The sequence below is a fragment of the Carya illinoinensis genome, chromosome 12 (genome assembly GCF_018687715.1).
Source record: "Carya illinoinensis cultivar Pawnee chromosome 12, C.illinoinensisPawnee_v1, whole genome shotgun sequence".
In the NCBI taxonomy this organism is placed as follows: domain Eukaryota; kingdom Viridiplantae; phylum Streptophyta; class Magnoliopsida; order Fagales; family Juglandaceae; genus Carya; species Carya illinoinensis.
Genome location: NC_056763.1, coordinates 23,283,948 through 23,407,224, shown reverse-complemented (window position 1 = coordinate 23,407,224; position 123,277 = coordinate 23,283,948). Strand labels below are relative to the sequence as shown.

At 36.8% G+C, this 123,277-nt stretch overlaps 13 protein-coding genes, 2 long non-coding RNA genes and 1 other non-coding gene across 31 annotated transcripts; 6 read left to right on the top strand and 10 right to left on the bottom strand.

The window, feature by feature from the left end:
• Window positions 1–6,737: 6,737 nt before the first annotated feature.
• LOC122290259 (type I inositol polyphosphate 5-phosphatase 2-like) lies at window positions 6,738–13,445 on the bottom strand. 5 transcript variants are annotated; one of them, XM_043097875.1, is made up of 11 exons: window positions 13,059–13,385; window positions 12,852–12,951; window positions 12,685–12,777; window positions 12,170–12,242; window positions 11,985–12,089; window positions 10,444–11,278; window positions 9,723–9,907; window positions 9,205–9,313; window positions 8,701–8,849; window positions 7,501–7,733; window positions 6,738–7,072 (listed from the first exon to the last, which is right to left on the bottom strand). In XM_043097875.1, exons 1-10 carry the CDS (start codon window positions 13,146–13,148, stop codon window positions 7,538–7,540), a joined length of 1,935 nt encoding a protein of 644 aa, XP_042953809.1. In that variant the 5' UTR covers window positions 13,149–13,385; the 3' UTR covers window positions 6,738–7,072; window positions 7,501–7,537. The 5 variants fall into 5 exon arrangements, 4 of the variants coding, with proteins under 4 accessions (XP_042953809.1, XP_042953808.1, XP_042953812.1 ...); XM_043097874.1 differs by having other exon boundaries at window positions 6,738–7,081; window positions 13,059–13,373; XM_043097878.1 differs by having other exon boundaries at window positions 6,738–7,081; window positions 12,175–12,242; window positions 13,059–13,343.
• A 2,873-nt stretch (window positions 13,446–16,318) lies between these two features.
• Window positions 16,319–17,455, top strand: LOC122290230. Its single transcript, XR_006236331.1, has 2 exons — window positions 16,319–16,842; window positions 17,098–17,455. It is a non-coding gene; the product is annotated as an uncharacterized LOC122290230 (long non-coding RNA).
• Window positions 17,456–21,290: 3,835 nt separating this feature from the next.
• Window positions 21,291–30,923, bottom strand: LOC122289745 (tobamovirus multiplication protein 2A-like). Its single transcript, XM_043096990.1, has 7 exons — window positions 30,767–30,923; window positions 29,896–30,274; window positions 23,930–24,029; window positions 23,595–23,675; window positions 23,413–23,517; window positions 22,511–22,717; window positions 21,291–21,715 (listed from the first exon to the last, which is right to left on the bottom strand). Exons 2-7 carry the CDS (start codon window positions 30,132–30,134, stop codon window positions 21,605–21,607), a joined length of 843 nt encoding a protein of 280 aa, XP_042952924.1. The 5' UTR covers window positions 30,135–30,274; window positions 30,767–30,923; the 3' UTR covers window positions 21,291–21,604.
• A 2,576-nt stretch (window positions 30,924–33,499) lies between these two features.
• On the bottom strand, window positions 33,500–38,973 carry LOC122289999 (tobamovirus multiplication protein 2A-like). 2 transcript variants are annotated; one of them, XM_043097505.1, is made up of 7 exons: window positions 38,749–38,973; window positions 37,865–38,240; window positions 36,424–36,523; window positions 36,094–36,174; window positions 35,912–36,016; window positions 34,744–34,953; window positions 33,500–33,881 (listed from the first exon to the last, which is right to left on the bottom strand). In XM_043097505.1, the coding sequence occupies exons 2-7, from the start codon at window positions 38,104–38,106 to the stop codon at window positions 33,771–33,773; spliced, it is 849 nt and encodes a 282-aa protein (XP_042953439.1). In that variant the 5' UTR covers window positions 38,107–38,240; window positions 38,749–38,973; the 3' UTR covers window positions 33,500–33,770. The 2 variants fall into 2 exon arrangements, with proteins under 2 accessions (XP_042953439.1, XP_042953438.1); XM_043097504.1 differs by having other exon boundaries at window positions 38,742–38,972.
• A 173-nt stretch (window positions 38,974–39,146) lies between these two features.
• On the top strand, window positions 39,147–40,430 carry LOC122290001. Its single transcript, XR_006236281.1, has 2 exons — window positions 39,147–39,228; window positions 40,011–40,430. It is a non-coding gene; the product is annotated as an uncharacterized LOC122290001 (long non-coding RNA).
• A 75-nt stretch (window positions 40,431–40,505) lies between these two features.
• LOC122290000 (thioredoxin-like protein Clot) lies at window positions 40,506–41,729 on the bottom strand. The gene is made up of 2 exons (XM_043097506.1): window positions 41,540–41,729; window positions 40,506–41,002 (listed from the first exon to the last, which is right to left on the bottom strand). Exons 1-2 carry the CDS (start codon window positions 41,682–41,684, stop codon window positions 40,629–40,631), a joined length of 519 nt encoding a protein of 172 aa, XP_042953440.1. The 5' UTR covers window positions 41,685–41,729; the 3' UTR covers window positions 40,506–40,628.
• Window positions 41,730–41,753: 24 nt separating this feature from the next.
• LOC122289997 (phosphoacetylglucosamine mutase) lies at window positions 41,754–56,112 on the top strand. Of its 8 annotated transcripts, XM_043097497.1 has the most exons (12): window positions 41,866–41,908; window positions 42,019–42,114; window positions 45,071–45,159; window positions 46,920–47,097; window positions 47,199–47,464; window positions 47,903–48,022; window positions 48,129–48,271; window positions 48,359–48,607; window positions 49,196–49,617; window positions 49,720–49,895; window positions 55,197–55,293; window positions 55,688–56,112. In XM_043097497.1, exons 4-12 carry the CDS (start codon window positions 47,037–47,039, stop codon window positions 55,834–55,836), a joined length of 1,683 nt encoding a protein of 560 aa, XP_042953431.1. In that variant the 5' UTR covers window positions 41,866–41,908; window positions 42,019–42,114; window positions 45,071–45,159; window positions 46,920–47,036; the 3' UTR covers window positions 55,837–56,112. The 8 variants fall into 8 exon arrangements, with proteins under 8 accessions (XP_042953434.1, XP_042953433.1, XP_042953429.1 ...); XM_043097500.1 differs by lacking the exon at window positions 42,019–42,114 and having other exon boundaries at window positions 41,754–41,908; window positions 46,975–47,097; XM_043097499.1 differs by lacking the exon at window positions 42,019–42,114 and having other exon boundaries at window positions 41,755–41,908; window positions 46,970–47,097.
• Window positions 56,113–60,354: 4,242 nt separating this feature from the next.
• LOC122290302 (transcription factor MAMYB) lies at window positions 60,355–63,953 on the bottom strand. Of its 3 annotated transcripts, none has more exons than XM_043097937.1 (2): window positions 62,895–63,953; window positions 60,355–60,508 (listed from the first exon to the last, which is right to left on the bottom strand). In XM_043097937.1, exon 1 carries the CDS (start codon window positions 63,905–63,907, stop codon window positions 62,942–62,944), a length of 966 nt encoding a protein of 321 aa, XP_042953871.1. In that variant the 5' UTR covers window positions 63,908–63,953; the 3' UTR covers window positions 60,355–60,508; window positions 62,895–62,941. The 3 variants fall into 3 exon arrangements, with proteins under 3 accessions (XP_042953871.1, XP_042953872.1, XP_042953870.1); XM_043097938.1 differs by lacking the exon at window positions 60,355–60,508 and adding an exon at window positions 62,030–62,689; XM_043097936.1 differs by lacking the exon at window positions 60,355–60,508 and adding an exon at window positions 62,030–62,571.
• Window positions 63,954–69,956: 6,003 nt separating this feature from the next.
• LOC122290359 (pentatricopeptide repeat-containing protein At3g29230-like) lies at window positions 69,957–72,339 on the top strand. The gene has a single exon (XM_043098000.1). It carries the CDS (start codon window positions 70,044–70,046, stop codon window positions 71,961–71,963), a length of 1,920 nt encoding a protein of 639 aa, XP_042953934.1. The 5' UTR covers window positions 69,957–70,043; the 3' UTR covers window positions 71,964–72,339.
• Window positions 72,340–73,017: 678 nt separating this feature from the next.
• On the bottom strand, window positions 73,018–75,234 carry LOC122290360 (expansin-like B1). Its single transcript, XM_043098002.1, has 5 exons — window positions 74,619–75,234; window positions 74,402–74,508; window positions 74,080–74,261; window positions 73,803–73,935; window positions 73,018–73,389 (listed from the first exon to the last, which is right to left on the bottom strand). Exons 1-5 carry the CDS (start codon window positions 74,818–74,820, stop codon window positions 73,189–73,191), a joined length of 825 nt encoding a protein of 274 aa, XP_042953936.1. The 5' UTR covers window positions 74,821–75,234; the 3' UTR covers window positions 73,018–73,188.
• Window positions 75,235–81,545: 6,311 nt separating this feature from the next.
• On the top strand, window positions 81,546–84,458 carry LOC122289834 (haloacid dehalogenase-like hydrolase domain-containing protein Sgpp). Its single transcript, XM_043097164.1, has 5 exons — window positions 81,546–81,868; window positions 82,771–82,885; window positions 83,101–83,252; window positions 83,447–83,708; window positions 84,126–84,458. Exons 1-5 carry the CDS (start codon window positions 81,831–81,833, stop codon window positions 84,291–84,293), a joined length of 735 nt encoding a protein of 244 aa, XP_042953098.1. The 5' UTR covers window positions 81,546–81,830; the 3' UTR covers window positions 84,294–84,458.
• Window positions 84,459–84,568: 110 nt separating this feature from the next.
• On the bottom strand, window positions 84,569–95,007 carry LOC122289833 (phragmoplastin DRP1E-like). Its single transcript, XM_043097163.1, has 15 exons — window positions 94,599–95,007; window positions 94,337–94,400; window positions 93,791–93,898; window positions 91,109–91,210; window positions 90,523–90,573; window positions 90,353–90,414; window positions 89,508–89,598; window positions 89,312–89,376; window positions 88,052–88,246; window positions 87,826–87,945; window positions 87,638–87,708; window positions 86,963–87,188; window positions 85,713–85,763; window positions 85,257–85,625; window positions 84,569–84,875 (listed from the first exon to the last, which is right to left on the bottom strand). Exons 1-15 carry the CDS (start codon window positions 94,740–94,742, stop codon window positions 84,747–84,749), a joined length of 1,848 nt encoding a protein of 615 aa, XP_042953097.1. The 5' UTR covers window positions 94,743–95,007; the 3' UTR covers window positions 84,569–84,746.
• An 879-nt stretch (window positions 95,008–95,886) lies between these two features.
• On the top strand, window positions 95,887–96,048 carry LOC122290656. Its single transcript, XR_006236515.1, has one exon. It is a non-coding gene; the product is annotated as a U1 spliceosomal RNA (small nuclear RNA).
• A 436-nt stretch (window positions 96,049–96,484) lies between these two features.
• On the bottom strand, window positions 96,485–98,242 carry LOC122289851 (probable purine permease 11). Of its 2 annotated transcripts, XM_043097198.1 has the most exons (3): window positions 97,852–98,242; window positions 97,333–97,698; window positions 96,485–97,152 (listed from the first exon to the last, which is right to left on the bottom strand). In XM_043097198.1, the coding sequence occupies exons 1-3, from the start codon at window positions 97,886–97,888 to the stop codon at window positions 96,563–96,565; spliced, it is 993 nt and encodes a 330-aa protein (XP_042953132.1). In that variant the 5' UTR covers window positions 97,889–98,242; the 3' UTR covers window positions 96,485–96,562. The 2 variants fall into 2 exon arrangements, with proteins under 2 accessions (XP_042953132.1, XP_042953131.1); XM_043097197.1 differs by having other exon boundaries at window positions 96,485–97,698; window positions 97,852–98,237.
• A 2,074-nt stretch (window positions 98,243–100,316) lies between these two features.
• Window positions 100,317–108,724, bottom strand: LOC122289852 (ras-related protein RABH1b-like). Its single transcript, XM_043097199.1, has 6 exons — window positions 108,390–108,724; window positions 107,000–107,070; window positions 102,614–102,702; window positions 102,232–102,343; window positions 101,126–101,216; window positions 100,317–100,908 (listed from the first exon to the last, which is right to left on the bottom strand). The coding sequence occupies exons 1-6, from the start codon at window positions 108,504–108,506 to the stop codon at window positions 100,762–100,764; spliced, it is 627 nt and encodes a 208-aa protein (XP_042953133.1). The 5' UTR covers window positions 108,507–108,724; the 3' UTR covers window positions 100,317–100,761.
• Window positions 108,725–110,114: 1,390 nt separating this feature from the next.
• LOC122288872 (ras-related protein RABH1b) lies at window positions 110,115–117,576 on the bottom strand. Its single transcript, XM_043095685.1, has 6 exons — window positions 117,150–117,576; window positions 112,150–112,220; window positions 111,575–111,663; window positions 111,207–111,318; window positions 110,776–110,866; window positions 110,115–110,568 (listed from the first exon to the last, which is right to left on the bottom strand). The coding sequence occupies exons 1-6, from the start codon at window positions 117,264–117,266 to the stop codon at window positions 110,422–110,424; spliced, it is 627 nt and encodes a 208-aa protein (XP_042951619.1). The 5' UTR covers window positions 117,267–117,576; the 3' UTR covers window positions 110,115–110,421.
• Window positions 117,577–123,277: the final 5,701 nt, after the last annotated feature.

The following is a 123,277-nucleotide window of genomic DNA, read 5'->3' as shown; positions in this document are numbered from 1 at the left end:
GCTCTTGATACCAATTGTTGTGAAAAACGATGACAATGAATTGAAAAATAATATCGAATGAGAAAAAAACACACACGCAATCACATACGACACAAGATGTACGTGGTTCGATAAATTGCCTACGTCCACAGGAGCTGCAGAGGATTTTATTATTGAGGAATATCACACTACAATGATGGATCTCAACACAGTACGTCCACTGTATTCACTCGTAAGACCATATGATGTAAAATATCATATATATAGTTACATGGCAGAAAATCCTAAAAATGCATGTTCGCTCGAGCAGCGTGTCGAGCGAACTTGCCTTCCGCATCCTGCTCGAGCTCACTGTCGAGCTGATATTGAGCGTTCAACTCTGCTTGACTTCGCTCGAGCGGCCAATGCCTCCGCTCGAGCCAAAGTCTCCTGCTTGAGCTCACTGTCGAGTTAACATCGAGCGTTCGACTCTGCCTGATTTTGTTCGAGCGGCCAATGCCTCCGCTCGAGTGGTGTGGACCAGACTCCACAATACTCAACACCTTGGTGAGCTCAAAATGATATGAGTGTGATTATATAGTAGTAATTCTCTTAATTTTTAGGATCCTACATCGATCGAAGATGTGCATTGATGATATGTACCCCTCATTGGTTGGTTTTTTATTATTTAAAATATTAAAAATAATAGATGAAATATACTATTTGTGTATTTTATCGGTGCACGTCATTGGTTGACCAAAACATTTATCAAGTTTTTTTTTTCTTCTGTAGCTAATGCACCGAAGACAAAGTGTGACACTTTGGGAGATTAATTAATATTTTTTTTTCTTTATTCCCTTCTTGTATGAGATGGAATTGATGATTATTTTCCAGATTGATCAACACATCGTTAACCCCTAAAGTATTTTTAGCTAAAGCATGAGCTACATTGTTGGCAATTGGAAAATATTGAATAAACCAGCTATCCACCATAGAAAGGATCATCCTCATATCCTCAATCATCATTCCTGTGCTGTTCCACTTGTCCTCATATGCTTGAATTGCATTAACAACTTTCAATGAGTCTCCTTCCAAAATGATCTTCTTTAATTTCAGTTTTGAGGAGAGAAGCAACCTATAAAGCACTGATGGATTCTTCAAGGAAAACATTTTGGTATAGGGATCTTCTCATTCAAAGGGTAGCCACCACCCTAACTTCCCAATTACGAACTACAACTCCTATGCCAACTTCTTCAATTCCAATTAACTTTGGCATTTTCTTGAAATTCTCGTATAGGTGATTGGATCTTGAAAGAGACTGGTCTAAGCAGCTACTTATCATTCCATATAATGACTGATGTCCCATCTCCAATCCTCTATAATAGTCCTTCAAGAAGTGGTTTGGATAATATTAAGCTTCTCCATATGAACAAAGAACTATACCCAAGCTTAGCCTTAAGAAATTTCCCGTTGGGTAGTATTTTGCTTTAAAAGCCCTTGCTGCCAATGGGTTTGTATGTTTGGTTTTCTTCTAAATGTGTTTGTCAAAAGTGTCATTTAGTGCATATTGTTTTTATTTGTTTAAAATAGTTATCACCAGTGAATTTATGTTTTTTTTAATATTTATGAAATAAAATAAAAATGTATTGGGGATACTTTTAGGTGGCGCATTTTGTGGGTACCACCTTTATTTTTATCACACAATTTGTCGTGGAAGTTTTTTATGTTAACTACGTACTAAAAAAATGATTAGTATTTTGATTTTTTAAAATTATAATAAATTTTATTTGAATAAGTTATAATTCTCAAATATATAAGTTTCGTCTAAGTTTCCATTAATAAAAAAGGAGAAATGATATTTACAGTCGTGGTTGTGCAAGCGGCGTGCAGTCGCTTTGAAAAAAATGAATTAATATGGAGCCTACATGAAAAAAAAAACTAACTTTTTAATCGTGGACCTCACTCTTTTTCAAAGCGATTGCGCAACGTTTGTAATTCTACGACTGTATGTAGCAGTGCCGATAAAAAAGTGGGTCATATTAGTACAGAATCAATTTTTTTTTTTTGTAATTTTGTAATGTGGAGTTTACTTTTTTACAAAGGCTTACGCATGATTTATCTATTTAGAACTTGTACAAAGTTGTGTTTGTCTTTTGTTTAAATATTTTATTACTGTTTAATGTGTGAACATTTTTACGTGATTTGTGAGTTTTATGTAGCATATGTGATTGTTGATGCTAAAAAAAATAGTCATTCCTGGCCCGCCCTGACGATTTGGGCCTTGATCGGCATGGTCTTGTGTCCTCGGTAATGGTTTGGTACTGTTGTACGGTGTTAGTGCCTACATCCATGACAGTGAAAGGAAAATGAGTGTGGAGAAAATAAAGAGAGATGAACACATAGATTTACGTGGTTCAACATAATGCCTATATCCATGGGCATTTGAGGAGGATAGTTTACTATAATATTTTTATTTACAATCTCTCATAGCCTCTCATTTCTCATTGTCCAACGACGATCTTGAATATGTTTGCTAGAGAAGACACATTCACTGGAGCTCCCTTTTCTAGAGGTTGAAAGAGAAGTTGAAGTCGGAGAAGAAGCCCCATTGAAGTCGTTTGGACCTTTCCTTTTTATCTGATATCTCTTTCCACGTGTCCTTCTTGCAGTGGTAAGGTAGGGTTTACTTTGCGTGTCTAATTGTCTTTCCCCTTCCTACTTTCTCCTCAGACACCCTTGTTTCCTGACACCCCTACCTCCTACTTCATGACACCACCTACCTCCTGACCTCTTGACACCCCTACCTCCTGACCCCCCTTCCCCGTTACCTCCTTGCTTCCCCTCTTGTCCCCTAGTGGTGGCCTGGTGGGTTGGGCCTAATTATTTTACCTCCTCATAGTCGCCCTCGATTCTTAAAGGCAATTTTCTTTGAAAAGATGACGTTGAGAATCTTTAAAGATAAAATATGCAATCGAACTGATCCGCTTGAGTCTGTATGGAAATAAGTTCCAAGGGCTGGTCCCTATGCATTTGTTCCCCTAGCGTGAGCAGTAAATATTTCTAAGCGCTAGATTAGGCGGGAGATGGGCTCGACCGCACAATGTGCGAGCATAGGGCTCGTCTTGAAGAGGCAAGTGGGAGATAGGCTCGATCGCATGAGGTGCGAGCGCGGGACTTGACTTAGCGAGATGGGCGAGAGATGGACTCAACTGCATGGGGTGAGAGTGCGGAGCTCAAGTGTGGTGGGAGATGTATTCAACCACATAAGGTGTGAGCGTGAGGCTCGATTTATCGAGATGAATGGGGGATGTACTTGACCGCATAAGATGTAAGTGCAGAGCTCGGATGTGGTAGGAGATATACTTGACTAAGTAATGTGTGTACTCCAGCTATGCGTTTGTATGCTTATCGTTATTGGAAAGTGTATGTTCGCCTGTCATTTCTGTTTTAAATGTTGTTGGTGTTGGAGTTTGTATAAGTATAGGGACTTGTGTCCGAATGGCCTTCTGGCCAAGTCCTACGACTAGTGCTCGACCTAAGCTTCGCGGAGAGTTTAGGGACTTAGCTTGAAGACATGAAGGTCAGAGGGCCTAGAGACTTGTGTCCAATTGGTCGTGTGGACGAGCTCTAAGGCTCTAGTCCAACCAATACATCATGGTAAGTTTTAGGACTCGACTTTGCTGGCGCGAGGGTTGACAAGTTTAGAGACTTTTGTTCGACCATTGTACCCGGCGAGTCTAGGGACTCATGGCTGGCGTGTGGGTGGACAAGTCTAGGGACTTGTGTTCGATTATTGTACCACGTCAAATCTAGGGACTCAGCTTGATGGCACAAAGGTGGGCAAGTCTAAGGACTTGTGTCTGACTGGTCGTGTGAGGGAGCTGTGGGATTTGGACTCCCTTCAGGGTGCACAGTGCAACGTGTGCTATTGCCCACCGTAAAATGGTGCGCACGACCCTCATTGCCGAGGATAACCATGGTCGTGGTAGAGAATGCCAGTGGCCCTGGTGGTGGTCGACCGATCCCTTTGGTGGGCTTGAGACCATCTTGGGTGCACTAGGTCTTGCACCCACTAGGATGTTTGCGCACGGCCAGCATAGGAGGTGGCCACTCAGGCAGAAATAGAGGACATCGGCGGGCCACCTGGTGGTCGCTGTAGTCCTTATCATTCCATGGTATTTCTGGGCCAAGTGGTTTTCACCATGTGCGAGACCAGGCACCTATTGCCCTTTGGTGCCACCTTTCCTCGGCCAACCACCCCAAACGAGGCAGATAGCGCCAGCGCCACACCTGGGTCGTGCCACAGTGGGGATTGTGGCACCCTGGGTGCACCGATAGTACGCATGGTGGTTATGGGTGCCACACTTGGGTCGTGTCACGGCCCCCGCCGTGGCACCATTGTAATCTCATGCATGGCACTGTGTGCACCATACACGGTCGGGATGTGCATGTAAGTGCACAGTGCCATGCCCAACACGTGTAGTGCATGTGTACAATGAACCCGAGTAGATCCTAGTGGACATGCTCGCGTTTCTGTCTCTCCTTATGCAGACTACTGGTGGGGACATGCATGGTTACTGTGCATTTAAGTGCATAATATTTGTCCGCCAGTGCATATGTCCCGTGCACAAACTACACACACGAGTTAGGAAGATGAGTGGCTTGTCACTTGAACTACAAGTGCCATGTGCAAGCACTTAAGCGCATAACATTATCAACTATATGGGTGAGGAAGATTTTACTCGCTGGATTTTTGCGATGGTATCGTTAATAAAAATAAGAGTAGAAAAGCTAGGTGTACTTATCTGGAGGAAGCTTCACTTGTTCATTCAGAGATTATTAGCGCACCGAAAAATTATCATTCTCCCTCATCTAGTTTAGAAAGTGAAATAGATCCCACAGACAGGGTCACTATTGATGCTCAAAAATTGTACAATTGGCCGGAAGGGGAGAAAGAATCATTCCCGACCTATCATGACGATTCGGGCCTCGATCGTCGTGGTTTGGTGCCCCCAACTATGGTTCGGTGTTGCTATACGGTGTCGGTGCATACATCCATGGCAGTGAAAGGAAAATAAGTGCGAAGAAAATAAAGAGAGATGAACATAGAGATTTACGTAGTTCGGTATAATGCCTATGTCTACGAGCATTTGAGGGGGAGAAGTTCAATATAATATTTTTGTTTATAGTCTCTCATAGCATCTCATTTTTTACTGTACAATGGTGATCTCGAATATGTTTGCCGGAAAAGACACCTTCGTTGGAGCTCTATTTTGCAGAAGTTGAAGTCAGAGAAGAAGCTCCCTTTAAGTTGTTTGAACCTCTGCTTTTTATATGATATCTCTTTCCATGTGCCCTCACTACAGTGGTGAGGCAAGGTCTGTTTTGCGTGTCTGACTGTCTCTCCCCTTCCCACTCTCTCCTGACACCCCGTGGCCCATGCTTACTAATACCCCCTACCTCCTAACCCCCCTTCCCCTTTACCCCCTTGCTTCCCCTCTTGTTCCCTAATGGTGGCTTAGTGGGCTGACCATTTTTATGTGATTTGTGAGTTTTATGTGCATTTGGTTTCTGTTTAAACTTGGTTTGGTTTGTACGTTAATTAATTTTACTTGTATTTGGGTCCGAACGCTTTGTTACGAGACTTGAATATGCTTGTCTCAACCCTTAACAAATTATGTGGTGCACATGTATTTGTTTTGCCGAATTCTTTTGCCTATGAAAAAGAAAATTTTCATGTAATTTGAATTTTGTTCCGTTTTTTAGAATAGTTTGCTTTTTTTTAATGGAATTGCAGGATGATTTTGCTAACAATTAGATTACAATTATGAATAATTCTTGGATTAATTTTTTGTAAAAAATTATGGTTTCTCAAGAAAATGTAAATTTTTACAATTTTTTATTTTTATTTTTATTTTCATGGTGGGATTTACTTTTTTATAAAACAAGACTATACTGTGCATTTGAGAGTTCAAACTGAAATGAAAAAACCCTACCATTTTAGAACATCACAGTATAGTAATATTGTTTTAAAATTTAAATGCACATAAATTAAAGTTATAGTCATTAAATTGTAGATAATATTTCATTATAACATTTTTAATTACGAAAGTTGTAAATAATATTATAATTTTTAAGATTTGTTGACTATTGTTTTGATTTTGTGTTAGTTGAATTTAAAAGAAAAATTATTTTATGAATAGTAACTGGCACGTGTTTTAAGGTAAAAAATGAAAGAAATTTATTTTACAACCTAGGGGACTGCGTGTGCAGTCCCATTAATGAATGGGAGGTAAAAGAGAAAAAATCATCATTTTAAACCTGATATTATTATAATTTTAAATTTAAAAAAAAAAAATTGTATGGACTTGCATAAACAATCCCCATTTGAGGACGGTATGTAGACTAACTCAAAAATGAATTGATTTTTAGTTATTTTTTGCAAGTCATCTAGACGTGTACATTTATTGCTTTCAAACCTGAACTGAGCCTTAAGATTTGAAGTATTAAACATGGTGTCAAGAAGATGTTCTTAAGGCTAGGGTTTGAGCTGCTACGAGTCTTTTGTTGCAACAAGAGGTATGAAATGGGTTTGTAGTGGATGATGATGTTCTCCCCTTCAACATCTTTGGTTGGAGAATTATAAATATCCAAGAGAAATATAAATATCCAAGTGTCCATTCTGAATCCTCAACAAGAGAAATATAAATATCCAAGAGGAGGGAAACAGATACACATTTACCTACAAAATTTTTGAATCTGACCTTGCATACTTGAGGTAAACCAAGCTCAAAAATTTGCATGTATATCCAATTATTGGTAAAGTCGCAGATGAAATTTTTGTTTTTTTAGCTCCACAAACTCATAAAACGTAAAGAAAGAAAATACTATGTAAACAAAAACAGAAAACAAATGTATTAGGCCTTTTGTATGTACATTTATTCATCTGTTTTTCCTATCAACTGTTTTCGGATTTTACAGTTGTATGACCTTACTCAGGTCTTTACTTGTGTTCCAAGCTGCAGTTACTCGACCGTGACGACCAATTTCGTGTAAGCTTCTAACATGATTGATCAGAAGTACCAATGTTGCTGCCATTGCCAACATGATTTGTCTGCATTCCCTGTTCAAGGATTAGTTATAAGAACAACCTCATCACAATTGTTCATAGATAAATAATAGAGAGCAAAGACTACTTAACAAGTTGCTAAGTTCCCAGATTGTCAAAAAACACTAAAAGGAGAGAAATTTACAAGTTGCCATCCGAGAATCCAACCAGGTTTGAGAGTTGAGGACAAACCGTTCAGAATTGAATACTTCAATTCAATTTTTTTAAATGAATGTGATTCTTTGATTATAAACTTCAACATCTTTTCCAAAGAAACGAAAAAAATAAAGAGAAGTGCTTCTTTACTATTGTAGTTAAAACATTTCTTTAAAGAAGAACTCTTTCTAACAGTCAATGTTGACAACCATGAAGTGACTAAATCAATAGGATCAAGTGCTTACAAAGGACACACAACTTTGTGATTGGGCACTTACTTTGCCTGGTATCTGCTAAGATTCACGCATTCCAAATCTAATCGTCCAGGAAAATTTCGGAATGCATTGCTGCACTGTTGGATTTGAGAGCCCTTCGCAGCTTCCGATGGTCTAGGACTTCAACTTCAACCAAAAAATCTGAACAAACTGGTCGATGATCTGAGAGTCTTATTTCAGCCGTTTTGTAGGAAAGTTGTTTTATACCTTTTCCCAACCACAGTATACGATCACACCTGCATAAAATACGAATTACCCAATTAGCAATTGGTCTATCATTAGTTCACTATCCCAAAATTTTTTGTCTAAGGACGTCTAAAGAAAGCTACACTGTCAAAACTAGGTCAATATTCCCTTGAACATACTCCAGCTAACTAATACGGTCTCAAGTTCTGAGGGATCAGGTTCTATCAACTTAATCTGAAATTAAAAAGTTACTGTTTATTTCCAAGTTGGTTAGCTGTGCAAACAGACAACCCAAACCGTTCATAGTCGAATTGGTTTGACTTTATTTTTTAGTTTGGTCGGTTTGGCTATGAAGCAAGCAGATGAGGTCAGTTCAGTTTGAGAAGACTTCCTGAAACAAGCCAACCCAGCACATGCACGCACCTAATCTATGGAACCATGATGACTATGATGACTATAAGCTTTAAAGAAAAGATAAATGATATTTGTAGTTTTAAGATATGCAAATCTCGCGTATTTCTTTTAAAAAAAGTAGATAAATTTGAGATCCGCATGAAAAAATCTTTTTTTAATAATAGACCTCACTTTTAAAAAAAAAATGCGCGAAACTTGTATACTCTAAAATTACATCTAGTATTACTCTTAAAGAAAACACACAAAAGAATTAAAATAAATAGATAAGCCATAAATACTCCAGATGCATTAAGGTTGTGTTTGAGTGTTGAGATATCTCGACACTTCTCACTACTATTTATTATTTTATTATTATTTTTCATCTACTTTTACTATTATTTCTTACTTTTTATCTACTTTTTATTACTATTCATTACTTTATTATTATTTTTCACTTACTTTTTACTACTATATATTTTTTACTAGTAAATTGTCGATCCTCCTAGTGCAATTAAAAGCATAGCAAACTTTTCACGAGGACAGTCTTTTATGACGTCTCTACCCATGAGCCCCTTCTCAAGACGAGGTATGCACTGTTCCCAGTCCTTAGATAGTTGTACTTACCAGGCCGGAGATCTCTTCTTCTCCCCTTCTTTTAGGTTCTCACCAACATATCTATCGGAATTGATTTTATACTTGTAAGTGGGTGGAAAGTCTATCCCCCCTTCTTTCCATCCATCAAATACATGCCCACTCCGAAGTTCTTTGCTTAGCTGCAGCATAACATTATGTTATTATTATATTTTTTTTTTTGTCGCAAATGAAGATTTTTAGAAAGCAATAATGTTAATTTTGCTTTTGGTTCAGAATAAACAATATACCAATGTTTTAAGGAAAGTCTAAATTGCTCCAAAAATTCGAAAAGAGTAACAAGCTTCTTTGAAGGTCTAAAGATCAGATCCAACACTCTTGAAAGTCTGACGTAGATTCACATTTGGGCTGGTGTACGAGATATATATTTGTCACTTAAGCTGGCCTGACACAGTATAGGGGCAGAAAGGTTTCCCAATAATAGACCAGGGCTATCCCTATCACAGTCATGCAAAATTAGAGCATTATGAGTCTCACCTGATCGTTGTTGAGAAGTTCATCCCACCTTCTAAGATCAACCAGTTTCCTAACTTCAGCATCCAACATGTTGAAACGATAATTCAAATCCCCAAACCAGAATATCTGACTGTTTACAGTGGGATCCAATCACAAATTCACATTCCAGGTAAAAATGATTAAGAAAAAAAAATACAAGAGATTCTAAATGACCAGATGAAGCAGTTGGGAAATCGCATGCTAGTAAAGTTTCGATCGCTCAAATTCTATTCATACATAACCATAAATATTGAATTAAAGAATCTCTTTATTTTCATTTCTTAAAATTCCCAAAATAATAGCATTTGGACGAGTGTATGCCCAGTACAAGTCATATATGTCTATTACTGCTCTATTAGTTACTCAAAACACTTTAATTTCCTATCCAATAGGCCTTGAACCGAATCTTAATCTTATGCTCCAACAAATTCGCAAAACAAAACAAAATTCGCATGAGCAATGTATGAAGGTGGAAATTCCAATTCCAAAATAATGCTTACTCATGAGAATGAATAGTCAGTGGTTGATCTGTATTGAAGATAGATGAGAAATGGGTACGCCGTATTATTTCATACACATCAGAATTTCGCCTCTGCTCAGCCCCATCCTTCTGACCAGAGGTCAGATGAGAACAAACAAAGCACATCCGTGATTGAAACAATGACATACTTACAGAAACAGAGCCCTACATCAGCAACGACAAGTTGGTTACAAAATCCAGCAATATCAATATTAGCAGGTTCAATATTCATCATATATATAGTGTGTCTTGTCCTCCTACAATTGATGAAATCTCCAGCCTGCCATCAATCACGTTGCAACGCATCACAGTATGGAAGTCACTGTTTCCCTTTCATAAAAGTACATAAATCATGTGTACTGACCAAACATTTCTTCCCATTTAGTGGTACAGAGGTGGCAACCCTTCATAGCATGATGCCAAGCAATGTAACTCCAGACTATTGAAATTATGCAAGTAATTGTAGAGGTTATGAAACCAATTATGAAACTACTGTGTTAATTCCTTTTTCTTTTTGGGTAGCTATAGCAATCAATATATTTGCGGGACAGAATAGCACAGCCATAATGTGTCTGCGCACACTTGTGTGCACGTATGTGCTTGTGCACTTGTGCGTGTGTGCAAGGTCGATCTTGTAGTGGAAGAGGAACTTTACTGCTGCAAAGGTTCTTGAAATTCTAGCATAAATTTACTGGGAGTACCTTGTTTCCCATGTAGCCCATTAGACCGACTCCAACGGGAGAAACTTCCAAATTATTAATATGCCTTCTCAGCCTCTTGCGCAACCAAACCGATACATATATCCCTACCATCTGCTTGCTGACAACTCTCACATATGTAGGACATGACTTCACATCATTTTCACTAACTTCCCAAGTATGCTGCTCCTCTGGTAATTCAAGAAATTTGTCATATTCCTCATCAGAAAAAGTGTTGGACACATCAGAGAGAGAATCAAGAACTTCAGGCTTCTCTTTCTGCTCCATCCACATCAAGCCTAGATTACCAGAGCTATAGTGCATACGTTTCAATCTACTACCATCTAATGCAAAATTTTTGGGACTCCCTAGCAGAGAATTCTCCGTCAAGTTAAAGCCAATTCTTCCGGAACTGCTAAAGACTCTTCGCAATTTCAAATTGGAGGAGATAACCTGAGGGGCTGCGTCTAATGAATGCTCAGGCCAGTCTAATCTACTGTCACAATCAATGCCATATATTCTCTTCAATTGTAAATTCATTCCAATATTAACTCCTTTACCCAGTGCCTCTGGTTCCATGTCATAACATTTTGTTGTCCTGACATATTCCTCATTCTTCATTGTTACTGAATGAGCATCAGCCTCGGATGCAAGCCTGTCAGCAACAGAAGAAGTCCTCAACACAGGGGAGGATGGGGCACTATAGCTTTTGTGTTTGCTTTCAGGTTCCAAAGACTTGTTGAGAGTTTTTCGTATGATCTCCTCCCATTTTGGAATGGGCCTGGTATCCTCTGCTCCCAGTACATTCCCAGCATTCAAAGGGACTACCTCTTGGAAACTGGAAAAGGCAAATAAATTTATATTGAAATCAGTTGGTAGACTATTAAACCTTCTCAGAAGCCAAAATAACCAACCAAGTGACCATTGGAGAGTGCAGAGACAGACAGACAAAGAAAGAGATAGATACACAAGAAGATTTTAGCACCACGAATGTAATTAAGGCAGCAGTGTCAGTGCTCAATAGACCCAAATCACGAAGGAAGACACAATCACTTTCAGTTTTTCTGCGTGGAGATAGCCTTGCTCCAAGATTAAGTTGGAACTCGGAATCCTAAAATCTTAATGAAAGGGGGCTTGGCATGTATGTGATCAAAGGCAGAAACAGCCTCTGTGGCAGGATCTACTGGGTATAATTCAACAGGAGCCTAGCCCATCTGGTGGCCTCGAACCACCGTTCAATTCTGAAAAGAGAGCTCAATCATGTGTTCACATTGTCACAGATTCTGAGTACTCTGGTGGATAGTCATATGTGTCTGTTTGCTTAAGGTATAATGTTTTTAACTCACTCCACTATTCTACGACTCTTTCACATATTCAGGAGATGGCTTTTAATATATACCATTCTAAATTCTTCAAAATACATAGTGAATGCATTATTAGCTTTGATAATCAATTGTATCTCAACCAATAACGGCAGATTTAGAAGAAACATAAATTGACCATATTCTGATAACGCACCGGTCCATGGATGAGGAATAACTCACCCAATAATGTAAATATCTGCTGGCTCTTCTGTACAAAGCCAGTCATCAATCTCAAGATCTTCGTGTGGAAGTCTTCCAGCAACATTCCAAGTGCCAATTGTCACCCTATGGTAAATTAAGTTTAATTATAAAATTCCAGGAGGAACCGAAATCCTTTATATAGCATAGGTAGGTCAACCCCAAACCTCACATGCTTTGTATTTATGTATTGCACACGCAAAGTTTCTGATTTCCCTCTCTTGTGTCTTGACTGATAACCTGTGGAAGATGTATATAGACAAGTGGAAATCAAAACCACAGAGAATATATGCCAGATGATACAAGCATTGAAAAAAAAGGAAATCATTTTATAATTTAGAGAGAGAATCGCCATATAAAATATTATAACTGATTAAAAAGTTTCTTTGCCTCCATTAAGGTCTCAGAAAGTGTGATGGAACTAATAGAAATATTCTAAAATTGCTTTAAAAAGTTACTTTGCCTCCATTCAGGTCTCAGATGAGACTTCCACAATATTATATAATTCAAATCATGAGGAGCCGCCCACAATGTTGTTAGATAAAATAAGCACCGGTAAATGGCAAAAGTTCAAGTAATGGTAAACATGACAAGTATCCATAATTTTATGCAGAAAATAGAATTTGAGAAAGCAGTTTCATCCTAATAGTAACAGTCACCAAAAGAGAAATCAAAGTACTGCCTGAAGTTTGACCGGGGCGTATGAACTGGTTTTCCTGTGTTCTATGGGCAAGATCCTCAGACACGTGCATTCTTTCATCCTTAAGAGAATACACTGAAAAGATTTTGCAGAAACAGTGATCAAGTACAGAAAGCAAAACAGTCATGGTAAACATGCTAATACCATACCATCATCTTCACTTTCGGTGTCAACCTCGTCTGCACCAAAATCATACACCTTAGGCTTGATATTCAACCACTTTTTCATCACCATGGAAGGCCAAAAGTCCTGCAATCAAATGCAATTGGCGAAATACATAATCAAGAATTATATATATATGTAATCTTGATATATAAAAGCCGGTAAAAGAAGTGTTAGATGACATTAAAACATACCTCAGAGCGCTTCTCTCGCTTGGTTCTCATTGTCTCGAGATAAAAAGTTTGTATTGAAGGCCAAAAACACACACACACACACACACACATATATATATATATTAGACTTTCAAGGCACAGGCTCTTAAATATTGAAACAGTCACAAGAATGATAACCCCAGTGTCCTAGGAAATTAAGTAGTTAAATAAGAGGTTTTTCAGACCTAAGAAAATGATAAAGTCAGGCGTTAGGCTTATTTGATGCCAAATAAAAGGAAGATTCATGTCGGGACCAAACAGAAAGGACGAAAAAGGTATGGACAATTTTAACCGACATCGTCAACCTCAACTTGCGAGAAAAGAGTACACAATGGTCCTTCCACCATGTTGCAATTTCTAATACATATCATAAACGAATGATATGGTTGGAAATTTACTAAACCTCTATAAAAGGTAAAACGTCATTGTCAGGACAAGAAGTCTATAGCTTTACAATCCGATGATGCTTCAGCAATTTCTTTCAGCAAGGTGGTGGACGGCATGTTCTAGTAACATAATCTAGTAACATCCATAACAAAGAACAATTGCATGTTCAAGATACAAAATAATATAATAATTGCCAACGATCTAACCAAAAAAGCTAATTACACCAAAGCGTTGACTCACTGTGATCCGACCACATTATGGCATCACCCACCACAAATTAGAACTCAGGAATTAGGCCATAACGTTCCTACCAAACACAAACGCCAAGTGCGACAGGCAACTAAAAAGCAGCATACATATATTCTAATAATATAAATTTGTATATATAGAATAACTGATGGTTCATACCATCACAGCCAAGAACTGCAGTGACACCACCGAACGGGTTTGGCACTAAAAAATAGAGTTCAACTCAAATGGGTAATCAATCAAGTAGTAGATTTAACATGAATCGTCTCAACGACAGCCTTAAAACTCACTGGCATGGCGGTTCACCTCAATTTGTTTTTATGTGGAAAATCTATCCTGAAAAATTGACTCCAGACATATACAAATGTCTAATCTTATTGAACCAGCCATGTAAAATCATATAATGATGTGTGCGAAACCGACCCATGAGCGGAAAGACATATAAGTGATCCAAGAAGTGGACCCGGTGCTCCACTATGGCACTATATGTGAATGCTGTCAACCATTGTAACTTTGGTTTCCACGGCTAAAACCTTGGCTGGTTAGTGGTAACCACAGAGAGGACCTATAGCAACGTTGAAGACTTTTGTCTTTGATAGCAATCAACATGGAAAAAGATAAAAAATCCTTTAGTTACCGACGGATTTAATATAAAATATAAATGATATTTGAGTGCGTAGTGCACAACTTCTTAAAAAGGAAAATAAAAAGATATTTATAATCATGAATTGTGAACCCACTTTACAATTGTAATAGGCGGTGCTTCAAATCCATCACGTCAGAGGCCCCAAGTGAAAGGGTAGGTTATGCATAAATTTATACTTACTCGCTCGAAATCATTCTTCGTTGAAACGTTAAAATAAAAATTTAAAATTGAATAAAATATTATTATAATATTATTTTTAATATTATAATTATTTTTAAATTTAAAAAAGTTTGTTTATTTATTATATTTTATGTAAAAATTTAGAAATTAAATAAAATATTATTTTTCTAATATTATATTATTTTAAAATTTAAAAAAATTGAATTGTTTATTATATTTTGTGTGAAAATTTAAAAAAAATTATAATAATAAAATAAAATAAGACATTTTCACCATCTAAATAAAATCTTAAGAGAAGTAATACTATATGTTAAAGATTTTATTACAAAGAGTTTGTAAAAATTGTTTTCAAAACTCTCCATATATAAAACCCACAACCTCCAAATGTCATGGACATTGACACATTGTGGATAGATCCTAAAAAAAATATCTCCCTAGAACTTACTATTTAGAAAATTCTTTTTAAAAATCTCTTCAGTGTTAAAAAATATAATACATATAATTAAATTTATATATTTCCGTTAGCTTAAATTTTTAAAATAAATAATAATTTTATATGATATCAAAACACACATAAAAAAAATCTTAAAAATATAATACAAATAATTAAATTTATATCTTTTGTAATCTTAATATATATTTTACATCCAAAATACAGAATACATGAGAGGCGTGAGGGAGTAGCCATGATGTCTCCCTTGTTTTCTCTCCTCCCCTTTAATTTCTCCCCTTAAAAGTAATCTTCTTTAAGCTTTTTCTTGGATTTTGGTTAATTTTGAGAATGGTTGAAAACCAATGTCGATCTATCATTGCTGGGCCGCCATTACACCGCATTTGTCCCACCGCAGTGCCCTATTTTGATGACTTTTGAGCTTCATGCACCGTCGTGCGCTCTCTGTCCCTCCTACCACCACACGCATCACACTCTTAATTTCTTTAGTTTTTGATATACAAAAATATCTAATTTTAATAATATCCCACACGCTCTCTTGTGCGCGAAACTCATGTGCCACTAGATTAATCGCATGTGGCTTGAGTGTCACCTAAAGCACTCAAGCTCACTCAATCCTTTGCATATCATATAATCTTATTGATTTACCTAAAATTCCGAGTTGAATATTAGCCATCTCCTATTAGAGTAATTTTATATACAATCGTGTAGTGCGCAAGTACCGTATAGTTAATTTGAAAAAGAATGAGATCCACTATTAAAAAAGAGTAATTCGATATACAATTACTTTTGTATTCCCTGCACTTTCCATTGATGTGATTGATTACAGTAATTTTTTTAATACATAATCAATCACATCAATAGAATGCACAAAAGAGTATGTAAAAGTGATTGTACATAAAATTTTTTATATAAAAAATAATTTTTTTTTCATGTGAGTCATATATTATTCATTTTTTTAAAGTGATTATACAACGTTTACATACACGCGACTACAACTATCATTTCTCTATATATAATCCCTTTCCTTGGTACGTACGTTCTTGATTAGCCAAGAAAATTTAGGCCATACCATTTAATTGGTTCTATTTCTATTACTTTTATGACATGTATATGGTTGTTGGGGCACCCATTATAATCGGTCTATTTTTAACACTGAAATGGGTATGGTAGGGATGTTTCTGTAAGCATGCGGTCTATGTGAGGTCAATCCTGATCCAAAGCCCTCTGCAGTAGTACTCAACTTGTAACTTGTAAGCCCCACGCACTAAAACAAGATATTGTTAAAGGAAGCCGCCAATGATCAAGAATCACAAAATCGAAGGATAATCAAGTATGACATCACATGACATATATGTATATATTAGGCCTGTGCATAAAAGGTGTAGAACCCGATCTGTTCGATAGATCTGATCCAACCCGCCCAATAAAGTTAGGTTTAAATCAGATGCGGGTTGGATGAGCTTCTTCAACAGATGATCCCGTAGCTCGCATGATCCCTCAAATTGCAACTCCATTCTTCAGAAAAACCCCTAGCCTCTCTCTCTCTCTCTCTCTCTCTCTCTCTAAGATCGATTTGAGGAATGTGCATTGTCTCAGAAAAAAACACATGTATACCCTAAAGAGACCCATCTCACTGCCCGCAAGATCTCCATTTTTTTCTCCTGCGACGACTTCATCGTCTATGACCTAGTGGCCCATTTGGCGAGGGCTAATCTTCGAGGCGATGCTCAGGGCCAATCTTCGATTTCGAGCTAGATTTTTCTAATCACTGTCTTAGACGGCAAAAGATTTGCTCAGAAGGATGCTCTGCAAGGACATGTTTAGAAGATTCTTGGCAGAGCAAGTTTTGAGTAAGTGCCTCTCATTTGCTTCTTTCATCTTATGCTCTGTTTGGTTGCCACCGAAGCTTCCCTTTTGTTTTCCTCATAACCAAACAGGTTTCGAAAATTAAATAATATTTGCCATGAAAACTTTTTTATATAAATTAAAACGATGATTAGAAATGGAGTAGCAACAGATTGAAGAATTGGTGAGGTTTTGGTTTAGGTGATAAACAAAAATATAAGAAGATGATTATTGACAGGTGGTTGTTTGATTTGAAACAGGACACCCTTGGAGAACTAGCAGTAGTGGAGGAGGGACCAGAATCCATCTCTTGTGCGATTGAGTGGGCATGGGAGTGGCTGTGCTTGGACATGGGTGTGAGTGGAGTGAGGCCTTGCCCGTCAAAACCCATGCTCCATTGATGATGAAATCCATGCATATGAAACCCTTGGTCCATCTCTCCAAAGAGCTCAAGCACTTGCGATCCCAAAAAAGATTAGGGAAGAGGAAGTCAAGGGAGGACCACTAGCCATTTTTTTTGTATATAATTATTTCCCTTTTCCTTTGATTTTTCCTTGGAATTGAATATGGTGGAATAATTGCATTCTTCTTCTTGGAGAATCAGCCCTTGAAACTAAACTCGGATCTTACCCGACTCAAATGGTATGGATCGATAGAGGTCGATTTGGCTAGCTTTTAAGGTTATAGTGGGTTGGGTCAGGCCCAAATCTGACTTCAGCTGAGCTAGTTGCAGGCCTAGTATATATACACATGCATATTATATATATATATATGAAAAATATTTTAGCTATAAAGGGATTACAAATCCCAAAAACTAATATGGATTAATGTGATTATCACTGATGATTAATATGATTTGTCATATTAAGTTATTTTTATTGTAAAATAAATCTAACGGATCACATAAAATCACATTAATTTGTAAAATTATTTTTATATAATCTTTTTATAGTTGTAGCACTTATATATATGTGTGTGTATGTGTGTGCATGCAAATTAAATCATGCACTTTATACTCCTTATGACATAAGATAATATTTAAGGCATCATTTGGTAGTCAGACTCAATTGAGATAACTCAATTTAGTCTAATTTTTTACATGTGAGACCTACAATATTTTTCAACTTCTCATAAATTGTACTAAATTTATCTTAACATTCAAACACATATAAACTTATTTTAGATGAATCCCATATAACGCACTCTATTAACTCAACTCATTACTATTCATAAAGAATTCAGTTTAGCTCAACAATCAAATGCAGTCAGTTGTGTTTGGGTACTGAGGTAATCTAAGATATTTTGTAAATAGTAGAGAAAAAATAGTGGAAAGGTAATGATAAAATATTAAATAGTAGTGTATAATAGTATAAAATAAAAAAAATAAAAAAAAATAATGATAAAATAATAAATAATAGTAAAGTATGTTGAGATATTTCATCATCCAAACTGGATAGAGTTGGCTTGATAGCCTTGCTAGCTTTGTCCGATTGTTCCTCGTGTGTGTGCGCGTGTATATATGTACGTGTTGCTAGTCCCGGTAGCCAGTAATTAGATCGATCTACGAATATCTCCCAGAGATCAGTACTAAAACTAGACACGCGCACACTTATATTCATTATAGATTCGTCAAAATATTATTAATTTCATGTATACATATACATATATATATATATGTATACCAATTAATTAATGACAGACGTACGTTCATGCGTAGAAAAAATATGAATTAATGACAGTTAATTAAACTCGTATCTGAAACATGGATGGAAATTGAAAGGCATGCATCAAGATTTCTTATATGCTACTAGGGTGGTATACCAATGGATTCGGCGTCAGTTTTTGCACTAAACCAAAACATCATTAATGTCTGTCGTGAGTTTATTAAACCGGTCGAAACTATAAGTTTGAAGAGAAAAAATCGATCATATCAATCTTGACGTGTGTCGGTGTGGTCTTCGATCTACCGTCGGCGCCTTTTGTAAAGGAGAAAGAGCTAAAGAAGAAAGAAGAAACATCGTGCTATCGTTTGTCATGAAAAAAAAAAAAATTTACAGAGAAAAAGAAGACAAGGGAGAAAAAGAGGGGTGAGAGGATTACTAATTTATTTTGAAATGTCGGATTTTAAAACAAGGTCGTTTTATATACATATATTTAAAAATATATATATATATATATATATATAAATAGATCAGATTGACTGGTTGAGCGATATTTTAGGAATTCAAACTGGCCCTGAACCGTTGATATTGGTTTTTCTTCAATTCCTCCCGCTTGCTGACGGTTCTTTGCCAGTTCTGACTGATTCTGTGTTAATGCAGTTGGTCTGATTGGTTCATAGCTGGTCCGGCAGTTCCTGTAAGCCCCTATATACTACTATCTAGCCCGTGAGAAAGACAGCGGGGTCAGTACGTACTTACAAATTAACATGTACAGGTACCATAGCTAATATCTTGCTAGCTAGCTGTTGACCACAAACGTCTCATGTGGCTCCAAATTAAAGCAGCTTAACATTGAGTCGCACTTCCGGAATATTATTGGTGGTCCTAGCCGCATGCTTCTTGCTTTTAATTCATAATAATTTCTAGGAATTAACCATTAAGCATGCAGTATTTGGATCATATCATCATATAATATAATACATGATTGCATGCACCTCATGTATACGGAACGTTCCAACTTGGTGTATGATGATCCATCATTCATGCCGGCTAATTAAAAGCTTACACCAAATATTAGTTCTAAGTGATTATCAAGTCATGCATTGTAGTTTGAGATCAAATATTACAGCCACAAAGATTAGATCCTACAAAAATAAATTTACAATTTACGAACTGTTTTGATTTTATGATCATATGATAATACATAATTAATATATATGATTAACATTAATAAAAATAATTTTATAATCTAATATACAATATCAATCAGTCACATCAATTTATCAATTTATTTTTGTGTACTAAAATATTTTTCAAATAGGCAAATAAATTCTCAATTATTTTGATCATGCATGTGTAAACGATAGACGACGAACAGTACTACTAATTATATACATAGATATATAGATGCAAGGGATGTTTTATATATCATGAACAATATATATATTTTAATAAGAGGGAATATAGTTATAACCTGATAAGACGTTGGCTGGCATGCCAATCGTCTACTATTCCGCTATACATGGAAGTCTCCATCCTATCCGAATACAAGCTCAATAAGGACACGACGACCAGTCCACTGTAAGAAAAACGGGCATTTTGATATTTTTGTCTTTTTAAAATCGGCGTAAAAAGTAAACATTTACGTCGTTCGTAAAGTGATGGTTTAGTCGTGACTGGTGCCAAACAATTTTCGAACTCGATCGTATAGTCTCCATCCAAATATTGAATATATAATATTGTGCATATATATATATATATAAATAATTCTATTTATTATTTCCATATATCTATATATATGATCATCAACTTGGATTATTAATGGTCGTTCATTTAAAAAAAAAAAGTAAAAATAATTATGCGTAATCAAATTCACCGATCACTTCTACTTGGAAGCCAAAAATTAATATATTAAGATAAATATTAAGGCAAAAATATGTTATAAAGATATTTTTATTGTAAAATAAATTTAACTTATTATATAAAGTTATGTCAGAATGTAAATTTACTTGTGTAAGATCTCTTTGTAATTGCAGCGCTTCTCATATATATTAATTAATTGGGTCCACTTTCAGTACTGGCTTTAATCTTTTTGAATCGTTCAAATTGTAAAGGAGAAAGGATGTCACACGACGGGTCAGATAGCCCCTAAACATGTAAAGCCACTATTATAAATGTCCAATATTCATGTACCCGGTCGGCACAAACAGAAAAATTCAAAAAAGCAAGCACAAGAGTACTACGTACCTTAACTCTCGTTTTCAACAAAGAGATCAGATACATCCCATTTGCAACCACTCTCGAGACTTTGTGCATGCGTTTGGACCAAAGAGCTTTGGTTATTGTCGAAAAATAAGAAAATGATAGTTGATGCTGTACGATAATTAGCATTTGAATTCTTTCCCTTTTCAAAATATGAGCGAGAATGGATCGGACAAGTGAGAAAATGAAAACCTTTTTCAAGAGAAGGAAAATGAGAGCAAACGTCTGTTTATGCCCTTCTTTGAATTGACACTATGGGAGTCTTATAACCATACTTTTATTTTAATTGATTGTGTGAAACAACCATGTTACTTTTTTTTTTTTTTTTAATATGTAATATAATACAACAGAATACCCGTTTCTGTCCGAACCACTTTCTCGGGTAAGGGTGACAAATCAGCCATTTCCGTTCAACATTTATTGGTTTTGGGTCAGGTCGGAACAGTATATTTCGAGCCAGTGCAGGTCGGGTGAACAGCCCTAAATTTTGTGTCAACAATCTTCCCATGTTTTGTGTATTTTACAATATGTTGGTTCGAATATGCCTTTACTACTTTTATAATTTCCCAAGTCTACATTATTTATACAGGAGTCCTTGTCTTAATTGCACTCAGGGAGACCTCTTCAAAATAGTTAAGCCTCAGAATCATGAAAAAAAAAAAAAATACATCTGACAAGAAGATCAATTTGTTTTTGAATGTTGGGGAACAAGAACAGAACCTCAAACATCACAAAACTCTTAACAAAAAGAAAAAGACCAGCTTCGGAGAGATTTGGAAGTTACAACATAATTGCCCATGACGGCTGTCTTCAAAGGCAAACCCAACAAAATTTTATCAACTCACTACATGATGCAGCAACAGCGCCTTTCTTCGGCTGGCTGCGTGGCAACCTGCTGGAGCCTCTGTGACTCGGCCGACGGGTTGTAGGTAAACTCGGAAGTATCCAGTCCATACTGGTTCATATAGAATAAGAAAGAAAATCACTGGTATTAGCAATGCAAGAGATTGTCATTCCCAGAGAGTATTAATAAGGGATAAATACATTTTCCACCTCAAATCACAAGGAATTTGGCACTATAAATGCCAACTCAGACAAGTTGCACATTGAAGGGCCCCTTTTCCTTTGTTCTGTCAATGAGACTTGTACTCTTAAACTACCCTTGCTTTATCCTATCTACACCGCTTGATGATATGTCATACCGTATATATTTGCACCAAGATAGTCCTGATATCGTGCAATTTACTTCTAGATGATAGCTGACTCCTACACAACTAAAATATTCAAATTTCAATATTTAAGAATCAGACTTTATTTAGCAGCCTGGGATTATTCCGCAATGGGTTTAATTGGGAGCTGCCAATCAATCAGGAATATTTATGAGATAATCAGAAAAAAGTACACTGACATACATAAATTACACAGCAATTCACAATATATAATAAATATCATAGAAGGAATTTGAAAGGAGGAGCATTTCAGAAAAACAAAATTAATGCTTAAATATGGAGTTATCTGGAAGAAAGCAAAAATTAGAAAGATTGTTAACATTTCCCACAACCATCATTAAATTCGATAAATAGAGGATGAATACTGCAGGATGAACAAGAGCATCTGCAATTACTTTATGATAAATCCAGCTATCATTTAAAACTGGTGTATTTTATGATGGTCAATAGTGCCAGATGGACACCCCCCAACATGCTAACAAAAATACTCAAAGGAAATCTTCTGCTAGAACAGATCATACCTTTTCCCTCATGCGTGTACTCCAAGCATCACTTCTACCCGGACGCTGGTCAAGGGTGCTGGCAACAGGAACACCCGCAGCTGGAACTGGCGGCCTATTGATCAATGGCTGCCTAATCTGTTGCCTTGCAATGAGCTCATCATCGCTGTCATATTCTACTGGTCTGTTTGCTGCCCTGACCACGAGTGCTAACAAGAATAGGAGTGCCTGCAATTCCATGGAGAGTCCTAATCAAGTAGCCAATTGTCCATCACTTATCATTAATCTCAGAGAGAGAGAGAGAGATTCAAATCATGTGCAAAGATCACTCCCATCTCAATAATTCCTTGTTAGTTGGTTCCCAGCAATAGTCAAGATGGCATGCCAGCCCACAGGGCAACTTCAAACCAGATATAGGGGATTCCAATCACAGGCTCTACCAGCACGTCACCAAGCATCTACTCCTCTAGGCAGTTTAAAGTGCCAGGAATGCCAAAGCACAAAAGCCTCATGTAGCGGTACATTTGAAAACAGATTTCCACCAACTTGCATGCTGATTTATTTATTTATCATTTATTATAGGTAAAATACGATTTTATTGATAGAAGCAAATAGGCATAACCCAAGTACACAGGAGGTAGGCAAAGATAACACTTAGGTACAGGGACTAGAAATGGATCCTGATTTTGTTTCATACAAATAGTAAATTTGCCATTTACAAAAGGAAAGACTAGAAAAGGTAAATTCCTGCAATTTGGAGAAAGATATATTGTCATCCCAAAATTCTTTGCGTCTTTATCTCAGTTGTATTTCCACTTCATCAAATGGAGTCTATATAGACTAAGCCAATATTGTCAACACATGATTTTTGGCATTATGAAAATCATAATTCAAAGAAAAAAAGGCAATCATGTTGTGCTTACCTCCAAAACAACAGCTCCAAGAGCAACCCATTTTACAATTTTCCAGTGCTCTTTCAGAAAGTCATATATCGAGTCAAAATCTCCAGTACTGTCTGTTGGAATTTCCTACAATTAAACTCAGAACTTATTAGATGACAAAATGCACTATTTTAAATTTCAATTATCAATTAAAAAACACTCACCTTTTCCCAGCTTTTGTCAAAAAATATGAAGCCTGCACATCCCAGCTCTACCAAGATCAACAAGATCACCAATACCGAGTACTATCTTGGCTTAAGGAAACCAAAAATCACAACAGAAAAATGAGCATCTCGAAAGAGCAGCCTAACAGGCATCCAATTTTTTTTATTACATTCCATGATGCATGACATTAGAAGCATGTATGGCTGTGGTGCATACAACGGTTGCATTGCAGTTATTCCTTGATGGACAAACACAGATATAAATCTCGCCTTTTGCAGTTATGAAAAATGAATACTATCAAATATCAAGAGAAATGCATGAGTTATTTGGATACACAAGTCAAGCAGCATCCATTGCGTGTCACAGCTCCAATACAACCAAAACAAGAGATGACGAAGAGAATAACTCCTATAGCAATAAATAAGAATATGAACCTGCAAATACATTATGCAAATATTTCCGTCAATTGGTTTGAAGCATAGACATGGTCTTTTTGTCTGAATAGATTTAAGATACGAATATGCATACATCTAGGTATTAGTATGACAAAAGAAAATGAGTCCAAATTTTTTCTTATAAATTAAATCAATAAAAGCACAACCTTTTCTACATAGCAAATAGATGCAATGGAAGACAGCCCGAGACATTTTCACATGAAATGATTTTTTACCTCTAAAGAATCGACAGAGATAGTCGACAGTAATAACTTAAGATTGCTTATTTCATTATTATTATTATTATTTTGATAGGTAAATGATTATAATGTATTAATAAGAATAGGCATAACCCAAGTACACAAGGAGTATACAAGAGATAACACCTAATTAGACAGAAGAAATGGAAATAAGAAAGTCATGAATATCGAGGCCATTAAAATCTACAAATCCTGCCCAAGAAACAAAGTACTAACAAACAGCAATCTAATCTTCTCCAGAGAACACTTCGTATCTACAAATGTCCGCTTATTTCGTTCCTGCCAAATGCACCAAAGAATACATATAGGAATCATTTTCCACACAGCTGCGATTTGCGGAATACCACCGAGGTTCGACCAGCATGTCAAAAGTTCAACCACTATCACAAGCATAGCCCAGGTTAGAGCCTCTAACCGTATGAAGATGTCTACCCATAACACTCTAGCAATCTCGCAATGTAATAAAAGATGGTCCACAATCTCGCTACTTTGTTTACACATACAACACCATTCCACCACTATCATCCCTCGTTTCTGTAGATTATCCATAGTTATAATCTTCCCCAAAGACTCAATCCACGTAAAAAATGCCGCTCTAGGAGGGGCCTTATTCCTCCAAATTCTTTTCCATGTAAATTGAATATTCTGCGGTTGTGTGAAGGCCTTATAGAAAGAACAAACTGAGAATATTCCTTTCCTGGCAGGTGTCCACCATACAGAATCAGCTCCATTATTGCTTGGCCTCATGGAGTATAAGAGTCGGAAGAAATCTACAAAAGTACTGATTTCCCAATCTTGGGCCGCCCTAGTGAAGTTCACAATCCATTGGATTAAATCAACGTCTATTTCCATGAGGTCGTCCAGTGAGGCTTCCTTCTCACGGGCAAGTAAAAACATTTTGGGGAATGAATCCTTGAGAGGCCTATCTCCACACCAAATATCGTGCCAAAATTTAGTTCTTGAGCCATCTCCCATCACAATTCTGGTATGACAAGCAAACACTCCCCACCCTCATCTAATGTGCTTCCTTAATCCCATGCCATAGACCCCACGTACCTCCTTAGAAACCCATCAAAAATCCATGTGGCCTCAGTGCTTTGTCTTTGACCATCTTTCTCACCACTTCATGGACCTCAGATGCTAACCCAAGTGACATCTTGTTGCTCTATGGACTCAAATGCTAACCCATCAATCTTCGGTCACCATCCCACTGGCTCAGTAAGTAACTGCTCAAAATAACCAACAACATGTTCTTGGATCATAGGGACCTCTATGCAAACAGAACCGTCAATAGTCAACATCTCAATGGCATTAGTTCGCCTCTGGGAATTTGCCACTCTATGAAAGAACTTCGCGCTATGATTGCCTTCTTTCAACCACAAGGCTCGAGATTTTTGCCACCAAGAGATCTCCTCCAACAATGTAGCCCTCTTTATTTCTAAAATCAATTCTTTCCTTCGAGCAAGCTCCTTCGAAGAGAGGCCTGTCCCTCCTGTGCCCTCTCTACCACATGAAGCTCCTCCAAAAGTGACTTCTTATGGTTGCCAATATCTCCAAAAGAATGCACGTTCCAATGCTTTAAATCTTTTTTTAAAGTTTTCAATTTACTTGTAAGAATGAAACTAGAGGGTACCTAGGATTTGATAAGAGGACCACCATTGCCTGACCTGTTCCAAGAAGCCTTCAGTTTTTAGCCACACGTTCTTGAACTTAAGATAATTCCGTCCTCCTTGAATACCCCCGCAGTCCAACAAGATGGGAAAGTGATTTGAGCATAAGCATGGTAATCTTTTTTGACATACCTCCAGGTAGTGAGATTCCCATTTCGGGGAAACTGAGAATCTATCCAATCTAGACCAGGTCTGGTTATTGGACCATGTGAGTATACAGCCCATGAGCGGAAAGTCCACCAATTCCAAGTCAGAGATAAAATCCGAGAAGCTCAACATTGCTGGCCTGAACCTGTGCTTGCTCCCGATCTCTCGCTTGGAAATCTTACAACATTAAAATCCCCACCTATATACCCAGGTAAATCCCACCAGCTATGTAACCCTGCAAGCTCCTCACATAATAAGTTTTTGCTACTGTCCAAGGTCGGTCCATAAATTCCACCAAAAGCTCACCTAAAGTTATCCTCAACATTACGAAAAGAACATGCCACTGTGTGCTCCCTGATAAACTCCTTCATTTTATCTACCACCATTCTATCCCACATTACTAGAACTCCACCCGACGCCGCCACCGAGGGAAGAAAAACCCAATCAACATAAAAGCAACTCCACAAACTTCTCACAATGCTTATGGAAATGATTTTCATCTTGGTTTCCTGCAAATAGACAATATCCACCTTCCATTCCAAGAGCAAATTTTTTATCCGCAATCGCTTGTTAGCTTCATTCAGCCCACAGACATTCCAAGATAAAATCTTGGGCTTCATGGAGAAAAAATCGACCACCTCCCTTTGGATCTTTCTTTGCTTGAACTGCCTTCATAATTAATGGAGCAAGAGAGTCGCTTGAGCTCCCTCTGTTTTTTAGAGTCAGAATTCTTGAGCTGAGCATGTCCTCCTTCAATGGCCATGAGCAATGCCAAGAATTGTTCATTAGAGCCTTGGCACTCAATCCCCACATAATGTTGGATTTCCAAAGCCTTCTTAATTACCCTGTCAGAAACTGCAAGTTGACAAGGCAACAAAGATTTCAAAGGTCGAGAATCCCTATCCATCTCCACCCCTTCCTTTAGCACCCGTATCTCCATTTCGGGAACAACACTTGAAGGGACTAATGATCGAGAAAAATCATCCCCCACCTCAATAAATTGCACACTATCGGTACTCACAAACATAGCATCTTTCACCAACAATGAAAGCACCTGTAACTCCCCAACCCCATCCTCTAAGTTGCCCATCTACTTGTTTTGTCCAAGTTGTGTCGGGAAACTTACCCACACTAATGAGGAAAGGTGAAGACCAGTCTCTGATGCGGGTTCAAGCATCAACTCCACCACTGGATCCTCCACTGTAGTCGCCATAGATGGTTCCTCAGCCTGAGTCGTCAAAGTTTGCAGACCCCCAACATCCTCCACCTTAGAAAACGGCTCCCCAACCCCAACAACCTCACTATTGGCACACACAACTTGAAAATCCTTCGCTAGTGATGCAAGTAACTAAAACTCCCCAAACCCAACATCTATGATGTTCGTCGACTTGTTCTGCGCCTCGACCTGTAAAGGAAAACTGACCCCCGTCTGTGATGAGAGGTGAAGACCCACCTCTGTAGCAGGTTCAAGCTCTGCCGACAGTACCACCTCTGATAGATTCTCCACTGTGACCGTAGATACCTCAGCCTGAGGTGAGTATGTCTGAGTCATTATCGTCGTCGTAAGCTCGTTCCCGCCAGACAAAGTCCCTGCAATGCAGCTTGCCTAGATCTTTCAATCTCGTCGCTCGGGTCCAGGTTTCCTGTTTCCTTTGGTTAGGCCCACAAGCTTAAGCTCATCACAACCTACCTTCCTAATATCTTGGCCCTCGAACAGAGGCCACTTGGTGTGGGCCACAACCCTTGGGCCTAAAATCCCAACCCCTTCAGACCGAGGCACCTAAACCCAAGCCCAAGCCCAAGCCCAAGCCTAGTTCCACTTCTTTTTTGCCTTTAACGCACCGTATTAAGCTCTCCATCTTCTCCTACAATCCACCATTTGTCTCCTCATGTCTAGCATCATGTTCAACACTCCTTAGTCAGTCAAGCCACCAACCCACCTATCGGGGCCAAAGTCAATCCTTGCGGCTGAGCTAGCCTTTCTAAAGTCTTGGCCTATACCCTCGGTAGGAGTAGCCTTCCAGGATTCATAGCCTCTTCCCCCATGCCACGCCGATGTCGTCTTCTATTGAAGGACCCCCTGTATGTCAACGATGACTGTTGATTAACCTCCATCACTGACATCTTAGAAGCCCCTCCTCTATTGCTAACCACTGGATCCCTTGTAGTAACCTTGTTAATATCAACTTTGTTTCCAGGGGCCAAAACAAAGGGAATAGAACCGACAATCTCCATTGCTTTCCTAGCAAACCAGGACCACCCACTTCCAGTTCTCCCTTCAGGGATAACAATAATTCTATTTCCCTTACCCATGCCCAAGTCCAAGAATTTAACAAACCTGCCAAACGAATTGTGATAGACTTGGACTAGGAAGACTCCATTACTATCCCTTTTAGAATAATATGGGGCCCTGTTACCCGAGAACTTCAAGCTTCCCTCAACCACCTTGGCCAACCAGATCACCACCTCCCTACTGAGGTAAAGGGCCTTGGTAAAATTGTTACAATTCTCAACAATACTAAAAAGATTTCCTTCTACTCTTCTGATCACAAAGAACTTGGCTTCAATCCAAAAGCTACTATCCATCAACAACAACCAACAGCCAAGAAAAACAGAATAAAGAAAAAAGAGAAGAAAAGAAATGCGAAAAAAGTGGGAAGATTGAAAAATATTCCTGACGAGAAGCGTCGGGGATAGAAAATGAAATCGAAACAAGAATAATGAGTTTTAAAAGGTTGCAAAGAAAGAATCAAGGATCATCTCCAGTGAGAAGCGCTAAAGATGGAAGATGAAAGGTCATGCCCAGAGAGAGAGAGAGAGAGAGAGAGAGTAGATGTTCACTAACAATTTCTGTTCATGGTGTTAATAGGTTGGCTCTGATACCATTCGTAATGACGGAAGAAAAACAAAATCACATTGGGATTACACTGCAAAAGTACTTTTCAAGGTTACAATTTGACCTTTCTACAATCAGTATTTTAAGTCTAGTTTCACCGAGTAAGAAATATATATGGGACTTGATATGATGTACTTTTATGATACTCATTCACCTCTATCATACTTCACCTACCCAAGGTGAGATTTAGAGAAGCATTACATTTTGGGCAGCCTCGATATCTTTTCAGCATCCAGTAAACAAGGAAAAATCCTCAAGCCTATGAAATATTGGTAAAGAGTGCCTATATGTATTTTGAAAATGTATTGGCATTACTTATAAAGAGATTGTACCAATATCTAATGGCTCAAGCCAAGATCAATACTTGCTTCCAGAAATTAAATGCTATAAAAAATTTTACATGGGAAGATGTAACAGTTTAGAGGCCAACGTAGCAAAGAAGCTTTAAGCACTTGTGAGGCAGATCTTGCAACAGGTTTTCACTCCACAAATGAAAATTAAGACCCAAAAAATAATATTTCTAATAAATTTTTTAAGAAATCAATGATAGGAAGTAAGGATTAAATACTACATTAACAATTATGAAGTAAAATTAAACCCATTTCAGATATATTCTGTTTTTTCAGAGTGAGGGAGAAGAAGGGGAATCTCAAAAGTGGCTTTTTTCATGTTGCCCCCATTCTCTCAAAAAATGATATGGAACTCAATAAATTTGGGGTATAAATTATCTGTTCAATCAAAATCAGGCATAAAAACTCAGTTCTGCATTTTCCATCAAGTCACATTTCAAAGTAAACAGATAAGGCAGTTATTCAATGATTTTAATGAAGCCAAAACTATGAACAAATCAGAAACCCAAAACAAATTTTCGCCAAAATGAGCAGCAGCCATACCAAGCTTTCGGCAGGTCATCGAAAATGCTACTCGACAGAGAAACACCCAAAAGCAGTGGTCGGCCGAGCAGTATCAAGCTTTCATCGCCTCTAACGTCTGAGTCCACACGTGTGTTACTGGTAGATCTTTCGTACTCGACCAGCAAGTAAATCCCATAGCCAACCATGGCCAGACCCACAAGGCTCAATAAGAAGTTAAGAAGCTTCAATAGGCACTCCAAGAAACATTTGCATGCCATTCTCAGAATCTCCACAGCACCTCCAATCCCTTCGATCAAAATCTAAATGGATCTCCACTATTCCCAATTGCCAATATCTTCTACACAAATCCGCCGCTTACCCAACGATCAATTACTTGTGCGTATAGCTACTACAAAATCTGTAAAAATCACATTAGAAATGAGTAATGAATCATAAATTAGAAATTAAACTCCTATTTCTTTATCCGAAAATCTAGAGAAAGAAGATTGACTAGATTTCAGTAGTTTCAGATTAATCCAAAAAACGAGCCATATACCAACCATTAGGCTTAGTCGAGCTTAAATTGTAACAATATTTAAAAAAAAAAAAAGGGTTTAAATAGCCAAAAAAAATACAATTTCAACTTCCAGATTTTCCCCCTTTTTTAATCGCTTTCTGAAAATATTTCAACGAACATTGTGGAATGACAATCTAACTTAACCCCCGAGCATCCGGGTCACGATGAAATGCATGCAAATACCCATTTACTAAAAAGAAACTACAGAAGAAAAACGAAAAAGAAGAAGAAGAATAAATAATTAGATCTGAGAAGAATATAACTTATATCTTCTTAACCAAAACCAGAAATACAGATAAGGAAAAGAGAAGGCGTATAAATCTTAGAACTTACGGATAGAACCGCTGAGATTTTCGGGTTGCAAGAAAGCTCCTTTTGTTTTTCCCTTTCCTTCCGACGATTCTGAAAACACAGAAAGGGTCTAGAAATTCGAAGGTGGAAGTGGACATAAGGGGGCCAGCACATTCTTGTAGCCAGCTGGCACTTGCCATTAAGCACTAATTTTGTATAAGCGTGGAGCTTTCGAGAAAAAATCTATTATCATCTTAATTTTTATTATTATTTTATTATTTTATAATATGATATTAAATAATAAATTTATAAATAAAATATAATAAATAAATTTTAATTATTTAATATTACGTTATAAAATACTAAAAATTAAGATAATGAATGAGATTACCCATCTTCTAAACATATTTCTGTAGCTAACTGTGTTTATTCATATCTCCCAGTTTGTCGGTTTGGGCGGCGCCTGATTGACTTTCTTTGATAGGGAATATCTGGCCATGAGCTAAACGACGGCGTATTCAGTTTTTTAATTTCTGAGTTGAAAGAGAAAAAACATAAGAACCGACAAAATGATGAGAAAACCTTTAAACATTGAAATGTAGTATTGTTTTGGATAGATTGAGATAAGATAAATTAAGAAAATTTATAAATAATAATAAAATTATTAAATTAAGATGATATGAGATCATTTTTTAAAATTTTGTGTGTTTAAATTAAGATGTGAGATAAATTCAAACCAATTTTTATATCTCAATTTTTGTCGTTTTGTGAAAATAAATTCAAATCAATATTCACATCTCTATTTAACCATTTGGATTGGAAATGATTTCTCTATACAAAGTGAGATGAGATCTCAGTTTTTAAAAAATATCTTATCTCATCTCATTTTATAATTTTTTTAAATTACCATATAAAATATAATAAATAAGTTAATATTTTTAAATCTCAAAATAATAATAAAATTAAAAAATATAAAAATTTTAATTTTTTAAATTTTAATATAAAAATAATATATTTTAATAATATTTTATTCAATTTTTAACCTTAATTTTATATCATCTTCCAAAACAAATGAGTTAATATGACTTTAAAGCTACAATAAAATTAACTTAGAAATCATGTTCGGCCAACCACTGCAGCAAAGTTATCACACTTATTTATTTAATATTTATTACGTCGAGCCTGTGTCAAGAGTCTTAAAAATACAATTTTTTCTAAAGGGATATGTATTGAGAACAAATAAATTAAAAACAAATAAAGAAAATAACGGATGTGGAACAGCTGGCGAATTGAGATACAGTATTTAGGAGAATTTGGACAGTGGGATGCCCATAATAAAATAAAATAAAATAAATACAGGAAAGATGGGAAAATGACAATGCGGTGCTGTTTCATGACATCGGATTCGATTATTATTCAATTATCTTACCTAATTCTTTTAAATTAAAAAAGTGGCCTTATTTGGTTAATCAAAATCAAAAATTTCATCTCATCTCATTTCTTGTCAACACTTTTTTAAATTCTAATATAAAATATAATAAACAATATAACTTTTTCAAATTCCAATACAAAATTAATATTTAAAAATTATATTATAACAATATTTTATTTATTACTATTTAAAACATCTCATCTCATCTCATCTCATCTGTGTAACTAAGCGGGTCCTAAATTAGTCAGAGAATAATAATTATAATTATAAAAATTATTATGTTTATAGACTAATTGGTTTAGAGAATATATCATCCACGTTACTTATATGATAAGATTTAATTAAAAAAATTCAAATTATTTTAATTTTTTAATAAATCAAATTATGTTATTTTATTAGTGTAGAATGTGTCTCGTGAATATAACTCTTATAGTAATAATTACAACAATATTTAAGAAATAACTTCCAATGTATTATTGTGTTCTCTTTCGACTATTGATTTTCAATTGAATGATTGAGATTTTATGGTACATATATTTGTTATTTTTGGAGTAATGTTAGATAAAATAATGGAGTTAGTAAATTCGACGCAATCTTTTTAAAAAAGAATGAGATTTATTATTAAATTTATATATATATAAATTTTATATTTATTTATTTTTTTAAAAAAATTATACCGCACTAAAGAAATTTTCACTTCGAAAATAAAAAAAGAAAATTAAATAACTGTTACCATAGCTTTATCTTCCATTAGCTAGAGTAGGAACTGCGTCCCGCGTCAAAAAACTGGCGGGAGATAATCCAAAAGGGTCCTTAACGGTCATGCTACGACAACAACCAACGGTCAAGGAGTTCGGGCAACAACCGACCAAAAAAGATAGTGGAAGCTGAATTAAAATAATCAGAGTCAAAAGAATTAAAATAATGTCCAACCGTCATTATTATATATTCCGACGAGGCTATGGCAAAAGTACGTTATCTTCCGGTCACCATACTTTTTCTGTAATGATGCATCCAAAGGGCCCCGAGGATGTTAATGGAGTATTTGCTTTGTGGCACCAAGCAAAATGAACAATGGAAGAGGCCCCCACAAAGCCGAAGACACCATTCACGTTACAAAACATCAAAATGATGTTTCTATTTAATTTCTTAGGTTTTGCATCCTATGAAGAAAGCTGAGTGTTTTTATAAATAAACAAGCCAGACAGATGTTGGTAACACCTAGGATCCAAATGGAATCAACACCAATACAATATACATGCCACTGATACGTTCAGTTGAGTTGAACAATGCTTAAAGCTCTCCTGTAGATAGGAAACAGTGCAGAACTATTCACAACTCCGTCAATCAACTATGCTCATCTGCAACTCCACAAGAAAACCATACTATGGCAGTACAGATTTTACACACCAAATGGTGAAACATCTGACAAGAATATTTGTTTATGAATTACAAAAACGAGGGAGAATGTTGGGGAACAAGAAAAGAACCTCAAACATCAGAAAACTAAACAAAAAGAGAAGGATCAGCTCCGGAGAGATATGGAATTAGTTACAACATAATTGTCCATGACAGCCGTCTTCAAAGACCAACCCAACAAAATTTATCAACTCACTACATGATGCTGCAACGGCTCCTTTCTTCGGCTGGCTGTGGGGCAACTTGCTGGAACCTGTGTGACTCAGACGACGGGTTGTAGGTAAACTCGGTGGTATCCAGTCCATACTGGTTTACATAGGAGTAAAACAGAAAATCAGTGGAATTATCAATGCCAGAGATTGTCATTCCCAGAATGTATTAATAAGGAATAAAAAGATTTGCCACCCGCATCACAAGGAATTCTGCACTTTAAATGCCAACTATAAACTGGCAAGTTGCACGTTGAAGGGCCCCTTTTCCCCCCTTTTTCCTCTCTTCCTTTCTGCCAATGAGATTTGTACTCTTAAACTACCCTTGTTTTATCCACTCTTTACCAGTTGACGATATGTCATACCATATATATTTGCACCAACAATAGTCCTGATAGGACAATCATCGTGCAATTTACTTCTAGATGGCAGCTGACTCCTACTCAACTAAAATATTTAAATTTAGATATTTAAGAATCAGACTTTATATTTAGCTGCCTAGGATTATTTCGCAAAGGGTTCAATTGGGTGCTGCAAATCAATCAGGAACATTTATAAGATAATCAGCAAAGTGTACACTGACAAACATATTACATAGCAATTCAATAAATATAATATTTAATATCAGAGAAGGAATTTGAAAGGAGGAGCATTTCAGAAAAACAAAATTAATGCAGAAATATGGAATTATCTGGAAGAATGCAAAAATTAGAAAGATTGTTAAAATTTTCCACAACCATCATTAAATTCAATGACAGAGGATGAATGAGAGCATCGCATGAGCCAAAATTGACTCGCAATTACTTGATGAGAAATCCAGCTATCATTTAAAACGGGTGTATTTTATGATAGTCAATAGTTGTGCTGCCACAGAAAACCCTCCAAGACTGCCAGATGGACATCCCACAACATGCTAACGAAAATATTTGTAGAAAATCTTCTGTTAGAACAGATCATACCTTTTCTCTCATGCGTGCACTCCAAGCATCACTTCTACCCGGACGCTGGTCAAGGGCACTGGAAACAGGTACACCCGCAGCTGGAACTGGTGGCCTATTGATCAATGGCTGCCTAATCTGTTGCCGTGGAGCAATGAGCTCATCATCACTGTCATATTCTACTGGTCTGTTTGCTGCCCTGACCACTAGCGCTAACAAGAATACAAGTGCCTGCAATTCCATGGAAAATCCAAATAAAGTAGCCAATTGTCCATCACTTATTACTTATCTCAGAGAGAGAGAGAGAGGGGGAGAGACAGACAGATTCAAATCACGTACAAAGATCACTCCCATCTCGATAATTCCTTGTTAGTTGATTCCCACCAATATAAATACCTTCTTAACTCAAATTTTCTTTTCCAAGTTCTATAGAGGATGGGTAAAGATGGCATGCCAGCTCCAAAGCAGATATAGGTGATTACAATCACAGGCTCTACCAGCATGTCACCAAGCATCCTCTGCTCTAGGCAGTGTCATTAAAGTGCCAGGCATGCTGAAAAGCTAAGGCTTCGTGTAGCCTAGGCGCATTTGAAAACAGATTTCCACCAAGTTGCATGCTGATTTTTGTTTTGATAGGTAAAATCAGATTTTATTGACAGAAGCAAATAGTATAAACCAAGTACACAGAAGGTATACAGAGAGAACACCTAGTTACAAGTTAGGGACTAGAAATAGAATACTGATTTTGTTTCATACAATTAGTTAAATTTCCCATTTACAAAAGGAAAGACAAGAAAAGGTAAATTCCTGCAATTTGGAAAGAGAAATATGGAAAATGCTATGGGTCCCGATTGTTGTTGTTGTTGTTTTTTTTTTTTTAAACTTAATGATTAAGGAAGTATTTTTTAATAATGTTGTATTTTTTTAAAATTTTTTAAGGGATTAAAAAAAATGTATAAAAAAAAAAAAAAAAAAAAACTGATTACACTTATCGGACTGTAGCACTACCCAAGAAATATTGCCAACCCAAAATTCTGTGCATCTTTATCTCAGTTGTATTTCCACTTCATCAAATGGAGTCCATATAGACTACCATTGTCAATGCACGATTTTTGACATTATGAAAATCATAATTTAAAAAAAAAAAAAAAAAAAAACAGCAAAGAAAAGGCAATCATGTCATGCTTACCTCCAAAACAACAGCTCCAAGAGCAACCCATTTTACAATATTCCAGTGCTCTTTCAGAAAGTCATATATCAAGTCAAAATCTCCAGTGCTGTCTGTTGGAATTTCCTACAATTGAACCCGGAACTGATTAGATGACAAAATGAACCATCTTAAATTTCAATTATCAATTAAAAAACACTCACCTCTTCCCAGCTTTTGTCAAAAAATATGAATGCTGCACATCCCAGCTCTACCAAGATCAACAAGATCACCAATACTGAGTACTATTTTGGCTTAAGGAAACCAATAATCACAACAGAAAAATGAGCATCTCGAAAGAGCAGCGTATCAGGCATCCAATTTTTTTATTACATTCCATGATGCATGACATTAGAAGCATGTACGGCTGTGGTGCATAAAACAGTTGCATTTGAAATTATTCCTTGATGGACAAACACGGATATAAATATCTTGCCTCTTTGGATAAATGAATACTATCAATATTAAGATAAATGCACGAGTTATTTGGATACACAAGTCAAGCAGCATCCATTCCGTGTCACAGCTCCGATACAACCAAAACAAGATATGACAAAGAGAATAACTCCTATAGCAATAAATAAGTATATGAACCTGCAAATACATTATGCAAATAATTTCAGTCAAGGGGTTCAAAGCATAGACATGGTCTTGTTGTTTGAATAGATTTAAGATGTGAATATCCATACATTTAGGTATCAGTACAGGTTTTTCCACTCTGTGTCTATGTGTGCTTTTGTGTGTCTGTGTATGACAAGAGAAAGAGAGTAACTAATGGTTGTGGAAATATATGTCCGTTGAGTGCCCCATCGCCACATGGTATTAGTAGGTCGGCTTTGATACCATTCGTAATGAACCATGGAAAAACAAAATCACATTGTGATTAAATTCAAAAAGAACTTGTCAACGTTACAATTTGAGCTTTCTGTGGACAGTTGTCATAGACTTTAATGGTCTCAACTTTCATGATTTCCTTGTAATTGTTGCTACTCCCTATCCAGGTGTAATCACATGTATACTTCTAGTATACTTGGGCTATGCCTATTCTATAGCAATAAAATATCTTATTAGTTATTAAAAAAAAAAATGTTACAATTTGAGCTTTCTAAAATCATTGTGAGTCCAGTTTCACCGAGTAAGGAATAAATGTGGGACGAGACTAGATGTACTTAAAAGATATTCACCTCTATCATACTTCACCTACCCAAGGTGAGATTTAGAGAAGCATTACGTTTTGGGCAGCCTCAATATCTTCTCACCATCCAGTAAACAAGGAAAAATTCTCAAGCCTATGAAACATTGGCAAAGAGCAGCCTATATATATTTTGAAAAGGTATTGGAATTACTTATAGAGAGACTGTACCAATATCAAATGGCTCAAGCCAAGATCTATACTTGCTTCCAGAAATCAAATGCTACAAAAAATTTTACACAGGAAAACATAAGATTCTAAAGGCCAACATAGCAACGAAGTTTCTAGCACTAGTGAGGCAGATCTTGCAACAGGTTGTCACTAAGCAAAAACGAAAACTAAAACTGAAAAGAGAGTATTTCTAATAAATTTTTTAAGACATCAATGATAAGATGTAAGGATCAAATATTACATTAACGATTATGAAGCAAAATTAAACCCCATTTCAGATATATTCCTTTTTTCTTTTGAAAGAATGACGGAAAAGAAGGAGAATCTCAAATGTGACTTTTCACCATGTTCCCTTCATTCCCTCAAAAAGATCAAATGGAACTCAGGGAATTTGAGGTATAAAAGATCTGTTCATTCGAAATCTGGCACACAAACTCAGTTCTGCATTTTCCATTAAGTCACATTTCGAAATAAACTGATAAGGCAGATATTCAATAAGTTTGACGAAGCCAAAACTATGAACAAATCAGAAATTGAAGACAAATTTTCGCCAAAATGAGCAGCAGCCATACCAAGCTTTCGGCAGGTCATCGAAAATACTACCCGACAGAAAAACACCCATGAGCAGTGGTCGGCTGAACAGTAGTAAGCTTTCATCGCCTCTCACATTTGAGGCCACTAGGGTGTTACTGGTAGTAGAACTTTTGTACTCGACCAGCAAGTAAATCCCATAGCCAACCATGGCCAGGCCCACTAGGCTCAACAAGAAGTTAAGAAGTTTCAATAAGCACTCCAAGCACCCTTTGCATGCCATTCTCCACAACACCTCCAATCCCTTTGATCAAAATCCAATCGGTCTCCCCTATTCAATCCAATTGGCAATATCTTCTACACAAGTCCGCCACTTACCCAAAGATCAATTGCTTACACGTATAACTGTTACAAAATCTGTAAAAATCAAATTAAAAATTAGTAATGAATCAATATATTATAAATTAAAGTCCTATTTCTTTCTCGGAAAAGGCAGAGAAAGAAGATTGACTATATTTCAGTAGTTTTGGATTAATCCAGAAAACGAACAATGAACCAACCATTAGGCTTAGTCGAGCTTCAATTATAACAAGCAATTTTTTTTTTCTTTTTTTGTGAAAAAAAATAAAAATTCAAGAGCCGAAAAAAACATTCAATTCCCACTTCCAGATTGTTCCTTTCTTTACGCTTTCGGCAAATATGTCAACGAACATTGTGGAATGAAAATCTAATTAAGCCCCGAGCATCTGGATCACGATGCAATGCATGCAAATACCCATTTACCAAAAAGAAACTAGAAAAGAAAAACGAAAACGAAGAAGAAGAATAAATAATTAGATCTGAAAATACTATTAACTTACATTTTCTTAACCAAAACCAGAAACACAAAAAGGAAATGAGAAGGCTTAGAAATCTTACAACTTACAGATAGAACCGCCGATTCCACAGAGATTTTCGGGTTGCAAACAAGTTTCCTTTTTTTTTCTTTTTTCTCCTTTCCCTCTCCGAATTCTGAAAACACAAGAGATCTAGAAATTCAAAGGTGGAACATAAGGTGGCCCCCCATTTTTGTAGCCAGCTTGGCACTTGTCTTTCCGCACTTCTATTTTTGACTGCTAGGTAAGCGATGCGACATTCGAAATGACATTTATACTCTCTTTACAAGCTAATTAACATGCATGCGGAAAACATGCATCTAAACGTATTTCTGTGGATAACTCTGTCAATTCATATCTACCAGTTTGTCGGGTAGGATGTGGATTACATGCCACCCACCCTATAAATATTTGACAAGGTGAGCATGGTCCAATTTACAGACCAGTGTGTGTGGTCTCTTCTATCACTCTCAAAGAGTTGCTAAAGTGCTGAGGTGGACCTCTTCTTTCATCCCTTTCCTATTTGGGAGGTAAGGATAAATTGGAAGATTTTGTGCATGTTGTTTGAACACATCACATGAATTCTATTTTTCTGTCTTTTGTTATGGATATATATGGATTCAAGTGCCATTTTATGCATAATGCAAAGGGTTAAATTTCAAGATATGCTGCTTTCACTTGTATGAAAATGATACACAACTGTTTTATGTTTTTAACTCAACCCTTTCATTTAATAATACTATTATTTTATTCAAAATCCTTCAAAGTCAAACAAAATTTAAATAATGTTAAGAAATGTTTATGGGAAACTCCTGACAAACAAATTTGTTAGCGGAATAAATTTAAAAAAGAAATGATTGTTAACTTGTGTGGAATCACTTTAAAAAAATGAATACATATAAAATTTACATAAAAATAAATTAATTTTTTAATAATAAATCTTACCTTTTTTTTTAAAAAATGATTACATGATACTTATGTACTTCACAACTATACATAATATTGCTTTCTAAACAAAATGTTTTGTCATTTTCTTTGACTCGGGACGAACATTGTCGCTTGGAACCGAGCCCAAGGCTCATTCTCGCTTGAGGACAATGCAAACGTGACAGCCATTGATCAATATGATCTTTTGTCCGTCTTCGTGCCCTCGTCTAGAGTTTCTGAAACTGGGAGTTCATTTTGGTATCCTGCTGTCCATTCTTCATGCATGTCAAAGAATGATCGTAACTTTCTGACCGCATAGAGGAGACATGTTAGATAGTCTAACAATCAAGTACAGTGAATATAATTCAATTTTCCATATGTCTAGTTCATTTCTGCTGATCTCAAGTTTTGAAGAGTAAGACTTGCCGATGTACAACAAGAAGAACCTTTCAGGCATATTCGTTTGAAGTTGACTCCTACACTGTCGAATACTCAAATTTGAGTTACAAAGTTGGGCCATGCGCAGCACAGCCTTCATGTACAAGAGGTAAGGATTTAGCTGCTACTGTACAGTGCAAAACTTTCTACTAGCAAAACCTGGTTTGTCTTTTGCCCAGTGCATTATGGCATTGCAGAAATCAATCTCGGTGAATACAGAATGCATGAAACAAAGAAGCTATTGATCCAAAGGCAAAAAGTCGATTTCATGTAAGCTTAGACACAGACAGCCAAAATGAAGCACCAAGACGAGTATTCGGCATTCATCTTTCTCAAGCCACCACATGCATGCATCCTTGTTGGTATTTTTTCCCTACACTGCCAAAAAAATATCATCTCCTTTGACTGATTAGCTACATCTATGGCATATATTGCAATTCTATTGACTTGCATCAAATTTCTTTTATTTTAATTGGCTGCCAAGCTAAAACAGTATTAGTTTGAAAAGAAAGGACAGAGTCAGAAAAAGCAAAATGCAAGCCACACACGAGAAGCTGTAAACACTTCAATTCCCGGAAACCGGGGCATCCATTTTGTTTTCAATGTGTGCTTCGTGGTCTTCAAGTTGACTGCCGGAAACAAGGGCATCGATTTTGTTTTCAATGTGTGCTTCGTGGTCTTCAAGTCGACTCCCGTAAACAAGGGCATCAATTTTGTTTTCAATGTGAGCTTCGTGGTCTTCAAGTCGACCCTGAATTGCATCATTTTGCCAAAGGACTAGTGTTGGAACTCCTGTGAGCTTAAACCTGGAGTCCACTCTCCATGGGTGCTGGGGATTCCTCCATGTTGGTCTGTCTCCCACAAAAGCCCTCAAAAGTGCAACATCATCTGAACTGGTCTCCAGTTTCTTGTAGATCACTGGTTCAGCTCTCACACAATCTGCGAAATAATTTAAATAAATGTAAAAGAAAAGTGACGAAGGAAAGGCATGGTAATTTTGGAACACAGTTGCAAATAAAAATACAAAATTATCCATGACGATCAGCTTTTCCAACATGGAAGGGAAACTGACGTTACCAATTACCTTTCAGAAAAATCTCAAGCTGATATACAGTGCATAGCTAGTAAAATATTTGAATCCCATTGTTAGATTTAAAAGATAAATTTTAAAAATTGAATCTTAAAAGATGCCATGTCTACGACTTGAAAATAAAATAACAGTACTCGCACATAAGCCACAGGGAGAATGCTCAAAGAAACCTGAGATTATCAGATATGAGATACCCCATATAAATCATACAAGATCGACTCTCACACAGACACCATAATAGGTGATAAAAATCAATAATAAATCATGACCAAATAACAAGATTCTCCCCCGAAAAAGAAAAAAACATAAAAGGGATTTTGGGATGCACGAAGAAGGGAGACGGTTAAAAGAAGGATTAAGAAATAAGCAAGGAGAAGAAAACATACCAGGGCACCAGCTGAGAGAGGTAGAAGGGTCTTCATCGGCCAAGAAGAGAATGAGATTGGCTTTGTTTTTGGGTGCTTCCGATATGAACTTCTGAAAGACAGTATCAAAGGTTGATACTGTGGCGTCCGACACCTTCATCGGCATTTTGTAGGGCTAGGGGTTTGTGGATTGGGTTATAAACTCAGAAATATTCCCGTTTATTTAACGCATCCCCCCCCCCCCCCCCCCCCCCACACCTGCTCTTGCGAGTTTCCCATTTTACCCTTGTTTAGAATATAGCTGCTGAGAATGAAAAGGATTGAAAGCTCGGTTTCTGATGGCGGCACCCGTGACGTTATTAGCAGCAGCTCCCTTTGATATTCCGTGAGGTCCGGCATCTCCCTCTCTCTCTCTCTCTCTCTCTCTCTCTCTCAGGTTTTTGATGATCTTATACGTTAGAATGAAACGGAAATTGCATCTCTTGGATTTGAAAATTCAGGCTTATAGATGGAAATTTCAACTTCGAGAGAAACGTCTAAGTGTGCCTTTTATGATCAGCCCCGCCGATCCGAGCGAGCTCTCTAATTCCTTTCGAGTGACTTGTTCTCTCTCTCTCTTAGGGTTTGCTTAAGCTCTTGGAAAGATAAACCATAAGAAACTTACTAGGCTTCCAATTTGTTTGACCACTAGGCTTGTCTCAAGTTTTGTTCGGCTGCTAAGAAAATATTAGGGAAACAAGTCCGGAAGAGCTGGAACTTGTGAAAGTTCTGTTTTTGAATGTTAGGTTTTGAGAAATATGCGAGCTCGTTGTATCATAGATTCACGGGAGCTCAGCTATTTTTGTCTTGGCTCCCTTCTTTTTAAATAAATTTGTGTTCTTTTTAATTTATAAAAGCATGATTTCTAAGTAGCCAAACGGGAATACAAATGGTTCGGTTGAAAGGAAAAAACAGGAAACTGAAGGAAGGGAAGATAAAAAAAATTGGTGCAGTAGATGCAATTGAACTTAATTGGTAGAAATTGATCAGAAAACATGATGTTAGGGTTAATTATCAAGTTTTAGGGAGGTTTCCTTGTCAAAGGTATGGGAATTCCGTAGCCAAGGAGTTTAGAGGATACTCATTGTTCTCTGTCTGTTACTCTAAACTCTAGTTGGGAATGATGGCTGTGATTATTAAGGGACGTATGAATTGGGGGCATGGGGATGGTTTGAGTATTAGGGATTATAAAATGCAGGTTCTTGAACAAATAAATCAGGTTCTTGAACAAATAATGCAGGATGTTGATGATCATGATGGACCACCAGGCACCAGGGAAATGGTTTTATGTTGTCTGATATTCTAGTTGTTTAGGTATAAACAAGTCGTGGAGATTGGTGCTCCCATTGAGCCACTTGATTGCAAGGAATTTTTTTATGGTTGTAGATTGGTATGCTAGGAATATAATTTGCCACCTTTAGTTCAAGCTCATTATGATTTTATAAAAGGGAGTTAATATGCATGGGGAATATCTTCATATTATATATCGTTGTTCTAACTGCGTTTAGAGTACTAATTAGGTCTCCCCAAATCATAAACCATCTCGAGCTTGAACAACTGGTCACGTTACCGTATTCCTAGAAACGTGACTAGTAAGTTAGAGGGCATTGAGGAGGACATTCAGTATAACCAGTTTTCTAATTAATCCCCTTAACAAACAAGGGGAGTGTTTGGGGAGGTTGGTGCTCTAATGAAGTCAGAGGGGCTTATGGGGTGGGAGTTTGGAAACTTATCCAAAAGGGCTGGGATGACTTTCTTGGCAATTGCAGGTTTGAGGTGGGAAGGGGCATGCGGATCAAGTTTTGGCATGATATTTGGTGCGGGGATGTGGCTTTGAAAGACGTTTTTCCCTCTCTTTATAGGTTTGCGTTGGATCAAGGCTCTTCTGTAGCTGATAATATGTGCAATAATATTGTTCCCATTACTTGGTTCGTGAGATTTACTAGAGCTATACAAGATTGGGAGATGGGAGAAATCACTGATTTCTACAGTGTTATATGGGCTGAAGTTAAGGGTAGGAATGGAGGACAGATTACTCTGGACCTGCATGGGGAATAAGAAATTTTCAGTTCGTTCATATCACAAAGCCTTATCGACCTACTCCTTCAATGACTTCCCTTGGAAGTGCATTTGGAGGTTCAATGTTCCCCTCAAAGTTGCTTTCTTTGTTTGGGTGGCCTCCCATGGTAAAATCTTAACAATTGACAAGTTAAGAAAGCATGAACTCTACATAATGGATTGGTGCTACATGTGCAACTGTAATGGTGAATCAGCAAATCACCTTCTTCATTGCGAAGTAGTTAAGGTATTATGGGATGCAATCTTCTTAAGGCTTGGTATCGCATGGGTCAGGCCTAAAAGGGTAATAGATCTATTGTCTTGTTGGCAAGGGATTAGGGGCAATCGCCAGATCTCTGCTGTATGGAAGATGGTACCTTTATGTTTAATGAGGTACACATGGAACGAAAGAAATGGCTGTTATTTTGAGGATAAGGAACACTCTCTGGATAGTTTTAGAGACTTCTTTTATACTTTGTTGCTTTGGGCCTCTTCTATTGTATAGAATGGAACGAGTCTTAATGATTTGTATGCTACTATCAGTAGCACGTAGTTTGTAATTAGGCTCTTTCTTGTATACTTCTTTTATACTCGGGCTTTGCCTATTTACGTGGAATAATAAAACTTCTTTTTACCTATAAAAAAAAATCAAACGAGAATTGGAAAGGAAAAAACTTATTGAAAAAAAGTACACACACATTGTAACGCCCCAATGGAAGGCCTAATCCACATGACCTTTACTCCAAAAGGACTAGTCAATGGTACAATAGAGCTCAATTGGAACCTTATAAAGAGCAAGAACTTCTTCTTCCCAAGCAATGTGAGATACCATACACCACCTACCTTTATCTTTACCATACGTACCAATAGAAGGTCCAGTCCACATTGTCTATACTTTAACAGGACTAGTCAATGATACAATTAAAGTTCCATTGGAATCTTATAAAGAGCGAGAACTTCTCATTCCCAAGTAATGTGAGATTCTTTTTATCACCTACCCTTATCCTTATCATATGGAGTATCACAATTTCTCTCCCTTAAATTTCCGACGTCCTCATCGGGCTTGTTCGTCGTAGGTGGCACAACTCAAGTCCCGCATTTCTGGTTGGAATAGGCTCTAATACCATTTGTAACGCCCCAATGGAAGGCCTACTCCACATGGCCTATACTCTAAAATGACTAGTTAATGATACAATTGGAGCTCCATTGGAACCTTATAAAGAGCAAGAACTTCTTCTTCCCAACCAATGTAGGATCTCATTCACCACCTACTTTTATCCTTATCATATGAGGAATCACACACGTGCATATAGCTGAAGACATGGTAGATATGTGGAACACAACAACTGTAGGTTCTTTTTCTCGTTGATAGTGCACTCATTTTTTTATTGAAATGCATAGGCATATCTACTTTAGGTGTCTCCTCTGACATTGGGTTCTTTTCCTCGAATGTAGTTTGAACATGGCAATCAAGTACACTATACCTACTGTTTTGGGATCATTTGCATGTGACCATTATATTGGTGACAGGAAGATATTTGGAGGCAAGTTTTTCCCCTCCCTTTCTTTCTCCTCCCTGATGAATAATAGAATTTCCCTGAAAAAGGAACTCCCCTAGTACATGGGTGGTAGATAAGAATGTGAGGAAATGGTTAACATTACAATCTAAAAGACTATAAAATAAAGAAAGGTAACAAAGTGAAATACTTAAAAGGATGAGATCGGATTGAAGAGGGAGCTTGACAACAGGAGATTCAGTTTTTTGACTGAAAGCTCCATTGATACAAATGAGAAGCCCTTCATCTGATGCCAAATTTACCATATTAAGTACAACAGGACTACAAGAAGCTGTAGTCCTTCATGTTATAGTTTCTATCCTAAGGCTTTATAGCTCTTATGGGAGTAATATTAGATACAGTTTTAGGGTCTGCAAGACCCGCGCACTTCCTTTGAAAAAAAGTGGGGTTTATCGTTAAAAAAAATGATTTTTTCATGTAGATTCCAAATTTATCTACTTTTTTCGAAAAGGAGTGCGCAAGGTTTGCATATTCTAGGACTGCAAATATCATTTATCTTAATGCCAAAACTAATGAAAAATAAAAAATAAAAAAATGAGAAAAAAAACACACACACATAGTTCTACCTAAAACTCCACAAATTGTTAGACAACAAAGCTCCTATGTTATAAGAAAAGTAAAAAAACCTGTCTCAAAATTTGGTTAATCTAAACATAATAGAATTAGGCTTGAAACAAAGGGGAAGAAACTCAAAAAACAGTAAATAACCCTGAAATTTCTTCTTCTACACTCATTACCCTCCATGATTTTGAAGTGATAAAAAAAGGAACCTAAGCAAAATCAGTACCCAAGCCTAGGCTCTTGGTGCAACTATTTAAAGCTTCAAGCCAGACTGTGATTACATTGTTGTACTAGCATTTTGAGAACCACATAATTTGATTTGGAAGATAAATTTTAAAATTTGAATTTTAAAAATCAAATCTTACAGTTGAAGTTATGTGGATGGTATGCTCGCTTGAGAATAGAATAATTCCTATAAATACATCAAGTGGCCTGTGCTTGATACATTTATGGCTTTTAAATAGAGCAATTAACCCATCCCCAGGCATATAAATTTTGTGGCTTTGAAATATATCAATGGCAAAGTTGTGCAGTGAGATTGTACAAGAAGGCAGTTAATATTTTTTGTTCAAAAAAATGTTAGCTTCGTTTATTTTCTAACTTTATTTTTGAATTGTTTGGCTTTATTCTTCTCATGTATCGTTGATTTTTTTTTTTTAAAAAAATTTTAATTCTTATATTTTTCTTCATCTCTTTTTTTCCTTAGAATTATTATTATTATTTTTTAACTATTTTCACTTTTTATATTTTTCTCTAAACATTTTATACAACCACGTGACACGTCAAACTTAAATTAACGTAATGAAGACAATGCGATTGATGGACCTAATTGGAAAAACCGTTACATTTAAGAAAATGACAATAAATTGAAAAGTCAAGGAGTGAAAGGGACAAATTTTGTTGATATCAGAAACTGAGTTGTTTTAAATCGAACTATCTAATTCAAAATTAGAGTGAGTAATTTTGGAAGGTTTTACGTAGGTTTTTATTTTTATTTTTCCCATGAAAACCATAATTAATCTAAATAAAATTACAAGAAAGAACACAATAATTGTTTGAAAAACAAATATTCACCAGTATTAACAATAGTTATTCAGTAATGTTTCAAATGAAATATATAAAAAAGAAGAAGAAAAAACTGTGTAAAAACGTTGTGTTTAATCTAGGCACAGTATCTATTAGACTTCAATGAGTGCCTGTTGAAGTGGATGTTCAGATCAGTGAGGAAGCAAGTCCAATACCACAACCAGCAGTAGGAGGCAGAGCATTGCTCAGCATCAACCATGAAAGAAGAGCAACGCTCCCTTCTCCTCAGTTCCTCCTCTTGCTTCTCTCCTCCACAAGGTCCCCTTTCCCATCTATTCCCTTTTGAGTTTTCTTTATTTTCCATGGAAAGAAATGATGACGATGATGATGCATTTGTGTGTATGTGTATATTGGTGCAGGTGTGAGATTGTCATACGGTACAGCAGGGTTCAGGGCAGATGCGACATTGCTCCAATCGACAGTGTACAGAATAGGGATACTGGCTGCCCTGAGAGCTCTGAAGATGGAGTCATCAGTTACAGGTATCATGATCACAGCCTCACATAACAAAGTGACTGATAATGGAGTCAAGGTCGCTGACCCCAGCGGTGGAATGCTCTCCCAGGATTGGGAGCCCTTCGCTGACGCCCTGGCCAATGCCCCCACTCCCCAACATCTCCTCCAAGTCAGTTGCTCTCTCTCTCTCTCTCTCTCTCTCTCTCTCTCTCTCTCTCACACACATACATGTACTCTTCTTTGTACGCGCATATATAAAGTCTGTCTGCAGAGAGTTTAATATTCTACAAAAGATTTGAGGACACAATAGAATTCAAATATTTAAATTCTTTATTCTTAGTAGGTTTCATGCCTATGAAGCTAAATTGGCTCTTACATAAACATGTTCTTTTGTTCCTTTCATTTTTATTTCTCTTTTTGACATTATTTTGTGAAACAACAGAATGGTACTAATTTAACAATACTAGTTTTAATAACTTTTCTGGGTAAAAGGTTGACTTGGGTATGATGGGTGAGAGATTTTTTTTTGAGAATATGTGTATGTATTTTTGGTGTTTACTTGGAATGCAGCCACTGAGATCATCTTGTTGTTTTTTTGGCTCTACAGTTGATAACTGAATTTGTGAAGAAGGAGAAGATCCCATTGGAGGGTGTGAGGCCAGCCACGGTATTGCTGGGGCGAGACACAAGGCCTAGTGGGGAATCTCTACTTGAAGCTGCTAAACAAGTTAATAGCCTTTTCCCAATTAACAATTACGAGTTTTGTCCAAATGTTTGGTCATTATTGATATTACATTTAGTACGATTTGCTTATGTTTGACATTTGGTTGAAGGGAATAAGTTCAATTCTGGGGGTGGCTGCAGTTGATATGGGAATTGTGACAACTCCACAACTACACTGGATGGTGCTCGCAAGAAATAAGGGCTTGAAAGCACATGAACTTGATTATTTTGAACAGTTATCAAGCTCATTCAGGTTAGTTTGAGCTAAAGGTGAGCATGATTTACTCGACATAATATTGTCCCTAGTGGCCTTTGCTTAAGAGTTTGTGTTGCTGGTTAGGTGCTTGATTGATTTGATCCCAAGTGAAGGTAGGATGAGTGAGCGGGATTTAAAATTGGTTGTTGATGGGGCTAATGGTGTGGGTGGAGAAAAGCTTGAGGTTTTGAAGACGATGCTGGATAATTTGTTTATTGAGGTTCGTAATTCTGGGAAAGATGAAGGTGTGCTTAATGAAGGGGTTGGTGCTGATTTTGTGCAGAAGGAGAAGGTTGTTCCACATGGCTTTGGTTCCCAAGACATAGGACTGAGGTCAGTCGTCTCTTCCTTTTGGTTAATAAAATGATTCTTGATCATCTGCACAACAAAAAATTTGCTGGAGAAAGAGTGGAAGCACCTCATGTATTGACACATTTTTTCATGTCTCTTGCATATGGATGTGAATTTAATAGACTAATTAATTGTAATATATGTCCACTGTAACAGTCTTCAGTGCCAAGTTATGTGCCGTTCAAGAACTTGAGTTTTGAACTGGGCAGTTGATAGTTGGAATTGACTCTATTGATGCAATCTTTCTTTTGGCTGCTTGAGATAGGTGTTTTGACAGAAATGATATCCACTATGAAGCCTACTTGGTTGGTTGAGAAAGGATGTCTGTCAATAGGAATGCAATCAATCAAATCCTTCTTTTCTGTTTTCTCTTATTTTCTTTCTGGGATTTTGTTTTATATTTTATGTTTTTTTTTTTGTTGTGGGAGGGGGGATCCAATTTATAAGCTAACTTGGCATGGATAAAAAACTCAGTTGATTAACAATTATTGAAGTCTTGATGCCTAGTGAAAATGTCGACTGATGTGAATTGGTGGGTGACTCATTTGGTAGATGGTTCTAGTATTGCAGGTGTGCTAGTTTGGATGGGGATGCTGATCGACTGGTATATTTTTGTGTGCCACCATCAAAAGGTTGCAGTAATATTGAGCTTGTTGATGGGGACAAGATGTTATCTTTGTTTGCTATCTTCGTCAAGGAGCAGCTACACACTCTCAGCAAGGAGATTGGTGAAAATACGGGTAGTAATTATCAGCCTCGTTTGGGTGTTGTGCAGACAGCTTATGCAAATGGAGCCTCCACAAATTTCCTCAAAAAGTTACAGTTAGAAGTTATTTTTACTCCAACTGGAGTCAAATACTTGCATGAGAAAGCAGCTGAGTTTGATATTGGGATCTACTTCGAAGCTAATGGCCATGGAACTATCTTATTCTCAGAATCTTTCTTATGTTGGTTAGAGGCCAGACACGAGGAGCTTTCTTCAGCATCTAAAGGTTGCATCTGATATTTTCTTCCTCTCATTTCTCATCATTATACCAGTCCTAATATGATGATTAAGTGATGAGCTTCATGAATTATTTGGTTGTCTGATTCAGGCTCAGAGCAGGAAACAGCTGCTTTGAGACTGTTGGCGGTCAGTAAGTTGATCAACCAAGCAGTCGGTGATGCTCTGAGTGGGTTGCTCTTGGTGGAGGCTATTTTGCAACACATGGGATGGTCAATACATACATGGAGTGAGCTTTATCAGGATCTACCTAGTAGGCAGCTTAAGGTCAGTTTGCTTAATTAACTTTTATGAAGATAATCTTCTTATCCTAAAATTTGAGGCTGAATGAGCGTTTCCTTATTCCGTACTATACTAGTGCCTCTCATAGGTTTCGTGTATTCTACATTCAAATTAAGCTATTATATCCATGTTCAGTAAAATTGTTTCCAAATACGGGGTTTACTATGAAATGTCATGATCTACTCAAGTGCTAGGTAGGGCTCCTCTACGATTATATTATATATATTTTTTATAAGTAAAAATATTTATATATCAATAGGAGTAACCAAGAACACTAGACGTTTACAAGAGAACACCTAGCCCATACTAGAGAGCTCCTAATGTCCCAAAAGCCCCGTGAAAAACTACCCAAAATACATCAAGCCTGAATTGGAATAGAACACACCTCCCCAACCCCAACCCCTTGTTTCCTATAAGACTAATACTCCACCTGAAACTCCCTGTATGAGAATGTCTTCATAATAGCCTCCCTTTAGTCTTCCCTCGACTTGAGTTACCACCGTTAGCGCCGTAGTTGATTGCCCAAGAAAGACGCTTTAACTCCTTGCTTTTCTTAAAACTTGATTTGGTTTCAAGCAAGTGGCTTGCCTCAACTGCAGTGAGTAGTGCTTTAAGTTGGTCTTCACATCCTCCATGTGAAAGCCCCACGATATGCTAATTTCCTCTATGATATTTATGATAGGGTAGGATGAAAATAAATACTTGGATTTTGTAGAATCATCAAAGACAACAATTGAAGCCTGAAACCGCAATTCTTCTGTATATACTATAAGTTCCTTTTTCTCACCATGAAGTGTAATTTAATTCTTCTCTAAACAACAGTGCTTGTTGAAAGATTAATTTGATCTTCAATCTTTTTGGTGGCTAGATTAGAATGAGTGAGGGACATCTTTAATAAGATGTCTTGGCGGCAAAAGTCCAGGGCACTGTGGTTGAGGGAAGGAGATCGAAGCACAAGTTTCTTCCACAGAATTGCAAATTCACATAGGAGGAACAACAATATTGAGAAGCTGATAGTGGATGGTGCAGAGTGTAGAGATGAGCAGGTACTTCACAATCACGTAGTTGAATTTTATGAGAATCTACTGACAGAGCAGGAGGGTTGGCGGCCTTCCCTAAATGGGATGGAATTTGATACTATTGGGTCGACTGACGGCTCTCGGTTGGAAAGGGAGTTCGAGGAGTTAGAGGTCTTTAAGGTAGTGAGTAAGATGGCCAGGGATAAAGCACCAGGACTGGATGGCTTCTCCATGGGCTTCTTCCAAGATTGTTGGGATGTATTAAAGGAGGACCTTATGAAGGTTTTCCAGGAGTTTTACATGGCTGGAAAATTTGAGAAAAGTCTAAACACCACTTTTATAGCACTAATTCCCAAGAAGGTGGGGGCTATGGATTTGAAGGAGTTTAGGCCTATTAGTCTAGTGAATGGATTGTATAAGATAATCTCGAAAGTACTTGCAAACAGAATGAGTGAGGTTATGGGACAGCTTATTACTAAACCCCAAAATGCCTTCGTGAAGGGCAGACAGATCTTGGATGCGGTACTAATTGCCAATGAATGCCTTGATAGCAAGTTGAAAGAGGGAAAGTCAGGAATCATGTGCAAGTTAGACATGGAAAAGGCCTATGATCATGTTAATTGGTATTTTCTTCTACTTTTGCTAAGGAGATGTGGTTTTGGGGAACGGTGGAGGGCGTGGATACACTGGTGTATATCTATGGTAAAGTATTCTGTGTTGTTAAATGGAGTTCCAGTAGGCTTCTTCCAGAGTTCTCGTGGATTGCGACAAGGGGATCCTTTGTCACCTTTTCTGTTCGTGATAGTTATGGAGGCACTAAGTAGGATGCTCTTGGTTATGGTTGAAAACGGACTCTTAAACGGGATTCCGATAGGCAACACGGACAGGGGAACAATTATCATTTCTCACCTCCTGTTTGCAGATGATACACTCATACTATGTGAAGCTGAGCAAAATCAGATGCAAGTGTTAAAGATTTTACTCCTTTGCTTCGAGGCCGTCTCTGGGTTAAGGGTGAATTGGGAAAAATCAGAGTTGGTGCCAATAGGGGAGGCTTCTAATATTCGACACCTAGCGAGAACGGTGGGGTGTAAGATATCTTCTTTTCCTATGACTTATTTGGGACTTCCTTTAGGGAGTGCTTCGAGGGCGTCTGCGGTGTGGGATTCAGTTATCGAAAAAATAGAGAGAAGATTGGCGGGGTGGAAGAGGTTGTATTTGTCGAAAGGGGGAAGGACTACATTGATAAAGAGTACACTCTCTAACTTACCTACCTACTTTTTATCTCTTTTCCCAATACCAGCAAGTGTGGCGGTTCGTATTGAGAAGCTCCAACGAGATTTCTTATGGGGGGGCTTGGGGGAGGAGTTCAAATTCCACTTGGTTAAGTGGGAGCAAGTGTGTCGACCTATATCAGGGGGAGGCTTAGGGGTTCGAAACCTAAGGATGTTCAACCGAGCGCTATTAGGCAAATGGCTTTGGAGATTTGCCAACGAACATGATTCCTTTTGGAAGCTGGTGGTTGTGAAGAAGTATGGCAGTTTATGGGGGGAGTGGTGCACTAGAGAAGTAAGGGGAGCTTATGGTGTGGGGTTATGGAAACATATAAGAAGAGGATGGGGGTTCTTTAATCGACATGTAAAGCTTTGTGTGGGTACGGGTTTAAGAATCAAATTCTGGAGAGATGTATGGTGTGCTAGTAGGGCCTTGAAAGACTTGTACCCTCCTCTGTTCCAGTTGGCTAGAGATAAGGATGCTTCAGTGGCAGAAGTCATGGAGTTGGAGGGGGGTCAGATTCTTTGGAATATTAATTTTAGTAGGGCTGCACAAGACTGAGAACTAAGTATGTTTGAGGACTTCTACGGCCTTTTATACTCCATAAGACCCAATAGCCAGCAAGAGGATGTGTTGAGGTGGTCTCTAACAGACAAAGGTATTTTTTCTGTTCGCTCTTTATATAAGACCCTCACACAGGAGCACTCCACTCCTTGTCCCTGGAGAAAAATCTGGAGAAATAAGGCTCCTCCCAAAGTATCTTTCTTTGTGTGGACTGCATCCTTGGGAAAGATACTTACTACAGATAATCTGAGGAAAAGAAGGATCATTATCGCGGACTGGTGTTGCATGTGTAGAAGAGGGGGAGAGTCGGTCGACCATCTCCTTCTACACTGTGATACGGTAAGGGCCCTTTGGAATGAGGTATTTTTACGACTAGATATGGCTTGGGTTATGCCTAAAACTGTGGAGGCGGCATTGGCTAGTTGGTCAAATATAAGGGGCAGAAAACCAATTAAAGCTATCTGGAAGATGATCCCTCTATGTATCATGTGGTGTGTATGGCAGGAGCGAAATGAGAGGACCTTTGAGGACCAAGAAAGATCAGTAGAGGAGCTTAAACTTTTATTTTTCAGAACACTTTGTAACTGGGCTGTGGCTGTGGATTTTGATGGCATGGCCATGCGTGATTTTCTTGTCTCTAATGTACCTACCTAGCTAGGGCGTTAGAGTTGTAATACTGGCTTTGCCATTGATCAATAAAATTAGTTTAATTATCAAAAAAAAAAAAAAAAGAAATAGTGGATGTACGAAGATTCTCTTTGAACTAGTTGAGTACCTTTGGACCAAAACAAAAAAGAATTGCCAAGTATATGATTTTGTGATTACTACGTGAATTGATATTCCTATCGAACACTTGGATTTAAGATGTCCTGAGACATGTCTCTTTAGTTGGCTCCAAGGCTTGTACAGGTTATCAAAGGAAAACACCCTCCCCACCAATGTTCCTACTTCTGCTGCTCGTCTCAAAAAACAATGCCAAAATATGAACTTAAACTGCAAAGAGCTATAAGTTTAATGGTGATCAGAAATCAAACATATGTAAAATAACCCAATGTTAATGAAGTTATAGTGTTATAACCCAACTAAAATTCATTACTCAGTCTTGTCCATTAGTTGCTCAAGGTCAACTAGGCAACTGAAGAAATAGGGATAGATACGAGGTGCATGTACATAGTTCTCTTTTTTCCCATGTATATTCAATGAAATTTTAACAGATTATGGTTCTAAGGCTAACCAGCCATGTCAAAGCATACTGAATTGATGGAAATTAGCAAAAAAAAAAGGATGTTGAGAAGTGGGGGTGCTACCCTGCGCTGAGAGGGGGGTATTTGGGTCCCCGTCCGGCTGCCAGACCCCTGGTCCGTTTGCCCACCCACCAACTGCCCAACCAGTGAACCACCAACCGGAGAGAGAGATACCAGCTGGGGGTGACGGCGATGCCATAAAACACTAAAACAGACACACACAGAGAGAGAGAGAGAGAGAGAGAGAGAGAGAGAGAGAGAGACCATGTCGGTGACAACGTACTAAGAGAGGAAAGAAGAGAGAAGGTTTTTTTTTTTTTGGGGTGGTTGGGGGGGGGGGGGGGGGGGGGGGGGGGGAGGGGAATGGCCTAGGTGGGGTGATGGCCTTTTATATGAAGTATAAAACCCTAAATTACAACGATGTCGTTTTGTTAAAGAAAATTGTCAATTTATAATATGTGTGTGCTCGTGTGCAGATGGATGGGGCCCAACATGGGCGGGCCTCGTCCTAGCTTGAGTTTTTGGGTGCGGACGGGTGGTGGGGCCCCCACCGCCCACCCCTATTGAGAATGTCGGTTATAGAATGAATGTATGTGCTTGGAAAGATTTTGGCGTTGGATAACCCAAGGAAGCTGAACATCAATATAATGAATTGGGGTTGTATGTGTAAGAACGGGGGAATCCACTGATCATCTTTTTCTTCAATCTGAAGTAGGGGGAATTTATGATATTCAGGAGTTTAGTGTTGGTTGGTTCATGCAGAGAAGGGTGAGAGAGTTGTTGATTAGTTGGAGTGGATAGCTTGTACATGGTAATGTTTTGGCAGTGTGGAGAGGTTGGCTCCTTTATGCTTTATTTGATGTATTTGGATAAAGAGGAATGCATAGACCTCGGAAGATAAGAAAACTTTGGTGGTAGACCTGACAAAGATTGTCCTCAACTCTCTTTAGACATGAATAGCAGCTCATGATGCTTTGCCTTTTTCTAGCATTTTAGACTTGAATTGTTTTCTTTTTCTTCTGAATAGGGGTTCTCTGGTGTATTCCTGTGTGCTAGGGTCATACCTTCGTGTATTTTAATGAGAGTACATTGCTTATCAAAGAACAAAAAACGTGTAATTGTTTCATTATTTTTTTCCTTTAGTTCATAAATTGATGAGTTTGCTACTTTTCCTATTCTGTTAGGTAAAAGTTGTGGACCGAACTGCTGTTGTCACAGCAAATGCGGAAAGGATTGTTGTGAGGCCTCCTGGCATTCAAGAAGCCATTAATACTGAAACTGGTAACACATATGATCAATAATTTTTCAACTAAACCAGCATAGTTTTTGTTGTCTTAGTCCTTGTTCAGCATTTTGATTGCCTAACTTGATTATTGGTCCAGATAACCCAAATGCACTTTGGTAACTAGTTTCATCTGCAGAATACAAGACATAATAATTCCACATATATCCCCCAAAATGATGACAATGTGAATAGGTTCATGAATATTTAATATAATTTGAACTTCTTCATGAACAACATATTTCTCAAATTAGTAAATGGTATTCATCCACCATAAATGAAGGATATTAATAAAATTTGAGGTATTGCCTCTTAAAAAAAATATTTCTCCAATCTTTGGAGGGAACAAGCCACGAATGATTTCATAAGACTTTTCTTTAACCAATGATGCAGCAAAATACCCTCAAGGTCGATCTTTCATCCGACCATCTGGTACTGAGGATGTGATACGTGTGTATGCAGAAGCATCCACCCAAGAAGCAGCTGACAGCCTAGCCAACTCCGTAGCCATACTTGTGGACAAGTTCCTAGGGTCCGGCTAAAAGTAACCCATCTTTTTTTTTCTGCAACTAAATTGGTTCTGATTTTCTATATAGAAAGGAAGTGGGGTCATCGTTTGACCAGATTGATTTTGATGTTGTGTTGGTGGTTGCAAATGTACCTGATTACTAATAAAATGCTACCTCAATAAATTTGGGTTTTGGACATATGAATTGGCATATGCATTGCTTTGTATGTACACGTTGAAAGCTAGAATTGTGGAAACAGTTAACAATTTAAAGTTCAAATGTACTTTATATGGCATTTGAAAGGAATAATTTAGGTATTCTCCCTGGCCTTCAAAAGGAGTTGATGTGAGGCTGTGTTCAACCTTTTCACCAACTAGAATGCTAGGTGATGATCGTGATCCCTCTAATATCTGTGTTGATTGAGATTAATGAGCAACTTCTGAGGAGTCCATTTGATGGTGTTGTAATGTCCAAGTGTAGTGGACTTTCAACCTTGCAAGGGAAATGTCCCACTGGTCCCCGTTATAAATATTTACTTTCCACACAAGTTATTTTTATGATTTACCCATTTGAAGAAACTTAATGATCGATTTACCCATGATCATATTAATGTCATTTTCGAAAGATACTTACTGATCTTGGAGCATACTTATGTCAACTTAGTTGTCAACTTCAAGTAGGAGATTTTACCTGTCATGAGTCTATGATTCAGGCACAAAACTCAATTCGTTTTTTTTTTTTATTTAAACTCTCTTTTGGGAATTGTGGTTGGGTTGAAGAAGTTGATAGCTAAATTTTCAAGTGAGAAGATAAGAAATAATGGTTACTAGATTTAGCGGTACCGGAAGTTAAAATCTCTAGTTTTTTTGGGTCTGCTACTGGACATAGGAGAATTGTGCATGTACATTTCCTTCACTTCTTCAAATTGGGATTGAAAAAAAATCTACAAACATATATTTTTTAGAATTTTACATAAGATATTGTTTTGGTAAGTAAAAAGAACTACGAAAAATTAAAGAGTTAAAGTTTAGAATTTGTGATAAGTCACTCTTCCTAATATCTTGTGGAGGTCGACAATAAGTTATGATATGATCTTTCTATGGTTCCTTGAGAAATATGGATGAATTGACCTACAAAATAATGATGTACTTCATGGAAAAGCGAACTTCTATAAAGAGCCAATTTATATGGTTTATTTGATTGATACTATAACCTACAGTGGTGCATTTATGTTTCCATCACATCCAACAGCTACCAATCCCAAAACAAGACTACCAGGAATGACTCAACTTACAACATTAAAACTTTTTTTGTTTTTAAAATGTCAGGTACCGAACCTCTTCAAGGTAGGATTCTTTGGATCTATTTATGTAGAGTAAACTTTGGTCCTTTGCACCGCACTTTCAGAATTTTCTTATACGGAATTGGTTAAATCGCTGACTTTTCTCTAGGGAGTGTGGCCCTAAAAGATTGTTTGCACCCATGAGATGTTGAATCTTAGACCTTGAACCACAATACTAAGGCTTTCACAAGTTAGGCTAACTCCTTGGGGTTTACAACACTAAAACATAGTGGCCATTACAATAGAAAATGAAAAAGAAGAAGAAGAAGAAGAAGAAGAAAAAGAAGAAGAAGGAAAAATACCATCTTTTGCAAAAATATAATTTATTTATTGGAAGAGATAACCTTAGGACCGGTCGGGCTGTAAATGAGATAAAAAAACAGCCAGCCAATAAAAACCCAACACGTAAGCCTTCCACCGAGACCTCTGTAGACCTGCATTACATTTGAAATTTATTTGGGGCACTTGAAATCAAAAACACGAAACGGGGGCATTTTCTCTCCTCAAGCCCTAACATTTTCTCCAGATCACGTCGGCCATGGGTCGATTTCTCCACCAAGCTCGACTTTCTCATCTGTGGGTTGTGTTTTCTCCACCAATCGCACGTCGGCCGTGGCTCAATTTCTCCACCACTTACAGAAAACCCAATAAAAACTAGGAATCCAATCGAGGATAGAACAACTCAAGCACACCTCATATACAAAGAACATAAAGGGAAAAAGACAAAGAATTACTTTGTCACTGAATTTCGAAGTGGGGTCAGCTTGAGGAGAGATTCAGCTCCAGCCACAGGATCACACAAACCCACAAAAAATCTCACGTACCCATGTACCAAAACCCAGAGACGACCTATCCCGAGTCGGTTTCTGGAGCAAAAACGAAGGCTCTGTAACAGGACAGGACGGAACAGATGGGAACAGGGAGTCTTCTTGTGCAAGCTTCTTTTGTCTCTATACACCAAGGAAACAGAGAGTTTCTCTGAAAGAGTTCAAGGAAATATACATGGAAGTAAAAATCTCTTCAAGAGAGAGGGAGAGTCCGTGCGTGGAAGTAGTCGGTTTTGCTTGTCATTCTGGTGGACACGTTTGTGACACTGGCCGATCTTTGCTGAGTAAAAAACAAATGCTAAGATCTATATATATTTTAGAAAGAGTCTCAAAATAATGCAATTTTCATTTTATTTCACGCATTAATGTGTTTTTTTTAGAATACGCATTAAGGGAGAAGGGAGGGCGTCCGGGAGAAGGGCTATGCGAGAAGAGAGGGCGTCCGGGAGAAGGGCTATGCGAGATGGAGCGTCCGGGAGAAGGCAGAAACAGACTGAAATCGGGTGATGAATTGATGATTCCCTGTGGTTGATCCCATTTGTCTAACACTGCTTTTTCCTACATGGCACTACATGAATGGATGGCTGTTTTTATCTCATTTACAGCCCGACCGGCATGAAGCATTTCTGTTATTGGAAAACAAACAACCAAGACCAACAAGGCAACAATGCAAAGAAAAACATGTTTAAGAGCAAAAGCTACCTATATGATAGAAGTTCATAGGAAGGAAATATGTTTTAAGGGCAAAAGCTTCTCATCACTCCATCATATTATCACTCTCACCTTCCATCTCCTCTTCACATTGTTTATCTCCATCAGCCACAAAGGCTATCTTTGATGGCTGGTAATCTCTATTACAATACAATGATATATTGAACCTCATTTCAGGCTTTTCCACTAGATCTTTCGAGAAATGTTCGTACTCATTGTTCATCTTCTCTTGCTTTGCTCTACCCTTCCTATCATCAACTTCCATGCACAAGGCTTCCCGAGCTTCTTCTAGCACTTCTCTTCGTAGCTCTTCTTAATCAAAATTGCCTCTGAGAGGATTAGACCCTTGTGCTTCTGTAGCTCACCATCATTATCGTTAGCTCCATATAAGTTGTAACAAAGAGCATAATCCCCCGGGGCTCAAAAGATGGCCAGATGGGTTCTGGTGGAGAAAATTGTATCATTTTCTCAAAATCTGATACACGGACCACTTGTGCATCAACTAAGAAATACTTGGAGCCACCCATGTTAACTTCAGAAGAAACAATCTCCATATCTAACACTAAATACACCATTGTTTGCCTCTGTGTGTTGCTCAAAGGTAAGCTTCATGCATCTCGGTTGATGTGATTGCGCCTTTTCATCGTTCGTGTGTAGCTGTGATTATTTTGGCCATGTTTAAATTGCACGTTATGGTTAAAGTGTTGTTTCCATTCATGGTAATGTCAAGACTTAACATTTTGCAGCAAGTACTGCTTTTAGGGGCAAGCATTCAAAAATAAATAACTGAAGTGATGTTTGTCAAAGTGCTCGTCTCGGGACACGCAAAAGTAATGCACCGGCGGGCGAGCACTTAGGTTGCATTACTTTTCATTTTCTGGCCTATTTTCATTTTCCGACCAAGCACTATGGTGGTGGAGACCTTCATGAACTTGCAATGCCGTAAGAGCCGCATGGCGAGCAGTGATGGAGATTGGTGAGCAATAGCCGATGGCAAATATGGTTACAAAGAAGGTAAGAAATAAAATAGAGGAACATCTCGATTTTGGTCTTAAATATAAGAGATTTTTTACATTTAAATATTTTTATTTATTTTTAACAAAAATCATACAGTAAAAGACTCCCGTTAACCTTTGTGTGGGAGTATCATTATTGATTATTTAATATTTATTAACACGAACTCTCAATTTATTTTAAACCTAATTCATGACTCATGAGTACTCATTACTTAACGTAGGAACGAACGATGTTGCTTAAAAAGGGCAAAGCTCCGTCTTAGAAAATTAATAATTTTATAGATAAGTAATGTTATATATACTTACATTTTTACTTAAAAGACTCATTTTGTTAATTTTCTTTTAAAATTCAAATTTTAAATTTTAAATTTCATGAATTTCAGCATATCAATAAATAACATGTGGAGAAGTTTTTTGTAAACTTTTTTTAAATAAATTTAGCATTTTCATATATAGATTTTAGATGATTATTATAATTATTATTAAGAAGTATTTTTTTAATAGAGGGAAACTATTCTCTTTGTATTAAATTAAGAGAAGCAATTCGATTCGTATACATATAACACCAGCTGGTAGACTCCACTACCTCTAATACATATAACACCAGCGTATAATCAATATATGTCTGTTTAGGAAGATGATTCAATTTTGAGAGATCATCCACTCTAAAGACTTTCGTCTTTGGGGTTTCATGGGGCGGTGCCTAAGAAGGTGAATGAAACTGCCCGAGCATTGTTTTGACAACATTACTGATAATTTCAAGGCAATAATCAACAATTGAATTGGTCTTTAGATAGCAGATGTATTTCCTGTTTGTGTGAATGGGGGTGAGAAACAGTTGAAACATAGGAATCTAAAGTACAGAGAGCAGAAAATGATCTAAGCATGAAGCAGATGGTTTCACTTGCCAAGAAAACAATAGAAGGATCTCAAGGAAACCCAGAGGGTCCAACAGTAACAAATGGCATACTTTCCATAATCGAAAAAGATAACGTAAGGACATATTAATCCTTTACAAGTCATCTAATTTATTATTCATGCCAATGGGACGTGTATTTTCATCATAGGGAGTAAGCAATTTGATAAGATATCTGGTACAATTCATCCTAGCTTGGCTTACCTAATCTTCTATACCCTATCGATATTTTTACCATTGTTGTGACAGCACCAAGATCCCAAGTGTGCAGGAATAATCATATGCGTGAAAGACTTCGGATTTGGGCTCAGTTTCTTGTTTATATCTGTATACTGCCTTTTTCTCACAATGAATGTATACCACATTTAGGTCTTCTATATCTCAAGATGCAAGGAGAATCAGCAGATGATCTCAACATGGCAGATATGTTTTTTGACATTAATCCTTTATATTTGGAAATTTGGCAGCAACAAACACTAAATTGTCTTGAACCAATTTATCCTAAACCAAGAATAGGTTTTTCTACCCAATGACAATTTTTTTAATTTTGAGAACCAAAGAAAAACTACTGCTTGTTCTATGATTAAATTTTTTGATCGGTAAATAAGATTTTATTGATTGTAGGAATAGGCAAAAGCCATTGTATGTGTAGTTTTGAGGCTGCAAACTATTGCATGGGAAGTTTTAAGCTGCAGGCTGCAATTTTGACACTTGAAAAGGTATGTACTTAATGTTTATATAAGGAGATACACATGCCTGCACTTGAGTGCTACCCACACATGCGCACATGAATGTGTTTTTCAACCATTTCAATTCGGATGGTTGACACTACTATGTTTTCTATCTGATCAACTACAACACAATGCCTAGACTTGAGTAGATTTTTTAATCCTTTTACTGCCAGTGCGAGTGATATTGTTGACTGGAAAAACAATATACAACACTAGACTCCCACTGCTAATAAGCCACAGGGATGCTATAATTAGTAATGGGGCATGGTTAATGATTCATACAAGCTTATCTGAGAATATGTATTTCACCAGTTCGTCTCTACTGGTAGATGCCTTATTCTTGCATTCTGCTTGTCTATTTCAGTTTTTTCATGCATCTCCCTGTTTGGTGCATTTGCTAGACTTCATTGCAAGACAGAACATTTTATGACTTATTACAATGTGCAAGTTTCTAATCCTATCCTTGTCGTGCTACTCATTTATCTCAGACTCCCTATTCTTCCAACTAAATATAGGCACCCTTCTCAGTTCTCACACACAGCATGCACAATATGCAACCCATCAACAACAGGAACCATAACCCTCTTTGTTTATACGCCATAAGTCGGCGAGTACTAAAATTTGATTTCAAAATTAATAAAGACACAGGCATATACCTAGTAAACAGGATGTACAACAAGAGATACCAAAAGATACGAGAAATTTTATTTGATAAGTAAAGAAATGAGAAACAAAAGATCTAAAAAAGTCAATAAAGACAGAAGCAAAACCCCTAATCATCCCATCCAACTGAAAATAGGTCTCGCTTAGTGACTTCCATCTACAAAATGATACTTCAATTTCATTGAAAGTCCTAACATTCCTCCCCCTCCAAATACCTTCCAAGCAATTCAAAGAAACGAAGGAGTGGGTGGGTGGTGTTGCTTTCTATATTGACTTTTCTTCCTGTTTGGTGAGGCCAAGGCTTGAAGGTAAGCATACATTTTATATTTCGTTCCTTCCGCAGTTTGTTTTATACACTTGGGTATATCAAATATTTCCTCCTCTTTAAATTTATATAAAAAAAGCATTGGTTCAAACTGATACAGGCAAAAACCTTCTAAGAAAACCATCAAAATTTTCTTATATTCTGGCGTCCATGTCTCATTCCCTGGGCGAACTAACCCTTTTTTAAGCAGTCTTACCCGCTAGCCTCTTGATTGAAAAAGTTAGATCCCCATGCAGCCTGATGACATCAAAGAAATGACAATATCAATGAAGTTTGGGGCTTGATCTGAAAGATAGGGCCATCTAAGCATCATTTTGCATTGTAGGTCCTTGTCACTCGTATAAGCCCAGCAAAACTAAAAATTATATAACAGATCAGAAAGAACATGTATATTCAATTTCATCAATTTCTGAAAAGCACTAAAACACTAGGATTCAATATTATTATAAGACGAACAAGTAAAGAAAACAATAACGTGTTGAACCCGAATCAAAACATGGGCATTTCTCTGAATATCAAAAGAAAGAAAACAAATTAGAACAATTCCATAAGTAGCTGACCTTTATCACAAAATCCACATAAACCCCAGAGACTCTTCATTTAATTCTTAGGCAGTAGCCTTCGCACTCCGGAAATCCCTCTTTATCTCAGCAACTCTCTTCATACAAGCCGCCTTCGACTTCCCGGGAACAGCAGCCGCAATCTTCTCCCACCTCATTGCCACATCTTTTGGAAAAGCCTTCAATGCACTAAGCAATGCAATATCTTCACCGGCACTCCACCCCACTCCAGCTTCCCCACCACCACTCTCTTTATTAGCATCACAATTCTCCAACAGCCCGCTATCCAGCACTCCATTCTCGCCCTCGGCTCGCTTATCAACCGGCTTCCTCTTCTTCAAAAACTGTGCATACGAATCCCCATCATCCGTTTTCCTCTCCCCCAGATCTTTCCCCATCTTTATCACACTCTCCACCTTATGCCTCCCCCTGAACGCCGCCGCTATTGCTTCCCACCGCCCCGGCTTCCCCACCGGATGCTTAATCAATTGCTTCCTCAATACACCAATCTCCTCCTCAGTCCACTCCTTCTCTTCCTCCACACGGAAACCACCTTCAGTCCCTCCAGTTTTGCCACCCTCGTTCTCTTCCCTCGCAAACTCACCAAAGTTTTCGACACTCGCCACCGAATTAACGCCGAATTCTTCATTTCTACGTGGTTTCTGTCTCCTTTGGGGTACCCTCTTGTTGCTTTCCTCCAAAGTTTCAGTTTCTTGATTGGGGGACAGCTCGAGGATCGGACCTTCACCGACGCGGACGTCACCGCCCGTGAGCGAAACGGGGGCGAAGGGACCGAGGAAGAGGGAGAGGGAGAACCAGAAGAGGAAAGATTTGTAGGGTTCGGATTGGAGGAAAAGAACTGAGACGAGGAGGAGAATGGAAGAAAAGGAAATTGTAGCGAAGAGGAATGGCTTACTGGGTTTTTGGTCAGTTTGAGTATTGGGGAGTGAAGAAGGGGTTGAACGAGATTGGAAGAGGAACCTCGGCCTGCTCTCTTCGTCCAAGAACTCCATCTCCGGTCAGAAGCCTCTCTCGGTCTCGGTCTCGGTCTCATATTTCTAACTTCTTTTATAGCAAGAATTTTAGTTTGTTTTAATTTTAGTTTGTTTTAAAAAAAAAAAATAGATGAGAGTTGAAAGTTAAATAAAATATTATTAAATTATATTTTTTTAATATTATTTTTATTTTAATATTTAAAAAAATTGACTTATTTATTTTATGTTATACGAAAATTTAATAAAATTATAACGATTAGATAAAATAATATGATTAATCGAAAATGTTTGTGAAAATAAATAAGGTATATTTAGATATTAAGATGAATTGAATTATAAACATTAGTATTTTTAGGATTATATTAAAATGGTTTTAACTTTTTTAAGTTGAGATGAGTTTAACATTTTAAATTAAAAATATATGAAGTACTTTGAGATGAGTTTCAAGTTTTTTTATAAAAAGTTAAAAAAGTAGTAGATCTTATCAATAATTAATTGGGGATAAATTTAATTTTAGTTCAACAATCAAACACAATCTAAATAAAAAGCAAAAAACTTATTAGTTATATATATGGATTAGGGGTGGTCAATAGGGCCGTACCCCGCTACCCCACCCTTGTCTGCTTTGCCCCGCAAAGAGAATGCCCAACAAGGGCGGGGGGTGGGATTCATCAGCGGAACTCTGCTCCACCCCACCCACCACTCCACTCCACATATATAAAAAATATTTGTTTATATATATATATATATACAATTTCTTAAAAACTTAAAATTATATTCAAGTTATTGGATTGCTAAGTCTCAAATTACTTAAATATGACTATTGTTATTGTATTGCCTTAGCCTCTTATATAAAGGTTGGCTTAGGAGGCCAAGGCAATCTAAAATATAAATTTAATGAGTTTAAATTCTTTTTATATTTATATACTTATACATTTTAATTTATAATTTAAATTATATTATAATTTAGGTCTAAAAAAATACTTTTTTAGACCTAATGGATTGGCCTAGGCAGGGGGCGGGGCGAATGGCTTTTTGACTCCCGAGGGCAGGGCTAAAAATTCATCTCTAACATGGTGCAAGGTGGGGTGCAGGTAAGAAGAAGGGTCCTCGCAACATGCGGGCAGCACTTGTGATATGGATCGTCGAGTTGTAAGCATATCTACATTTTAATTTTTATATTTTCTTTCAATATTTTTAAATATTTTTAAAAATGTATTAATAGTTACTTCATTTACAATTAAATAAAAAAAATTAAAATATACGAGAGTCAAAATGAGAGGATAAAACTATGGAGCAAATTAACATTTATATATATTATATATATTATCTCTACCTATCTATCTAGATAAAGGTTACCCTGCCCGTAGTTATTCATGTGATTATTTGACCCAAATGACTACCATACAGATCCGATCATGGATTGAAATATCTCCATTATAACTACCGATCTGACCAGAGTGCCCTGCTATAATTCAAGGTTGGGTTAAAATGCCCGTACTATACATCCAAATTGACTAAAACACTCATGCAACAAATTAAATTAGACAAAATAGCTTCGATCCAAATCAAATTAGTCGATGACAAGCAGGAATCTCCAGAACAATTCATCTTCATCTTCTCTCGAACTCCCCACTCTCCATCTACCATCTTCTTGTTCTTCATTCTTCTGTTCTCTCTCTTATTTGGAGAAATTGCAAAGCTATATTTATTCGATGACTATGGCGTGAGCCACAATAGAAATGCACAACTACGTCGATGTGACCGAATCTGACCGTGACGCTACTTACAATGGAAATAACTAGAAATATCTTCACTTTCGCACTAAGGACCCATAACATTGTCGTTGCCATTGGTTGAAGATGAAGATTTCTGGTGGATATTCTTGTCATCAGCTTGATGGATTTGAGATTGAGATTTTTTTTTTATGGAATTTCTGCCAGAGATTTGTTCAAATATCGTACATTTTACATGCTCGAGGGCCAAACTCCCATGTAATCTAACCAATTGGATTAGGATCTCACATCCGAACAGAGTACATTCCTCAAGCAAAATGCCTGAAGTTGTTACTTGTCTCGGGGTTTGAGATCTCTTTGCTCACTCCACAGGAAATGACTTCCCACGTAATCCGAACAACTTGAACGGGGATCCAATATCATTCCGTCCGAGTGCAAGTTGTTACATCCGAGCAAAGTGCTCGGTGTTCGAGTATGTTGCTCATATCGAGTTCGAGCAATGCTCAAAAACATTCTCAGGAACATGCTCCCACTTGATCTAATCAATTTTCTGAGTTCATATCACATGCTCAGGAGCCGAGCTCCCTCATGAGCTGATTGTATGCTTGGGTGTCGAGATCTCATATAATCAAAACAATTTGATTAGGGGTCAGATCACATGCTCGGGAGTCAAGCGAAGTGCTCTCATCAATTTTCAGCACTTACTAATTTTTTCGTCCTACCATCATTTTTCTCTTCTAAGCTTCATGTTTCCGTCTTAATTTTTATTTTCTATCCTTGCATCACTTTTCTACCCAAGGTTCATTTTCGTGTCCTACTTTCATTTTTTCCTCCAAAATTTCATTTTCTGTCCTACCTTTATTTTTCACCAATCTACATATTTTTGCCTAAAGTTCATTCCTCCACTCTGCCTTATTTTTTCCGTCCTCACTTCATTTTTGCATCTTAGCATCATTTGTTTGTGCTCCCGTCATTGTTTCATCCTACCTTCATTTTTTTTATTCTATCTTTTTTTCTTCCTAGGCTCTTTTTCCTCCCGAGCTGCATTTTTCTTCCTCTTATCATTTTTCTGTGCAAGCATTCTTTTATCGCTCCAAGTCCAAGCATTATTTGGTCGCCTATGTGTTCAAGCAGTTGCTTCGTGTGTTTTGAAAGTATCAGTTGTTTTATTTTATTTTTTTCAAATTTAAAATAATTTTTGTAGGAGCTCCCTCCTACTCTCCTTGATGTTTAAGTTGTTGCTTCTCGCCCTAGTAGGCTTGAACATTTTTGTTTTGTTAGGTTTGAGAACTTTTGTTGGCACGAAGTTGAAGACTTTTGTTGGCACTTCGAGTTGCAAGCATTTTTTGCTCACCCTTTAGTGATATTACCCACCTTGCTAGATGTGAGGAATTTAGCTCTCGCACGAGCAAGGTGATCTCAAATCTCGGAACAAGCAATAAAGACAACCCCTTTGAAGAGCAATATTGCTCGAAATTTAACAAAGCGAAATTGTTCACTCCCGAACAAGGTGCTCCCATGGGATAAATAATAAAGCATAAAATCAAATTGTCGAGTCAGAAAAATTGAGTGCTATCATTTAGCTTTGGATCGGCTAAGTTCACGAGTTAGAAATAAGCGAATTTGAGCTGAGTTTCTGACCTCATTTTCCATGGGATCCTCTTATCTTATTCTTGTTTACCAACCACACATTATAGTCCCTAGAGATTAGAGGTATCAATCAATGAGCCGTAACGAAGCAAGAGGAAGCAATAGCTGCTAAATCTTCTACTAGTACATGGATAATTGTTTAGACCGATGGGCATACTAGTCTTGCCTTAGTAAGTTATTGCCTCACCAACTAGCTAATTAGATGCATAACTATAATGAATTGTACAATCAAATCAACTTTGAAAAAGAGCAATAAGGAGTTGTAGAATGATGCTCGAACATGTACTTATTGTGAGTGCAAATCAAACTCAGGAATTGACATATCCCAAAACATAAAATTGTGCAATATATGAACTGTTTTTTTTTTTAAATTGTCAATATAATGTGGCATTAGATGTGAGATGAGATGAGAATTTTGTAAATAGTAGTGAAATAATTTGAGTTAAGATATTATATTGAGTTTGAAAAATGAGAGAGAAAAAATTAAATAAAAATATTATAAAGTTAAAATATTATTTGAATATAATTTTTATTTTAAAATTTGAAAAAGTTGTGTTTTATTTGGAAGTTTGGAAAGTTTTTAATGATTAGATAAAAAAATTAAAAATTTGAAATTGAATTGTTTTATATTTGAATGATATGTGAAAATTTTTTATATGATCATCTCATCTCATTTAAGTAGCCAAACATGGCCTAAAAAAATTAATAATTGGTTATTTGAAAAGCCATTAATAGAATATGCTACAGCTGATCCTCTTTGGTTTCCTAAAATAGTATACCCAGAGTAAACCAGCCAGATGCAAAGGTATTTTAATAATTTAGTTATGAATCGATGAACGTTATGGAAATGTGGATAACACATATTGACATATCAATATTCTGACAAAAGTAAACTCATAAACTGACATTACTTGATGTGATACGTTAGATTGTATACTTATTTTTATTATAAAATAGATGAGATTAAACTATATCAATTTGTAAATTTACTTTTGTGTAATATTTTTGTGTATGTAATAGTTCTCTTAAAGTAATCACGACAAATAATTTGGTACTTAATAACTAACTAACTAACAATCGGTAACTTCTTTCCTACTGTAAAAATTGACACATTATATTCCAACAATTAATGAAAAAGTTTCACTTTCCTCATATATTAAGATCTAACTTATAAGTATAAATAAGTCATAAGGTTTAATCGATTAGGTTACCGTATTGCACATAAGTTAGCTATAATGGCTTGAAATGCAGATGATTTGATTGTGTGGGGGATTCTGTACCTGAGTCTATCGCCCATGCTATTTGGGTTGATAAGATTTCTTGTAATCCTTGATGCAATATATATATATATGAAAGCCTTTCTTAAAAAAATTAAAAAAAAAAAAAAACCTCTAAATTTCTTTATATCTTGATATATATATATATATATATATATATATTTATGTAGAAATATACTAAAAATATAAATACATTTTGCACTCCACTATATAAAAACTGACACATTACACATAAAAAATGAAAATGTCTCAATTTGTTCATATATTAAGATCTAACCGCCGCGACACTTATTTCTCATCAATCTTAGATTAAATGGAGTATGAAATTTATCAATTTTAGTAATAAAAGAATATAATAAAAATAAAAATAAATCCACAAATTGATATAATTTCATACGACTTGTTAGATTTATTTTACAATAAAAGAAATTTTACTCTAACCTATCGCATTAAATTATGTCAGTTTATGAATCTATTTTGATATAAGCCTCTTATAGCTAAAATATTTCTCTAAATTTAATTATTTGGAGCACAAAATATAAAACTGACAAGTTGAGGATAAAGTATTGTAGGAGTATCAAATCGTGTTAACAGATCGTATTCATGTTATATGTGTCAATACATGTATATTATACTATATAGGTTAACCTGAACATGACCTGTTAAGCTTATAGTGTCAAAATCTTAAATCCTAACATGACCTATTAACATAATGGGTTGATACAACACGACCTGTTAATAAATACTATGAGATAGGTTAACATAACTCGACCCGATCTGACCCGTTTCAAACCGTTTATATAAATGTGTTAAACAAATCTGAAATTAACTCGTTTGACTCGATTAAGTTTAGCATAATTTGATATAAATGTTAAAATTACAATATCTATAAAAAAAAAATATAAAACTAATTACAAGTTTAAAATTACAATTCAAAAAATAAAAATCGAAATTAAAATTCCAACAATTTTATTTTTAGGCATAAGAGTTTAATTATAATTTTAACTTTCTTAACTGGTCAAAATAAGTTATAACAGGTTGACCCGTTATCAAACCGTTAAACAATTGTATCTTAATAGGTCAATCCGTTTTGACCTGAATTCATTAACACTAAACCTACACCCATTAATATCGTATCGTGTTAGTGTTGGATTAACGTATTGTGTTATATATTGTCACCTCTGCTTGGAATGTGATTTCTTTTAACAAAAAAGTTTGTGTGAATATATATATATATATATATATTTTAAAAAATATATTTTAGTCACAAATAAATTACATAAAACTAATATCATAAATTGGTGTGATTTATATAATTTATCATATAATAAAATTATTTTTATTATAAAATATCATAGATTGTTTTTGTTTAATATTTAAGTGCATGGCTATTGCAGTCGTCTGCTTAAAAAGGAAAATCCCAGGACTTGGTCGTCTAAACACTTGCCTTAAGAAACCAATAACCAAGCCGCCAAATTACAAGTTGGAAATATGGCCGTTGGGTTCGAACCCTCCAAAGTTAGAGGCCGCCTATCCTCACTCTCCATTGACAAGTTGCTCAAATCCAAGAAAAACTTCCCAAGAACCCCACCAAGGCTCTGGCTCGATGGCCAAGACGATCCTATTGAGACAGACAATCAAGGCCTCCCCATCTTGAAGCTAAGCCATCCCATCTTGCACGCCTTGGAATCATGCACTAACATTAGGCAGTTCAAGCATGTCCACACCCAGCTTGTTGTCTCTGGTCTCTTTCAGCACTCTCTGGCGGCTAGCCGAGTCGTAAAGAAGCTTTGCTCGGCTTCGGTTATGTTTCCACATGCTGTTTACGTATTCGATTGCCTCGAGGAACCCGATGCTTTTATTTGCAATACTATCATGAGAAGCTACGTAAATATCAATGACCCATTTGGTGCTTTAAGGTTTTACCATGAGAGGATGGTTGGGAAGTGGATCATGCCGAATCATTATACTTTTCCGCTTTTGCTGAAGGTGTGTGTGGAAATTGGGTCGGTGATAGAAGGGAAAAAGACTCATGCCCAGGTGGTGAAACTCGGGATTGAATTTGATTTATTTGTGCGGAACTCATTGATTCGTATGTACTCAGTTTGTGGAAGGATAGGGGACGCTCGGATGATGTTTGATACGGGGCCTGAATTAGATTTGGTGAGTTGGAATACGATGATAGATGGGTATGTGAAGAATGGAGAGGTTGGTGTTGCACGTGAACTTTTTGACGAGATGTATGAGAGAGATATTTTTAGTTGGAATTCTATGATTACTGGTTATGTGGGCACTGGGGATATGGAGGCGGCAAAAGGGTTGTTTGAGAGAATGACTTACAGAGATGTTGTATCGTGGAATTGTATGATTGATGGGTATGCAAGGATTGGAAATGTTTTGGTGGCTCGGGAGTTTTTTTATCAGATGCCTTTGCGAAATGTGGTTTCTTGGAATACCATGTTGGCTCTTTATGTGCGGTATAAGCATTACGGTGAATGTTTAACATTGTTTGATAGGATGATTGATGGAGGAGATGTTAGACCAAATGAGGCTACTCTTATGAGTGTCCTGACTGCGTGTGCAAACTTGGGAAGGCTTGATCGAGGCAGTTGGGTTCATTCTTATTTAAAACTTAATAGGATTAAATCTGATGTGTTACTTTCAACAGCTCTTCTGACAACGTATGCAAAATGCGGGGCTGTGGGCTTGGCTAGGGATGTTTTTGACGAGATGCCCAACAGAACTGTTGTGTCATGGAATTCTATGATCATGGGATATGGTATGAATGGGAATGCAGAAAAAGCTTTAGAAATGTTCATGCATATGCAGAAAAGTGGGCCAACGCCAAATGATGCTACATTCATCTGTGTCTTATCAGCATGTACCCATGCAGGAATGGTTTTTGAGGGTTGGTGGTGCTTTGATCTAATGAGTCGAGTTTACAAAATTGAACCAAAGGTGGAGCACTATGGTTGTATGGTTGATCTCCTTGCTCGGGCTGGTTTGATGAAAGATTCAGAGGAGCTTATAAGTAACTTGCCAATGGAGTCAGGACCTGTCTTAAGGGGAGCTCTACTGTCTGCTTGTAGTACACATTCTAATTCAGAGCTTGGAGAGATTGTGGCAAAAAGGTTAATTGAGTTGGAACCTGGGGATCTTGGGCCCTATGTGTTGTTATCAAATATATACGCTGCAGAAGGGAGATGGGGTGACGTCGAGCATGTGAGAAAGATGATGAAGGAAAATGGATTACAAAAAGAATTTGGTTCTAGCCAGGTTCACCTTCACGAGTTTAAATTTGAATCTTTTGCAGAACAAGGTTCAGTCCATAGGAGAAACATGTTGTACTCAATGTTGAGTGAAATGGGAGCTCATGTGAAACTGTCTTGTACAGATTCTAATATGATGTGACATTGGGAGCTAAATGAAGACAAGACACCATTTATTCAAGTGGACACGTCCTAATGTGCCGAAACTATCCGCAAAGAAACTATGTACAGCTTCAAAAAATTAAGACTCTGAAAGGAAAAGAGTATCTTGGGAAATCAATGGACAGATGAGTAGGTCTATACAGAAACTATTGCTTTATATAGGACATGGTTAAGTAATTGGATTGTCCTGTTGCATGCATATCATTGGCGATAAGGAAATTGTGATGCAAATCTAAAGAGGTGTGTACTCCATTTTTCAGCTTCGTTTTTACTTTTTGGATCCATAATAACTGCATCACTATTGTATATTTTTCGTTTAATTATGGCAATAAGAATGAAGATATAGAAGTTGGTAATTTTATCGACTCAGTTACAGATTTCTATTATCTAATTCAGCCGAGGATGTTCCACTTTGATCTACCATTATTTTTGGAACTCCTTGGGTCAAAAAGATTGGAGCGTTTATCATAAAGGATGTAGTTTTCTGTCTCACTAATTTTAGTCCTTTTTTCTTCGTTAGAAATATTAGCATCAAAGAACTTAGGAAAATTCTATTCAGTGGAGGAGTGCATACCTTTTACACCACTGACATGGCATTATTTGATTTATAGAGAAATTAAAATTTCAAATTCTATAAATAAAAAACACCCTATATATAATAGTAATACATGATCATGTTGATCTTTGTTTCTGAATCTCCCTTCGTGTTTGACTCACATTATATGCCTGCCCAAGCACCACAGATGCAAACATGGGTGGCACTTATCTTCGTCTCAATCTTATAAAAATTTCTATTTTAAATTTTTTCATTCTCCATCACTATCTATTATTAGTATAGCATATTTTATAAAAGCAACTAATTTTTTTTTTTAAATAAAATTACAAGAGTTATGTTACTGTTATCATTATTAATAAATAATAATAAAAACATGATCTGGTGTTTTTGGTCTGTTGTTGACCCTGTTAATTCACAGCTAAGCAGACATTTAGAAAACTGCAGTCTAAAGTACTGACGGCTTTAATCAGAGGTCAAGTGACATAGAATTTCATTAATCAACATTAATAATTAATGATTGATTACATTCAAGAAATTTTCTTAATTATCTGAAAAAAATGGTTCGGAGAGAACTTATTATTTCATATTATTGTAAAACATATAGAAATATATAAATAGAATTAATATTCCATATAAAATAATTAGATAATTAAGTTTGGACTCCGGTGTCGTATGTTTCTCCAGCTTTCCAGTCTTGAGGTATGCTATTAATTGGAACGACCCAAGACTCATCATCTCCATCCTCGTCGGTGAACAACATTCGCAGTGACAATGCCCCACTTGGAGGCGAGGTTGTCGTCCATACTGCTCCATGACTACGATCCAGTAGCTTGCACACCATATTCTTAGTCTGCATGGACATCATTATAATTGTCGGATTGTGAGCTATCAATCTACCCAGATTTAATTGATCGATATTAATAAAGATACACATGATGCTTGCTAGCTACTCATGCTGACACGTGTCAACATTTATATATATATTTTTTCCTTTCTCACATCTCCTTTTGGCCATAGGTGGATGCATGACATATATACTTGAATATTGTAACCCTTTTTTTCCCATTTTAAGTAGCTATATATATAGCAGTCTTTCCTATTAACATCATCCTTATTTAGTTGATGACATCATTGACATGATTATTGTTTGAAGAGATCGAGCAGTCATGTCATGAAGTTAACTGGTTTGAATGAAGGGATTTATTAAAGCGAAAGGGGAAATTAATATATATTAAATAAATTATAAGGAACTGCATCATGTACCTCACAGAGCTGCACAGCAGTGATATCCTTCTTGCCTTGCTGATACCATAGCACAAAACCCAAATAATGAGGGTAGTTGCTGTTCTCATCTATCTTTATTGTTATGTTTTTGTTCGGGTAGCTGCATGAGACACTGTTTTGAGACACAGAGAGAGAATTTCCAGAGTCAGTCTGCATGAAAAAAGCAAAAGAACATGCATACATGTTGCTAAATAAAGGAATAGCAGAACCGGGGATTATCCATCGAAACAAATTCCAAAACTAAGTATTATCGTACCGTCTGTACTCAATATCCACCACACCAAGAGCAAGCAGAGAAGCAGCTGCATCAGTGGTCTGAGCCATCCGACCGAAGGCTCGTCTGCTCAGAACAAAGTCAGTCCGATCACTTGAACCCTGGTCCGTTATAACCACCGTTACTCCATTGTCTGAGCAGTATGCTGCGTTGGTGCACCTCACCTAGTGAAGTGATCAAAATTATTTTGGGAAACATCAGAAATAAATTAGTGAGCAATTAATACATTATCCATGCATGGCTGTGCTGAAAAAACATAGCAAAAATCTGTCGTATCATGTTTCCATATTCAAAACCTATATACCTGGTAGCAAGCCCCACAGCCAACGCCATTTCTGTAGAGGTCAGATGCAGCCGACACATCCCCACCATTGATTGTAGCTCCAAAGGAACCAAACCCACATGCGCCACCTGCAGTTCAATCAAAAGGATGGATAAGAACATTGAAGTTTTAGTTATTATGTACCACAACATATATCCCAACGCATGTCTTTTCTGTTTCTTGTAGTAAATTGTCTTACTATCTGTTCCTTGTTTGTCAGAATTAGGATAATAAGCTGCTCGAGAATGAATGAAGGGGTCGCTGCTTGTTTGAGCTTCTGCCAGAGTATGCACAAGAAGCAAAGTTGCAAAAAGGGACAGAGGATATCGTAGAGAGAGAGCCATGGCGGGAGAAAAGAACAAAAGGAATAAAAGCAAAGAAGACAAAAGGTGGTAGTGCATAAAGAGAGAAAGGTTTGCAGTATTTATAATCAACAGAAGTCCAATATTCCATAGCTTGGTAAATCCTACCAACTTTGACCTTCTTCTTAAAAGTACGACTTAATTTAGTGGGATTTGGTGAGAGATCATTAGAAATTCTATGGCTTGTTTCTAAGCTACCTTTCTTAGACTTGGTATGGCATATTTCTTTGAATAATGCAGAAAACCGCTTTCTGACCTTCCAATATTAATTAGTTTGAACTCTTACTTCCTTCCCTAGAAGAAACCCTTTTCTAAGTAGTATTGGAGTGTGAAACATTTTACTCGACTGTTGTGAAAACATAGTACGGAAAATCAAGGTAAGAGAAAGCAAGAAAAATACAGATTTAACGTAGTTCGGCAGTATGCTTACATCCACCAAAGCAAGTGGCGGCTAAATTTTCACTATAAAAAAGTAGTTTCATAATGTGTATTTACACTAGCCCTAACCATACAGAGGTATTAGAAAATTCCTACGCTCCTCCCGATCAGCCTGCTTTTTCTATATACATGTTCTACTAGATATGAGCCACATACTACAACATCAACTAAACGCACGCGCACGCACAAAGCGATGAACAAATCAATACTCTGCATGCAGCTAGGGTGATGATCATAAATTCTGCAAGCAGCCGTGGTTATCAATATTGTTCACATCATGAGAAACGTATCGTGAAGTTTGTGTGTAAGGTGGAAAACTTTGGAATCTCTGAGACAACTTGTAAATACTAGCTATTCGACCGTGACATGCGCGATCGATAGATTGGCCTTGACTAGCTAGCAAGGTGAAGATCAAAGGCGTTGAAATTAGAGTCTGAGTATTTTGAATGGAAAATAAGGATGGTTTTTCTTGAGAAGAAATCAGGAGGCAGGGTCGGTTGGGTGGTTTAGCACTAGAGAACCTGTATCTTAGGCATCTCTTGATGTTCCCATTAGAGATCAGCCTTGATCTCCTTGTGGACGGCGCCAAGAAAATACATGCACATTCTCTTTATTAGTAGTGCAATAAAAACTTATGTTATCGAGTAATGTTTCATACAGTCGTAGAGTGTACAAGCGTCGTGCAATTATTTTAAAAAATAGTGAGATCTACTATTAAAAAGTTAATTTTTTTTTTATGTAGATATCGTATTTATTCATTTTTTTTTAAATAATTGCATTATGCAAAGGCGCTTGCACAATCATTGCGCAACGCAATCGCAAGTATTATTTCACTTTATAAAATTATGTGTATGCATCATTTTTCTTAGAATAATCTCTTCCTATGTTGGTGTTGTTTTATTTTATTTTATTTTTCAATTCTAAATTAATAAACAGAAACGTCTTTTTAAACAATGAAATATTTATCTATTCGAGCTCTATTATATATAATCATTATTAAACTCAAAGTTAAGGTAATATTTATTGAACTGAATACTGATCATCTTTGAAGTCTTTTAATAAAGGGTAAATATATTTTTCAGCTTCAATATTCAAGATTTAAACTTTGTATTCATATTATTAAATAATAACGTTACATACAGTTATGAAATGTGTAAATATTGTGCAGTCGTTTTAAAAAAGAATTGAATCTAATATTAAAAAATTAATTTTTTTCATATAAATTCCATATTTATTTAATTTTTTTAAAATAATTACACAATACTTATACACTCAAAACTAAAAATATCCTTTCTCATTATTAAAATTTATACATTGCATGACCATGAAAAAATTTATACATTGCACTTGTACATTCAAGATTTGTACCCTCTTGGTTTCAGAGCAACATGGTGAGGAATTTTAGCTGAGGTTGACTGCAGTTTTGTTGACAGGCACGCCATCGGATACAGAATGCCGACTGACCATAATAAAGAAAGTCCATTGAACCACATCAGCCATGACATGGAAACCATTTTGGAGTTTGGACCCCCATACCAATGACACCATGTTTATCTCTGCACTGGCCTAGCTTTTTTGCTTTAGGGAAAGAGGAATGATAGACAAAGGGGTTACAAATTTGGTATCCTTAATTTTAAAAAAAATTGGATTTATCGTTAAAAAAAAATAGATACAGACATAGAATGTATAAACGTCGCGTATTTTTTTATCTTAAAAAGTGAAATCTATTGATAAAAAAGTTAATTTTTTTCAAGTGAATCTTATATTTATTCACTTTTTCAATAGTAATATGTGACGCTTGCATATTCCATAATTGTATCTAACATTTCTTTTTTTTTTTATAAATTTTAAATTTGGTAATTTTTTTAAAAAGAGAATGCACATAACTTACCCACTTTAGAATTGAACAAATTATTTCCCTTAATGAAATATAGGAAACTAAACTAAAGGATGGAAGGAATATCTTTTGGCCTTACCCAAAAAGAAGGATTGATTCTTGAAGTTGCTTTCGTGGACAATATCGATACAATATCTTAGTGCTCGAGCTTTTTTATGAGAACCAAGACGTATAGGTTTCATGAAAATCTAATGCAAGGCATGCGCAGCCACGAATTGATATATAGCAGAGCCATAGCTAGCTACATGAAAATGAAATTATGAAACTCATGACTATAGAGTTCCCTCCATTTTGGATTACTTTATCCTGTATTATTTTTTGAGGCTGAGATATCAATTTTTTTTAAACCAAACAACACTTTTAGTGGAAATAAAATATCTTTAAAAAAAAAACAAAGATTAAAAAAAAAAGGGACTAGGAAGCCTATATACCAATGGATTTTTTTAATTTCTAAAAGATTAAAAAAAAAAATCAAGGGGGTCTTTCTTTTATAAACCAACCTAACCTAACCTTTTTAATTTGGTGGAATGTGAAGATTTTTTTTAGTGCAGGGGAGGAAGGGACAAGGAAGTTGTTGAGAACTTGATGAGAAGAACCAGCTGGTTATTTCTTCTAGGGTTTGTTTGGTGGAAGTCACTATGACTTACATGTTGCAACTATCATGATTGTGTTTGCACAGTGTCATGATCATGCATGTGCTAGCTGTCATGCAAGATATATATATACATATGTATGTATATATATACACAATATTATATGTGGTCCAAATGCATGCAAGATACATAGGATCAGGCACATTCTTAAATTTCAGGGTTCAAATCATATTCTTGTAATGTTCGCTTACCTGATCCCAAAGGTACAAGATTTGCATGCAATAGCTAGCATGAGCAGCCTCTTAGTACTGTTCTCTTGCAGTTTTTCTATCAAATTTTACTACGTACAAGTAAAGTTACATACTAATCTGCATATTAATACTGATTTCTTTATATTCAAAATTTAAATTAACTTTATTTTTTATAAAATTTAATTTTTAATCAATATTATTAAATTAATACACATATTAATATATAGTTATATTTATAACTAGATTTTTTCTTTTTCAACTTGAGCATGCATGCACCGTGCACGGCCCAAAACTACAAATATGATACTGGAAAACAGGGTAGATGCATGCACTAGTTTATATTAATTACTCTTTTCACTTTTCAGTTGACTGATCATGACGCCTACCCATGTCAAGCGAGCCCAGCCAAACTTCTGCCGAGTCGAAAAGTTTTGTCGAAGGTCAAGCCCAATGCTAATGCGCGCCTGATGCATGCCTTCTGCTAGCCAACCTTAGGGCTGAGCACCGACGAATCGGAGTCGGTATTGGAGCCATCCGACTCCGACTCTGATTTTATCGGAGGCCGAATCCGGCCTCCGACTCCGCCTCCAAAGGTGTTAGACTCCGCTTCGACTCCGTCTCCGACTTGTCGGAACGGAGTCGGAGTTGGGCGATGGCGTTGATGGCGTCGGACTTGGCTGGCTGCGATGGCACCGTGCGATGACTGATGACCCAGGTCTGCGATGGCACTGGCGTCGGACTTGGCACCGTGCGATGACTTGGTTTGCCGATTTGGGAAGTTGGGAACTGGGTATGGGACTGGCCGACTGGAAGTGGGGAGTGGGAACTCGGGACGTCGGCCTGTTGCGTACGGTTCAAATGCGAAGTGATTCAGGGTTCCCGGTTCTGATTTCTGAAGAGTGAGAGAGAGAATCGATTCGGCGCAGGGAGAGGGGAGGGAAGAAGGGAAGAAGGCTTCGGCGAAGGTTGAGATGACTCAGATGAGAGGAAACGGCACTGAGGGAGAAAAGTGATTCAGTGAAGGCGAGGGGAAGGGAATCGAGGGGGGAGGGTGAAAACCCTAATGAGTTGCACAGAAACGGCACTGTTTGGAGTTATTTTAACCCCAAATGGCGCCGTTTGTGGGGGTGGGGGGAAGTGAAAACCCATTAGGGTTGCACAGAAACGGCGCCGTTTGGGGTTATTTTAACCCCAAACGACGCCACTTGTTGTTGGGGGGGGGAAGTGAAAACCCATTTATAATAAAAACATATTAATAAGTTAGTAAAAATATAGTTAAGTAAGTAAAAATATATTTAAGTTAGTAAAAATATATACTATTATATATATTATATATTAGTAATACACTAATATTAATACTAATACTATTAGTCTATTAATATATAGTAAATTAGTAATATTTATTAATTTATATACTCTAGTCTAATAACTAGATAGTCATCATGGTGGGGGGGGGGGGGGAAGTGAAAACCCATTAATAATAAAAACATATTAATAAGTTAGTAAAAATAAATTAATAAGTTAGTAAAACTATATTTAACAAGTTAGTAAAAATATATTTAAGTAAGTAAAAATATATTTAAGTTAGTAAAAATATATACTATTATATATATTATATATTAGTAATACACTAATACTAATACTATTAGTCTATTAATATATAGTAAATTAGTAATATTTAGTAATTTATATACTATAGTCTAATAACTAGATAGTCATCATAGTCTAGATGTAATAACTAGTAACTAATAATATCTAATAACACTAGTTAGACTAGTACTAATAGATAATAACTTAAAGATACTAATTTAATATACATATAACTAATATTAATATTTATTAATTTATTTACTATAGTCTAATAACTAGATAGTCTAGATGTAAAAACTAGTAACTAATAATATGTCTATAACACTAGTTACACTAGTTACACTAATACTAATAGATAATAACTTAGAAGATATTAATTTAATATATATTAACTAATAGTATACTATTATATATATTATATATTAGTAATACACTAATACTAATACTATTAGTCTATTAATATATAGTAATATTTATTAACTTATTTACTATAGTCTAATAACTTATAACTAGATAGTCTAGATGTAATAACTAGTAACTAATAATATGTGATAACACTACACTAGTACTAAATTACTAATAGATAATAACTTAAAGATATTAATTTAATATATACAACTAATAGTATACTATTATATATATTAGTAATTTACTATATACTAATAGTCTAATACTATTAGTCTATTAGTATATAGTAAATTAGTAATATTTATTAACTTATTTACTATAAGTTTATAACTAATAACTAGTGCTAATTGCTAGTATATTATTGGATTTAACTAATGATGTTACTATATTTATATTTATATGATTACTATATAGAAAAACACATATATTTTTTTATAAAATATGTACACTAGCGGAGCGGAGTCGGATGCGGAGTCGGAGTCGGAGTCGGAATAGGAAGTCGGAGTCAGAGTCGGATCGGAGCGGAGTCGGAGTCGGATCCGCCTGGACTCCGACTCCGACTTTTCATGGGAAAAAAACTCCGACTCCGACTCCGACTCCGACTTGTCAGAGTCGGAGCGGAGATCTCAAATGAGATCAATAGACACATAAAGGCACCGAATTTCAAATTTCGGGTTGGCAATTATGGTTACTATTCTAATTTCTATTTCCTTATAGTTTGATAATTGGCACCCACTTGATATTCATAGAGCCAAAAGATTCTTCCAATGTATCAGTTTTGGGTCCAATGAAATTTATAGGTATAGGAAGAAGTCCTATCAAATTGGTCTTTATATTATTTATTGATACAGAATTTTTAAACAGTATTAAATATTCAATAAATATCACTAGATTCACTTCATACATATGTTTATCTCTTTTTCACTGGACATCAAGAGATGTTAATCACTTAGATACAATGTCAATCTAATTGTCTTTTGAGTTAGACAATTAGATTGACTCCTAGATAGCTAGCATGTATGCATGCAACATAACCTTCTTCTCTCCCTGCTGTGTTATGCTACAATGCCTAATTTTAGAACTTGGTGCAAAATGGGCATAAGGAGCTGAAGTTGACAACAAGATACCTTAGCTTTAAATTAATCCCATAACCAAATGATTATGGCAAGCAGTGCTGTTTCTGAATATTGAAACCTGTGTTCTCTCTCTCTCTCTCTCTCTCTCTCTCTCTCTCTCGGCTTCTCAACTTATATATAGGTGAAACTAACGAAGTCATCATGTACTGCCTAGACAACGAACAGAAAAAGGAGAGAAGCGTGAAACTTGGAATTTGGACTCTGAAGAGGAAAAGGCCAACTTGAGTTCTAACTTAACACGGGGTACCATAATTTTTATCATACAAAAAAGAAAGGAATAATAAACGTGTAAGAAAGGAAATGACAGCTTGATGTGGCTGCCACCTGCCAGGTGGCCGGGACTGGTTGGTTTGAAGCCATCAACTTCGATCGGAAACATTTTCCAGGAACTAGAGATACAGGACTCATTTGAGATAAAAGATAAGGTACGTGTGCCATTACCAAGAATAAGGGAGCCGATAATTTCGTTGAAAGTTCTGGAGCAGATTTTCCATATTTTGTCATATATCCAACATAAAGAAATCCAAAAGGAAATCAACTCGCATTTGAGATTAATTTTTGGTAGATTCATCGAACATACATATATTTTATTTTATTTTCCTTCCATTCACTCATTCCTCTTCATGTTTTAACCCCTGTAGTCTTCACTCGGCTCCTACGCAAGTACCCAGTTCTTAAAACATATATTGGCAAAGACAACACAGCTTGTAAACATCCACCTCTGACCCATCAAACAATGACAACCCCATCATGTGGTGAAAAGTCTGTGGACTGGTAAACTTTCCTCCTCTGTTTATGCTTTGAGGTGTACTGATCTTTCTATGAAAGTGGCAGCAATTAAAATTCTAATCTGTACATGTTGTTCTTAGTCTTTCTGTAACATACATTCTGGCACTGTTAAAAGGTTAGCTTTGTTGAAATCATGGGCAAAAGCTTTATTGCTCAATTCCGTCGATTAAGGCTTGTCTTTCTCTTTTGATACATCAAAATCCAGTTCTTCACTCGATCGGTTCACGTTCATCATTGTTTTCGTGCTAGCTTTGGAGATGGACTAATTGTTTTGAGTTCTCCTAAAAAAGTTCATGCCATCTCCTTTGATTCTGTCCATAAACTACTTCTCATATTATAGCTTATAAGAACTCTCCAAATAATAACGACCATTAATTGTCGTTGTGATACCCTGTTGATCAGCAATGCACATAACAAAATTCTAAGTTGCTAGCTTTTTTGTTGGTACTTTGTACTTTCATTGTGTTTTCAGTGACATCTTATTTTGTTCTTTCAAAAAATAATATTGTTTTTTATTGACATCGGATATTCGGAACCGAAGTCTCGACTAATTTTAGAGATGCCTGGACCCTCGGTAAGAAGTTTCTTGCAAATGCAAATGTGATTCTGGTAATTCAGGAGAAATGACCCCAGTTTGACAAAACAAGTGTCCAACTCATCTCTATGCTTTTATATCAACCATGAGATGAGGACCCTTTGGTTGGGTATATGACAAATAGTCTCCAAAATTAAGGGATGCATCTCCCTTAATTTAAGGGATGAATTGACCTCTTGATGTGCTGCTGATCTTTCAAATATTCTCTGAAACATTAAAGAACCACATTTTTTTTTAATGTCACTTGGTTGCAGTACTTTGCCTCATTGCCTTTATTTTGTGAAACCTGCAGCAAAAGTTCTCTTGCTGCACTTGCCCCTCTTCAAGCAGTACTATTTGATGTGGATGGAACTTTATGTGATTCAGATCCACTCCATTACCATGCCTTCCGTGAAATGCTTCAAGGGGTACTGGAATTTCTTTCACTACCTTATCAGCAAAAAAAAATAAAATAAAATCTCAAAAAATACATAGATTTTTTATTCATAATTCATGTCTCTACATTTCTTTAAATCACGTTCTTCCACACCACACATTTTCTTTAACTTAAAATATGTGAGGAAAAAGCAATCAAATCCACAATGAAGAAATAGGTTTATGGCTAATTTGTGGTGGTGTACAGATTGGTTTTAATGGAGGAGTTCCAATTACAGAGGAATTCTACATGGAGAATATTTCTGGCAAGCATAATGATGATATTGCTGTGTTACTCTTCCCTGATGATGTTCAACGGGGCTTAAAGTCCACAGACGATAAGGAAGTCATTTTTCGGAGGTACATTATAATTCTCGAGTAAAGCCTCTCTTCATTCTAGATATTCATGTTATATATATTCTGAAATATGTCACGTAACAAATTTAACTTGAGATGATAAAGTTTAGAACGAAGAACATAGACTTTCTTTGTATTTCCCTGCTTGCAATTTCTTTAAAGCTTCTACATAGACTTTCTTTAATGAAACAACGTAGATTGGCAGAAGAACAATTGAAAGCTGTGAATGGCCTTTATAAAGTGAAAAAATGGATTGAAGATCGAGGCTTGAAACGAGCAGCAGTTACCAATGCACCAAAACCAAATGCTGAACTCATGATATCAAAGCTCGGGCTGTCAGATTTTTTCGATGCTGTCATTCTCGGGAGTGATTGTGACCGTGCCAAGCCATATCCAGATCCCTTCTTGAAGGCCCTTGAAGTACTCCATGTAACAAAGGATCACACTTTTGTATTTGAGGTACGTTTTCATCTCAGGTCATATACATTTCAGAGGTATAGTGGATGCTCCTTGAAATTTGGATTAGGCTCCTCAACAATTTTCTAATCCAAATATTTTCTACTATTCAAAGAAATAGATGACAGCATGTTAGTGTCTATATCTCTCTGATCTCTGAAATTTGGTATATTTTTTGAGAAATACTTTTTGCAGTCGGCAGATGCAGTCGGCGTGCAATCGGCTGTAAAAAAGTGAATTAATACGGACCTACATGAAAAAAAAAATTATTTTTATAACTTTTTTTTATTTATGTAGGTCCCCTGAATATAAAAAAAAAATTTTATAATTTTTTTTTTATTCATTCCGTACAGCCGACTGCACGCCGACTGCATTTGCCGACTGTATGTAGCAAATCCCATATTTTTTTGGCTCTGGCAGGACTCTTTTTCAGGAATTAAAGCAGGAGTGGCAGCTGGGATGCCGGTTGTTGGTATAACTACCAGAAGCCCTGAACACACTCTGATTAAAGCAAGGCCTGCCCTCCTTGTAAAGGATTATGATGACCCAAAATTGTGGGCAGCTTTAGAAGAGATCGATAAGAAATGAGGAACATCCACAGTACACAAAGCAGTTTATAGACATTTCCACACTAAACTCAAAATGGGTAAATAATTTGTAAAGGATCTCTTGGGTCCTCGAGGTGTAGCTACTTGACGTGCTATTGATATATTTCTATTTGGTCAACGATTAAATAAAAGTAAATTTTACTTCCATGTGTGTTAATTAGCCAGAACAAGATCGAGAATGCGATGGATTATTGAGTACATGAGCAATCTACCTGAAACCTCCATGAATCAATGTAATAGCTAACAAACTTGGGATGATCAACTCAAGGCTATCATGATCCTCTAAAAAACCAGCATTTTAATACAAATACATCAATATATATTTGAAAATAATGCTGGTAGAGAAAACTGATAGTCCAATCCTTATTAGCATGTTCCTCGGTATTATCATAGATTTTATGTACGGATTTCCTTACCACATGCACAATTCACCTCATCTGGACCAGGCTACTCTATCAATCTCATCCCTTGCAGATTTGTATAACTCGAGCCTCTTCGCACATTGCTGCCTCCTTTCCATCAATGCAGGTTCTTCGTCTAACAGTTCTGCGAGTTGCTTGCCCTGCACAATAAACGAAAAAACCACTTGATAAAAATTCTGCCATCCTTCTTTTGTAGCTCCTTGTAATGTATTATAGAACTCGGTTTGGTACAACTAACTATCATCCATGCCTACCTCTCTCAAGTAATTTTTAAGTGACAACATATGATGCATGAATATGTCAATAAAGCAACCAGGGATTAGTAAAACAATTGTGTTAGATCCGTAGAAGGTACTTTACGAATGGCATTATGTATCAAATTCAATTAGGCATGTCTGAAGATAATTCCATTGTCAGTAGGCCCAAGGAACCTGTTATTCATCAATTTACAATATTCTGTTTGAAATGGGTTTATCAAAATCTAATTTCAGCACAAAGGGTAGGGAGTTATTGCTGGATACCTCCTTTTTGCCCAGTTGAGTATAAAAATGATCGAGTAAAGACCGCTTGGCTTCCCTCACTTGACAATGAACCACAGCCTTTGGAATGGTATTCTTCAGTGTCTCTGACACCATCTGAACATAAGAGGAAACATTTGATCCTATCCTGCGGAAGTGGCCTTCAGTATATCGTTCTGCAGAGGAGGCAGCAGGGTTTCCTCCCTTCTCCACTTCCTGCGGAAGTTTCCTGAAGAAATCCACAGTCATGTATGAAGATTCCATTTCCACTAATCGCAAAGTTGTCTTCTTACTATCTTCCCTGAATCTCTCCAATGCTTCAACGGCAGCTCCTGCTATTTCAGCTTGAAGGGTTGGAAACTGTTTCAACTCCTGTACCATTCCAAAAAACCAACTTAGATCTTCCCTTGCCAGTAAACTGCTGCTACTTTGAAACTGGTAAATTTATTAATTTCAAACCTGGGTTTCTCCAATTGACCTTCTAACAATTTCCTTCAATATGACGTGAACCTGGAATATCATAATCCCAAAAACAAAAGTGGATTATATTTTTTTATTGGCACTAGGTGTCTGGGTACGGCGTCCCGACTAATCTCAGGGTGCACAGGCCTCAGCAAAAAGAGGATTACATCTGTAATGCTTGTTGTAAAATTTTGGCAAAGCCCGCAATGAAACATTTAATTGTTTTTTTCGTAGTGGGGGAAACAAAAAATATACCCTTGCAATAGCATGTAAGAGAACATTTTTAACAATCTAATTTAATATAAATTACTTTTGGAGACCTCAATGTATGAGAATGTGAGATAATTTTAGACATGATACTATTACCCCCCCCCTGCGGGCGGCCCTCCTTCTAGCCCTGGCCTCCAAAGAATAAATCTTGGTCCTTTGAGGCAGTTGTAAGGGTAGCAAAATGTGACACGACCCATTAACTTAACATGAACACGATACAATAAAAGTAGGTTTGGATTTAACCTTAACGGGTTGGGGTCAAAACAGGTTGACCTGTTAAGCCACAATTTTTTAACGAGTCAATAACAGGTCAACCCGTTAAGAAAGTTAAATTTACTTTTTTACCCTTATACCTAAAAACTAAAAAAACCCTACTCCCGCCGCACTCTAACTCAAACTCCCTCACAATCTCATATTCATCTTCAAATATATTGAGTGTCTCTCTTAGTTCTCAATTGAGTCAATTCTCATAAGTCATGACTGCCTCCCATACTTCATATGGAATGTAATTTTGCTGTTTTTAATGTTTGGATTGTAATTTTAGACTTATGTAATGAGTTTTATATTTTTGGGAGATATTGTGATTTTAAATTTTATGTGAAATTATGTTGATTGGGTCAAATGGATTATTTGAGTCAATTCAACCCATTTACATAAACGGGTCGTATAGTGTTGATATATTTTTAATTAATTCATAAAGTGCCAAAACGGGTTGGATCGTCATGTTATTTAAATGGGTCATGTAAGGGTTTGGAAATCTAACCCGTTAAGCTTAACGGGTTGTGTTTGGGTTGACCCATATTGTATAATATACATTTGTCACCCCTTAGTCGGCAATCACTCTGAGAAGGGGAAAAAGAAAATATCTCGTGAAACTCGTAGGCCTGAATCCCCAAGGAGAAAACAATTAAAAAACAAGCCCCAGGCACAGCCCATCAACCATGAGAACAAGAAGAAATAAAGACAAAACCACTTACGGCATCTACAGAAGCTTCTGCTGGGCCTCTGAAGTAATTAAGTGCACTCTCAATGAGGCGTCGATACGCTTGCTCAGGTGCAATAAGATGAGGCTGGTACCCATCTGCTTCTGAAACCATTTTCCTTAAATTTTTCAGTGAAAGGTGGTGGTCAAATGGAAGCTTCTGCAAAGCAGCAGGTAGCTGGTGTTCAAAAACTCCATAAATCCGATCACCACCTGATCGCCTGAGATTTTAGCAAAGAAATATTGGCATGAGCATATTATCTGCACTTCCCTACTCCAATATTACCAGGTATATATCATGCTTACTAAAATTAGAATTAGAATATGATCAGATGCCAACTTCATCTTAACAGATAAACATAACAAATCAAACAAAGCATTTATGTAATTAACAGCTCCTGGTTGTTAGGCAAATGGTTTTTCAAACAGTAATCTATTCAATTTTGCTAGTCGAAGGTAATTATCTATAGTGTGAAGGAAAACATATCAGCATACATACAAACAAATACACAAGAATAAGTTCCACAATCCTGAATTAAGATCTAAATGTGTTCAGACATATGAATTCAGTTTGCCATCTAAATTCATCTATTTAATTGGCTCTCATCTAGCAGCTGAGATGAGAGTTAAACAAACAGAAGAAAAGAAGAAACAGAGCATGGTACATTACCCTCCGTCTAAATGCTCCTTGAATATTCGATCAAATATACGGCATAACTCTAGGATAGCATACAACTGGGCCTGATATGTACCATCAAAATAATAGGAGTCAATATTCTTACTCAATTCTTATTACAACATCAAAAATGAAAAGAAAAACTCAATAATAAATAATAAACTCATAGACAAGTTTCTCACCCCAGCATCAATGGCAACTGGCCTACCAAGATGGTTTAACTCTGCTTCAAGTTCATCAATGCTTCTGTTAATCAACGATGAGATGCCTGGTATGCGAGCTTTAATTACAGATTCTAAATACTGAGATGACAAGTTCAAAGCATAACCAGCCATTATATAGAGTTAGAAAAAATAGTAGTAAGCTATTCATCACATTAGAGATGAAGATAGACAGGATAAACAAAACCTCTGAAAGAATTTTTGCAAGATATTCAGAGCCCATTTTGCTGGATAAGTGTGCATAATCAGTACTCCTGGCAAAGAACTCATGCTCCCTCCACCGGGCAGCAATCATGTCAACATTTTTATTTATATCAGACTGTGAACGGTTTACAATTCCAACCCAAGGGTGTTGAAGCCGATAAGCTCTTCCTTCAAGAACCTTCAAAATAACATGGAAAGAAAACGCACATTTAGGGCATCAAACTTTTTTGCATCAATGTGTTTACTTGGAAGAATAGCGTTTTCATTCTGCCAAGTTTGCATAAATTACAAAAAATGCAGAGGGAACAGAGAAATTAACAATTACAATAACCAAGAAAAACTAATATAAGTGATTTATAAAGGTACAAGGGAAACAATCAATCTAAATGCAATTTTCTAGCTTTGGATGCTTTGGAACCCTTCAACTTTTTCCAGTGTTACTCAAGGCCCACCTGGTACACGTGTAACTAATAAATAAAAATGACCACTTCAGTAATCAACTTCCTAACAGATTCTGACAAACTAAAAACTAATACGTTTGTCCCAATATAAATATATGAATAAAGAAATCTCGTATAGATCATTTATTTTACATTAGAGGTAACACAAATTTTAACAAGAATGTTGTTTTCATTCTCAGAGAAAAAAAGGTAAGCTCTGTACAGGAAGTCAAAGAAAAACGAACTTCAACTTTTAGAAAATGGACATGTGTTTTTTTTAATAAGCAAAAATGAAAATATATGTTAAGACATTTCAAAAACTAAAATATTTAAAATGATATAAAGACAGCATATTTATGTAGGGCTCTTTTGGGCAAACAATAACACTCCTTCCCTACATGGAGTGCAGAACACAAAAGCAATCATTGAGTCAACTGTATCTTCTAAACTTCTATCAAAAATTGAGTTTGGTGTGATTCAGAGCATACAGTTATGAAAATGAGAGAGAGAGAGAGAGAGAGAGAGAGAGAGAGAGAGAGAGAGAACATATAGTCATAATGTAGTCACAAGTTGCCTAATGTTTATCTTACGTCAACTACTCAAGAGGGGCTTGTAGGGTTCTACTTTATTGCATATTAAGCAAGCGTAGAATATCATCCAAAATAAAATGAGAAACATCTTCAGCAATTCCTCATCTGCATTTGATAGAGATGCACTAGAAACTTCATATAGCCTCCAGCCAAAATTAAGTGTCAAGAATTTAAAGCCAAACCCTTTAGAAAAGAGAAGGCATGAGTTCTTACTTCCAAAGCATTTGTTCCTTTATCCATCAAATCAAGCTTTGTCAACACACCAAATGTCCTTTCACCTAAAAACAAAACATGTGATCTCTATATTAAAGAAAAACCAAAAGAAGAATCATGGAAGCATATTTACAGAGCTACATTCATATATGCGTAGAACTTAGAGATAACCACAGACAATGTACAGAAAATATACCTGTTGGATCAACTTCCCTTGCAAGCTTGATGGCATCAGAGGTTGCTATATCTTGATTGGCTGGAGTTATGGCCAGAATAATGCAATTTGGCTGCAATCCAAGAAACATAAGTTTTTTAAATAACTAGTAAAGAACTCAAACCAATTAAGCTACTCAGAACTTCAATAGACTATACAGCCAATCAATTTAAAAGCATGGCATATTAATTTAAACACATAATATAACAATCAATCAGCTTTCTTTGCAACATCAAAAATAAGTAGCAACCAAATGGATTATTTGAAATTTAAGTGAGAAACCAGTTTCTACAGGAAATATAAGGCAACACTCCTTCGTAAATCTAATTTCCTTGATTAGATTTTATGGCAACTTTCCTCCGTAGATCTGTAATGTGTATTAAAAAGGTGGTTCTACAGTTCTTTGCACATAAAGGTTTTCAAAGGCAGCTTATGTAGTTATGAAATTAGAACTTGTCAAACATAAATCAAGGAGCAAGTTATTTAAACAAGTATACAACATACAAGTATGCTTTAATAAATGACCTTCCCTCATGATAGCCTCTTCCCTGGTTTACTCTGTAGCTCACAGTTCTAAGGTTATCCGTTGTAAAATTGAGACAAATGAGTGAATATAGATGAAAAGAACAATCTCCCAGAATTACATAGTAAATAGAACTTAGAGAATAGGGCCACTCATTATATTCTTCTTACTTACTGTCTTCTAGTTAAGATTTATGTGCAAAACACATAAAATAGAGTCATGAAGTCAATAATAAGAATGATGTTAATAGATATAAACTCGTAAGTTGAATGAGAAAAAGAAAATAGAAGTCCTTTCTTATTACCTTCTCAACATATGAGCGAACCATGTTTTCAATATCCCGAACAACACTCTCTGGCTGTCCCTCTAGAAATACCAAACACCTCAGGTTTTCAGAACTTAGGTTAATAAAAATGAAACGTACAACATGGATAAATCCAATTAAGCAGGAGAGGGGAATCTAAAGAAGCATACCTACAGCAACCTTTGTTAAACCGGGCAAATCTATCAATGTTAAGTTGACAACTGCCAGAAAATAAACTGCACTTGTCAGACAATGTAAATGACTCCAGGACATTACGACAATTTGCATATAAAGTAAAAGTGTGTATATATATAAACACTTTAATCTGCTTGGTATGCAGAACAGCAGCAGATAAACATATGATCAGAATTATTGCTAGGAAAATGTTTGGAGAGTGACCAGGGGATATAAGCTTATTAATTATTATCTATGTATATAGTGGGATTTAAATCCCAGTCTCTGTTCACAAGAGAGATTTTGGGTCGCTCCAAATGCTATAATTCTCTCCTAGAGAATACATACTGTAGCACTGCAATGACTTCAATACACTTCTGAAAATTGAGATCACAGATACCTAGGAGCCTCATCTATGATGCATACTCGTCAAGAATTACGAAAACAAAAACCAGTCAATCATTAAAAAATAGCTGTCATCTGTGGTTTCATAGATAACAGATCCAAAAAATACCATGCATCAGAGAAAACAAGGAAAACTTATTATTCTTTACTCCTAACTCAAAGTCTGGATTCAATTACCATTTTGGGAGTAGATACTGAGATGAATAGGAACAGGAGAAATCTGTTTCGACTTCCCAGTCAATCTATCGGTCTCATCCTGAATTTCCTTTCGAACCATAGCTACAGAAAAGAGACAGTCAAACAACATATTCAAAGTGCACTTTCCACTTCTTAATTTATAAAAATCACAGCAACCGCACAAAGCAATGCTAAACAATCTCTAAACTTATATTTCCAAGCAAGATTTGAGTGTAATGCATCAGAAACAACATAGATTACTATAATAGCTACTACAATAACAAGTTAGATACCCAAAGTAAAAATATCAGTAAAGAATTATAGCTTGAAAATATATGGATTGTAACAAATATATAATGATTAACAAATCAACTTTGACATTACCTTGAAAATGTTGGAATATTCTGAATGTGAACATGTCATATTACAATTTTTGTTGTACCAATAAACTTTAACATATCAAAACATTTTTTTTCGTACGTAACAATTTTAACAAAACAATTTAGCAAGAAAGAGAGAGAGAGTTAGTTGGGACAAGGAGTACTTTCCAGTGAGGGGTGGCTGGTTGGGGGTTCGCAATTTGAGGGTCTTCAACAAGGCTCTCTTAGGAAAATAGATGTGGAGATAAAATTAGGAGAGGGAAGCATTATAGAAGGTGGTGATTGATACTAAGTATGGGAGTAATTGTTGTTTCTTTTTTGGGCCGGGGGGGGGTTAAGGAAAAATATCCAGAAAGGCTGGGGTTCTTTTCTGGACACACTAGACTGATGATAATAGGATTAGTTTTTGGCATGATTATTGGGTTGGAGATAAGGCACTTAAGGATGCTTATCCCTCTATTTTCAGAATTGCACAGGAACAAGATGCTTTGGTGGCCGATTGGAGGGAAATTACTAATGGCTCACAACAGTGGAATTCCAACTTCATTAGGGAGGCACATGATTGAGAGGTTGGTGTCTTTGCTGAATTTTTTAACTTGCCATACGCCTTTGGAATTAGTGATGCAGTGGTGGATAAGATTGTTTGGACTCCACCTGGTAAAGGGAACTTCTCTGTACACTCTTTCTATGAGGTCATTGCTAGTCAGACTAGTAACCACTTTCCTTGGAAAAGCATTTAGAGAAGCAAAGTGCCTCTTAAGACTGCTCTTTTGTTTGGACTGCATCCCTAGGAAAGATCCTCACCATTAACAACCTAAGGAAACATGGGTTTATCCTTGTTGACTAGTATTGTATGTGCAAAAATAGTGGTGAAACACTAGATCATCTACTTCTACATTGTGAGTTTGCACAGCCTCGTGGAATTATTTTTTCAGCAAAATGGGATTAGCATGGGTTATGCCTGGGAGGGTGGTTGATCTACCAGCTAGTTGGAGAGGGATTAAGGGGATACCTCAGCAGCTATGTGGAAGATGGCTCCCATTTGTCTCCTTTAGTGAATTTGGAGGGAAAGGAATGACCCAAATTTTGACGATCGGGAGCGCTTTTTGGAAAAATTTAAGTTTTTCTTGAAGACTTTATTTATGTGGGCCATTGTTATAGGTTTTGATGGGCCCAACTTTCATGATTTCCTTGCATCCATTTCTAGTTCCTAACTAGGTGTAATCTCTTATATACTTCCTGTCTACTTGGGCTATGCCTATTTCAATATGAAAAATATATCTTCTTACTTATCAAGAAAAAACAATCCTTAATGTATGGGTTGAAGTACCATGTTTCTTATCCAATTCCTTTGTCAAGTTTTTGTGCAAACATCCCGGTAAAAAATTGATCTTATTAGCAAAGAGAAAATATCAAGGATGCGGGAAGCCTAATGCAGGCAAGAAATAAACATCCTTAGCAGCCAAGCAGACAGCTGGACGGGTTTGAGAATAGTCATACATATGTGAGCCAAACAAGGCTCTCAAAAGAGAAATTATTGATAATGTAAGTATTTTTTTTATCATGTGAAACCTCACCAAGGTAAGCCTCTTTGGACTGACCCCTGGGGAGCAAATCCCTGATACACGACCCCACATACTTGACCATGTATCAGATAACCCAGGATATGAGTCCACAGCTGACCAGGTGAGCATGTAAGTGAATATACAAAAAGTATTGCCCATAGAAATGAGAATCTATACTTTCAATTCAGTTAAAATCTTGAATGAAGGTAACTAGGCCTAGGGGTTGGCCAATTGAATAAATAACAAATTTTTTTACTCTTTTAGAACACAACAGAATGATTACCCCTTGACATCATATATGTTGAAATTGCAAAAAATCTCAAGTAAGGTATTACAAATTACATTGATTGTGCTTCTAATTCGGACGATAACAGTGCTCGTGATCAGTTCATAGTAATAACTGGAGTAGAGATATGAAGAGCAAAAGGAGTGATATATAACAGATATTAAAATTCATTACCACATTCCATCTTGTGAGTGAATTTCAAACATTAAAAAAAAAAATGTGTAGAATTCTGAAGTATTAGTGGGCCATCTTTCATGAAATAAGTCAACAGAAGGCAATCAAAAATCATCAAGAAATACGAGATTACAAGTACGAGGGAAACAAATAAGTAATAGAACATGTAATCATATCTCCATTCAATCAAAGGGTATCATTCCAATTAAGTGCAATAGCAATTCCACCTAAAAAATGGTGCAACCATAGATCATCAATCACCCAAGAAATGACATACAAAAATCAGTAAATCGTTTGTTTGGCATGTGAAGGAACTCTGCGTAGTCTTGTAGACCCAGGTCCGTTTTCTGCAGCTGCAACACTAAAGGCCTCCTCGTCACAATCCCTGAAACTCCCCGGCCAAATTCAGTTTATCAAATAACAAAAACTTTTATATTAGACAAGGAAAACCAAGGAGAAGGAAATGCAGTTAACATCAAATTATTAATTTTTTTTATTTCTTTTCTTTTATTGGAGCAAAATTTTCATTAATTAAAATAATTCGGCTTGTAGGGGAAAATGATCTGATAAAACCATTTAAGTTCAAAAAATTCAAAAGAAAAAAAAAATTAAAGTGAAGTAGAAAAAGAAAATAAACTCTAATCAGCCAAGGCTACTACAGCAGTATTATCATTCTTTAAGAACAAAAGCCAACAGCAAACATAAAAAGGAGTCAAAGTTTTCGCTTGTCTTCCTTTTATCCAATTTATCATCAACCAAATAGACTGAAAATTCGGAATCAATATAAGAGCATATGAAAATTATTCAAACAAAAAAAACCAACCTGATCCCCTTGGAAGAAAATCACGCCCGACAATGCTCTCCAACACCGACGACTTTCCCGAACTCTACACTCTCACCCAAAACACATCACAGTCACAAACACACTAGAAGCATCATGCATGCACACAAACCTAGAGAGAAAAACCTGAGCCATAGCCCTTACGTTCCTTTAAAGACGGACAAAGGAAGAGAAGCATATGCATACGAACAAACAGTTACACTAGCAGAAAGAGAGAGGAAGTGAGAGATAGAGAAGACCTGACCTGACCACCGACGACGATGACAGAAGGAAGGGATTCCCAGAGAGTAGGCAGAGCAGTGTCAGCAGCAGCATAGTCACCGAGGACAGTACACGCTCTCTGAATCCGGTTCACAAGAGAAATCAAGCTCTCCATAGTGCCGCCCATCTTGCGAACCCTAGAGAAAGAAGAAGAAGTATAGGAACGGAAGAGGGGGACAGAGACGCAGCAGAGAAGAAGGAGAAGGGGAAGAAGAAGAAGGAAAGCTATTTTGCCGGTGGTGGTTTTCTCGGCAAGTTTGAAAATATTTTTCTGAATATTTTAAATTTTATTTCTCTGCTGATTTGGATGTGTGAGTGAGAGTGACGATCTGGTGGAGAAAATGTTGGGCGTGGTCTCGTGGATTCGACGTGCCGCATGTTTAGCTCCGTTTAATGTTTATTTTTTCAAAAAGTCTATCCAATCATCCTCGTTTTGAATCCGGTCAATGCATTTTTTAAGACTTCTTATACCCTTTAAAAAAAAAAAACTCTATTTTTAAATAATAGATAAAGGCACATTAATTTACATATCGATTTAATAATAAACTATTTATATAATTTAATTTAATTTATAAAATAAAATTTACTGTTTAAATAATATGGATAATATATTTTACATACTAACTTAGTAATAATTATTCATAAAAATACGTCGTCGATATCATTTAAATTTAAAATTTTATTTATAAAATTTATATTTTAAATTTTATTTTTTTAATTAAATTATGACATATAATCTCTATCAATGATTTATTTTTCTTTTCTATTACTCAATTTTTTGCTTTCTTTAAAATAGATCATTTAATTCAAATAATAAATTAAAAATATATTATTACAATATTTAAGTCTATTATTTAGATGTCTTCGTCGGTGATAGAGACGGTCGTGCACTTCTTCCAAAAAATTGTTTTCTTCTTTAAAGCCTTCATGCCTTTTCAATTTTATTTATTTATTTTTTCACTTCTTAAAGTTGGAAGCATTTGAATATTATTTTGGCGGAACCCACTTTGGATTGCTTCTCCAAAAGACGAATGGGCCGAATAAAGAGCAAAAACTGGGCTCGATTAGACGTTTAGAAGCCCAACAAGGCCCAGACAACTTTTAAGTGCAGAAAGAGTATTTATTATTCATTGATTAAATAATCTGGGCCACTTTTAGGCGTGGGCTGGAAGTCCGAGAGGAGAAAAGCCATCTATTCCCACATCGGAAATAAACGAAAGGATATGTAGGAGGCAGCACGTAGAAATTAGAAGGGAGGGCAGCCGAGATACTTACTTACCTGGACGGGGTCGATGGTCGATCAAGAAGGGCCATGGCCTAGGCTAGTGACCTCCATTGCACGCAGGAGGGGTGCTCGCCTAAGGTCTCCCCAAAGTGGGAGAGCCTACGTCATAATTTGTGCCAGTGGGGGCCTGCGTTCGCGCGGCCCCTGCCTACTTACCAAACTCAAAAGGTTTTCTTTCAGAGTCAATATTACGTTGATGTCTTCAATATGTTGTTTCTTCAACTTTTTCATCCCTTCTTTTCTGGGTAAGATATTCTCTTCCTCGATTCTCTGTATGAGATGAGAATAGGAAACAAATACGATCCTATTGATCTACATAGATCAGACGGTCAATGTGTCCAACCGTGGTGAAGAATCTGAATCGGATGTTGTTCATCAGTACATGATTTATAATGTTTCTCACTTCCTTTTGCGAATCTGTCTGCTAATCTACCTTGCAATCTTCCATAAGACTCAGCTATACTCACGAAACTGATTCATAGAACGCACATTGACTATTTATAACTATGGTCTTGGATGATGGTGGGAATAGAATAAAATGCTGAAGCAGATAATTAAAAAGGAATGTATCTGATAGAATCATCAGCAGAGAAAGTTCTCTTCTTTTTCACAATGAAAATCCTGGGTTTTACATAGCTTTTCTTATAATAATTGTAGTTCCATTAACAGACCTCTATGACAGCCTCGGAAGGCTCACCATTGCCGGTTTTATTTGCCTGGGATTTAGAGTCATCGAGGTAATGTTGATAGATGTAAGAAAGAAAGCCCCAGATGGCTAACAGCAGGGCCATCACCTTCACCCCATTCAACTTGTCGTGGAAAAATATTACTGCAAGAATGGGAACAACAGGCAAAGCCAATGTACCAATGACATTGGAGAAGAGAGATGATACCTCAACGATCAACCCCAACATCCCCACTGAAGAAATTTGCCATGTCACAGCCGTCCAAATCAGAGTCATCAAGTAGGATACCCTTCCTTTTCCATATTCCTTCATCTCTTTCCCCAAGACTTTCCAGTCTCCGCTTGCAAAAAGTCCTGCGACACACACACATGTTGCGACTAGCGACGGGTATATTTGCATATTCAGGACAGCAGAGAAGGTCTCCCTTTTTATTACCTTCTGGAAAGACAGCTGCACTAGGGAGAGGTATAATGAGAATGTTGCAGATGCACCGAGAGTGCAAAGGAATCCAATTACATACTTTCCTTTAGGGACTCCAGCATCAGTGTTTTCAGAGTCAGCATTGACTGCAAGAAGGGATGCTGACATGGTAACAAGGACTAGAGAGTTGAAAATAAAAGGTGTGAACTTTTGTGAATTGAGGAAGAAGGAGAAGAAAGCATTAAAGGCCAACTGGGTTGCGCATAGAAGTGAATAAGTAGAGACAGGGAGGTATAAGAGTCCATATGAATACATCATGTTATCACCTGCCAATAGGAGGCCGAAGGCGAGGTAGAGTAAAGCGAGCTTCGAAAGAGGTGGTGGTGTGGCAGTGGCAGAGGAAATGTCTGAGGAAGTGGTTGAGGTGGATGCTATGGATGGTGAGAACAAAAATAGGAGGGGAACTAAAATTGGGAAGCCTGCTGATTGAACAAATGTTGCCATCCATTTGCTATTCCCACCTTCATCATAGTATAATCTTCCCAAGAGAGTGGCTGCAGATTGGCCGGCAAGAAGAAACAGAATATAGGTGACCACACGAAGCCACCACTTATAATGTTTGAGCCTAGGAAGTTGTAGCAGCAGTTTGGTAAAAGACGTTCCCTCATGTGAGCTTTGCTCTCGATCATCACCTAATCATACACAGATAGAGACAGAAACTAGATGATATGTTTTACACCATGTAATCATGACCCAGTGCAGAGAAAACGATCAAAATAAATAAAAAATAAAAAAATATATGCATGTTGTTCGACAATAAAACGGTGAATTTGTCAGTGACTGACCTAGGGTTTCTCCTTGCAGCTCGAGTGCAACCGCCATTAAGATTCAGATAATTACAGACTAGATCAACACAAATATAAGCTCCTCTTTCTTCTGTTGTTATGTACTTCTAACAACGATCTTGATGAAGCATTACAGAAGACCTCTGAAAGGGTCAACTTAAGATTAACTGCTTCAATCTACACTACTTTATGCACGCACTCATCCGCTGAACTTCTCTTAAAAAACTCAAGAAGCTAACCAACCAAAGTTGACTTAATACGGCGGATATCCGCCTTGGCTCATTTGGAACCTGCTCACATGCATTAGACTCAGGTTTGGAGACCACAAGAGTGTCAGACTCTCACGGAAAATCAAGGTGAGCTGGCTTGTAGAATACCGGTCAAAATTGGTTAGCTGCCAATTTTCCCTTTGGAGTTATGCTACTATTTTTTTTTTTTTTTTATTTACCTTCTTTTCATCGTCCAATGAAACGATATTAAATCAATAAAAAATTCTTTAATATGTTTCACTTGTCAAGCAATCATTTAATACCAATGTTAAGAAAAAGACGATAAAAAGATGATGATTATCATTTTTTTTCCCACTTGTAGATGTGGATTGTCTAATAGAGCTAACAAAAAGGTGCCAAGTTTGTCAAATGTTTTGGTTTGAAAGGGATTTGTTTGGTTGAAAAAATTGCTGAAGTCAAGGTGTCAAGAGGCCAATCAATAAGAGCTAGTTCTTACTTCTGCTGCTAAAAGACATCATGATTTTGTAATACAATCTTTTCTTAGTCTTTAGGAGGAGGTTGCTGCTCAAGTCACCATGGGTGCAGAATAAAAACCAACATGAACTATTTTGCAGAGACTTGGAAAATTGGGGTGATTTCCACATTTTTAATGCTATGCCTTGTGGAAAACAGCACGAAGTAATTCGTATTTTGGATGACTTCAATGTTGACGTAGATACAATTATAAGTATAGTTGTTTATGTTGTATTCTTATACTTACAAATCAATGGTGCTCCAATTGGTCAAAAAAAATATATTAGTCCCCCGCATCGGTCAAAGATGACAAAGGGTTTGGAGCAGCTTTGTACTATAAACAACAGAGAAAGAAAAAACAAGGCATAGCTTTCTTAATAGCCTCTGCCCTCTTGACTATTATTAGTATTATATAGCTTAGTAGTTATTGTCAGTTTAATATCTTATGCATTGTTATTAATACAGCTTTTTATAAGTGCATGCCGTGATGCCATTGCTAGAGGAAGAGTATTTTATCCAACTTCCTCAAACAACATTCAGAATTGCTTTTGTTCTGAATAGCCCTTATGCAATAAAAAAGAAATAGATGTGCTGTGAATGATAGCAAGACAGGAATAACAGGAGTTGTTCTGCTGCACAGTGCAGCTTATGCAGAAGAGCTGAGCAGTGTCACTAGATGCATTAGTCCCACTTAGATTAAACAAGGTACACAACAGAGCAAGAGTTCCCAATAAAGTAGGATAGGAGATCCGAGAATCATCGTACCTTTCTTGGCGTTTTAGCTTAGATCAAAAAGGAGTTCCAATTGATCAAGATTTCTTACAATTTTTATCCAAATACTTTTTTACATTCTTCATAGCTTGCAACTGCAGTCGCAACTGCTGTCCTGAAGTGATGCCATTGCTTTGCACCCCAGCAATTTTTCTTAACAATGTTCCCAAAGTAGGTAGCAAAATTCTTTTTTCCCCCTCCTCCAGGCTATTTGCCCGCCTACTTTATCACTGTATCTGCACTCTCTGAGTTGCTTCCTCCGTCTCACATGCCCTCTCTGCAACCCACTTCCTCTTGGAGTACTCCTACTAGCACGACACCAGCTCCTAGTGACTTTTAATAGCTTCAAACATAGAGATTTTTCATAAAACCTAAAAACAGAGAGAGAGAGAGAGAGAGAGAGAGAGAGAGAGAGAGAGAGAGATTCCAAAGTGTAAAAGAGTTGGATAGTTACGGAATCAGTCAGGTCAGTTGGTTCTGGTTCTTGATTTTGGTTTCCATGATTTCACAGAACTAATGTGTTCATCATGAAATTATTTCATATCCAACTTGGTTACTTTAACAAATGCAACATCTATGCCATAAATTGACTTTCACGGATTTTTTTCCCACCTTTATGGCTACCTTTTTCCTTTCGATTTTTTTGTTATTACTTACCAAGTAATACTAGGTACAAGCTCCAAATGCACAAGTCCACTTTTTAATAAATGGTCTGCGGAGGCTTGTGTATTTAAAGCTTATATATATCATTTCTCTTGCCTACAATCTCCTATCCAAATTGCTGAGGACCATAATACATCCCCTTGGGGAAAAAGAAAAACATAGGTGCTAAATTAACTCCCTCACACACAAAAAAGAGATTCCAAATAAACTATCACTTGCTCTTAATATTAAGCAAATTATATCTTCGAATGCATCTCTCTTTATCAGAAGATAGAGTATTAGACCTAATTCATCAAATTCAGAATGAAAATCTATTTCAGAAACATCTTACAGGCAACAATAATTGCAGACAACTTCCAGTTCCTGATATAAAAGGAACCATATAAAAGGAACCGACTCAAAAACTTACAGCATACAAGCCAAAAAACAGTTTAGACTGTGCTCAGTAAATATAGCAGAAATGGGTAAATACCAAAATCTATTTAAGCCAGTAAAATTTACTACACATCTGACAGATTACTGCCATCTAATCAACACAGCGCATATTCCACAATCATAGTTCTACTCCTAGCTCTTCAGACCCATGTATTCCCTAAGAGAATTTCAAAAGCAAGGCGTTTGAAAGATTGTACCCACGACAAGTACATTGAAGGAAAAGGAAATCTATCGAAAACTTTACAGATCTGGAGCAAAGAAGGTTGAAAACCAAAAGGCAAGAAATAGAGCACAATTTTCAACAATAGCATCCACTTGACTGGGGCTGGGACTGTGATGCACCACCACCAGTAGACCTCAGGTTCACATCAACCATGTCTTCTTGCTTTGTTGAAGAGAGTGTCTCCATTCCTGGTAAGGCAGCAGCAATTTTCCGAAACAATGCCTGGACAAAAGTTAATCAGTACAATGAATTCATAGAAAATCAAAACAAAAAAGCTTCACAGCTATAGTTGGGTGCATCTGATTAATGGACTCCACGCACTTTACTTTTTCTGAGAATCATCAAAAGAAGTAAAAAGCCAAAATTAATGCGACTTGTATGAACTTCTAAAGACAGTTGCAATGATGCATGAAGAGAGGGCACCAAACCAGAGGTATACCTTTATATTAAAGCCAGCTTTAGCGCTGGTTTCAATAAACATGACATTTAGCTCACGAGCTTTGGCTTCTCCTTCCTCTATGGAAACTTGCCTGTGGAATTATGCCCAGGAGATTAATTTGAGTCAAATGTAAGCAGATTGAACACCAAAATTGACGAACTTGCAAAAAGTATCATAAGTAAAATAGAAGAGACCCATTGATGCATTTTGGGCAACGTATCGATAAATCTCAACCAAGAGATCTCAAGCTGCCCCAGATGGTGGGTAAATCTCACACAAGAGATATCGTACTTAGAGAGGAAACAATACCTACATAAAACTTATAATGTCTGGCAAGTCTAGTTCTGACTTAAGCATGGCAAGAATGTCTTGGGTCTAGTCACTCAACTATTACACTTTTGGAGTGGTACGGTAAACTATGAGTAGCTGTATTTTGCCCCTTCAGCAAAATGCAACAAACAAATTTGAACTTAGAATAATTAACAAAAGAAAATATCAAGAAGAGCAATCACGGTTCTACCAGCCAAAATTTTAAGAGCAATCATAATTCAGAAAACTGGAAAATATTTCATAACTTTCACCAACTTCTAACACATCTTAGTATCATTAGAAGTCACCATAACTTCAAATCTTAATAATTCTCCCAAACCTACTGAGGCCCTAAAATTACAATATACCCATAACCTGTGCCCACCATATATAATTTTACTTTTTTGATAAGTAATAAAAATTTCATTAGGAAGTGCAAAAGGCACAATCCAAGTACATAAGTATCCAAGAGAGGCACTTATTAAGACACAAAGAGATACAAGAAATCCATTAAAATGTAGACAAGTGCCTCACACACACACTTGTAGACGGTATAATTCAATTTCAATGTTATCATACGGTATTGATGTCAATTTCAGAGGATCAAATTCAACCAATATTTCAATAGAAAATTTATAATGACAACATTCTTAGACCCAAATCATATCTGCACCCTAATTTTATCAATTATGCTACATACCATAACAGGTACACTAAAATAGGACAGAAAATTCACCATGAACCAGTCTAGTCAAATATACGTGATATAAACCATCTACCTATTAATAAACTATTACCTCTTCTCCACAAGGTCGGTTTTGTTCCCAACAACGACAATGATGACATCGCTGCCCCTCTCAGTGCGAACCTCTTCTATCCACTTTGAAGTGTTTAGGAAAGTTTGCCGACCTAAAATCATAGAGCACTGAAATAGTCAACAATCCATAAGCATTCCAGCAACAAGGTCAAACAACTAAGCCGAAACATGACTGGTATCAACAAAGACTAAGAAGGAAGCCTGGTGCTGCTATATCACGAGAGTACATATGATGCAAGTACCACATCAGGGACTTGATCGTTCTTGAAGTCCAAAAGATAATAATAGTTGTATACAAGCACGAATAAATCACTTGGAATCAAGCAAATAACTAACTGGAAGTCAAATTTCAAAATACATACTAGCAACATCATACACAATGACAGCAACAGATGAATCCCTAATGTAGCTTGGAATAAGACTTCTGAATCTTTCCTGTCCAGCAGTATCCCTGCCCTCATATAACATAAAAAAGGATCAAACTCCACAGGAAACATATATATATATATATATATATAATATATTCTTAAGAGTCAACAATACAAAAAATAAAGTGTTGCTGATCACATGATAATGGTCATCAACGTGCTGGAATACGTATGAATCAAGAAACAATGTAAGTCCATGTTTTCAGCATTATTCACCAGACAAATATGTTTTCTGAGCAAGCATTGGGTAAATTCTTATGCATGTTGCTTGAAAATAAACTTCAATATACTTAATAGAAATTGAAAGTTCAAATTTTTGGGAACAACACAAATCGAGCTTTAGTGAGAGCAAAAGTAAACCTTGTGGCAGCTAGAAAAGTATTTGATGAGGCATATATAACCGGAGAATAAAGTGTTTCGTCTCTCTAGCAACACAAAATGGAGAAAAAGAAAGTATTGCATAATTTGATGTAGGTGAAAAACATTGATTATACTAGGAAAGCTAGCACAATTATGAAGTTCTAAATGCTATTTCAGTTACCAATGGAATACGATTGAGAGTATTGAGGGAGCTAAACTGCCCAGTTGTGCCGACTACAGTTAAGGGGCCGAAGTTGGTTGCTTGGTCTCTACTGATAGGGAGGTTCACAAAACGGTGGGTCACTTGGAAATCCTGGGATGGCTGGTGAAGGGGGGGGCGTTGTCAGGAATGCGCAGAGGCGGGTTCTTGGGGGCTTTGCCCATTATTATGGCTAGGCTACAAATAATATTGTTGAATGTAGAGCAATTCTTGATGGCCTTTATCTTTGTCAACATTTGGTGTTGATAGGTGTGTTGGTTGAGTCGGATTCTAGTGTGGTGATGGGATGGTTTATCTCAGGGACTTGTAAATATTGGTATTTGTGGAATTTTTGGAAGAGGCACAATCTATCATTTCTTTTCTAAACATTCAGTTTAAACATGCGTTTAGAGAAGCTAATATGGTAGCGGATTTTTTACCAAAACATTGGGCCAATGGCGGGACTAGGGATTTTTTTTAGAAGACTTTGGTTCAGGTAGACTTAAGGGTCTTATACGTATACGTACGGATAGGCTGGGTATTCCTTATGTTAGACGTTAGAGGCGTTGGCTGTTGATTGTGGTTTTTCTTGGGTTGTCGTGCTGTAATTATGGTGATTCCTCCGCCTGAATGATTTTTTAATAAATGTGGAGGTGCAGTCCTCCTTTTGTTTTTTTTTTTTTTTTTTTTAAAAAGAGTTACCAATGGAAATTGAGGTATCAACTACAGAATAGAGGAGTGTTGCGGAATTCAAGTATCAACTGCAGAATAGAGGAATATTACGAAAGTTTAACAAATACACAATACTCAAAAAATTCAAAGGTCATAAAAATGAAGCTCATATATATTTTGCATGCGTCTGTTAATGGTATTTCTTCAATGGATATGTAAAAGAAGTGAAGTAAGTTCCTTCGGATATGGTGTGGCAACTGTATGACTTCATCGGAATTTCATCTAGAGTGGATTAGGGGATGAATTCAAATTCCATCTAGTAAAGTGGGATAAGGTGTGCTCCTCAATTTCATATGGTGGGATGGGCATTAGAAACCTGAGGGTTTTCAATCAAGCCCTTCTTGGGAAATGGTCATGGTAATACAATATGAAACTGGAAGCTTTATGGAAATTGGTGATTGATTCCAAGTATGGAGGCTTGTGGGGGAGGTGAAGCACTAGGGAGGTACATGGGGTGTGTGGAGTGGGAGTTTGGAAGCATATTAGAAAAAGGTGGGGGGGTTTTGCTTGTCATGCTAGACTTGTGCTGGGAGATGGCTCTAGAATTAAATTCTGGTACAACTTATGGTGTGGAGATAATGCCCTCAAGGATTCTTTCCCTTCATCTTTCAGGATCGCATGTGAGAAGGAAGCATCAATGGCCGATCTTATGGGGATAGCTGGTGATCTAGTCCAATGGAATATGAGCTTTACCAAGGCAGCCCAAGATTGAGAAATTGACAGCTTTGAGGATCTCTTTAGATCACCAAGCCCCCAAGGATCTGACACGTTGTGGCGAGTACCTGCAGGAAAAGGTATATTCTCGATTCTCTCTTTCTATAAGTCATTCACACAATCGCATAACAATCACTTTCCATCAAGAAAGATATGGAGAAACAAGGTGCCTCCCAAAACGACATTCTTTGCTTGGATAGCTTCTCTGGGTAAGACTTTGACAATGGATAATTTATAGAAACGCAAGGTAATTATAATGGACCAGTGTTGTATGTGTAAAAAAAGTGGGGACACTGTGGATCATCTTCTATTACATTGTGAGGTTGCTAGAGTGTTATGGGAAGATGTATTCAGATGAGATGATTAGAGCTAGCCTAGGTTATGCCTGCCATTGCGGTTAAGGTTCTAGCCAATTGGACAAATCTAGGCAGTATTCTACAAATTAAAGTTGTGTAGAAGATGGTTCCTATTTGTATTCTATGGTGTGCATAGAAAGAGCATAATGACCGGACGTTTGAAGACAAGGAGTGCTCATTGGAAGAGCTTAGATTACTTTTTGTTAGAACCTTATTTTTATGGGTCAAACCTCTTGATTTCAACGGCCTTGATTTTCATGATTTTCTTGTTTCTATTTCTCCTTCCTAGATCAGTGACACGTCTTGTATACCATCTTGTGTACTTAGGCTATACCTATTCTTTTTAATACAATCGTTTACTTATCCCAAAAAGAAGAAGTTCCAAGCATTTAAAGCCAAGATCTCTACAGAATACAGAATAAATACTGGAGTTTCATACGAAGTGTTGTTTAGTAATCAACATGATTTGCTTACAATCACATCCACCAAACAGAGTACAACCCCTTTTCCCTTAATCAAGATGAAAGCACATGATCAAGTACAAACGTCCAGTACAGAATATAAGCTGCAAAAGATTTGAATGAAGCATTATCCATTTACATTCAGCAAAACTTTCCAAATGGTATATGGAAATATATAATGTCAGTTATCCTCCATCCATCATCATACCTTTACCCAATGAGCTCAGCATATTATTATTCTTTTTCCAAGCCCTTTTGGGTAAATGGTTGTGGCGGTACCAACAAGAAAATGAGGCTTTGTGGAAGTCGGTTATAGTTGAACGTGTTGGGGAGGCATGGGTTGGTTGGTGTTCAAATGAGGTTCGTGGATCACATGGGGTGGGTTTGTGGAAGAACATTAGGAACGGTTGGGAGACCTTCAGGAGACATACTCATATTGTAGTGGGGGATGGATCGAGAGTTAGATTCTGGCATGACAAATGGTGCAGTGAACGGAGTCTCAAAGACAACTTCCCTGCCATATTCGAGCTAGCACGAGTCAAGGATGCAGCGATAACGGATTTGTTGGTTTTCTCTAATGGCGTCCTTCAATGGAATGTGGAATTTACTAGGGCAGCACAAGACTGGGAGTTGGAAGTTATCACAGAATTCTATGCAACATTGTATTCCATATGCATGACTGAGGGCCCCATGGATAGGATACTATGGAGTCCCTCAAAGAAAGGCAAATTCACAGTCAGGTCTTTTCACAAAGTTTTATCCAGCCCAAGCATGCTCAATTTCCCTTGGAAAAGCATTGGGCAGATGAAAGCTCCTTCAAAAGCAGCGTTCTTTGTGTGGACAGCAGCACTAAGTAAAATCCTCACCACAGATAACCTAAGAAGACGTCGGGTAATGATAATGGATTGGTGTTGTATGTGTAAGAAAAATGGGGAATCAATTGATCGTCTGTTTCTACATTGTGAGGTGGCTAGGACCATGTGGGCGGATTTCTTTACGGGTCTTGGAGTAGCATGGGTCATGCCCTGTAGATTGGTGGATTTTCTAGCCTGTTGGAGAGGACTTCGAGGAGATTCACTGGTGGTAGCAATATGGAAAATGGTACCCATATGCATATGTTGGTGTATATGGCAAGAGAGAAATGACAGAAGTTTTGAAGATCATGAGAGAACAATGGGGGAGCTGAAAGTTTTTTTCTTCAAAACATTGTTTTCTTGGGTGGGAGCCATTGTATGTAATGGACTAAATGTCCATGACTTTCTTATTTCCGTTTTCAACTCTAGATAGGTATCTTTCAAGTATACGCCCTGTGTACTTGGGAGTTGCCAATTATGATGAATAAAATTTCTTGATTACCGATCAAAAAAATAAATAAAAGGCCTGCTTATTCATTGTATAAAAGCAAGCAATGAAGCCCAAGGAAACAATTTTTTTATAGGTAAAAAAAAAATGAGAAATGGAAGAAACCTCTAACTAATATCTAATTGCCAAATCTTACCACAACTGCAGCCGAACGGTTCGATCTTCGAGATACATAGTTTTTGATAGAAAATCAATACCTATTGTAGCCTGATAATCAGGAAAAAAAAATTAGTTTGACTCTAACTAAACATCAGCGAGTAAGTTCAAGAAAAAAATTGTAAACTAAGAAATGGCCACCTCAATTAGAGAGAGAGAGAGAGAGAGAGAGAGAGAGAGAGAGAGAGAAGAAGGAACAATAATGACAAGAGGTATTTGTCTGCAAGATACTGAACTTCTATCTTTGGAGGAATACAATAAATGGAGCTTGCAATTCATACAAAAGTACTATAATGTAACAGTTATCAGCACCACCAGTTACCATATTCAAATATATGGTAATTTCAATAGCTAGCATGCATATATAACCAACCATTTATCATGGACTTAAAGGCTCAAAATGAGCACTTCCAATGTGGTTTATCCTACGTCATGTCTTACCTTGGAAATTGTGACGACCCTGAGCACCAGATGATCAGAAAGTTATTTAAAAAAGACCTCTCTTAATATGTTATGCTCCTGGCTAAGAAGGCAGCTTCAGTAAGGTACATATTATTGAACTAAATTATGTGTTATAGAATTAGTGGGTAGACTATAGATCTGACTAAAAGAAATGAATTCGTCGGGATTAATACTAATATGTCAGAACATTACATTTAACTTCTCATTAATATCATTCAAAGCAGAAGCTACCTCTAAATTTTCAAGAGTTCATTCACCGGTCATATAAATTTTTTATCATGCTCACACATCCTATCTAGCAACAGCACTATGATTAGCTGCGGCAGCCATTGTCATTTTGATTGATTTGTTATTCCGAACGAAGACAGAGTAATGGACGTTACTTTCACCATTCTGTTTCATCCAATAAATAAAAAATTTCAAAGATCTATCAAAATCTCAAGAAAAAACACAAATGAAGCCCCTACATACCCTTCAGTCATCGCTCAATGGGAATGTTTGGCTAGAACCTATAATTGCGCATCCATCATCGTGGTGTATGCATTATTATCTACCCAAAAGTAGTCATTGGCCAAAATTCATTATCACATCATAACTTTTTACTCTCAATTTGGGTCGATAATTGGTTTACGAAAAAAAAAAAAAGGAACTCAATTAAACTTTGATCAATTACAACTTCTTAAAAACCAAAAACAATACATGGCAAGCCTCTCAACTCAAAAAACAAAGAAATAACAACATAACAAAGCAAACAGAGCTAGACCCAGAAACGAGAAATGCAGAAAGCTAGCAACAAACAGATCAAACAGCGAAGAGACTAAGTTGTATGTTCGATCAGGGGCCAGAAACATAGAGCAAGCTGTGATCTGATAAATTTAAAAGAGGGATCTGATGGTTTTGGAGCTAACCTGATAGGTGTTGTCGAATTTGTCGTACATGAAGCGGGTGATGATGCTGGTTTTACCCACTGACTGGTCCCCCAAGAACACCAGCTTGTACTTTGCTAGAGCTGACACTGGTGCCATTTCTCTTTTATAGAAATCACAGAGGGAGAGCGAGAGAGAGAGAGATTCTTGTAACGGGGTTGTAAAGGTCTGGTTTTTGGTTGGGTTTGATGTTTGATCTGTTTCGGCGAATACACTGAAAGGCAAATTATGGCCGAGTTGCGTCTTGTTTGGACTGCCACGGGTTACATGCCGATTGCCGGTGCCACTTCTTTTTCTTGGCAAAACGTCAGAAAGACAAAAATAAAAGGAACAAATGTTATTTTATTCTTATACTTTAAATACTTAAAATGGACGGAGTATACAACAGTTACTAAAAGCTCTTTATTCTTTCCATTTTTACATTAATCCGTTGAAATGATACTCTTCTGAGTTTATATCTTTCTCTCTTTCTTTTTTAACATAAAAGTGGCGGAGAATTTCCAATCTAGGTCTTTCATTTTAAAAACTAGATCAAATGTCCTCAAGGGATCAAGCTCTTTAACTCTTTTTAAGTTTATATTAGCATAAAGCACAAGCTATGCTCTATCTGATTTTATGAGCTTGAGTACACTTTTCTTCATGTCTTGTATAGTAGAGTTCATATAAATGTATCCTAAAAGTTGTACAATCATAAAATGATTTAAAGAAAAAAAAACTTATATTTGTTATCAAAGAGATTTTATTTGGATCGACTTCCTATAGGCGGGGGGATTCGATTATTTGGATCGACTTCCATTTGTCTTATCAAAAAACTCTATAAATAAAATTGCTTATCTATGCACAAAATTTATCGCTAGTGTGAAACAATTGTTACATTAGTAAAAAACAACTTGTGCATTTAGTTTTTTTATGATATGATTTTACGACAAACAATACATCTATTCACCAATTTATAAGTAAGAGAACTCTTTGTCAGATTAATTAAGGGGTACCAGTGGTTACATTTTGATAATGAGTTTAGATAAGATGAAAGTTAAATAAAATATTATTAGAATGTTATTTTTTAATATTATTATTATTTTAAAATTTGAAAATTTTGAATTGTTTATTATATTTTATATAAAAAAAAAAACTGTAAAAATTATAATAATAGGATAAGATAAGATGAGATAGGTTGAGAGTGTTTCTCAATCCAAATTGAGTAGTGGAAAACCAATATTGTATTTGATGTAATATTTATAAAGAGGATTCATAGTTTGGTTGCTTTTCCAAATCATGCCTACCAGTGCAATTTAGTGCAAGACGAAAATTACGTAGTGTTGTATGCCACGAGCTCAAGTTCTATCACAACATGTACTGCAAGATCATCAGTGATGAGTGCATAAAGTGCGAGCTCTCATAACCAAAATAATTGGTAAAGAATTATATCTTAATGATTTGTACAAGTCGTAATAAATAAATCTCATGCAAACTTTTATAAAAAAGTTAATCCCACCTTCAAAAAATATATAAAAAAATAATTTTTTTTATAAGTAAAACTCACTTTTTACAAAAGATTTGCATAATACTTATCCATTTGAAACTTGCAACGTAACATTGCTTGTTTCAAAATTCAAAAACATCTTGCAGGTAATAATAACTCCCAACAACTTCCAGTTTCTGATATAAAAGGAATCGACTCAAAAACTTATAGTATACAAGCCAAAAAACAGTTAAGACTGTACTCAGTATATATAGCAGAAATGGGTGAATACCAAAATCTACTCAAGTCAGTAAATTTTACTACACATCTCACAGATTACGGCCATCTAATTGACACAACATATTCCACAATCATAGTTCTACTTCCTAGCTCGTCAGAACCATGTATTCCCTAAGAGAGTTTCAAAAGCAAGGCGTTTGAAAGATTGTACCCACGACAAGTAATTTGAAGGAAAAGGAAATCTATCGAAAACTTTACAGATCTGGAGCAAAGATGGTTGAAAACCAAAAGGCAAGAAATAGAGCACAATTTTCAACAGTAGCATCCACTTGACTGGGGCTGGGACTGTGATGCACCGCCACCAGTAGACCTCAGGTTCACATCAACCATGTCTTCTTGCTTTGTTGAAGAAAGTGTCTCCATTCCCGGTAAGGCAGCAGCAATTTTCCGAAACAGTGCCTGGACAAAAGTTCATAAGTACAATGAACTCAAACGAAATAAAATTACAAAAGCTTCACAGCTAAAGTTGGTCGCATCTGATTAATGGAAGCTACTTTTTCTGAGAATCATCAAAACAGTAGAACACCAAAATTAAAGCAACTTGTATGAACATCTAAAGACAGTTGCAACGATGCATGAAGAGAGGACACAAAGCCGGGCATATACCTTTATGTTAAAGCCAGCTTTTGCGCTGGTTTCAATAAACATGACATTTAGCTCACGAGCTTTGGCTTCCCCTTCCTCTATGGAAACTTGCCTGTGGAATAACGGCCAGGAGATTATTGGGAGTGAAATCCAAGGCAGATTGAACACTGAGTTTGACCAACTTGCAAAAACATATCTTAAGTACAATATAAAAGACACATTTGTGCACAGGTAACAGAGCCTTCGAATATTCCAATATGAAAATTCTATTGACAACATTCTAAGCCCCAAATCATATCTGCTCCCTAATTTGATCAGTTAAGCTACATGCTATAACAGGTACACTAAAATAGAAAGTTCACATGAACCCAATGTAGTCAAACATTTTTTGTAAGTATAAAGTCTAATCAAGCATATGCAATATAACCATCTACCAATTAATAAACCATTACCTCTTCTCCACAAGGTCGGTCTTGTTCCCAACAAGAACGATGATCACATCACTGCCCCTCTCAGTGCGCACCTCTTCAATCCACTTTGAAGTGTTTAGGAAAGTTTGCCGGCCTAAATCATAGAAGTAGTCAACAATCCATTAAGCATTCTGGAAAACAAGGTCAAGCAAAAACATGACCGACATCAACAGAGACCGAGAAGGAATCTGGGATGCTGCTAATACCATAAGAGTGCAGATGATGCAAGTTCCACATCAGGGACTTGATCATTCTTGAAATCCAAAAGATAATAATAGTAGAATAAGCAGGAATAAATAACTAGGAATAAAGCAAATAACTAACTGGAAGTCAAAATTCAATATACATACTCGCAACATCATACACTATAACCGCAACAGATGAATCCCTAATGTAGCTTGGAATGAGACTTCTGAATCTTTCCTGTCCAGCAGTATCCCTGCAGATTAAAGCAAGATCTCTAGTGACGTTTAGCAATCAACATGATTTGTTTACAGTCATATCCACCAAGCATAGTACAATCCTTTTAGCCTTCTCTTAATCAAAATGAAAGCACAAGATCAAGTTAGCAGCTGTTGGAACAAATATCTAGCTTGGCATATAAGCAGTATAAGATTTGAACGGAGCATTATCCTTTATATTTAGCAAAACTTTCCAAATGGTATATTGAAATATTTAATGTTGGTAATCCACCATACATCGTCACACCTTTACCCAGTGAGCACAGCAGATTATTATTATTGACATTATTATTGTTGTTGCTATTATCATTAATGTTATTATTATTTAACCCCAACTGTGAATAAAAGATTAGCTTACTTCTTGTATAAGAGCAAACTATGAAGCCCAAGTAAAACGAGAAACAGAATAAAGCTCTCACTAGCGGATGAGTTAGTGTAGAATATATTGAGGTGCCAAATCTTACCATAATTGCAGCCGAACAGTTCGGTCTTCAAGATACATAGTTTTTGATAGAAAATCAATACCAATTGTAGCCTGATAATCAGAATAAAAATTAGTTTGACTCTAACTAAATATCAGCAAGGAAGCTCACAAAAGAAAATTTTGCAAATGAAAAAATGGCCACCTCAATTAGAAAAATGTGAAATAAAAGGGAAAAAAAAAAAAGCAATGACAAAATAGGGTATATATATATATTTTTTTGATAAGTAATAAACTTTATTGATCGAATGCAACTAGGCAAAGCCCATATACACAAGGGGTATACAAAAGAGACACCTAATTACACTCTAGCAAGCTGAAAGGAAATAAAAAAACTCATGAACATCCCCTCCCTTTAGTACAATAGCTGAAAACCATTGGACCAAAGAAAATACAAAAAACTTCCAGATTTCCCCCACTGTTCTCTCCTTCTTGTTGAAGCATCTCTCATTTCTTTCCATCCATAGGCACCACAGTAAACACAAAGGGATCATCCTCCACATCGCAGCCAGCCGTGAACTTTGATGGTGCCTCTTCCAGCAAGCTAAGAGATCCAACACCCTCTTGGGCATGACCCACTTCAACCCAGCCCTACATATAATGCCATCCCAAAGCACCCCCGCCACTTCGCAATGCAGAAAAATATGATCAATCGTTTCGCCATTCTTCTTGCACAGGTAGCACCATTCCAACACAATCATTCCCCTTTTCCTTAAATTGTCAGCCGTAAAAATCTTACCCAAAGCTGCAGTCCAGACGAAAAATGCAACTTTCAATGGCACCAGAACAGCGGAACCCTCCATATACTCTTCCAAGGGAACAATTCTGGTGATCTTGCAAGGGAACTCATAGACTGGTCTTGCAACACCTTATAAAATGATTTGACAGAAAAAATTTTGTTCCCTGATTGTTTCCACAGCATTCTATCTCTCCCATGCCCTCCTATTTTTGTGGAGTAAAGAAAACTGTAAAAACCTACTAACTCCTCCACTTTCCAATCTTGCACATTTCTGGAAAAAGACAGATTCCAATGCACTATGACGTTAGCACGACACAGCACATCTGAAACGGCCACCTGTTGATTTTCGGCTAATCTGAAAACTCTTGGAAAAGCAGCAAATAGAGCTCTCTCTCCACTCCATTCATCAAACCAGAAGCTAATTCTTGATCCCTCACCAACCTCAAAATTGGTATGTGCTGCAAATACCTTCCAACCCTTTCTAATAAAGTTCCAAATACTCACCCCATAAGTCCCCCTACCCTCCTTAGAGCTCCAACCCCCCAATCACATCCATACTTCCCCTTCACTACCATTCTCCACAACGAATCCTCTTCCGATTGAAATCTCCACAACCACTCTCCTAATAAAGCTTTATTGAAAGTGTGCAAATTCCGCACCCCCAAACCTCCCATCTCCTTTGGACTGCACACCTTAGGCCACCCAACAAGATGAAATTTGTGTTCCTCACCCAAACCACCCCACAATAACTCTCTAAAGAGTTTTTCAATCCGATTAGCCAACCCCACCAGTAAAGGAAAAAGAGAGAGATAGTAAGTGGGAAGGTTTGAAAGGATACTTTTGATAAGAGTTACTTTCCCACCTTTTGAAAGGTAAAGCCGCTTCCAACCCGCCAATCTTTTTTCTACCTTCTCTACAACCCCATCCCAACTCGAATTTGCTTTAAAAGAGGCTCCCAAAGGAAGTCCAAGATAACTCAAAGGAAGAGCTGCCACTTTACAACCCAACAAATCAGCTAGGTGGTCTATATTTTCCACCTCCCCCATCGGGACCAATTCCGACTTTCCCAAGTTTACCTTGAGACCAGAAACCACCTCAAAACACAGGAGTACAGCTCTCAAAGCTTGAAGTTGTCTGCTGTCCACATCACAGAAAATGGGAGATAGATAACCCATTACTATTATTTCCTATAGAAAAACCAGCCAAGAACTGACCTCTTACCGCATCTTCCAGCATTCAACTCAATGCCTCCATTACAACAACAAAAAGAAAAGGAGATAAAGGATTACCTTGTCTCAAATCCCTCGAACTCTGAAAAAATCCACAAGGTTCCCCATTGATTAGCATGGAGAACCGAGCAATCAAAACACAATGTTTAACCCAACCACACCACCTATCACCAAATCCGCATCTCCTTAGCATATAGAGCAAAAAATCCCAGCACACATGGTCGTAAGCCTTCTCCATATCCAGCTTGCAGAGGACTTCCGGGGCACCATCCCTCAACCGGCTGTCCAAGCACTCGTTTGCTATCAAAACTAAATCCGTAATTTGACAACCCCGAACAAATGCATTCTGAGGTTTGGAAATTATATTATCCATCACCAAACTCATACGACTTGCTAGCACCTTCGAAATGATTTTATAAATCCCTCATACCAAACTTAAGAAAAATCTTTCAACTCCATGGCCACTACAATTTTCAGAATGAGAGCGATAAAAGTGGCATTAAGGAACTTCTCGAACTTGTGACAAAAATGAAACTCTCGAAAAACCCGCATCACATCATCCTTCACCACATCCCAACACTCCTGAAAGAAAGCCATAGAAAAAACATAGGGGCCCAAGGCTTTGTCTTTACACATACAACGCACCACTTGATGCACTTCGTCCTCCTCAAATGGTCTCTCCAACCACCTAGCAATACTATCATCTAGCTGATCAAAAGACAAACCATCCAATTTGGGACGCCATCCCGCCAACTCTTTAAGAAGCTCCTCATAGTAGCTCACTATATTTTCTTGAACATCCTCTGTTGCTTGATACAACGTCTCTCCAGATTGGATACCCTCTATAACATTGTTCCGCCTATGTGAGTTTTCCATTTTGTGGAAGAACATATTACATTTGTCTCCCTCCTTCAACCATAACATCCTAGATTTTTGTCTCCAAGAGATTTCTTCCGACAACAAAATCCTCTCTATCTTCGCCACCATCTCAAACTACCTCAAAGAGTTCTCCTCATTAGCCCCCTTGCTTCTAGAGAATTCAACTCCTCCCAGAGAAGACTCTTTTGCTCATCCGTGTGTCAAAGAACCTCAATATTCCACCGCTTTAAGTCAAACTTAAGAGTTTTTAATTTGTTAGCCACCGTGAAACTGGATGTGCCATGGAATGAATAAGAGGCCCACCAATTCCTCACCCTATCCACGAAATCAGTCGATTGAAGCCACATATTCTCAAATTTGAAATAACGTTTACCCTCCTAAATGCCCCTACAGTCTAACATAATGGGACAATGATCTTCTTAAATAGGGTATATGTCAGTAGACTAAGCTTCTTAAATATTGGGAGAATACAACAAATGGAGATTGCAAAGCACAAAAGTACCATAATGTCACAGTGATCAGCACCACCAGCTACCATATTCAAAACTATGGTAATTTTAATAGCTATCATGCATATATAACCAACCATTTATAGAAAAATTACAAGCTCAAAATGATCATTTCTAGTATGGTTTATCCTATGTCATGTCAAGTACCTTTGAAATTGTGAAATGGCCCTAAAAGTGGTCAGAAAGTTATTTTTAGATGACAAGGAATCCCGGAGACCGTGCAAACACAATGTATCTTTTTACCCAGTTAAACCCTAGACCTGTGTAACGCATCCCACCACACGGATCAGGTAAATCAATGGCTTTTTCATTGATTGGATGTGACCCCTAAAAATTTTTTGCACCTAAGGGTTCAAACCTTAGACCTGTAAGGAGCATACCACCAAGACCAAGGCCGTCACATCCAATCAATGAAAAAGCCAACCCTTAGGGTTTACTTGTAAATCAAAGAAAGGGTTTACTTTCTGAGCCAACCCTTAGGGTTTACTCAGAAAGTTGTTAAAAATACCTCTCGTAACATGTTATGCTCCTGGCTGAGAAGGCAGCTTTAGGCCTCGTTTGTTTTCACAAAACTCTTATCTTATCTCATCTCATCTTAATCATTATAACTTTTTCAAATTCTCATACAAAATAAAATAAACAATTAAATTTTTTCAAATTTTAATACAACCTTTTCAAATCCCAATACAAAAATAATATATTCTAATAATATTTTATTCTACTTATTTCAACTTATCTCATCTCATCTCATATAATATTTAAAAACAAACAAGATCTTAGTGCGGAAGGTACACATTATAGAAAGATAATATGCGTGATAGAATAGGGGCTACACTATATATCTGACTAAAAGAATCTAATTCAAAGTTGAAGCTACCTCCAAATTTTCAGGAATTCATTTACTTGTCATATAAAATGCTCTTTATGGACATTCATCCGTTCCAACATCAGCAATTCGGTCAATTTTTGTATCATGTTCGCACATCCTGGCAAGAGAGCTATGACTACCTGAGGCATCCATTGTCATTTTGATTTTTTTGGTGTTCCGATGAAAGATACAGTAATGTATGTTACTTTGAACGTTTAATTCCATCAAATAGTTTAGCCATCCTACTTATCAAAAATAATAATAATTTAGCCATTGTAAAGATTAATCAATCTATCAAGAAGAGCCTCAAATGGAGCCCCAATAGATCCTTCAGTCATCGCTTAATGGTTATGCTTGGCTAGAACCTATTATTTCACATCCATAATCATGATGTATGTATCGTTGTGCCCAAAAATAGTCATTGGTCAAAATTCAGTTCGCATCATAACTTTTACTCTCCATTATGTTCGATAATCGGATCACGAAAAACGAACTAACGAACCCAAATAAACCTTGATGATCTATAAATTCTTAAAAACAAGCAACAATACATGACATGTATTTCAATTCAAAAACATAGAAATAACGACATAACAAAGCAAACAGAGCTAGACCCAGAAACGAGAAATGCAGGAAGCTAGCAACAAATAGATCAAACAGCGAAGAGACTAAGTTGTATGTTCGATCATGGGGCAGAAACACAGAACAAACTGTGATCTGATAAATTCAAAAGAGGGATCTAATGGTTTTGGAGCTAACCTGATAGGTATTGTCGAACTTGTCGTACATGAAGCGGGTGATGATGCTGGTCTTGCCCACTGACTGGTCCCCCAAGAACACCAGTTTGTACTTTGCTAGAGCTGACACTGGTGCCATTTCTCTTTTATAGAAATCACAAAGAGAGAGAGAGAGAGAGAGAGAGAGAGAGAGAGAGAGAGAGAATTTTGGTTATCAAAAACTCTCTGGGTTTGTGTAAAGGATTGGTTTTTGTTGGGTTTGATCTTTGATCTGAATAGAGTCTTGGCGAATAAACTGAAATGAATCTAGAGAAATGATATGTAAATGACTAATGGCCGAGTTGTCATTCGTTTCGCTGGCTCGGGGCATATGCCATTGCCAGTCCATTTTCTTGGCAAAATCTGAGAGTGAAAAAATAAATTGCAGGCTGTTCAAACAACGTGAAATAAAATCTATTTTTATATAAAATTCAAGCTTGCTAATGATTTCCCTTTTAAAGAATAAATATTGGCGGCACCCACTTTTCTGCATCATCCAATCCACACTTAAGTAAAATAACTAATTTGTCCCCATAATAAAATACACTCATCCAATCCACACTTAAGTAAAATAACTAATTTGTCCCTATAATAAAATACACTTCCTTTCTCCGATTTCACTCTCCACGTGTTCCGTCTACACCCCACCCCCACCCCCACCCACACATCATCTCCCCCACCTCCACCCCGTGTCGGCATCCACTCCCCCACCTCCACCCCACGTCCGCATACTCTCTCCCACTCGGCACCCCCACTCGGCATCAATGGTATCTTCCAAATGGATGGAGAAACCCATGGAAGAGTGAGGCTGCAGGTAGGAGAAATCAAGGCTATGGGTGGCTAGGGTAGGTCGAGGGTGGCTTTAGGTGGCAGTTGGAAGTTGTGGGTGGCGGTATACGACGGGCTAAGGTGGAGAACTCGTATATGGGTGAAACCCATTTCGGGAGAGAGGGGGCTGAGCGTGGGGGCTTCCGTGGAGGTTTGAAGGTGGCTAGAGGTGGCCGGCGTGAGGAGGGTGGCGATGGTGGTGGTTAGTGGCTCGAGTAGGGGGAGGGGGTGTTGAGAGATGGCTGAACTGAGAGATGAAAAAAAAAATGACACGTAAGGTGTGCTACGGATCAGCCGTGAACAGTGGTTGATCTGTAGCAAAACTCCCTTTTGAATTAGTCCATTGAAATCATGGGAAAAAAAATATTATTTTGAGTCTATAAGCATCAAACTATCCTCCATCCGATCCCATCCCATGAGCTTGAGCACACAGCATTCTTCATGTCATGTGGTGTAGAGTCCATACAAATACACTCTTAAAAAGTTACACAATGACAATATGAACTATAAAAATAAATTATATCACGATTTCACTTGAATCCTATAGAAGGATGAGGGTCAATCCTTTAATACTTTCAATTCTTTTACCCACAAACGTTTTTTATATTTTGAAGAGAAGGAGGAACAACACATTGACCATCTTTCATTAAAAGAAAATACTCTAACTACAAATAGATTATATAAAATTAATTTCACAAATTGACATAATTAATGTGATTCATTATTTTGTAAAGTTACTTTTACAATAAAATAAATCTAACGAATTAAATGAAATCTTATCAATTTGTGAAATTACTTTTGTGTAACTTATTTATAGAAGAAGTATCACTCCTCTTCATTAATGTTGTTCATGAGCGATGTGGGTCCCTGTATTAAATGCAGAGCAATACTACATACAGTCGTGGAATTGCAAACGTCGCGCAATCATTTTCAAAAAAAGTGGAGTCCACGATTAAAAGTTAGTTTTTTTTCATGTAGGTCCCATATTAATTCATTTTTTTCAAAGCGACTGCACATCGCTTGCACAACCACGATTGCAAATATCATTTCTCTTAAATGCAACAGGTTCACAAACTGTGTCAATGACTCAATATCTTTCCAAATGGTAAAACAAAAACGCTTCTAACAAGTGCCTCCTTTTTTTTTCTAATTATCAGAGACCAGTGATGAGTGACGACGTAGGGGGATATATGCAAAACTCACTAGGAATGCACAACAGGCGATCCAAAAGCGCCTGCCTCTCTCTACTCTCATTCTCTCACACAAAAGAAATCTGAAACAAGACGCTTTAGGACGAATGCGAATTGCGATACGCAACAAAATTCTCGCCAAACAACATTTCCGACCCCAAAATCTGTTTCTCAGGAATTTCCCAACGTGCATTTCCCACCACCCCTCACTCTCACAATTCTATACCTAAAAAGCTCTCTCTTGAACACTTTCATTCGCGCACAATCACAAACACACAGAAGAGTGATTAGCAGCAATGGCACCGTCACGCCGACAGAGCAGTGGCCAGTCGCCACTCGTTAACCCACAACGTCAAATCACTTCCTTCTTCACTGAAGCATTGCTGTCTCTTTCACCAAAGCATCAAATCACTTCCTCCTTCACCTTCTGGCAGTTGGATAAGTCCTGGTATGAGGGTTCCGTGAAAATTCTTTGACATAGATGCTAATAAGCATTTGGTTCAATACGATGACATTGAGTTCTTGGATGTGGGGAAAGAGAAGATTGAGTGGGTTGAAGAGAGCGCAAAGAAGAAATTCAAGCGGTTGCAACGAGGTCCTTCGGATTTGAGGGAAGCAATGGTTGAAGACAAGGAGGTAGAGATTGTTAAGGAGGATGAGGGTGATAAGGAATATAAGCGGTCGTGGCAGCGCGGTACGAAGGTGGTGGTCGAGGATGAGCAGATAGAGAATGTAGAGGAGACTTATTGTAATAGCCCGCTATAAATTTAATTGTGAAATTTCTATTAACTTTACGAACCTCGTGAAGACCCCATAAGTTTTCACGAATCCATTAATCGTATTGGTTTTTATCTAACTACATAGTTAGTGTTATTATTTACTATGGTATCAGAAGTGTGTTTTTGATTATTGGAGATAGTTAGAAGTGTCAAAATGTATTATGGTTTGTGCCATTAGACTCAGAGGGTTATTTAAGGTCTTATGGTGCAATAACATTTTTTCATATTTTCGGACAAAACGTCTGTTCAAAACTGTAGATATTATTGGATAAAAATATCTTAAACTAATTTTGTGGATATTATTAGATAAAAATATTTTAAACTAATTTCATGGATATTATTGGATAAAAATATCTTGAATTGATTTTTGTAAATATTATTAGGTAAGAGAGTCCTACACTCCACTCTCACTTCGGGTAAGAGAGTCCTACACTTAACTCTCACTTCAGGTAAGAAAGTCCTACACTTAACTCTCACTCAAGCCTCATCTCTTCCATATCTTATCCATAAGTATCTCCAGCCACCTCTCCCCATGAAATTATTTTCATTTATACTTTCCATTAAAAGAATATCAAACACTCTCTCTCAGACAGCTTTTAGGAGTTTTTTTGCATGCCCATTTCGAAGCTTTTGTAAGTGTTTTATCATAAAGTCTCCTTCATATAAGTTGTTTCTTTTTTAGTCTAGTTTACGTGGATATCTTATTTGTCCCATTTGAAAATCATTTGGTCAGTCAAATATTATGTAAACTATAGAAAGGTCATTCTACAAGATAAACTGGAGAATATGTTATAGTTTGAAGTTTTTGACCAAGCTAATGGATAGATATTGGTCCGAAATTTTTATAGAGTATTGTTAACATGTATATATGACTATTGGTTGAGGATTTTTGCATGATTAAAGGTTTTGATGAAATATTTTCTTAGATTTAGAAACTTAGAAACTGGAAGAGGAAAAACAGTTTATGTTTTGAGAAAGTTTAACTCTTTGGTAGTCTAAACCTATTCCAACGACTTTGATAATTTTATTAGAGGATCCTAAGCATCTTATATACATGTTATATTATTATTTTGAAGATATTTGATATTAGTTTCAAAGATATAAAATTTTATGTAAAGAGATATTCAAATAAGTCAAAGCGTGGATGTTCTTGGCTAAATTTATGTTTTGGTTAATTTTTAACCATGTGATCTTGAATTAGAAGCTTATATATGTTTTAGGACATCTTTTTAAACCATGTGATGGTTTGGTTTGAAGATCACATATTTATAAGTCATAGATCAAAAGGTTGATCAAAACAAGTTGGAAATAAAAATCAATAGAAATAGCATACGGGAATTTCGGCCCTATGGAGTTTTAATAGTTGTGATTAGTTTTAAATTTTTTTAAATTGATATTTGAGTTGAAGATAAAATTTACATGAGGCATGTAAATTTTGGTAACTTTTGGAGTTAGTATGCAAAATCCTTAAGTTATGGGTAAAACGGTCATTTTCCTACATGTAGAGAGTAAAATGAAAATTTTACTCTTTAAGTTAGTATTTTATATATTTCAATTTATTAGTGATTTAGTGCTAACTTTTAGAATCACTAATTACAGTTCTTCGTGATCGCGCTTAAAGTTTTATAAGAAACGCGGAGATCGAGGTAAGTTAGCTTTTAACTTACTAGCAGTCTACTGTGTATGTGTGCTAAGTAAAGGAACTACAGTGTATGTATGTGTATTATCATATATGTCATGTCATGCCAAGTTATCACGTAATTGTCTATTATACAGAATTTATTCTATCATCAATTTTTATCTGTTACATAATATATTCTATCATGTATTACTGTACCTTACAAGTACGTCATGCTAAGTATATTATCTATTACATGTATGTCAAGTCATGTAATATTTACTGTTGCAAGTATGTCATGTTAAATATGTTGTCTATTATATGTTATGCCATGTTACGAAATGTTTCTATCTCAAGTTATGTTCAAGTCACGTTATGTTACGTCAGGGCTTCAGTCATTTCGTATTCCAGTCACGTTTCATCTTGATTACTTATGTATGGGGTCACAACAATTGTGACGTATACATTACGTGAGACACAACAATTGTGACACGTAGAATACATGGGGTCACAACAACTGTGGAGTATGTATTTAAGCAGTTAAAGAATAAATTTCCGTAGAATACATGGAGCCATAACAACTGTGGAGTATGTATTTTTCATGTTAAGTCAAGTTTCCGTAGAATACATGGGTCCACAACAACTGTGGAGTATGTATTTACACGTAGAATACATGGAGCCACAACAACTGTGGAGTATATATTTTTCATGTTAAGTCAAGTTTTCGTAGAATACATGGGGCCACAACAAGTGTGAAGTATGTATTTTTCATGTTAAGTCAAGTTTGTGTAGAATACATGGGGCCACAACAACTGTGGAGTATGTATTTTTCATGTTAAGTCAAGTTTCAGATCAATTTCATGTCAAGTCAAGTTCAGTTCATGTTTCAATTTAAGTTATGTCAATTATGCTATGTTGTACGCCAAGTTATGCTTTAATTACTTATGAATTTGATTATGCATTTATATTTTTACTGTCATCCATGGATCATTAGCTTGTGTAGAAGTTTTTTGTTAACTTACTGAGATTTGTAATCAAATCTCATTTTGGTAGTCCCAACTACCATTCCCCCCGAATGGTAGATCTTATTACAGGACCTGAAGGAGAATCAGGAGCTGATCAACTAGACACAGTTGACTAAGCGACGGTGCGACGTCAATGTTAATATTGTAGTTAACGTAAATTACTACTTGTACAATGAAGTTGCATCTCTAGTACTTTTTGGATCATAACCATTTTAGACTAGTGTTGTGATCTATTCAATGGGTCTTTATGTATGAAGTATGTTTTAAGCATTTGGGATATTTTCAATTTGGTGCATAGTATTGCTAAAGAAAAAAATTATCCGATGCGAATATTGCATAATGTTAGATGCATATTAGGAACATTGCATCTTATATGTCATGAACGGGGGCAGGTAACCTTGTGTTGCATGTCTCGACTCTTCAAATGTCCGTCCGATCTCAAACAGAATTTGGGAGCGTCACACTTATGCTAATAGTGGCAGTGGTGATGATGATTCTAGCGATGAAGATTGGAGAAAAATATGGAAGAATAGGTGATTGAAGATGGTGGGGAGGATATGCATTTGAAGGAGGCTGAAGAGAATGAAGGGCTAATGAAGTCGAAAGGAAAACTTAGAGGGAATGGCAACGGGTCGAGGAAGCATAAGGTCAGTGAGCGAGAAAAGCTTGGG

What these genes read in the sequence shown, in the direction of transcription:
- LOC122290259 (XM_043097875.1), bottom strand. Translation starts at nt 13,148, where the DNA reads ATGTGTGTGTGTGTGTGTGTGTGTTTTTGGCCTTCAATACAAACTTTT. An exon ending in CACCGAAAGTGAAGATGATG is followed by an intron (nt 12,778 to 12,851) that starts GTATGGTATTAG and finishes AAATCTTTTCAG; the next exon opens with TGTATTCTCTTAAGGATGAA. An exon ending in AACTTCTCAACAACGATCAG is followed by an intron (nt 8,850 to 9,204) that starts GTGAGACTCATA and finishes GTTATGCTGCAG; the next exon opens with CTAAGCAAAGAACTTCGGAG.
- LOC122289745 (XM_043096990.1), bottom strand. Translation starts at nt 30,134, where the DNA reads ATGGCATGCAAATGTTTCTTGGAGTGCCTATTGAAGCTTCTTAACTTC. An exon ending in TTGACAAAAGCTGGGAAAAG is followed by an intron (nt 23,518 to 23,594) that starts GTGAGTGTTTTT and finishes GTTTAATTGTAG; the next exon opens with GAAATTCCAACAGACAGTAC. An exon ending in TTGGAGCTGTTGTTTTGGAG is followed by an intron (nt 22,718 to 23,412) that starts GTAAGCACAACA and finishes ATGGAATTGCAG; the next exon opens with GCACTCCTATTCTTGTTAGC.
- LOC122289999 (XM_043097505.1), bottom strand. Translation starts at nt 38,106, where the DNA reads ATGGCATGCAAAGGGTGCTTGGAGTGCTTATTGAAACTTCTTAACTTC. An exon ending in TTGACAAAAGCTGGGAAGAG is followed by an intron (nt 36,017 to 36,093) that starts GTGAGTGTTTTT and finishes GTTCAATTGTAG; the next exon opens with GAAATTCCAACAGACAGCAC. An exon ending in TTGGAGCTGTTGTTTTGGAG is followed by an intron (nt 34,954 to 35,911) that starts GTAAGCATGACA and finishes ATGGAATTGCAG; the next exon opens with GCACTTGTATTCTTGTTAGC.
- LOC122290000 (XM_043097506.1), bottom strand. Translation starts at nt 41,684, where the DNA reads ATGCCGATGAAGGTGTCGGACGCCACAGTATCAACCTTTGATACTGTC. An exon ending in CTCTCTCAGCTGGTGCCCTG is followed by an intron (nt 41,003 to 41,539) that starts GTATGTTTTCTT and finishes ATTATTTCGCAG; the next exon opens with ATTGTGTGAGAGCTGAACCA.
- LOC122289997 (XM_043097500.1), top strand. Translation starts at nt 47,037, where the DNA reads ATGAAAGAAGAGCAACGCTCCCTTCTCCTCAGTTCCTCCTCTTGCTTC. An exon ending in CTCCCCAACATCTCCTCCAA is followed by an intron (nt 47,465 to 47,902) that starts GTCAGTTGCTCT and finishes TTGGCTCTACAG; the next exon opens with TTGATAACTGAATTTGTGAA. An exon ending in TCCCAAGACATAGGACTGAG is followed by an intron (nt 48,608 to 49,195) that starts GTCAGTCGTCTC and finishes CTAGTATTGCAG; the next exon opens with GTGTGCTAGTTTGGATGGGG.
- LOC122290302 (XM_043097937.1), bottom strand. Translation starts at nt 63,907, where the DNA reads ATGGAGTTCTTGGACGAAGAGAGCAGGCCGAGGTTCCTCTTCCAATCT.
- LOC122290359 (XM_043098000.1), top strand. Translation starts at nt 70,044, where the DNA reads ATGGCCGTTGGGTTCGAACCCTCCAAAGTTAGAGGCCGCCTATCCTCA.
- LOC122290360 (XM_043098002.1), bottom strand. Translation starts at nt 74,820, where the DNA reads ATGCACTACCACCTTTTGTCTTCTTTGCTTTTATTCCTTTTGTTCTTT. An exon ending in TGACAAACAAGGAACAGATA is followed by an intron (nt 74,509 to 74,618) that starts GTAAGACAATTT and finishes ATTGAACTGCAG; the next exon opens with GTGGCGCATGTGGGTTTGGT. An exon ending in GCTGTGGGGCTTGCTACCAG is followed by an intron (nt 74,262 to 74,401) that starts GTATATAGGTTT and finishes TCACTTCACTAG; the next exon opens with GTGAGGTGCACCAACGCAGC.
- LOC122289834 (XM_043097164.1), top strand. Translation starts at nt 81,831, where the DNA reads ATGACAACCCCATCATGTGGTGAAAAGTCTGTGGACTG. An exon ending in TCCGTGAAATGCTTCAAGGG is followed by an intron (nt 82,886 to 83,100) that starts GTACTGGAATTT and finishes GGTGGTGTACAG; the next exon opens with ATTGGTTTTAATGGAGGAGT. An exon ending in AAGGAAGTCATTTTTCGGAG is followed by an intron (nt 83,253 to 83,446) that starts GTACATTATAAT and finishes GAAACAACGTAG; the next exon opens with ATTGGCAGAAGAACAATTGA.
- LOC122289833 (XM_043097163.1), bottom strand. Translation starts at nt 94,742, where the DNA reads ATGGGCGGCACTATGGAGAGCTTGATTTCTCTTGTGAACCGGATTCAG. An exon ending in TTTTCTTCCAAGGGGATCAG is followed by an intron (nt 93,899 to 94,336) that starts GTTGGTTTTTTT and finishes GGGGAGTTTCAG; the next exon opens with GGATTGTGACGAGGAGGCCT. An exon ending in CAGTTGCCATTGATGCTGGG is followed by an intron (nt 87,709 to 87,825) that starts GTGAGAAACTTG and finishes GGTACATATCAG; the next exon opens with GCCCAGTTGTATGCTATCCT.
- LOC122289851 (XM_043097197.1), bottom strand. Translation starts at nt 97,888, where the DNA reads ATGGCGGTTGCACTCGAGCTGCAAGGAGAAACCCTAG. An exon ending in GCTGCAAGGAGAAACCCTAG is followed by an intron (nt 97,699 to 97,851) that starts GTCAGTCACTGA and finishes GTGTATGATTAG; the next exon opens with GTGATGATCGAGAGCAAAGC.
- LOC122289852 (XM_043097199.1), bottom strand. Translation starts at nt 108,506, where the DNA reads ATGGCACCAGTGTCAGCTCTAGCAAAGTACAAGCTGGTGTTCTTGGGG. An exon ending in ACCGTTCGGCTGCAGTTGTG is followed by an intron (nt 102,703 to 106,999) that starts GTAAGATTTGGC and finishes ATATGAGGGCAG; the next exon opens with GGATACTGCTGGACAGGAAA. An exon ending in AAGCTGGCTTTAATATAAAG is followed by an intron (nt 100,909 to 101,125) that starts GTATACCTCTGG and finishes ACTTTTGTCCAG; the next exon opens with GCATTGTTTCGGAAAATTGC.
- LOC122288872 (XM_043095685.1), bottom strand. Translation starts at nt 117,266, where the DNA reads ATGGCACCAGTGTCAGCTCTAGCAAAGTACAAACTGGTGTTCTTGGGG. An exon ending in ACTGTTCGGCTGCAATTATG is followed by an intron (nt 111,664 to 112,149) that starts GTAAGATTTGGC and finishes TTTAATCTGCAG; the next exon opens with GGATACTGCTGGACAGGAAA. An exon ending in TATAGTGTATGATGTTGCGA is followed by an intron (nt 111,319 to 111,574) that starts GTATGTATATTG and finishes TCTATGATTTAG; the next exon opens with GCCGGCAAACTTTCCTAAAC.